This window comes from Ammodytes marinus (assembly GCF_949987685.1).
Source record: "Ammodytes marinus genome assembly, chromosome: 14".
In the NCBI taxonomy this organism is placed as follows: Eukaryota; Metazoa; Chordata; class Actinopteri; order Uranoscopiformes; family Ammodytidae; genus Ammodytes; species Ammodytes marinus.
In genome coordinates this window covers 17,978,574-18,122,752 of record NC_137218.1, presented here as the reverse complement: position 1 = coordinate 18,122,752, position 144,179 = coordinate 17,978,574, and the positions used below count along the sequence as shown (strand labels likewise).

The following is a 144,179-nucleotide window of genomic DNA, read 5'->3' as shown; positions in this document are numbered from 1 at the left end:
AACAAACAAACACATTCAAACGATGGCTAACTGTTGTTAGCTGTTTGTGCTACCCGCCTCACTTCCGGGCTTCACTGATTCGCTAGCCCTCCACAAATCAAATTGCTCAAACTGAAAGACTGTCCGCTCAAAAGAAGCCCGACGACATCGACAACTACGACCGATTTCACGGCACACACCAAACAGATTCGTGTCTCCGTCCCCTCGAAACTCTACGACGGCGATTATCGGGCCGGTGTGTCCTGGCCTTTAGTTTTAGTGGTTTTTAAATGTGTTGGATTTTATTTACTTTATGTTAATAAATTACATGCATTTTCTTTTGTAACTAGAAGTCTCTGTCATTCATTTGTGTGAATATTATGGGAAAGTCAGCAACCAACAAGTAAGAATTCTGTAGCCTTCAGTGTTAAGATCATATTACCAAATTTATAATAGTAATTACTTGATTACCTTATTTTATGGAAATGATCATTGATACTAGGATTTATTAATATTGATTTAGTTAAATGAACATTAAACTATCAACATTTGAGAATAAATCATTGATAAAACGAGACAACTTGCTATTTTTGCTTTCCCTAAGTGGATCGCTGGTGCCCCTTTGAACTTTAATAAATTATTAAAGTATTATTATTAATCTTCAGTTAATTTCTGATAGCAAAATTAATCTGAACCACCTGTAATCGCTACATAAATGTTGCCCCAATGTAAGAAATTACTACAAATAGTAAATAATCCCTCATATCAATAAAAACTGTTTTTCTACAACACATTCATGTTTTTAAGTGGTGGGACACTTTTTGTCAACACCGTTGACTTTAGCCTTAACATAGGATTTGTATGTTTTCAACATTGCACCCTGTTTTGTCCCACTTCTCAAGAATCAGAATGAGTTACTATCATTACTAATTCTTATAATTATTTCAAATGAGGTTAAAGATGGGGTGGAGGATTTGGGGAGAAAATAGCAGTTGGGATAGAGATTCGAATCCAAATACCTCAACCGCTCCACTTGTTCTCTTTGGTCCCTCCCCTATGGTCCCTCCCTGACACGCTCTACACCAACAAAGTCGTGCCAAAGTGAATGGACAGTCCCAACAGCCAATAAGAACAGAGAATCGGAGCCTCGTCTGATTGGTCAAAGTGTACAGCTCATGTTAACTTTGACCAATCAGAAATCATATACCCCAGCTTTAAGCTTTAATTTCTCTTGAGTGCCGTAACTCATGTGACGGCTGCCAGAACAAAGCAACTTAAAGACCAGATGACATGGCCCAGCGCTGGTGTTTCACCTCCAGTGTTTCCTGGACGGTCTTCCCCTTGCTTTCCAACAGTTTCGTTTGGAAAGGGAACCTCCAGCAGTTGGGGTTTTTCAGAGATACTGGAACGCTCCAGAGAGCGAGTGTGGTTTTCTTGCTTTGAAGGCTGTTTTTCTGCCAAGCCATGGAAATGTGCTGTTGCTGTTGGGGTTGCTGTGATGCGATGCTGACTCCATTACAGCGTGGCAGTGAGTCAACCCTCCAGGAACCTCATCAATCTGTATCAACAACATGCTGATGGCTGAGAAACACAACACATGGTTCCAGAGATTGGCTTGCATCTGCCTGCCCCCTTATTTTCCCCCCGAGAGATAGCAGTGGAAACGCTGAGGAGATTAGAGAGACCACGCATGCTGGAACAAGTGAACAGCAATATGGAACATGGATGCCGTCATTGGTTTTCTTTGACTCCACTCCTGTCAATCTACTCTTTTATCTGTGAATTATAGTCTTTAATGGCTAAGTGAGGGTATTAAGTGAATCGGAATTTACAGTTTTAATGTCATGTGTAAAGTGTTAGTGAGTACCCCTGTAAAGATTTGTTGTTAAACTAATTATACCACCACACAGAGATAATTATTACTATCTGCTTTATATACGTGAATTAAAAGTAATGCTTCAGGTATTTTATATCTCACCAGCAGGTCATTTTATGTGGTCTAATGAGCAGCTGTCCCCTTCAAAGAGGCTAGTTCTATAACACAGCACCTTTTGGTTCTCTTCACCTCATACATTATATGAACTTGTCATGCAATAGATTATAGAATTATTACATGTCCACTAAAAGGTGTTTGCCATAAAAGTCTCCTTGATTTGACCAGTGAGTGAGTGTTTACATTCTTTTGAGTGCACACAGTCTTCCGAGATGAATTTTACGACAAACCAAGAGTAATCTTTGCTTATGTGACAGGGGGTGTATATAATATTACATGAAGGATTGCATTCATGGGGGCAAATAGAACTGAAACACGGCTGAACTTGTGACATGTTTTTAGAGTTGTTTTGGCGCATTAATAAGCGTGTGCAGCCAGACGGCACTGCTTTATGACGGAAACGAGCAGAGAGGGCTTGAGTAACACACAGCAGGGTGCTGGGGTTTTATGAGTCCTCCCGAATTTCAGAGACAAAACACTTAATCCTGAGACACCCATTACTTTGAACTGCAGAAGTGCACTCTGGACATTGTGTCCGTGCTGTCTATCGGAAATTACACACACGTGCGGACACATGCGCAGGCACACCGATCTTTCTTCAAGAATGACAAAGAATAACATTTTAAAAGCTACAGCTTCAGTTTTACGACGTGGAGGGACAACGTTGGATCTGATTCCTCTTCTTTTTTTTTCAGCAACATTAGCGACGCGGCTCTAGAGATGGTAATGTTTGTCGATCAGTCTACCTCTGTGGTCCTGGCTGATATATCTCTGCAGCTATTGAATGGATTGCCAGGAAATGTGGTCAAGGAAAAAGAGGGTCAAATGTATCACTCATCTGCGAAATACAAGTGATACTTTGCAAACGTGTGCATGCTAACACGCTCAACAACGATGTTGAACGTGGGAATTCTTACCGGCTAAAAATCAGCAAGTGACTATAATCACAAGAAGTGTGTTAGCAAGCTGACATTAGCACAACTCACAGGTGTGCCTATCTCATTGAGCTGCCACATACCTGTAGATGCAATTCCTGTTAACAGGTTAAAAACGGTGGACTGAGCACTTAAAGGTCACATATTATTCCCTCTTTGAGGTTCAAAGTTGTAATTTGGGTTTCTAAAAGTTGAGTAATGTCCCAAAAAACTCTCCTCTTTTCAGCCTCTGTCTGAAACACTATGTCTTAGAGCATCTTAAAGCCAACACCTTCCAAAAAGCCCCTGCTGCATTTCAATACTAGTTCCACTTCCCGTCGTTCACTTACCCTCAGCCCTTGGTATGACGTAACAGCATACGTCACACGGAGGGAACTTGGAGCTCGGAGGGAGAGTGGGCGGGGGAGGAGCGGGGGATTTAAATGGAACCCACTTGCCCTTGTAGTCGCAATGGACCGTCAGTTACATAGGTAGTTCTGAATGCAAATAATAGAGAATTATAACATTCTACTAAAGTATATTGCATAAAGCCATTTCCAGCATGACAAACGACGAATTTCAACATGATTACTCAGATTATCAAAATATTGTTACTTACACTTGTAAATTGTTTGGTCCGACATAGCATATTTTCTTAGTTTCTGTTAGTTTCAAACAAAAACATCTATTTTAAATAGCCCTACTAATTGCCAGCCGTCGGCGTTATAGCGGCAATGTGTAAACTGCAATGCATTAATTGGATTGTTCCTATGGAAATAGGATAGGCTTATTGAGGTGTTTTGGAATATATACAGTACATAGCCTATATATGTCCTGTGGGTGACCGCAATGCCCCTAAAGGCATACAGTCTACCGGAAAATAGAAGAAGAAGAAGAAGAAGAAGAAGAAGAAGAAGAAGAAGAAGAAGAAGAAGAAGAAGATCTGCAATGCACTGTCGGTGATATCCACCTCAGAGCGACGATAGATGATCGATCGATCACCCAGCCCTCCGAGGGTCCATCTTACCAAGTTCACTTCAGTTTCTAGACAATTGGAACGACACTTATGATGGCGGCGGGGATTCCCCCGAGGGCAAGTGAATGAGGGCATGTTAAACGACAATCGAAACGCAGCGCCAGTCTGCTCTTATTGGCCCTCAATCTAACTGCCAGTTAGATTCAGGAGTATCTGGGGGTGTGCTTATCACAGGTGGAGGTAGTGCAAAGTTAGGTTTCTAATGAGAGGGCTTGGCTTCTCCAGTTAGGACGTCATAAAGGGGGAGATATCTGACGGGGGTTTTTGAACACAGGTTTTCAGAAAGGTTGAGAAAAAGCGATAGGGTTGTATTTCTCATACTTTGGGAGTCTCTAGTCATACTGGGGACCCATAATTATGTTGAAAAACCATGAAAAGGTGCATTTTGCTAAATATGTGACCTGTAAGTAAGTCCTACATCCCAAAATGTAAATCAAACTGTTAACTTCATGTAGAAGGTGAGATTCCAGGCCCAAACGTAGCATATGGAGTTGCACTTTATGTGAAGATTATGAAGATTCACAATATGTGTAATGCTCTCTTTCCACAAAGCGGGAGGATTTTTGATGACCTTCTTTATGTGACATGATAACGTGTCTTTCAGAAGAAGGGTAATGTTCATATTTCTATCGGTCTGTTGTTCTTTCCAACTCCTGCCCTGGTAATGCAGCATTTATAGCAGAAGAAAATATGTCTTGAGCCTTGAGAGCTTATTGGACGGCTTGCTGTACCAGAACAGTCTGACAACCTGTCTGTTTAATGCACTCACTACCAGGTGCCTTCAATCAGTTTCTCTAACGCTGAAATGTCCTTACATGGTGCTCTGCTGCATCCAAACATTACTATTGCAACATTTTTTCTTCCAAATAGCGAAATAAAACACTTCTTCTGAAATTACAGGGACCTGACTTACCTAATAAAAACTTAATGGGAAGGTCAAACCACATCATGCTAGACTACAACTTGATTTTCTGAGTTCTCCATAATTTGGAATGAAAGGGGAAAATGTAATGAAACTCTATCCAAGTGGTGATTTATAAACCTGGCATCAGGATGTGTGGCTTACTTTTCCTATACACAAATGAAAACTAGTCTCTTCTAAGACAAACCGTTACACTTTAGATGAAGGAGATGTAAGGCTTCCAGCTCCTTAAGTGCCCATCTGTCTACAAGGTTTCAGAGTGGCAGAGTAATCCAAAATAAATTGAATCCCTATATTAGGCGTGAAATTAAATAAAGGTTGTGGTTAATCCAAACAGAGTAGAGAAACAATGATGCAAACATTCTAAACAATAAAAGTAACGCCTTGGTTGTGTATACGAGCTGATCTCTGTTGATGCCTTTGCTTGTTCGTCAACTCAGTGGGGAAATACAAAATTTGAGAAAAACATTTGGATCTAATGGTTGCAATCCTGACTCCATCACACTCAGCTGTACACCTCCTGAGTGCACACCAGAGATTACAGATGTGGCCAAGGGGACGACATCATCAGCAAACAGCACTGATGTAAACCAATGTTTCTAAAACAACTAATGGGCCCCATGCAAGAACATTTTCATATTCTTATCCTAAAGTTACCTTTATTTTGTTTTTGTGGATCTGGCTCATACAGGCTTTCACAACAATTCCTGGAGTGCACAAACTTGCTGTAAAAGGACTGCTTCAGCATGGAGTGTCACTTGTTCATGAGCAGGTTTGCGTTTGTGAGATTTTGTCTTCATCAACACTCCTTAAAGGTGTTGTGAGCGAAATGGTTCTTTTAGCTAACTTCCTGTCAATGACCCTCCCGCGTCCCTACGTAACCACATTAATGCACTGCAGCCTTCAAGCAACGAGTTATCTAGCATCATCTCAGATCCGTAATTGCGATAAAACATGATAAAAACCATCAAAACAGACATTGGGAAGGATTTTTACCTGCTCCGCCATTGTAGGCACATAAACATTCACCCATCTGTCGCTCTCTGCACGTGCACCTGCAGAGAGACATACCTGTTTGTAGCATTCTCTCTTCTGATTGGATCAGTGTTAATTTTGGCAGCATATTCTGATTTTGTCTTAGTCTTTTGAATATCACACCATTTAGTCTTAGTCCTATTCTAGTAATCTAAAATATTTTAGTCTTAGTCTAGTCTTAGTCAACTAAATATACGCTGAATTTTGTTGACTAAATATACAGCTTTCTTTCTTCATTGAATGGTATTAAGTTTTTAATGTGCAATACAGACACAGATTTAATGGTTGTAATACAAAACATGTATTCTATTCTATCCTAATAATCTCAAATAAAATCAGTGTACCTGACTGGATGGGGGGAGGGGAGGCTTTAAGAGCCTGTGCCCGGGGGCCCATTATCTCATGATCTGTCTATGAACCAACTGGATTCCACAATCTTTTTTCTTTTTGCGGGGAGCATGCACAAGCATATAATTTATAAAAAATAAAGAAAATTAAAAAAATAAGTGGGGGGCCCCACACTAGGTCTTGAAACGGGCCCCGAGATCGCCAAGGCCGCCCCTAGGCAGCAGCACGCAGTTAAGACGCTGACAAAAGTGAGCAACTGCGCTTTCCTTTAAGCAACACTGCTGCCGCTGTGTGTGTTCGGACTTCTATTGCATCAAAGCCTTTTTGATAATAAAATGAGAGGTTTTAATTGAACGCTGTCCATGCGTCGGAGACTGTTGATTGTAACTTACTCACGTGAAAACAGAAACTAACGGAGGGAGGCGGCAGTTTCACAGTTCATTTCCTATATAGTTGTGCAGTCAGTTTGGGGACATGGCTCTGTGTATTCAAGCTCGAGACACAGCCTACTACAAACAGATTGCGGAACTTAGCCGTTCCCCTAGACAACGTTAACGGGCAGGATATCCCTGTCTATCATTTTGTCCATCAAACCGCAGAGTTTTTCTGCACAGCGACTCACTCCACCCGCTCACACTGCCGAGGTCTCTCGTCGATTTTTACCGACACAGGGTTGCATGCACTGCTTTGCCCTGATTGGATTTTTTCCCAACTTGTCCCACAAAAAGGGTAGTTCTGATTGGATCTCTTCTCCATTCGTCCCGCCCTAACATTTTCGTATCGTTTCTATTCGTTGACTATAGTGTCAGTTACATTCGTCTCAGTCTTCATCATATCTGCCTTTTTATTTAGTTTTTATTTAGTTTACGTCCGTGAAAAAGGTTCGTTGACTAATATTTTTCGTCATAGTCTTAGTCAACAAAATTAACACCGGATTGGATATCAGGTTGTGGGATCCAAGAAAAGTGTATTTGCCGATTCCGTGCAGAGTTGGTGACTGAGAGACCTGTGTTATGAAGCGTGCACACACTATATAAGTGATCACTGTATGAATATAGAGCAATTTAACACGTATATTAACATAAATATATCGCTCACTTGACCTTTAATAGCGCCTTATGAGGTGACCTGTCCTGCTGTATTTGTTGGAAACTTTCATAAAATAACATTTTATTGAAGAGTGAAGAGAACTTCACTTTCAAACAAATATGAATAGAATTTGTGAAAAACTAGGGGTTGCATTATACGTTTTTTAGTACCAAAACTTTCTGCAGTTTTGGAATCTCCTATTGTAATCAACATTTGGAGGCCTCCAGCTCAACTAATGAGGAATTGTATTTGATGGACCCCTATAGGTATTTTCTATTAAACATATTGTAGGCATTCCTGGCTATAAATCCTGTGTTTTTCCTCTCTCCTGTAATCCCTTACATAAAGCTCTGTCAGCACCTGTGAGAGCGTTCACTTCCCTCCTCGTCTCTTTCTCACAGGACGTGCAGGAGGAAAGGGATGTGGGTCAGGGCTCACCAGTGCAGGCATGTGAATTTTCCATGGCTGAAGTTATATCTGTCTGTGGATCAACTGTGGCTAAACAGGCATGAACTGTATTAATTGACCACACAATAGCTGTCAAAGGAATTTGAAATTGTGTGATGACCGGGCCTATACATGTTGCCGAGGAGTAATGGGAGCTCAGCTTTCCAAGTGTGTATAGGGCCTCACAGTCGATTTGTGGGATTTCACTTCTTCCTGACTGAGGGATCAATTAGTGCTACAGTTTGGCAGCAGATTTACACACTTGACTCGGTTACCAAGGTGATTCAGGAAATGGCACGCAGAGTGGCCGGCTGGCATCCGTACTACTGTGTTCCTTCCTGCTGCTGCACACTCAAGAGTAGAGTTTTTTAAGTTTAATTTCAGGCTCCAATAAATTAAAGGTCCAGTTTTTTTTCAACCAAACATTTTAATATTTAATGACATCATGCTCACCAAGTTACTGTATTGGCCACTTTCAGACTTTTGGAAAACGTTTTAGTGAGACACAGTTACTGCAAGGCCTTGTCCTTGAAGCCTTCCTCTCATCACAAACTTATTGTGGAGAGAAAGCCAAATAGTGACCTACTACATGTGCACAGTTTGCACAATGGATGAATTATTACAGACTTTTAAAGTGTTCTTTTGATTTTAACTCCAAAAAAGCTGTTTGGATCGATTGGATAAACTCTTCCACTGGCTTCTTGCCCTTTTGGATTTCAGTGTAGCAATGTTGCAATGTTCCCAAATCTCACAAATACTTTACTCAATACAAGTTTATTAAAACTGTTGGTATGAATTAAGATACAAGTCGAAATAAACCAAAATGTACTTTAAACTTGGTTTACAACCTAACCCAACCTAAAACACTTTTAATTGATGACTGATAACAGCAGGGATTGGTTTAAATTTCCATATATACTGCAAATTCAATATATAGTCATGATAAGCATAGCCTATTTAGCATCTTTTTATATTATTTTCACTGAATATTAATGTTCAGATTGTTTCCAAGTCACTGCAGACTCAAATTCAATCAGCATGTCTGAAAAGGTCTTTCTTTTTAAACATTGATTTTTCGTTGACTAAATTGCGGGAGTAAAATGGTCGACAGTCAACAGTGAGTATCACCTGGAATTCCACTGGCTTCATCAGGTCACCTACAGAGCAACACCTGAGGGTCTTCCTGTCATAAGTAGTAAAACTGACTCGGACATGTGTGTGGTTGCCCTTTATAGAGCAGCAAGCTGTGCACAGGCCGAGGGGTCAGGGCTTTCAGAGCATACTTCAACTTCAATGAGACAGCACATGCTGGACCACAATACTTTGTGTTAATTTCAGTAAAACACATGTCATTGGCTGACAATGACAAATTGAGCCTTAGTTTAAAGCAGCATCAGCCATCGTCTCTTGTTTCAGTTCTTCAAGTGACCTGTCAGTTTCTCAATCAGTCTCTGGGAGAGACACAGGAATACTTGTGCTCTTTGTGTATTGTATCGTATCAAGGACAAAGTTAAAGTGTGTTGTAAACAGCCACATTTGGAATTTGGTTGTTGTGACCGCTGGCTCATTCACTATAATGTGGTTATGATCATTTCTTTCACTTACATTCTACAATATTACTATCATGTGTGTATATAAATACAGATAAAAAATGATTCTATATTCAGTATTGATATACAGTATACATGTGTAAATGGTATCACAGGGGGGATACATATCAGGTTAGCTGTGGAGAAAGTTGCCTACGAAGCCATACTATATGTGAATCCACCCATGGAAACTCATACCTTTTACAAAAACAATTTGATTCTGAGGCGCATCGTTTTGTGATCTGAAACTTCTCTTCATGTTTAAATCACTGCTAAAATGATATGGATACATACTGCTTGCGCATTTCCATTGTATCTCCACAATAGTGATACACACAATCTATTGTATATCCTGTGTAACTTGATTGAATGCTCAACCTCGAATCATGTATTTTCCAATGCAAGACAGCTTTTAAATTTTATTCATGCAACATGCCTGGACCCATGTTTCTCATTTTGCTCTGATGGCGCAGATGAAACACAAATTGCAGGCTCTGCTGAGCTCACAGGCGCCAAGGTTTGGCGAGGCAGAGCTTTATAACACTGGCAGCTTTCAAGACTTTTGGTTCTAATTAAAGCTGCTCTCCTTTTTACAAGACGGACACCACGCTGACTTATGTCTTAAGCTTCTTTGGAGGTCGTAAATCACTCCGGCCTTAATATCATTCTAGCTGTTATTATTATTAACATGACGTTGTTTTGGTCTTGTCACATAGGTAACAATGTACATTTCCAGGAAAGGGAGCCGTACTTCCAACCTATGACGGATGTATGAGTAAGTGTTGCCACATTTGGTCTCACAAAACCATGTGGTGACCTAGGACATGTCTGTTTGTTTACCGCTCAAGCTCCTCTGCCTCTGTCAACGCAACCCTTCAACTCTCCTGCTCAGTATGGCTTTAGCCTATAAAGCTGTAAAAAAAAAATATACAAGTTTTTTTATCCGAGCAAATAACATCAGGTGTTTCTAGTTAATCCGTCATGTGCGCTCCATGGTGGTCTCGAGTCCTGGACCTGCGTCAATATGTGTTAGAAGTGATGTGCATTCATCCTGAATCAATATTTTCTTGCGTTTCAAATATCTATTCTTGTTATTATGTACACTATTACACAGAGAAAAAATGCTTAATCTTTTTCTCTGCATTCCCGCTTATCAAGCATTGTCTCAAAACAATAGTTAAGTCACAGCAATAAATCATGCATCTGCGTCATCATTTTTAGCCCATTGTTTTAGGAAAGGACTCGTGACACATTTGTACAATGAAAAACAAGATGAACGTAATCTCCACTTCTGATCATAAACATATGCTTCTATATCTCCATGATGCACTTTTCAAAACATGTTTTCAATTCAAACGCACAACATTAAAGACATATATTAGAATGTAGTTGGATAGCTCTAAACGTTAAACACACTGGTAATCTCAAACAATTAGGAAACTTTTCTTGTTTTTATTAAAGATGCTACGAGGAACTTTCAGTTTGTGTTCATTCTTGCACCCCCTTTTGACAAAAGCGTTAGTGTTTTTACTACGCCAGCTGTAGTTCCTGGTTGAGCGTGCCCATGACAAAGGCATCAAGAAAAACTATATTAAAATAGCATTCTTTGCACTGATGGTCTCGTTTGCTGTTACATGTCTATGATCACCAGAGGAAAAAGGAGACCACCTATAATATAATATTGTATCAATTTTCAAAACGTGAAATGAGACAAACTATAAAATACCACTGTGAGCATGTCTGTCACTTTGAGAAAACAGAAAATACACCAGATATCCATACAGCATGTAATAGCATACATTTCTCGAATACAACCTCTTTTCTATCTTTGTACATGTTTTACTGTTTAAAGTCATTCATTATCCCTCGTATCAGAAAAGGAGAGGGTAGATTTGTGGTCGTCTCTGTGATATTCCTGGAATACAAATCTCCTTAAATCTGAGTGGGTCATGCAGTCTGATATGAGGAGTCCAGGGGCCAAATTGAAGGATGTTGTGCTAGAATACTCAAAGTCTCTTAAAATTGGTTATTAAATTGGATGACTAAACAAAACTGAAAATACAACTAACATTCGCCTTTCCAAAATTGTCTGAAAGCTCAAACTGAGACAACAAACAAATATATGATCATCCGTTAATTTGCCACAATTCCTTTTTACGTTTTATTGACACTGTGTGTGAAACCGATTGATGACTCAATGTTCCAATGAAAAATAATACTAGAAATGAATCCCCTTGGCGCTGACATAAAAGATGTCCAGAAAGCCATTAGGAGGACTTGGCTCACATCCCGCCTGCTCAGTCATTCTATCTGACTTAATTCCATGCTGATTCTGAAAAATAACTTCAGGTATTTCTGTATTTCAAGTCCAGGCAGTGTTTTATTTCCAAAGCTTAAGGACGCTTTATTGTTCCACAGCTCAAGGGCAGCTTCAGTGCACTCTGTTGGCTTGGATGATGCAGTTTTCCATGATGCTATTACCCTCCATCTTTTCAGGCTCCTCCTCCACACATTTCGTTAGTCGGATTAGGACAGTACGTCCACATCGGGCTCCACATCCCCAGACAGAAATTCATCTTATCTGTCTGTAGTAAAAACTGAATAGATAGCAGCTGCTGTTGCTCGGTCAGCATGAGAAGTTGTTTACACACGTTGACGTTAGATGGTGTAGACTAGAGGTTGATTAACATCTATGTTGAGCTTAATGGGAAATTAGAACATCTTAAAGACATAGTTCAGTGTTTTTGAAGTGGGATTGTAGTCAGTGTGTTTCCTTGTGGAGATGGTGATTAGTGGAGTCATTATAAGGAGTTTAGGGGAGAAGTCGCTGTAGCAGAAGAAAAAAATTTTTTCTCCACATTTATAAATGATATCTTAAAACTTAATTATTCGTTCAATTGTATAGCAAACAGAGACTTTTTCCACAGCTCTGGTTTGCCACCAGATTTCTGTTAATTTTTGGTATCACTCCGCCAATCAGCTGTGCTACTTGAGCTGCTCCAGATTATTCAATAGACACAAGAAAACAAAAATGAACGGCTGTCTGGCAGCAAACTAAAGCTGTGGAAATAATTTGAGTTTAGCATATACAATTGAAAAGATATTTAGGTCTCAGGTAGCATTTATATATTTGGAGAAAACATGTTTTTTTTCTTCTGGCCCCCTCTGTTACAGTACAAGGCTGACTCCCCTAAACTCCTCATGGTGATTGCACAGACTGCCATCTCCATACGGTAGCACAATAACTATGCCTTGGACCACCATTCAACCCCACTTCAAAAATACTGAACTATCCCTTTAAACAGGCTCTGAGTTCAAACCAAAACAGGGGTTCATATGTCAGTTTTGAATGTCACTCTTGAAAAGCAGTACTGTATGTAATAATCACAGCACATCACTTTGTTTATATGCCCCCAACTGTGTCCAGCATCCTTATCTGGACTGTAACTTGGCTCTGTCATTGAACATGGAGCCGTTGACCTTAAACAGTCAGCCTGCATCTTATCGAAAGTGAGAATGTTTACCCTAAACTTAACTGTTTTTGAAACAAAGACTTCCAAAACCTATAAATCCTCCCACTTCTTTTTTTCCACGAAAACATTGGCTTAGAGACTTACAGCAACCACGTCTAGAGGGAAATGTATAAAGAATGGCCATAAAGCCATTTTAATTGTAAGTATGTTGTTCTATAAACATGGCCACTAAACCATCCCCCATCCAAAATCACAATATGGTCTGGATGCAGAACAACAGTTATATAAGAGGGATCTGAAGTGGCATACTTTGTTCAAATATTACTTTTTTCAGAAATGATTTGTATTTGTAGTTGTGTTCTAAAATCTTGACGCAGATGTGGACTAGACTGAATCGTTACAGCGCTACAGTATCCTCATTTGCACAGCTTTCACAAATTCATAAACCCTGGCACAAGACACAAATGAATGAACTAGAAATGCTGCTGCACATATACTCAAGTTCAACCACAAATTGTCACTTTTTGTATATCCTACTAATGCGATAGATATGATATGATTTGACATGAGGTGAGAATTAAAGTTAAAGTTATCTTTTGACAGCTAGCTGCTTCCATACATTTCCAGGCTTTATGCTAAGCTTAGCTAAGTATGTCGGCTCCTTCCTTATATTAAATGGACATATAAAAGTGCTATACATTTTCTAGTCTAATTGTAGGCAAGAAAGCAATGAAAGTAAAATAAAATAAAAATAAAAGCAGAAGCTAGACGTATTCGGAGTTAGCTTGTTCCTCTTGATACCCATTGCCACATTGATAAACGGGTTGCATGTAGAATATATGCAACACATGGAACCATTACAACAAAGAAGACAGTATTTCCTCACTCTTCTAAAATTCATTTAACATTGACGTACTAAAATGTTTTCTGTCTCGGACTGCCCATTCATAACCTTGATGTTAACGTACTGTATATCCCCGACCCCCACCCCATCATGCCTGGCAGCGATCCTTCATGTATAAAACCTGCTCTCTGGTTTAACCATTGCTCTGGGATATATCAAAGCTGAGATTCTTGGATGAGCTCCACATCCATTATTTTCTGCTTGCTTTGCAGATTGTGTACGCAGGGAGTGTAATCCTGTGTTATGAACTGTTAACCCAAAGAATAACAATGTCCCCTGCATAGAGAGCAATTTAACATTGGTAATACTTTACATTTCTTTGTAAATCAATGTAGGCATAAATGATAATTGAACAAGTTGACATGGGGAGAGCCCCTTTGCTATATGGATGTTGTGTCAAGACTTGTACTTTTCATTGTTCGTACTTTTCAAGTTCTTTTTCTTGTGCAGACCAAGCTGACATTGTATGTGAGCAAAAGTGACAACAGACATCAGAATTCCCTCGTAACGTCACACACCAGACAGTTTTACAAAGGTCTTTGAATCCTGTCCGCCTGCGGGGAAGCAACCAGGAGACCATTTCACTCGATTCTGACTGATTGCCGATGACGGTGATGATTTCGGCGTCCTATGCATATGGACATTACCATGTTTCTCATGTGCAGATCGTCTCTAGATGTGGCTTAACTTCAGAGGGGGGAATCCATTTTCTGCGGAAAGAGGTCTGGACAATGCAGCTGTTCCCATTACAGCTGTGGTCAGTGTCACCACCATCCAGAGCCCTATTCAGATGTGGGAGTTGAGATTAATGGGAAAGAGTTAGCTCAGTTGCCATAGCATCTGAGCTCCGCATACAAGTCTATACGACCACAGCGCGCGTGTGTGCGCTTGGAGGGCTCCCAGAGGCCTGATGATGCCTCCTTAAAAGGAAGAGCACCATCTGTAATCTTGCTGTCCACTGCTTTTCCTCAGTGTGTTCATACGTATAGCCATTATTGGGGATACGATTGAATCCAGTATTGTTTAAATGTGTCTTTGATCCTCCTTAAGATCTTGTGTGCATTTTCTCCTACATTTTTACACTATTCAGTTTTGGTGTTGGCAGAAAAGTTAGAGTGACAGCGAAACCTAAATTGAGAGGTATTACCCTACCATCCACTGAATAGATGGAATTAATTAGGATTTTCTTTGTTTCTTTTTTTTAAAGCTTTGCATGATTTGCCAGAGCTCAAGCTTTTTGTAGGCTTTAAAAGCCAAAAAACACAACCTGCAACGTTTTACAGATTCCCAGGTGAGGAAAGTTACTCTTTCAAACAAACTCATTGTAATTTAAATTTTTAAAGCCCTGCTGGGCTACATTTGGCAAAACCACCCCTGCTGTGAACAGTCGTTTCCATATGGTTTAAAATGACTGCCCTCACACTTGCACGGACGCATTGATATCAGCTCACCTAAAAGCTGAAAAAAAACATTTGGTACATGCTTACATCATGATATAGATCTTTGACCCCGTTATTGAATATCTGGTCTGATCTGATAACATCTGTTGACTTGATTTATACCTTTTTCCCCAGGCTACAGATGGATTTAATGATAAGATCATTTATAGTACAAGGATAGCGTATAAGCCTTTATGGAAAGAAAACAAAATCTACACTCAATTTCTTACTCTCCATAAAGTAAAGTAAAACTGAACAGAAACATGAAATGAACATCAACACATCACGTAGATACAGTACCATCAGAATTTACTTGAAAGTCAACTTTTCCCCCTCATATTTTTCTTAAAATGTTTGGGATTTTCGTCTGTTTAACTGGTCAACGTTATGCTTATGTCAAAATAATATGTTGCAGCTGCTAGAATATCATCATTTTCTTTCCAACCACATAGAGTTTCATTGTTTATCTGTGCGGATGTATCACATCCTGACTAAGAGCAGTTACGGTAGACATCGTCGATTACAGTACCGTCATCTGAGATATGTTTTCACAAGGTTTATTAGTCGGAGAGTACATGTTGCTGTGTGTAAACAGTGTGAGTGGGCTGGGTGTTATGATGGAAAAATAACACAACATGGAGGAGGAGGTAAATGACTCAGCTCTGCTGCTAAAGAGGATCAAGCAGCTTTGGTAATTTAAAGGAGAACTCCACTATAATTTTGAATATCATAGTTGGTTTACAGGTCTTGGTAGTACCGACTCAATAAAAAACTGTATAAAACTATTTCAAACTCCAGAGGGAGCTGCTCAAAGTCTGAAAAAATTAACATAAGTGGCGTTACTGAGGACCACACGTTTGACAGTCATTTCACCTTCAGGATATCGGCGCGAGGTGGCTGCTGAACAACACACCAGAAACTCTGGCTGGAGGTTGAGTTGATTTGTGGGTAATGTAGTGCCAGGTTCTAATAACAATGTGTGTAATTCAGTCTGAATGCCGGCTGACAGAGACTCATATGATCTGATGGCAGATTTACACCTGCAAAAAAATTAGGGTGGATGGCGAAATTTCCCGCAGGCCCAAAAACAACTTGGCAGTTTAAAAGTCGTTGACTGTAATTGAGGCAATCATGTTGAATAAAGTAAACCTCCCACATAGTGAAAAGATAAAAGGTTTAAGAAAGGTGTATAGAATATGTCTATAAGGTAATTGAAGGTTTCTCTAAAGGAAAAAGAATTACAGGACAAATAGTATAAGTACAACGTACGGTAGCACCTGTACTATATAAGGTACAGTATGTGCAGATGAATAGAAACACTTAACATTAAGGGCACTACAATGTTGATCCACTGATCCTTTTGATGACATTTTGTGCCAGATCTAGGTTTTACTCTGTATGCCATCCTCAGGAAATCTTTGTAGAGAAGAAACAAACCCAACCCAGTTCCTTTCAGCGTGCTGCTGTCCAACAAAGTTTCTCACACAGTTTAACCACCTTTTTTTTTCTTCTACACAATCTCATGCCAAGATTTCCATTTTATGTGACACACCATTTGGGGGAGTGCATCTCTACATATGGAACAAATTTATTGTGAGCTAATGAGTTTCGCAGGTGGTGCTTGCTACACTTTAGTCAGGAACAGATAGCAGATATACTGCAGTTGGGCTGGGGTAACTGTTGCCTGCATTGTTACTGAGGACACGCTCGTATTGGGTTTCTTGTTTACCTTTGATGATGTTTTTTATTGTCAGATGTTTTCTCTCTCCATCCCTTGTTTACAGTGCTCTGACCAGATTCGAGCTAGTGCTGATGTGTGACTTTTCTGCTCAAGAAATTTGGGTTACACCACAGCTGTTTGAAGGTAATTGCAAAATAAAATGGATTACTTGAGCCTTTAGGGAAAAAAATAATAAATCAGAAGGGGAAAAAAATATTCTGTGAATGAGTCACTGGGTGAAGGGCGGAATGATGTCGGCCTAGTCTTCACAGCTGAGAGAGAGAGAGAGAGAGAGAGAGAGAGAGAGAGAGAGAGAGAGAGAGAGTGTGTGTGTGGGGGGAGGGGGGGCTGGGGTTGGGGTGGGGGGCACCATGAGGATCACTGGGGCCTTCTGGACCCAAGCTGTTCTTCTGAGCACAGACCAACACACATGAAAACATGTATGCTTTACACACAAACAATAAAATAAACAACTCACGCTTAAGACTGTGGTCACCTCTGTCACCGCTACTGCCACTTCAAGCTCAATCTGTTGCAAACGAGCAGATCAATGTTAATTTTTCCCACGGAACAAAGGACTAAAATGAGCCCTTAAGAGTAATTTCCACTTTTCTTATCCTTGTTTTAATATGAATCTAAAATGATGTACTTACATTATTTTATATTAAGTGAATATGTGAAAAATCAAAAGACCACCCACAATAAAACAGATACATCTCCACATAACCAGGTTAAACTGTGTGGAAACAAAATTATGTCAAGGCCACAAAGCACTTATATACTGTATCATACACTGTCCACACTCTACTTACAGCATGGTTTCCCATGTCAAAATGAATCATGTCCAGTTGGAGCTTAAAGGCAGCTAGCTGAGGTGTTGGTTGGCCCAATGATTGATGGGAAATTAAACTGTTCAGGAGGTTGCAGAATACATAGCTCTGGGCAATACTGTGAGTGTGTGTGCAGTCTTCTCAAGCATTACCCTTAAATAAAGTAAATTTTCACCAGATAAAGACATGTCTGTGTACTGTTTATGGAAGGAAAATGCAATTTGACTAGTAGGAGAGCAAAATTGACATGACAACATTTGGCACATTTATGGACAAATTTCTGTCCGGGGTTTTTCATAGCTACATACAGGTGTAGCTAACGGCTTTAACGTGCTTGTTAACAAAGGATAGAGCTGACACACTGTAGCCAAATAAAGTAGTTAGGGTGAATGTGTTGGCAAACAAACACCTACGTATCTATACATCCAGCAGATGCTTAGTACCATCAGCATTCATCTGGAGTTTATGGCTACAGAACAACCGCAAGTCTGACTTTCATTGTCGTTTATGCTCTAGTCTTTACCAGCACCAGCATGTTGCTAACTTTTTGTTATTTGGTGTTTAATAGGAATGTGCAGTGGAGATTCAAGAAAAGCTAAATTGCTCAAAATCATTAACAATTTGATAATCATAGTCACCTGGCTAGTATTCTGGGTTTGCGTTTGCAGGAAAATTGAATGCACCAGCATTTAGCTTTTAGAATGGTAGAACTGTGTCATAAATGTATTCCATGATGTTATGTTGTAATATTTTGTTGTGATTAAATTAGGTTCTGTTGAAATCAGCTAATCCAGAAATGACGGATTGTCAAAAACCCAAACCGCCGCACAAATTCAAACACATCCAAACATCACGTAGTGGTGGCAGGCAGCATACGTTTTGTACATTTATCTGTTCCATTTTGGAACTTTATCAACGACTGAAACGAAGAGGGTGAAAGCCGGATATCCTACGGGATTATAATTACGTGCTGTGGGCATAGAGACAACTGCCAACACAAAATAGTTCGAACAATATCTAGTGTTCATGCCATTGTGGGTTTGAATGGATAATTCATTATGAGGTTCCTGTTGCAACTGCAGTCGATGAGTCACTTGGTAGCGTGGTAAGGAACCCTACAAAATAATGAGGAATTGTTTTGTTTCTGACCACAAGAAATGTACCCTGTCTTACCCCCTCAACCACTTTACTCTGCTTAAATCCTCCTGTCATCTTTGAGAGCAATCCTGGTGATATCCTAATCTCTGTCCCGACGTTGCATTTCAATTTCATCACCACTCTCCGGCTAATTGCTGGCAGTTCAGCAGTTGTCCGGGATTGACCCCTTTTCTTCCATAACTGTGTGTTTAAACTGGTTGTTCTCTTGCAACACAACAACAGACAGTCTCTTGCTTGTAAAATTACATATTTTAGATTGGCAAAGAATGTGTAACAGTGGGCAGTGTCATCATTAAGAGGTACTTATATGCTTCCTGGGTAACACCTACAAGCCAGGTGGATAAAAATTGTAAAATTTTTAATGTTTTGGTCATATGTAGTTTATCTTTATCTTAAGTTGATACATTGAACGGTTGCTAGTTTAAGGTGATACATATACAATTGCATTTTTCATCTGGTACCAAAGTCAATTTTGATGTATGTTTGCCCATCTCTGACCTGCTGACAGATAAACTGCCCACATAAGAAGTGTGTATTAGTCACCATAGCACCAACAGCTGTTGCATGTCTTTCCAAAATCACCGTTGGAGGGAAAGAAACAATATATTTAACCTAATTTGTAATTTAAGTATTACTCAGAAGGATTTATTCTGCTAACTGATATTCAGTGTAACATGGGAAATATCCAGCATTATTATAAGATTAAGTCAAATGCATATAGTTTTGTTATTTGATCAATTTCTTGTTAGTGTATGTAAAATACTCTATAGTACCTCTATATTGTGTACTTTAAATGAGGCATATCATATGCTAATTAACTAGCATAATGCTAACCCTACCATATGTGGCATATGATATAAAGCTGATGTTATTAAGTTATTTAGTTAGCTACACAACTGCAGTTAATCTTGAGTTCATCTCTACTTAGAAATGTTTCTTATAACAAGCCTATGTTTATAGTTATGAGGTTTTTCAGTATCCTTTCTTGCTTTCTGGCCCTTTTACCTACGTTTTACAACCCTTGACCACACGCATCTTTTGAAAACATAATATAAGCGTATATGTAGTGTATTAAAAAAGCTCAGATCAAAGAATCAAAAGTTCTCAGAGAAATCCCAGCGGAGTAATTTTAGGATAACAGCGGCAGGTCGTATGTTTGTAGTGTGTCAGTAAAGACATAGATGTACTGTTCTGTCCTGTGTTGAAATGAACTCATACAGCACATTGATGGCATCCCATTGTCTGGCACACTGGCCCAGATCCAAAAGTACACCACACCTGCATTAAGGGAAGCCAGAGATGTCTGTGTGTTGAAAGGGCCCTGAGCCGCTGTGACAGCCGTAATGAAGACGTCCACATCCGTTTTGGATAAAGTCGAGTTTTCTCTGACTGACGCCTTTGGCTGCCAGCCAGACATAGCCTGTGGGTCAAGGCACTGCATGGGGTGTCGAGTGAAGGACACAAAAGAGATGGAATATCCTGCCAGACATGTGTGCACTTGATAAGCTGTTTGAACTGGCCTAGTCTGTAAAATACACTTCTAAAGAACACAGTATGTGGCTTTTTATCAGTGTCTTGCAGAGGATCGTTATGATTTCAATATAATAATGAGAGGATATTTTAACAGAATAGTTAGTGTTCTGCTTAAGATTGCCTTTGTCATGGTTTCTCTCTCTGTCCCACATGTCCATGCCCTTTCACTGCCATGTTCCATGCCCTCACACTTTCCCTCCTGTTCACATCACTTGACTGCCTCACCCATCTCAACACCGGCTCTACTTCAACCTGCCGCCAAGTCAACTCTACATGAGGGCCCGGGCTCTGTTATGTACTGACAAGGAAGACTTTAGTCATAAGAGGTCCTCAGAAAGTGCAAGTCATCTGTGCTCTGATGGTGAATCTATTTAACATATTTTTTTAAATGAAAGCTATTGGTACATAACTTATGTCGCCCCCACAAGTAATTCTGAGTAATTACAACAACACTGTTGGTGCATCTACATGAGGTAAGCCTTTGGTGATCGCGCATGGATTTGATACTTTCTGCTGTTTATGTCCGGGTTCTTTCTTAGTAGTTGAATCAACAACTGAAACACTTTTTAGGGTTTTTCTTAAAGATCTCCTATTATACTACTTTTCTGGTCTTAATTTCTTGTTAAAAACTGCTATAGAGCAACCTGACACGAATCACATCACAAAAAACTATGTAGATTTTCGGGAAACGCTTCCTCTCATCTGGGCGATTCAGCATGCCCTGTCAACACTGTGCTTCGGCCATTTCCGCCCACTCCCCCCCCCCCCCCCCCTCCTGCAAACCCCACTCCGTTGTGATTGGTTACCTTCCTTCCGGAACACTTTCAGCAGCACACGGGTAGATTTGAGAGCAGGAAGGTGGGGGCATGGCCGGAGCGCACCAGCACTTTGCAGCATTACCATATATGGAAAAATCTGGAATCGTGACGACACGATGGCAGGAAATTTGAACCGATTTGAACACGCGATTTCTCGACCGGCTGCCCTAGTGTTTAGCGCTCTGCACAGCCACCCCAGACGGTCAGCAGCGAATACGTCTAAATGCATGTACGTAATTATTTGATACGCTAGTATGGTTAAACATGACTATAAATCATTATAACAACGTTTATAGGTCATAAAAGTCGAAAAGTATAATAGGTCCTCTTTAAACTCCTGCGCCAGAGTATGGGAGGGAGAGGGGTGACACCAGTTTGTAAACGCTGCTATACTAGAATAGTTTTGTGGAGCTTAATCAACTTTGTGTCAACTCATTTGGCAATGGCTTGAATGTAACTTACATTCATTAATGCCAATGCTTGATTACCATTCAGCTGTAGAAAACAGATGGGCTTTGTTAACCTTTCTAACTGCTGTGGTGACCCTTAACCTTAAAATGACTATGTTATTCAAAGGATTCTCCTCAATCAGCCAGAACTGAAGCAATAGAATCGCTCACAGTAACTAAACAAGAAGTCAAAACACTTTTTGCCAAAGTGTCATCCGGCTTTAACAATTAGTAATCCATGACAGGACCGTCACACCTGCAACTCAGCAAACAGGACAAAATCGTCTCTCTGTATTATACGTGAAATAAAATAAATACTGCATTAGATTAAAACCACCGAATTGTATTGCCCTGATCAGTAATATGTATTTCATCACCTGGGATCTAGCACAGGAAAAAGTCCTATTGCATTTGTGTTGCTGACTCTGCTGGCCAGTGCAAAAATAATTTGAATTAAACAATTTATATTCCAGCATGGCGTCAGGAAGACGAATACATTGATTGTTGATCACTATCAGTCAGGTGTACAAGATCTCCACATTTCAACATTTATCTGTATGACTTTAATGAAAGCCAGAGCCATGACAGGTCCCTTAGGCAGACAAATTTACCATGACACTACCAGTACCATTTACACTAATTTTCTCCATGTGCTTGTTTGTCTTCATGTGCGTGAAGAGGGTTGAAGCATCTGCCGAACTGCCATGCACAAGTCAGCTACTAATGGGGCAGAGTACATCACGACAGATCAGACAAGATCGAGCTGTTGATTGATACTTATTCATTGGGGAATTATATGTGCAAGAAAAACTGTGCTTTGGTCAAACTTGTATGAGTTGGTAAGAACCAACAACCAAGCAACATGGAAGGAGCAAGAAAAAAACTAATATACACTGAAGAATTAAAAGAATGCTCACAACAAGATTTTCATCATAAGCACACATAATATATTTCATATACTATAGTATAATGGCTTAAGAAATGTATTACACTACTGCTGGATACGTATTAGTCATAATCAGTCTTAAGTTCACTGCATGAAAATTGCTATTACAGATTAAATTCAAGAGAGTATCCAACGTAATGAAGATCCCTTATTTATTTCATTAAAGTTTTGCATTGAATCTCACTACTTCAAAATATAACTTATCAGGAATTTTCTGTGGCACAGCAGGATTATTTTTAGACCTCCTTTCTCGAACAAACGTATCTGTTTTCTGTCCAATGTAAAGAAGAAAAAGAAAAAAAAGCTGGTAATACTCACACATTTATTAGACCACATATGCTTTAAAAACCAACGCACAGCAGGCTGCATGATGATTAAATGAGAATCGTGCACTGACATAACTACAGAAACAAAAAAATATTGATTCTGTGAAAGGATACTTATCCGTCTCAGTCTTGTATCAGGCTGGAATTTGAACTATTCACCCAACGCTATACATTTTAAGGAGCTTTCAAAATTGATACGTACAGTAGACTCCCATATTGAGTTGGTTGACTTGTTTTAAGAGGAAACAAAACAGGTTGTTATCATTGGAAGCGAATCATGTCTCTGATGAATAAATTGAAAACAGAAAAAATCATGCAGGCCATGGATGATTTCTGTTGACAGGGAATTAGCTTTAAAAAAATCCCTTAGCCAGTAAGAATTATCAGAATAAATCAGTGAATTAAATGTTAGTTTTGAACTCCAGAATTTTGATCCCATCTTACTTGTTTATAAAAACTATAAAAAATAATACCGTATGAAACGTTGTAGGTGGAAGTCACCAGTAGTGTGGTGGCATCTCACTTGAAATCCCTCATATAACAAGGTTTTCACTTTTGAGGCATCTTTGCAACAAACAAAAAAATTAAAAAAGAACCTTTCCTGCAACAATCTGTTATATGTGTGAATATGTCTGCTTGTCGATGTAGACCTGCTTAGCTTAATTCAGCAATAAAGGCACAACACATGAATCAGCAGCCATATGTGTCAACAAATTAAACTTTGGAGGCACCAGGTAGAGGCAACAAAAAGCAGGATGCAGCTATTTATTTGATCATTTTTGTCAAATGTAAAGTCACATGTCATCTCAACATCATATAAATGGCATAGACAAATACTTAAAACTTAATACATGCTAATATTTTCTGTAGATTAAATGACAACAGATAGCAAATGCTGCCAAACTTCCAGATAAAGCAGATACACATGTTTTAAAACTCTTGTAGTCTTGGGTCTACAAATAAAAGAGCATGCTGGTCTGTGTGGCAAGCCAGACCATGTAGCTGGAATGTTGCTTATTGGAATCCGACGTCTTCGAGCAAATTTCATTCCCGCAAACTGTTTCCCAACCCCACTTGTGTCATGACCTTGACTTCAGGGACCATTCCCAGGTTCATGGCTAAAACAGTAACATCAATCATTGTTTGTACTTTAAAAGAAAGTGTCATGACAAGAACTGCGGATAAATGTGTGGGGTTTTCTGACCTACTTCTCCTGGGACATTCATCAAGCAAAATGCCATTAGAGCACACATGGAGACACGCCAGCCATGAAAAAGCCCCAAACCATAACCTGTCCCTGGGTTTGTCCCACCAACACTCACACACATGTCACATTAGCAATAAATATCACTTAGCAACTCACATTCAAATTCTGCACACTCAGCACTCCACCTTATCACCTTATTATAATTGAAAACCAAGAAGTCATGATACGTGATAATAACAACACAAAGAGCATTATTGCAGATACGGTCAAAATGTTGCATCTATGCATGAATGTGAGCACTTTCCCCAGAGAGTCACCATAGATGTTATATGGGAGCATACAAACTTGGGAATTTTTCCCAGTATATTCTGAGGTTAAAGAATTAAGTGGGTTTTTTCATCAGTAAACAACCAAGAATGTAGCCCCAGGGCAAAAGCAAAGGCTGGCCACAGAAAAAGCACTGTGTAGACAGTAAAATAAAGCAAAGCCAAGTAAATTAGGAAAAAAACTTTTCAACACTTTGTTGATCTGCAGTTGGTCAACAACAAAAGGAAATGGTTGTTTCTTTGGTATTTTCTTTGCATTTCATGTGCATATCGTAGATCACACTGTCCCTAAAAAGACCCTTTTTAAAAAAAAGGCCTTCTGACATTTATTTTGTATTGCCAGACCCACAGCCCTTAATCGGTTTTCTACCATCACAGTGTTTGAAAAGTCCAGCCTATGGAGAATATGGAAAACCCCATATTTCTGAATTTGTGGCGACAGGGAAATCAGAGTTTTAGTGAAAGCTGGCGCATGACCTCAATTTGCGAATAATAACTGTTGCTTACTACTGATCATGTGCCAACCTCACTCAAGAAGACACTCAACGTACATACTCACGATGTTCTTCTATGGTGTTTGACGTGACACATAATCGCCACAGTAGATATGGCTTTCGGCGACTGGAAATAGGTTGCGTTCCGAATCGCATACTCTTTCTTTTTTCTATTCTACATACTACATCCGACGATAAAAATAATCTAGTTAGGATGCATACTATTGGGACATACTTTACTCTCTTATTTCATCATAACATTGCGCCTTGATCTTGCCTCTTGCTTTTATATCCGTCGCATCCCTGTTTGTTTTCATATGGAGGCTTCGTCGATGTGACGTCACTTCACGTGCGCACTGGATTGGGGTCAGAATCGCCCAAATAGGATGCAGTTTTCAACACTAACAATCTTGGCCGCATTAAGTAGGACATCCGGGTACTTCTAACCATCCTAAATCTGCCCACAAGAATCGGGACATCCTAAATCTTTTTTCTACATACTATATAGTAGAAAGTATGCGATTCGGAACGCAACCATATTGTCAGACAACTGTCAGCTAGTAACATAGCTGACAGTTATGTGGATAACATATGAAAAATAATTACTGTAATTAAAGGGTTAATCTTAATTTCAGCCTTAAAACAATCAGGATCATCTTTGGCAGACCTGACCTGCCCTGGTGATGTGTTGGAGGTGTGTAAGTTTGCATTAGGGGTCGTTTTTAGCTGTGGTAATGGAAACGTTACGATGGATTGAACTTTTTCATTTGTACTTGCTTCTATGTTCACCTTACATTATAACTGGTGACCATCACCATGTTAACCCTTTCATTGTGAGCATTTTCGTATGCGGACGGAGCATTTAGCACAAAGCACCACTGTACAGTCTTAAAGAGCTGCTAGCGTGGTTTTTATTGTTGAGTTACATTTGTTTAAGGCTACTGCCTGCCTTATGCGCAAATCAGGTCTTTGCACCTGTTTTCCATCATTTGCATGTAGGCTACGTGCACTCTTTTGGGGGGCGATAAATGGCAATAGAGCAGGAAAGGGACACAAAGAAAACAGAAAAAGGCAACAGGCAGCCAATGGAAGTCTTCACAACCTTAGTGTGGAGCGTGTTTAACCTCTGGATGAGCTCCCTGAGGTGCAATGCGGTCTGCCTCAAGACCTCATTCATGCCAACAGACATCTGGCTGTATGGCATCAACGTCAGCCAACTACAAGGTTGCTGAATCCTGGTTGCCTGCGCCGTTCTGTATTGTTTTCTGTTTCTATGGCTTGTGTGACTAAAGGCAATCTGCTGCTGCCATGCATTTTTACTTACAATATTTATCATAATTTATTCTGCAATCATGGCTATAGTGTGTTATTAGAGTTTCATTTTCATTACTTTAAAAAGCTTATACTGCACACTCAACACGATGCCCGTCCCTTATTATGTATCATTTGGTGCAACATAGATCATTTTGTTGTTTTCTTCTTACCCTTTCATTAGTGTGGAAAACCACAAAAGTCCTTTGGGTCTATCAGTTAGAATTTTGAGTGTGCAAACGTTGTTAAACACGGGGGTAAGATAAGTTCAACCGTCTCATTCTTCTGTGCTCTAGTCGGTGATGCATTTGGCAGTATAACCCCCTCTTCATGACAGCCCTGTGAGCATAATGTATAACTTCTGGGCCCGTGTTCAGTTGGCTTTTGGACTTCTTTTAACAACTCCGAAACCTCACCACCATGTGGGAGTGACTGACAAATGAGCATATCTCAGTGTTGTTTTGGCCATAAAGTAATAGAATGATGGGAAGATTGTCATCTCATGACCATTTTAGGAATATTTAGGGCCATGAATTATTTTTCTCATCAGTCTGTCACTCCTGACTTTCTAAGGTTGGGATTCAGTCCAGGACATTTAATGATAGAGCTTGTTATGGTTATGTGATTACATTCAATTTGGTTTAACCCACCATTTTATGCCAGGAGGAGGTATTTTTTTCTATTGCCCTTGTTGTCCTTTTTTTTGTCCTCTGTTTCCGGTGAATCCTAATGTGACAGTACAGAATGCGTTCCATAGTTTGCATGACTTGTTTCAGGCAGAAGCTGTTGAAAACCTCTAGCTTCATGTGGAAAAAATATATCTTCATTACAAGAAAGTAGCATGAAGAGATCAATCCTCAAATGTTTCATAATATACGACATTTTAATTTTAATAAAGCAATATGAATTTGAAATATAGAACTATAAAGCCTTTTTGTTTTTAGTTGTCAGTCTATTATCAGAGCAGATATGTTATCCATGGTAACCAGGTGAAGAAGGTCTTTGAAGGTGCCTTTTAAAAGGCTTACGTATGTCTATAAACTTGTACTGGTAGATGGTATATTTCAGGACTGTTTTAAATCAGCTCTCAGTAACAGGAACCAGTGGGTACTGTTTCTGAACACTCAATATATCAGTCCTTGATGTAATTACTCTCAAACAATGTGCAAAAAGCAGCAGGCAAGTGGCTCTTGAGCCCATGTGCTTCTGTAAAAACATCACATAAAATTACATGAAATCATTATTACCTTTAAAAGAAAAACACTAGCTCTCTGCTCTCATTAAAGCAGCACTTAAGTCAATGAGTTGAGCATTAAGGGAATTAAAGAGGGCCTACCTATAATAACCATGTGTTGTTTTATTCTATTTTCTTTTTATTAACCATAAATGTATTGATGTCATGATGTCAGGTTCATAAATTACAATGGAAACATTGTGACTTTATTACCACTGTGTTTCAGTTTCCTTCCAGCCTAGCCATGCTAGCAGCGTGGCTCTAGGGATGGCTTTGTTAATCTGTCGACCGGTCCACCACTTTCGATCCAGAGCGTTACGTAAAGATGCTTGTGAGCAGGTTAGCATGATGACATTAGCATTTAGCTTGAATCACAGCTGTACACTGTCACGGAGCTGTTAGACTCTTGAATAAAAGGGCTCTGTTCAAACCCTTATTTCAGGAGGGAACTCTCATTTCATCACTTGACCGCAGGCTCTCAAGGTCTCCCACAATTTATAGCAGTATCACCACCACACTGTTTCTAGGGAATGCAACATCATAATTTAAGAGATACAGTATACCATTTAAACTTACACAGGGGTTCTCCTTAGTTGAACTGATGCACTTTTTATCACTAATATGTCATAAATAAATACAATTTTGTGTTTTAAATATTTTAACTGAATTTGATTCAGTAGGATGTGAAGACTTTAATTCAATTTCTTCCCCCCGGGCATTCAGAGCATGAAATACAGTGTCTTCTTTTACAAACTGTCCACTCTTTCCTCTCTGTCCCCCTGGCAATGTGCATATACAGGTGGCTTTAAATCTGCCCCTGATCCTCCAGTTGTTGTTCCCCTTTTATTTCAGGAACAGAAAGGAACACAGATATTATTCATCCTCATAAAATCAATCATTACATATGTTGATCTTTGGATTTCACAGCTGGAGAATGATGATCTAAAGCTAGTTTGATTAAATACCCTTAGAGCCTGAGGCACCAAAAAAAAACAAGGTGCACCTGAACATAATCTATCAAGCCCTGTCTAGGCAATGTCTGGTTTGCACTCTTCCAGAAGTCTTTGTACGATTGCTACTGGAAAATAAAAAAAATGTTTCACATATTTCTTTATAACTTAAAGCTATAGTGTGTAACTTATCTTGCCCCTATGGAATTCTGGGGAATGACAAAAACACTGTCTGCGCGTCTACATGGGTTAAGCCTTTCGTTGATTGCGCATGGATGTTATACCTTCTGCTATATGTCCAGGTTTGTTTCTTAGCAGTAGAATCAACAGGTGAAACATTTCCTGGGTGCTTCTTGTGATTTTTCTGAGCTCCTGCCCCAGTGTCAGGGGGTGACACCATTGTACATGCTGCCATTCTGAGAATATACATAGGGATTTTTGTGGAGCTGATAGGCTAAATCAACTTTGTGTCAACTCATTTGGTGATGGCTCGAATGTAACCGACTTTCATTTATATGAAAATGTTACACACTAAAATAGTTAAACTGGACTGTATATAGAGTGTTGGAAAGCAAATTTTTTAAATTTAAAATTGTATATGTATTTCATTGCTGATGTGACTAAAGCAACAACAAAAAAAGAATTAAAGCGGTTACAAGTAACTTTTAAACATCTTAAAACAGCCTAAGTTTTCCTCTGATAATCATAAATTACCTTTAACAGCAAACATCAGTGCAAAGAAAGCTGTTTTTATATAGTTTTTATTAATGCCTTTGGTCTGGTCGCACACCCAGTCCGATTTTCAGCTTGCGCATGCAGGCTATATGGTCACATATTCGTATTGGTCGCAGATTTCAGTGTAGCGCAGCAACGCGATTTGAGTAGCCAGGTAAGGGAAGGGGAGCCTTGTTTGAGACAGTTATTTGTCGTCATAATGGCTGACAACGGGGCAGAACCATCAAATAAAAAAAGAAAATTCAATGAAGAAAAGTTAAAAGGAAGAGCGATAGACGGGCGGGAGGAGGGCGTTGTCAAGCAACGTGTAAACAATGTAACGGCAGTGAATAAGTCCTGCAGTGTTTACTCCTATATGGAATGAACGGTAAACGGCTAAAACAAAGTTGACTTTGCTTCATCATCATCAGATGACCATTATTCATCTGAAATAGTCATTGTTTACAACAACATAAAAACATTACCTCATTGTGATCCATACTGCCGTCTCTCATTCATTCGCTTTCTGAGGGCACAGAATTTTTCAGCTCCTTGAGTGACACTGCATCAACTCATTGCAATCAGGTGTGTGTGGCACTGACTGGCATTAGTTGATGCAGTGTCACTAACCATTCTCACTGAGCCGAAAAGATTCCGTGCCCTCTCACTTTCAGCACGGACATGCACTAGATTGCGTCCTAATCATTTGACACTCGCACCGGCCAGCACAGCTTTATGACAGCTGACGTCGTAAAGATACTACCGCTTTTGTCCAAAGGGGCCGCCAGCCGCCAAAGTTCCTCGTAGCCACTTTAAATTAATAATGAGATTGGAAAACATGGTGCCATACACTTTGGCAGAACAAGAGAGAACCCTGCAGGGACCACGATTAATGACTTCACTTGCTCTGCTTTTCTGATATGAATTCCAGTCCGCCCCATGCTGATGTGAAGAGGCCAACAGGAAGGATACGCTCGCTTATTCTCTTTCACAGAACATTGGCCTGCTGGAAACGGTCGTGTAGTTTAACTATTTGCTTTCTAATTTGTTTATACTGGGTTCCTGGGAGGTTTCATGATAAAAACATCCACTTGCACATCTGCGTGACATTTTGGCCAGCACATCTTGACCTGAACACAAAAAAAAACACAAAATGTGTTCCTTTTAAAAACATTATTGGATATATATCAATCTAAAACAAGAACGTGTCCCTTTCTGCATATTATCTCACTAAACAGAACATGACTTTGTGTCTGAACCCACTTACATGAGTATACTTCCAACACCTCCACAGCATGTGTATCTTTTGAACACATCTGATGTATTTTCCAGGCATGTTTTAGGGTGTTTTTTCCCCACAGCAGGTTTGAATTAGTGGGATCTGGCCTTGATTGCTCTTGTTCATAAATCATGACTTATAATTAGAGCTCTCAACCACTCATTTAGGGCTTACAGTCTTAAGGTTTGGGCATGAACTTTTAAAATGCCATTTTGTCTATTGCACTGTCCAGGTTTTTAATCAGACAGAGATACATTAGCATAAAATGGCCTTACTCTTGCTAAACACCCAGTTTTTATAAGTTTATAGCGTCATATGACTTCATCCTCTCTCTTCTCCCTTCGATAAACTTGGCCAATGAGAAATTAAATCAGTCTTTGGGGACTGGAGGGGCCAGACTGATGTGGCCCAAATCCAACCGCAGGCAGCAGGACTTTAGTTCTCTTCTGGGCTGCAAGGTTAAAGGCATAACATAATGTTTTGAAATTCAGCAGATTATTTTTCCCTTCGCCAGGAAGTTGTCACATTTTAGGAAAAACTTGCCATATTGTTTCCTTAAAATGACTTGCTAGCATCATTAGCATTCCCTGTTGAAACCAGGGGGCACAGCCAGCCAGTGACTCTCAGCAGCGTTGCAGAGAGAGAGAGAGTTTTCTCCACATGAAACCATCACATGAATACGTCATGCATATGGAGGCCTTTTCCTGATGAATTACAGATTGCATTTATTTGCAAAAAAGGTTAGTCCTCGTCATCTTCTGGACAAGCTAACACTGGGCTATTCCCGGGCACGTTACAGGCTAGTCAAACTTGCTCTGACTTCGGGTTAAACAAAGGACCCAAAGCAGCCAGACCACCCAAAACATTCATGAGTAAGGTTGTGAACGGCCAAAAAGCCAGCTTGTGTCCTGCTCTTTAGTGTTCTGTATACACTGTGACTTTGATCACAGCTTTATGATTGAAACCATATTTTTCATTTTGCATGGGTCTGTCTTTGTGATCCAAAATTATAGTTTGAAGAATAAAATGTCAGAACTCTAAAACAAGCCCCCTACTTTAGGGTACTTACCATATCCCATCTCATAAAGACACACATGGTTCCACTTAATCTCTCTTTTCATTTTGGGACTTTAAAAACCTCTTGATTAGAGTAAATGGAATATGAAACCCCAAATGTATGTCTGATGGTGTGGCTTTGGATGAGCAACTCAAAAGAAACATTACATTATTTCTTATACAGATGCACTGGAGCAATGTTCAGCTGGCTGCATTACGTGCTGCGTTTCAACATCAGCATATGCACTGTTTAATTCTGACCACTCTTGCTCTTAAGTTTTTGCTCGCCTGAATATCAACATCTTTATATTCAAGCTAATTATTTACATTCCACCCATGGCTTGAGCACATACAACTAAAGGAACCCCTCTTACAGCTCCCAATGCAGAATAAATACATAAAAAACATACCTTGAAATGCATTAAAGCTTCTGAAACTCAACTTCTACTGAAGCAAAAAGAAGGGAAGCCATATATGGTCACGTTTCAGTGATGGAGTTTTATAAATTTTTCTGTGAAGGAATCGCTACAGACACTTAAAACCTGTTTAGATGGCTCGTGTTCATATGGAGCGCTGAGGAGGGGAGTTGCAGGGTAAATTCAAACACTGACAAAATAAATAGTCAAATCAACCCTTTATGACACTGGTAGGAACTTTTCCTGGCAACACCCATCATTACAAATATATTCCTGCATTTTCGCAAATGAAAAGGCCTGTATTTTATAGTATAAACATGTATTACATTAAATTTGAAATAGATGGCGCATTGAATTCGTAATAACAGCCATTCACAGCATATTAAGAAGACAAATTGGAGAGTGTCAACAAACAAAATGGTTTTCCTCTAAAACAGTTTCTCCAAAACTGGTTATTTTCATTTACCTTTTCAGACATTCCTATAATCTTTTTCACTTGCCCAGGCCTTAAACATAATTGACATGTGCCAGCGGCGCACAATGGTCACAAGAAACCATTGCTTTGTATTTTAGCAAAAAAAGGTTGGCAAAGACAGTCCGGACAGCGAGTCCTGCTGCCTCTTGCCCAATCTTTAACTGGAGGAAATTGTTGTGTGTGCAAAGACAGCTTTACTATGTCCTAATCAATTTCTTTCCACCCTTAATTATCTTGGATGAGAAAATAAACACACCAGTATTACGAAACCATGTAATGGTTACACTTCTTTCCTTTTGCTTAAGCCTTACTGGAGGCCTGAGAGTCAGAGGTTTCCATAGTCTTAATTTAGGCTGAGAAAGGGGGGAACATTGCACATTTTCTGTGTCGTCCAATGTCTCATGTCTTATTCATTTGGCCTCCTCTCAACTGGACCATGATGACGGTGTCTGGTAGCATTATGAAACCCCTCTCGTGATTGTGTTCTCCTCCTTCAAATATAGATACTTATTGATATCATTCAAGAAACTCAAAGAATCCTAATTGGAAACAGATAAAAAAGTGTAATTTTCTGTAGTGTCTGTACTGACACTTATAATCTCAAGAACACCATCGGGATAGATCTAAAATGTGTGCATTGTGTATCCTGCTATCTAAGCTTTGCATTCAGAGCACCAACACTAAATGCTGGTGCTCAGAAAAAGTGGTCATTACTTGTCTGAAATGCTCTGAGATTTAGTAAATATTAAGCTCTAGCAGGAGGAATGTCCTCAGTGACCCTGTCCTCACACAGACATGCCACACAAACAAGCTCCCACTGAAGTCAGTGCTTTATCTCTCTCCAGATCTCCAACATACTCCCTGCAGTGGACTGTTTTCTGTCCTTTCTTATCATTTCAATGCTTTTTTTCTCCTAAGGAAAGCTATTATAAACCAGACATTCAGAATCGAGTCCAAAAATGTTCACCTTTGAACATGACTTGTAAAATACACTATGCAGACGTAATAAGAAAAAGTAGGGCAGATTTGGGAGTCCATGTTAACGTTCTCTGTCCAATTCATCTTCATACATATTTCCCCTCAAGGCGAGGTCAAAGGTGAGCTTTACAGTGACAGGTGACCAAATCATCTTTGTTAGGCTTGGAGCTGGGCCACAGTGCTGCAATCACATTCATTCTACTGTTGCTATAGTTCTGTTTCAACAGAGGTATCAGAAATCTTACCTACCAAGTTTCCACATGAGTAGGCTTTGACTGTATAGCTACAAGCATGATCGCACAAATGGATCCCAGATTGAGACATCAATTCTTAAATATGGGAAGACACATGATCATTCTGTAGATGATGCCACATTTGCGTCTGTAGGCTTAATATGAAACTACAGGCAGCAGAAGGCTAACTTCTGTCCAATGGTAACTAATACTGCCTATCAGCACTTATAAAGCTCACTAATTACATGATATAACATGTTATATCTTGTTTTTTTTTCTTTACAGAAATTGAAGTGTAGAAACTACAAATCGCCATGATGTGCCACACTATTAGTCGGTACCAGTTGCACGGCAACAAGTGGAAGTTCCCAAACGGTAATAGAGGCTGATATCGTTAGCCACAGCTGTTTACCACTGTTTCCAGTGCAGTTTAACTCAGCCGCACTCAGCTGAATCATTAGAATAGTTTTCTATGAGCAGAGGTCAGCTGTGGATCTGTCATCACTATTGTTTGCAGACAGATTCTCTTCGTGCTGCAGTCAGCAGACCTCTTCAGAGATGGGCATTTATAAGGCTGCTCATTGGGCCTTTCCATGTACCCATTCAGAATCACATGGGCTGAGTACAAAGCTCTTCTTTAAAAGAGCGGATATCTTTAAAATGGTCTGTGGTGTGCAGTCCATCTGACTCAGCAAATGGCTGCAAAAACACAAATCTGCTGCTCATCAGACAGAAGACGCCACACAGAGAATTTGTCACTGGGCTCCTCACCTCTAATTACTTACAGAAACTCTCAGTTCTTTACTAGTTTATAATGGTTTCACCAAATGGGGGTAAGCCTTTCCTCAGTTGGGGATCTATAAAATGGAGCAAAAGAATGTGGAGTTATCAGTTACATAAAAAAAGGATATGCAATATTACTACTTAAGATTGTGGCTCAACATCAAGCCCTTGCAGTAAGTGAAGCAGCCTGCAGGACTTAAAGTGCAAACAAGTTTTTGCCTATACCTAAGTGCTTCAGTGTTCTCCCCAAGAACATATAATATATTCTGATTCATTTGCATTTGGTCTTGGCTGGTAGTACACAGACAAAAAAACACAAGATCAGTAAGGATGGCATGGTTGGTCCAGGAAGTCTCTCTCTCAACATTGATTACAACAACTTTTGAATTTCAGTCATCTCTCTGTCCATCAAACCTCTCCTACATTGCACAATTCAAGTTGCACATTTTCTGTTATTCTATAAAAGATGGTATAACTCCAATGGAAATGTGTTTTATATAAACTGCATACTGAGATCATTAATCATTGGTATTAAATTCAAATACAACATGGGTCTCCCAATAAATGAGATTTGTTTTTCCATATCAGAAACTTCACTCGAGAGATGATGGAGAAGCCAAATATTCTCTTTGATAAGGAGTCTGGCTCAATTAAAGGCATCAAACCTGCAACTAGATATGACTATAAACCCAGGCAAGAGGCAGCTATGAACAAATAAATATTTCCATTGGCTCTCCTCCAGGTTTTCCTCTATCTGCTCTTATGTAGGTCAGACTATTCAGATTTTTTTTGACGTATCACTTCCTTCCCAAGAAGTAAAGAAAAAAATGTCTGACACAAGACCTTGCAAGACTCTGACCTTCTTCTCTATGTCCTCAGACATGCATAAGTCATCATGAGAAAATCGCACAATTCTAAATTTCCACCTTCTCACACACAGCTGCATTCTTGGACTGGTCATAGACCCAGACCGGCAGAATGAGTCCACGTCAACCAGTGGAAAAATATCCGTAGTTGCATGTCTGAAATTTTGACCGTGAAACTAATGCACGGCAAAGTAGACTTTATAGGCTGCAGTCAACTGCTGCGAGGCATGCTGGCCACCCATCTCACCTATGCACTTTCTGTATAGCTGCAGATGTGACAGCTGGTAATTAATTTGGATATAACACAGAGAGGAAGCAGAGAACTTGGGCATGTGTACTGGGGCATGTTGAATATTCCACACTCCATCAGCTTCCTCTGTTTAATTTGAATGCTGACCCTTGCTGTGAGTATGCCCAACATATGGGTTCAGTCATTTTTTTCTCCCTTTTGCTGTAATACATATTTTTGGGGAAAAACTAACTATAGCTTCAGAAGAGGAAATATTTTGACATTTCTTGAGTATAGCTTGTTGGCAAATAATCCTTTCTTATACTTACATTCTTAAAATGCTTAATGTTTAAGGATTTCAATGCTCAGTTTCAAATCTCAGAGCATCTCTTTGTACAAGTCAGGTAGTAAAAGACATTTAACCTTGGGCAAGAAACTTTACCCGACTTGTCTCATGTGAATGTGTATGACTGCTGTATGTTTGTGGTGGTCGGAGGGGCTGTATGTGCTGAATGGCAGCCACACTTCCGCCACCGGTATGACTGTGTGTGAATGAATGGAACCTGGAACCCTGTAAAGCGCTTTGAGTGCCTAGAAAAGCGCTATAAATCTAATCCATTATTATTATGATTAATTAAACATTTCTGTATATGCCAGAATAAGCAAGAAGGCTAGTTTTTATCTGCAGTCCTTGGCCTGGCCAGATGTTACAATAAGCTCCCTAAAGACACTCCTGTCTCATAACTGTGTTATGAGACAGGAGTGTTGACAGTGGTCAACTGTGTTGACCACTGCTCTTTAGTGCAGCAGTTTGCACTACAGAGAGGAGGGCAAAAGTGGATGGTGCAACACAGTAGGTATGCTGCAATGGCTCCTCTCATTTTGGAGTCTTCGTTTCCCTCATAGAACAAGGCACACTCTTGCTTGTGTCCAGGTTCAGGTCTAGGTACGGACTTTAAATCAATTCAAATGTAAAAAAAAAAATGCAATATTAGTAATAAAGTTTTCATCAATGGTTTTATTTTTGGAATAAATATACTGAAGTCAAAGACAAATACAAATGCCTGTGTAAAAAAACAAAAGATAAAAAAAAAAAGTATTTACATAAGTTTTTGCACATAGCTGAATAAATGTATACATGGTATACAATACAGCCCATGTAGGTCATATGTTTCTTTTGCTGTACAAAGTGCAAAAGCTAAAAAAAATCTAAATTAAAATGCTTATCCTATCCTAACGCGGAATCCATCCTGTAGTTGGATGTTGGACTGGATGATGTGGCCCCTTTTAAAACAAAACAAGAATATAATGGATTACAGGATTTCATCGAGTGTGTAGAAAGAACAGCTTGGCTCAGGCTGTGGGGCCATGAACAAGGAGATCCAGGAAAGCACACATTTTGTACAGCATAACATAGGGATTGCCAGTTTTTCTTCCCCTCTTCGCTTCATTGTTTCATTGATAATAAATTATCTGTGGTAACTGTGCCAGACAGGCCTGACTTAACATGGCTGAACATTATGAACTGAGATGTCAATAGTTGTGGTCAGATGATAGAAGAAAATTAAAGAATTGATTAAAAATGCTGCATACATGATGCAGAAATTGAACACAGCATATGTTTGCACATGCGTGCACGTGAGTGTGTGTTTGTGCATGAGTGTGATATCAGGCTAAGCCCATATGTCAGATGAGGGTTGTAATGTCGTATGCAGCCTGATTAAATCACTGAGCTGACGACCACACCAAGTGACGGGGAGCAAACCACTGGCCATTGTTTCCTGCCCTGCTTTGTTAAGTTAGATATGTCATGAAAGCCACAAGTGGGATTCAAGTTTAAACTGGTTCCATGACTGGTGCTTATGAGTGAGGTCTGCAGAAAATCAGTATCGACATTGCAGGGGGTTTCTTCCTAGTGTTGTGTGTCTGTAAATGTTTTAGGACATGGTAAAATGACACAATGGTTGTTAACACAGAAATTGATCCCATGTTGCATCCACTTTGATTTGCTATTGATGCTAACCAACAGTTGTTTTTAGGATGCAATGCAGCAGCAGCACAGAACGTTAAAACCACGCTACTCTTTGTTTTGTAAAAACATACACATTACGTGATCCCTTTCTTTACTGAATCCATTCAAAGATTTTAAAGGTTCCCTGAAAAAGAGTGAAAAAGTGTAATAAAAAGTGTAACACTGAAAATGTCCCCACTGTGGGAATAATAAAGGATTATCTTTGTTTTGTATTGTGCAGCACACTGGCATACCTTCCTTCCCAGTTCAAACATTATGGAGTGAAAAAGACTCCAGGACTTATAAGGTAAACTAGATAGATTTCTTGCAAATGGGCATTCTGTATCTGCCGACAGTGCAAGGTATTTGGCTAACTTTGATTTGACCTTTTATTATGATATTAAGTCATCAGAGTTAGACCTGGATAATGTCTGTTGAAGCCAGAGTGATGGCAGTGAAAAATATCTTCCAGCATTCATCCTGCGGCTTTCACTCTCCTTCCAACAGTCTTCGTGTTCTTCCAGGCAAATGTCCCATGATGCAGGTGGAAAAAATCTGCACCTGACAAACATGGAGTGTGTGGTACTTTAAAAAAAAACATAAAGCTTTTTAGCTCATGTATTTTAGTCCCTAGCAAGACCTTATGTTACAGAAGTCCAGCTCCTGTGGCTTGCGTAAGCCAGTGCAGTGTTGCCTTGGGAGCAAATGTCCATTTTGGGTTTTGCAGTCCAACGGTCGTCTCTTGAAGCCCTTCCCACAGGTTCTGGAGCATGGTGACCACTGTCCAATATGCCACTCCGGACATGGGTCTCCACACACCCTGGTGGCCGCGGGTCTTTGTAAAGGATCACAGTCCAACCCTGGCTTCCCGTCTGGCCTCAGACACTGCACCATCCTCCTCTGGATCCCGCTGCCGCACGTCACTGAGCACTGGTCCCAGCTCGCGGATATCCATTTCCCAAGAGCCGAGTCCTCCATGCTGTAAGACTTCTTCAAAGTGTCTTTTACCTTCTCCTTGACACCATCTTCAGCCAGGACACTGTTATGGGAGTTTACGCGCCCCTCCTTCTTCGGAGTCTTGTCCTCTTTGGTCTGACGGGCGAGGTAGAAGGAGTAGCGTATGCGAGGAGGCGTCATCTGGCCGGCACACAGCACCTCCACAGTCAGGGCTTCTCCCAAGGGCTTCACGGCCTGCACGGTCTCGGAGGTGCCGGCCGTGCCGCTGTAGCGCAGCAAGCTGCTCTTTACGCTGATGTCCCTCTCCCCAGCTGACACTATGTAATTCCCGTTGAGCAGGTAATGGCCCTGGTTGTTCTTCACCGCCAAGTAGTTGTCATCATTCATCATCCCCTTGTAGCCTCGCTGACGGATGTCAATGTTGGCTGCGCCCACTGGCAACATGACCACAAAGTTGTAGCCGTGCCTGTGCATGCCAAAACATATTACAGTCAATGAGAGTTTATAATAGTGGAGTGAAGTTGAAAATTGCAATCATGTTGAAGTATGGGGGGATGACATAAACAATATTCTCTGAAAGGCTATCCCAGGACAAGGTTGGCTTTTACTCACTCTGGCTTTGTGAAAAGTCCCGACACCTTCTTGCAGCCCTTGTTATCACCTCCGCAGATTCCACACTTATCAAACTTCTTGTTGGAGCCAATTTTTCCATCACAGCCAGCCTTGATGCACTTCCCTTGGACGCACACTCCTGTGGAGTCTGGGGAGCATGGAGTCCCATCCAAAACCTGGAGATAACAAAGACACATTCAAGTTTAGCTACACTCTATACAACACAGAAAAACTTAAGTCACAGGAAGCAAACACAACAGAGCAGCTAACACACAATGCAATCTACCATTGCAACCCCTGTGATCTCATATGCAGCCGTTTCCTACTGTACAGCTGTTATATTTGATCATGTATTCTATAACAGTTTGGGTCCTGTAATTCTTTTTACTACAATCCACTGGAGACAATATTTACTCTCTTGTTCTCTATCTGTTCCATATCTCAATGATTTGACATGATATAAGATACAGTATATTATGTGATGGATGGTATCTGAAGCAAAGCTGTCAACCAGAACAGCCTAAGCAAATACAGGTATATGACTAATAAGTTTACCTAGTGATTGTGAGCACCCTGAAACAGAAATGTCTTTCATCTTAAAGCATCAAACCTTAAAGGCATAGTTCCACATTTTGAATTTTTAGGTATGTTATGCTGCAATCTATATTTTTACACGTCAGGTCATTTAAAAAACGAAATACATACTGGAAGGAAACCGGGAAGTGCCTGTGATTGTCAGTATGTATTTGATTCTAAAATGACATAATGTGTAAAAATATAGTGTGCAACAAATAAGCAGGAGCTTTTAGTGATCTCGTACAGTTTATATTTTTGACCTGCTCCCCATGACTACCAGTGTTGCTAACCTGGATGATCGACCTTTGCCCATTTCTATATAAAAAGTACTCGTGCAGTTACAAGAACAGTTTCTGTCACCTTTTCTTGAGCCAGAGAGTGAGCCAACAAGCTAAAAATTCAAAATGTTGAACTACTCCTTTAAAGATGACACCAAATGACTCCTGCTCAAATGTTTAAACTAAACCATTGATAGAACAAATACTGTAAATTAAAATCTTAGTTCCAAGTCAAGAGTCTTTGGAAAAAACCTAGAGCTACGTCTCCCCGGAGTGCTCTTATCTACTCAGCCAAAGACGGTATGATGGCGTGAAGTCTGTCTCGCTGCTGCTAAAGCTCACTCCACACCCTGCTATCTGAAAGAGCTAAACTGTCCTCTTCACCTCCTTCATTCCTTCCTCCACTCACACTTAGACCAGTGGCAGCTGGCCGCCATAAATTCACGTTGTCTCACATGGACTCATGGTTATCTTGGCCTGTATATCTCATAATCTAACCATTGAGTCAGCAATTCTGGAGAATGCATGTTGTCAAAATATTTTTTTATTAAAATCAGTGAATCATGGGGGCGCCCTTAGCTCAGTTGGTAGGGCTTCCCCCCCATGGACCTCGGCCAGCAGCGGACCCGGGTTCGATTCCAGCCCGCGGTTGTTCTCTGCATGTCACTCCCCTCTCTGCCCCATTTAAACTCTGTCTCTACGCTATCAATAAAGCATAAAAATGCCAAAAAAATATCTTAAAAAAATAAAATCACAATCCGCTACATGTTCGTACTGTGTGTGTTAATAGGCTCTGTAACATACATGATGCTAGCTATGGTGGGCTCCTTTTGTTTACATACCATTTGTTTGCGTACCAGATTTCTTTTCAGCACACTCACAAAAGGGACAAGTAGAAAATCATGGTGAGATATTCACTGATTTTGACAAAAAGTGATTTTCACAACAAGCGTACTCCAGAATGGCTGACTCCACCTTTAAGTTGTTCCGACCTTTTCTAATCACCCATCAAATTATCTTCAGGTGAAGCCGAGAAAATACAGTTGAGGTTTTGCTATTTACCTTTGGTGCCAGGACGTAGAAGTAGCCAGTGCCGTTAGCTCTGCAGATGAGCTTACACCTGTCATTGGTGGACACTCCGGAATACTTGGGTACCCACACCACGGAGGGGGCGATACGGTTACTGTTGAAGTTGCGACCACTGGCCTCACACTGCTCCTCACGTAGAGTATTACCTACACAGAGGGGAGGGGGGAGGGGTACAGAAGGTGAGAGGTGGAAAAGCTCAAGGGGGAAACGTGTCACTGGAGATATAGTTGTCTGTTTTGAACAACTCTTACCTGTGTCAGGGCAGCGGTTCAGGTTGCATGAGCGGTATTTGACCCGAACTCCTTGGCAGTATTTGCCCCCACTGGATGGAACTGGGTTGTTACACTCTCTTTTAGACAGTTGGACGCCGCCTCCACATGTGCGTGAGCAGGAACCAAAAGGGCCCCACTTCCCCCAGCGACCGTCAACCTGAAAACACATCAAAACAGTGGCATATTGCTAAAACTATAACGACCTTTCTAGCAGATAATAATGTAATAAAGGCTAATTACGTAATAACTGCCATTAACGTAATCAAATTCCTGAACCAATAACCTAATATTTTTTTGCCCATAATGTAATAAGTTTTAGCATACAACATTTGCCGAGGTTTTAAAAATTCCTTTAAATTGTAATAGCTGGAGCCGACAATGTAATAATATACTTATATCACTTTATTTAAGTTTGATATATTGGCTATAAAGTATCACATTTATTTACTATTTGCCTCTTTCAAATACCTGCTTAAAGACCTGACCACACAAACACCCCTATTCTACATTATGGGCAAGGAGCTATTATGTCATTGGTTCAGAATTGTATTACGTCATTGGCAAGTTACTACATTATTGACTTTAATTACATAACAAATGGAAAAAGTATTACATATATTGCCAGTTATTGCGTTATTGGCTGCTGCAACCTTTCTTAGATCACACCACAGTTGAAGTGTAGTATGTTGATATCAAGAACTCAGTCCTTGTGTGAACCTTACCTTCATATTTAGGAGAAGCTTGTCAGAGCAGATCCCTCGGTCGCAGACCAGCCCGTCCCCACAGCGGGTGCCGTCTGCCCAGGGGAAGTGCCGAGTCATACACACCAAATGGCCATTGGATTTCCCTGTGCACCACAGACGGCCGCATGGTGGTTGCATAAAGGGACACGGCTTGGAGCCTTCTCCAAACGCCAGCTCACACTGCCGATCGAGGCCGTAGGATGAACCGGGCGTTGTGTCGGGGAGGACCAACGGTTTCTGAGGCTGATCCAGCAAACATTCCCCTAGAAGATGGAATACTCTGTAAGCAACACACTGAAGCAATCAACTGTGGGTTTAATGGATTTTCTTCACCAGCTTGGAGCATTTACACCCATGTATTATGAAAGGAAGGTCCAACATTACACCAAAATATTGTCACAAAATCATGAAAAGCTACGCATTCTACACTGCCTTGGGTGGGATTGTGGGTTACAGACAGTAAGCAGCCACTGTTTTTGTGATTTGAGCTCTTTGAAGCGAAGGTGCAGCTTTAGTGCATGCAGGTTATGCCACATACCACACACAGACACACACACACACACACACACACACACACACACACACACACACACACACACACACACACACACACACACACACACACACACAAACACACACATATGCATGAGAGCCCCACACACTGCCAGCCCCACCCCCTATGCAATTGCAAAGTTACCCTAAAAACCCATAACATCATGTTTGATCCCACCCATGTTGCATGGCCAGAAGTAAGGTTTTTTAGAACAATCCTAGATTTGAACCCGAAACCTATAGCTTTAAACACTTTCCAAAGATGATGTGCAACTAGCAAGCAGTGCAAAGGTCTAAGGCATGGACTCCATTTACAATGAACTGCACACAGAAACTTTTCCAGGAACAGGATAATAGGAAGAGTTTGACGAGCAGATGTTTGGACACATGAAAGATCAACGTCACTGGATGAGAAGGTTTCCAGGAGAAGGCTTCAGAGACACACACAGTTTCTCACCCTTATGGGGAATTTACACATCCAAAATCCATTTGCACCGGGGAAAAACTAGGTTGACTTGACTTTGAACTGTTTATATGCCATTCGGGATGCGGTGAATTCGCAACTGATAATAGGGCAGTGAAAGTGAATGAGCTGTAGCTGGTGGCAAATAAGTTTCCTACCATTTCACCCCGCAAATGTGGCAGAGGAAACGCACTGATTATTTCATATTGAAATTCTATATAAAGAAGTCCCTGTACAGTGAATAAGCTGCACCTCACCTCTTCCTTCCTAGTCCCTCTCCAAAGAGCAATTATCTAAAACAATAGCTGGTTTTGGCGGTGAGTGGAAAAATGAACAGGTTACAAATAAACTGCATGAAAACAGCCTCAAACATGTGGCAACATGTTATTTTGTCTTCTCCTCGCTGCTTTCTGAAGTCTAGATTTATGACTCAGGAGAAACCAGGTTACAACACTGTTCGATAGAAAGCACTCCCTGTCATGTCAAAAACATTCTCCTGTGTCTCGCTCTGGACCAGTTTGTGTTCTTTTGTTAGCAGACCATCTCTAATATGGACACAGAAAAAGAAGCAAAATAGTTTGTCTATTTGGAGTAATCCTGCATGGGAAACACTAGGCAGATACACCTCACTGTCCAAACCACTGTGGTGACTCTCCCCAAAACAAGCCCTCTAATTTGGGACAGATGTGGGGGCAGTTTTAAAACAAACGTTTAGCATTGCTCCAAGGCCAAGTCCTGTGGTCTGGCCTGCTTGGCAAACAACCAGCATCCAAACAGATTTAATGTCTTTTTGGCCTTTGTTAGTATTTCCTATGAGCATGGTACTACTATAGGAGGTGAGACAGATGTAACATTTGAAGCATAGCTGGATTCTGAAATTCTCTCACTTGCATTCACCTCAAATGATTGTAGTCATTTTGCAAATCAAGAAGCTGTTAACTCAGGAAGATTGAGTGAAACCTAGAAAGTGTCAATAGAAGGGCCTGCTCCTCTTCATCAACTGAATGTAGGTCATGCGTTGAGCCACTGGCAAACAAAACTGAGAACAGACTAGGGTGTAGTTATGTTGAATAACACAAAGAGTGTGTGCTCTCCTAATGATCAAAACCAAATTACATATTTGTTAAGCACTGCAAGGTCCCTTACAAAGGTACTCCACAGATTTAGCATTGAACTACTATAACACTGACAGACTGACCATGGAAAGTTTTTTTTAAAGACATCAAAGTTAATGCCGCAAAATGCTTTATACAACTTTTATACACATATACAGTAGTTCTCCCCCTGCACGCCTCTTTAAACACACTATGGTCGCGAAAACTCACCGTGTCCACTGTCTAGGAATTCAGTGATGATGGCAGCACTGCAGGGGGACCAAGGGCTGGTGCGGTTGATCTGAATGAGAGTGGGAGACATCATGTGGTTGTCCTGCAGCTTTCCAAACACGTCCTCACAGGCCTTCACATTGTCGTGTGGCATGTTGAACACGTGTCCTGTCGAGAGAGAACAAGATGTCTGATGTCTTTTTGTGAATGCACAGATACTTTCATCTGACTGTTCATATGCAGTTGACACTATAGGACACATTACTGTACTGTTATATATTGAATAGTGGAGGGTTTGGCATGGCTTACCGAGCTCATGGGCAGTGGTGAAGGCTGAAGGTAAGCCGTCGTCTTCAATCACTGAGCAGCTCCTCTTGGGGTCGCACATGGTGCCGACGTCTGCCATGCCCAGAGTGTCACAGGTAGAGGCTCCACACAAGTCCTGGCGGGGAAAAAAAATACAATTTTGCATTACTATATTTGAGCAGGTCAGACCTAAAGAGAACGCCAGCAGAGCATGATCACGCTCAAAATGTAGCTGTATTATTCAAACCAATTCATGTTGATGGAAAATCTAATGCAAACAATCCAGAAACTCTGGTAATGTGGGTATGTTTACTGTGGACAGTTTGGGAATCTGTTTGAAACCTGTCTGATCGTGGGGAATGTTTCCGTTTCTTGCCATGTCTGACATCATTTTAAGTCAGACAGGGCAATTAACTTGGTGAGTACAACGTTATTAATAGCAGCAGAAACGATGGCCAATACAAGTAAGATCCCAGTTGTAACAAGATGGATGTATCCTTTATGTTGTCATTACAGTAAGATTTATTTACAAAAGATTGGAAAAGCGATTCGATAGTGCAAGGACTTGCATCACCCAGTTTGGGGCCGGTCGGTCTGCTTAAACAAGCTGTTTTGTGATATATTAACTATGCTTACATCTATTTTTAGTGGTCAACAGTGTTAGAGCACACCTTCTTCTATGAGGTAATGCAACTGTCCCCAATCACAACATTTCCACGCCAGAGTTTCCAGACAACTTTTTTCTCTACCACAGGGTTTTCAAACCCAGCCTTTTAGCGAGTATCCATTTGGAGCTGAACCTCCTAATCACAGGACGACTCCGGCAGTAACCGCCACAGAGAACCGCCCATCTGCCTGGCCCATAAACAGCACTGTCTCTACATTCCCAGAAACACAGAAAAACCAGTGGCACTCAGCTATTATAGATAAAGCACAGCAATGGCTTAATTTGATACAGCCCCTTACAATCCTTTGCTGCACTCAATGTACATATAAAACACCGTGCCAAGTGAGGACCCTCGAGCTATGACAAATGATTCCTAGAATGAAACCACAGAACCACAATTGTTGGCCGGTGCGAATCTAGTCCAGATGTGCTCATGTGCAGATGGCATCTGAACATTTAGGCTGTTTATGAGCAAAAGATAAAGTTGAACAGCAGAGCAGAAACAGCAATGTCAATGAGTTTTGTTCTTTGCTATGATCAACTCCCCAGGTTATCTAGGCAAAGAAATGTTTACATTTCATTTTGCATACAGATTTCAATGCTTTTAACTAGCATCTGGGTGTTACAATTTGTATTTTGGGTGCGATGTTCATAGCTATCATGTTGCTAAGAGTTTGAGTACTTTTTCAATTATAGATTAAAGAGTGGAAAAATAGGTCTTATTCAGCAACATCACCACAGATGCAATTTATGACATCCGGATATATTTGGGCGTACTCTTTTCTTTTCTCAACCCATTATCCATCATGTAAGCAAAGGAAAACATGCTGTGAGTTAAACTACAACCACCCCCTTCCCTCCCAGGGGGAACATAAATACATCAGATTTACAGTTAGATTTAGGCTTTGGAGAGCGGCTCTTCACGTACAATGAACTTTCTGTGTAACTTAATGAACTGAGTAAACATTCTTTACACAACAATCACGCTGGTTATAGAGTTTAAAGACAACCGCTATTGCCTCCGGACAACATCGAGTTGGTCTTCATAAAACCTGCAAATTAAACTGTGGGCTGGTAAACTGCAGACAATGGAAATGCCTTAAATTCCCACTGAGAGCCATGGTAAGCCAAAACTGTTCCACTGATTAAACTAACTAATTTTGGGGTCACCATGTCACTAAAAAACAAAAGCTGATTTACAGTCTGATGTCAAATATTCTCTAAGTACCATGACTCAAGTCAGTTTGCTGTTTGTTGTACACTAGAAAATGCTGCTCTGTGCAAATTCTCTGTGACAATATTTGCCTATGTATGGCCATTCAGGTTTTCTTGGACAGTTTAGTCAAGAAATTCAGGAAAACAAGAATCCGTTTTTGCCAGTAAAGGGCAAAAACACTGACAAAACGTTTCCTTTGTTTGTCCAGTTCTGGTAAATGCAGCTGTTTCTGAAGTAAAGTACCTGGTTAGTTTGTCAAACCTCTGATCGAAGCAGCTTAGTTTACTCATTCAGTCCAATATGATGTTCATTCGGACAGTGACTGAATCCCTTGCCGTGTTTCTTTCTGCTTTGTACAGCAGATTACAGCTACATGACTCACTGTCTGTAGGCAGGGCCCGTACAGCAAAATGGGGTAATCCAAACTGGCCACAGAGTTTATAACATCTACTCTAGTCTGCAGTATATAAACTGGAGCTTATGATCCCAAAACCTGCTAGAGTTTAACATTCGTATCTAGAATACTTTTATTTGTGTGGAAAATATGGCCCATCTGTGAGGTTTCAGAGCGTTACAGCAGAAAGAATGAATGAGAGAGGAAGTGTATGACAGAGTTGAAGGTGGAATCAAAATCCCTTTCTGTCAAAAGCAATGAATTATCTCCTCACAACTCTCTACCTATCTATATCAGCTGAAAAAGAATCTAGAGCTAATACACAGCCTAGGCTCTGTAAACTCATATGTAAACAAAGGGTATGTAAACAAAGGGGGCCCGGCCCACCGTAGCTAGCAGTTTGGACAGGTAGCATACTGTGAGGAGACATTCACTGATATTGACAAAAAGTGTTTTGACAATAAGCACTCTCCGGAATTGCTCACTCCACCTTTACGAAAGTGTTGCAAAGATGCAATTGTGTGTCGACTGACTGCAGCTGTGAGGGACAGCTTGTCTACCGACGAGCAGGTGGGGCACGAAACATGGAGGGATGTAACATCTCGAACATGCACGGTGGACCCCCCCCCCCCAACCCCTCCCACATCTTTCCCTTCGGGGGCCTGTTTAATGAGGAGCAGGCTAGGTGGTGGGTAGGGCTGGAAAACCCACAGCTGGAGGAAGAATGGGAACGGCTGAGAGAAACAAGACACTTCCGAATACTGCTTCCCCTGAGGGCACTGAGGGTCCTCCTTACATTTGGCAAAGTTACAGGTAAAACAAGCATTTGTTTCAGGTCTCATACGATTGTGCGTCCTTGTGTCATGTAAGTAGCACACTGGCCCATCTGCGGCTGCCCCTTTGAATGCAGACTGAACAATATCCAAACATTATCATTCGCTGTAATCAAATGAGTATCTGCTGGGTTGATTTGTCTACTTTTCTTTTCTTTAAAAAAAAAAATCCACATCAAAGTGGCCCGATTCCAGAGGGCAGACAGTTCATCATAGATCAGTGGGTTACACTAACCAATGAATGTGAGCGAGGATGACTTCATCTCTGAGTGAGTGTCATCTGCCAAATATTCGGGAGTGCAGAGGGGGAACTGGGAGGTGTGTTCCAAGTCCATAAAACTATACCCTCTAAGGATCCATGAAGCACGTCAGAAGTGAACAGTCAGAAGGCTGTTGCTCTGTGCAGCTCAAGTCATTTCCTCAGTGACCCGGCATCAGTGTCAAAGCTGTAGCAGTGTTGGTGGACTGGATATTCACTGAGTGCCTGTTACCTGAGTTCACCAAAGGCGGAGAGTGTGTTTTGAGCATTACAGTTAACTGACACAGCACAGGATGAGTGGGGGGGAGTCCAACTCTTATCAAACACAAACATGTCTTGCATACAAAAGACATATAACGTTTTATCATTGTCATCCTCTCTATAATTATTTTACAACATGAAATAATGTATTTGCTGAAAAGAATATCATTTCTGTGCCTATTTTCGTTAAAATTATTTCTCCTCTGTTGCTGACACCCTGTAGTATGAACTGAAATAAATCACTTTTTTACCTGTCTAGTGAAAAGGATGGCAGTATCCCAGTAATCTGGATGCTTGTCGTTGTTTTTGTTCATCTTTTTTTGCCAAGTGCAAAAGTTACGCAGCGTCATGGCTGCGTTCCCGGTCACCTTGGGTCCTTTGTCCTCCTCGGATATAACCATGATCTTCACAACCACGATGCTGATGGAGTTGACAATACTGGGGTGTTTGTAGAGCCTGGCTGCCACTGACATCAGGGTCAAGAGGTAGTGTTTAAGGTCATCTCCATGGAACTGTGCCATGGACTCGTCCGCCACCACGAGCGCTTCCACGTACCTGGGGACTGATGCGAACCTTTTGGCTCTCCCCATCCTCTTCAGCATGGTTTCGGTCACATTGCCGAAATCTTTTAGTTGCTTGTATTTCTCCAACGATTGTGCAACCTGGAAACTTATATCGCTGTCGACAGCACACCGAGAGGTTGAATTGAGCTTCAAGTTGTTGCTGTTTCTGCGTCGGATGATGTGCGCGCTCTCTGCGCTCGTGGTGTCATTTTGCACCGGGCTGATAAAATATTCCCAGTTTTGGAAGCCAAACGCACCTTGTAAACCCTTACATACACTCAGAGCAGCGTACGAATAGCGGTCAGCATTCACGTATCCCGAGTAAAAACACCGGCTTAGGTCAATGGTGGCATCGGTGTTGGAGAGCCACAATGCGTCTTGGTTTGAAATGGAAGGGGCAATGAAATTAGAGTCCTGGTTTAAATCGATCACTAATTCTTGCTGGAAAGCTCGTATTTTTAGCACATATTTTCCACTGAGGGTATCCACGTCGTTGTCAAAATCACTGCTGTCATGGTTGTGGTTATCCAATCTTATCGGGAAGCAAAGTTCACTTTCCATGCAACGAACAAGTTTTGAGAGTGAGACCACAAAGCAGAGCAAAAGAGGTGTTCTGATAAACATGACGATGTTTGCATTCAACAAATAATGAACTGACCAACAGAGAAAATACAACGATATTGAATCTGCAAGCTCAGTGTAAGCGATGAGAGCCACAGATCGGAATGAAGTGCATAATCCAATGAGCAAGAATCTAAAACACTGCAGGTCGCACAAGTCCACTCAGTGCAAACTCCTCCTGGTCATGACCCATTCCCATGCTCCACCTGTGTGTGCTGAGTCGACTGCTGCCTTCTGTGGACTCTGTGCATTTTCGTCATGTGTAAAAAAAAAAAAAAAAAAAAAAAAAAGGAAACTCAACTCTCTTTTGGTGGGGGCCAGTCTGTGGAAGCGCTCATTGGATGCGCGTCCTAGTTTAAGACTATTTCTGCGGCCACTTGAAACTCAGCAAACAGCAGGAAGGCTTATCATCGTGTCCCAACACACCGTGGTGAATATTGACCACATCTCCTACTTCCAGGGCTTTGTGCACTGAGGATTCCATGACATAGCCTATTTGGCCACACTCTAGAGATGCAACTAATTAACAACACAGAAAACTGCATCAGCAGAAATATCCTCCATCCCCATAACCTAAAAAAGCTCTCTTTGAAATATTTTATTTTTATATAATTTGTTTTTTTGTATTATGCAGGCTATAATGATGTTTCTATTCCTGTCTATCGTTTCGTAATGCCATTGGTTGTATGTCCTCTGTGTTCATGTGCTATGGTCATTTGCCTTGTCTGGATTAATTGTACATTGTTAAGAAGAGTAGGCTACCACATAAAATGTAGCCTATTAGGCTATTATTAGGCCTATTATTATTACCTACTGTATAGTAGCCTATTATAGGCCTAATAATTAATATAGCCTATTATTATTAGTAGCAGTAGTAGTAGCAGCCTAGTAGTAGCCTTTTGTTGTTGTTGTTGTTGTTATATTGTTCATAACCTGAATATGACATTAGCCTATTGTAGGCCTATATTGCAGCTGAAATTTATGTGAGGAAAGAAGGTGCTCTGATTCGAATCAGCTTTCACGTTATGGTAAAATCTGTTTTTCTGCATAAATCGCGTACGACACCTTGTGGACAACACAATAACTGGGATTTATCAATGTATAGGCCTAGATTGAGTTAAGTCTAATACACTATGAGGCTACTGATTAATATGTTTATATCGATGTTTTGATCTGAATAAAACGTCCTCCACCACTGGTGCAGACTCAGATGGAGAAAGTGAGACACGCAAAAGACAAATGCAAAGAGTCAGTAGGCGAATGGCTATGCTCTCATCAGTCTCATGAAACAGGACTGGGGATGATGTGTTTTGCGTTGGATCATCCAGAGTGTGGCGCCCTCTATGGGATGAGCTCACCCCACCCTCCACGCGCTGGTTTTGTTTTCCGTTCCCAACCCGTTGCCATGGAATTCGACAGCGGTTGCTATGTTAAGGACCACTGGGGTAGGGGTTGCCCACAGAGAAGCCAGTTTTAACTTTTGTTTTACAAATAAAATGATGATATTAAACAACAGGTTGTAGTTCAAATGAGCTATGAAAGGACCGCACCCACACATACTGAAAATATAAAATGAACTGAGTGTGAAAAAGTCAAACTTTAGTCCATATTGTGTTACTTTAGCGAAACGGCAGTTATACCTGCTCTAGCGTGTGTCATATTTGTTGTTATCGTCTCCAAAAAGTAGCGGCTGATACGCTAAACCTGGCTGCCTGCCAGTCCGTTTGACCTGTAAAGTTTGGAACTGAAGCTGAAACCTGACCTGTATTTCCACGTAGGCCTACGGAATGAAACAGCCGCGTTTGTAGGCTACTACCCTGACAGATAACTTACTGGTGTTCTCCATCGGTAGTCACGTTACCGTCGAGATGAACTCGTATCACGTCTTGGAGCTGGTGGGAGAGGGCTCGTTTGGTCGAGTTTATAAGGGGAGGAAAAGATTCACCGGTCAGGTAAGTAGCTTTTTGTAGAGATGGCTTGATAGATGTTGCCACCACGCTGGTTCTGTTTACCTGTGTCCATCAGGTGGTGGCTCTGAAGTTCATGCCAAAGTTGGGTCGTTCCGAGAAGGAGCTTCGGAGCCTCAAGAGGGAAATTGAGATCATGAGGGATCTTCAACATCCAAATATTGTCCAACTTTTTGACAGCTTTGAGACTGAATCAGAGGTTTGCTATAATCTTGTTTAAAACACACTTAATTCAGATCTGAGTTCACAAAAAATACGCTACCACTTTCTTGATTAGAGACACTAATTATCTTCACACCATGTGAGTTCATAATCCTATTACCATACTCTGTTATGTGTTTGTATGAAAGGTTGTTGTTGTAACTGAGTATGCAGAGGGTCAGTTGTTCCAGATTCTTGAGGACGATGGGAATTTACCTGAGAGCCAGGTATTCATTTTCACTAAAAAGTTAGAGTGATGCATGACATTATATGTTTCATGGTTTCACATGATTACTATTTACCCATTCATTCATTCTTTCTTCCAAAGGTACAAGAGATTGCCTGCCAGCTTGTCTCAGCCCTGTATTATTTACACTCCCATCGCATTCTTCACCGTGACATGAAACCACAAAATATACTGTTGGGGAAAAGTGGGGTGGTGAAACTGTGTGACTTTGGGTAGGTGCATGTTGATTAATTTTCTTCCCACGAAAACATGGTTGCATTAATCATTTCCATAAAGATAAAGCTGTATGTAATGCAATCCTGCAGATTCGCTAGGTCCATGAGCGTCTCCACCTTGGTTCTGACTTCTATCAAGGGAACACCACTGTATATGTCTCCCGAGCTGGTGGAGGAGAAGCCATACGACCACACTGCCGATCTGTGGTCCCTGGGCTGCATTCTCTATGAGCTCCACACGGGGGCGCCTCCATTCTACACTAACTCCATCTTCCACCTGGTGCAGCTTATAGTGAGAGACCCAGTGAAATGGCCGGACACTATGAGTGACACCTGCATGGTACAGTAAAGCTAGTCAGTCTAGTCAAGTTGCATCATGTTTTTTTGGTCAAAGACAACATCATGATCCAGTCTTGGTGAGTGGTGTGAAGCCACTCACACAGTAGTTACACTGAACTTCAAGGGACTCAAACCCTGACATTTGAGCCAAAAATACTGAGGACACGTCCCTGATTTCTTCAGTGATAGCTTCGGGCCTGCTTAAAGGTGGTATGTAAACAAAGGGAATGTAAACAAAGTGGCAAGCAACATGCCCGTTTACAGAGCCTAGGATGTGTATTAACACCAGATTTCTTTTCAGCGCACACACAGTACAGACAGGTAAGCGGATCATGAGGAGATATTCACTGATTTAGCCAAAAACAAGTGATTTTGTCAACAAGCATTCTACAGGATCACTGACCCCACCTTTAAGTGGCCAATGGAGACAAGGCATTAAGGTGCGCCCACACCAAACGCGTAGAACGCGATGGCCATCCCATCTAACGCCCCTAACGAGCCGCTTCATAAATTTGTGTCAAAAATGGTTCATCGCGTCATTAGGGTTTTTTGATTTATGACGAACAGAATATGTTGCCTTGATTCCAATGCTTATCTGATATTTCCCTCGCAGAGTTTCCTGAAAGGCTTGTTGACCAAAGACCCCCAGAAGAGATTGTCATGGCCAGACCTCCTGCACCATCCTTTTGTAGCTGATGGTGTTCTAGGTGATGCATAAAAAACTTAATTATTATTTTTTTATTTTACAGAAAATGTTCCTAACATGCATGACGCTGGTCTGCTTTTGAGTTTATTCAGAAAGCTTCTTTTAACTGTTTAATTCCCTTATTGACGTCTTGCCACAGTGCTTCCAGACACAAGTGTTTTCAGCCCTCTGACAGTCGCCCCGAGCCCGGACATTTTGGCGCGGAAACTTCAGCAGGTGGCAGCGAAGACGGTGCCGACTTCTGGTGGGAGCAGATTATTGCGGAAGGCCAGGGAACAGTTTGACAGTAACACAGAGAAACCGGTTCAGAAAAAGAAGGATGAGGCGGGGAATGAGAGGGCCAACTCTGCCCCCTCCGGTGAAGTCGCTGTAAACCCAGGTCCCTCTGTCGTTACAGCCGCCACTCAAAGCCAAATCCACCCAAAGAATCAAGCGTGCGTGAGATCCAAACACAGGTGTTTATATGGCAGCTCAGAAGAAAGATACATTATATACTATAAAAATCTAAGAATTGGAGGTGTGTATTCACAGTTATGGGCATTTTTCTCTTCAGGGGTCAGATCAGCAGAGACTACGAGCAGGAATTCCCCTCCGTGGAGGTCGGGCCGCGACTAGTGCGGAGATGCAGCGAGGACAGTCGGACCAAACAACGCTGGCAGGTCAGTGTCGACTGCTTTTTCTAGTGATAAAAAAATATATAGCCTAAAGAGAAGAAATGCTCCGGTAATAAAGATATTGCTTGCTATCTCTAAGGAAAATGTGTTTGTGTGTGTAAACCTAACCCTATCATTTCCTATACTTTTTCAGGATGTCGACAGTGAGGACTATTGGGAGAAACTGGCGCAGGAATCAGATCCATGCAGGCATCGGAAAGAACCGTTAAACCACAGTGCCATCACACCTCAAATTAAATCCATGATCCAGGCATTTAAAGCTCAGGTAATAAATCATCAGCAACAATTTCCCACAGAGCATATAGGTTGATTCTACCTTGGAACAATTTTGCATTCAGTCTGTTTTTGTCTTTGTTTGCTCAGCTAAAAGGTGGCATCTTTAAAGAAGCATGGCGCATTCATCTCCCGTTGAAGGTTTTGCGCAACCTGATTCTGACCTCTGACCTGGAGGAGTCGCACCACATCGGACGGGAGCTTGGACTTCCCCAAGTCCTCTTCAACCTAGTACACGATACTGTGGAAAACTCAAATTTCTTGAAGGTGATTTCTCGTGAATTAAACCACATTCAACCAGGCATTATATCTGCAACAGTATCCCTGATGTCTTTTTCTCCTCTACTCAGCAACCCTGGAGTATGCCAACACTTGGAGAAATGATTGTTGTGCTTGTGATCTACTGGGAGAAGCACCGTGACTGGGTGGAAGAAGAGCAGAGGTTTGATAATGATTTTTCTCGTTTGTTGAATGCTTTATGTATACAGGTCAGTGTCATGTCATACATTAACGCCATTGCTTCATCATCATCATCATCATCTGTTCTCTCACTGCAGACTGGAAAAGTTCACAGAGCCCTTTGTCAAAATTCTCAGTCAACCAAACTTTATTCCTTTGGCAGTAAGTACATATTTAAGATAGTGTGTATATACAGTATATATACAGTATATGTATGTATATATATATATATATATATATATATATATATATATATATATATATATATATATATATATATATATATATATACACACAGTATATAGTGACTCTGGTTATTAGTAAGTTGTTACAGTAAGTTGTATGACACAGTAGAATCTCTGATCTCTTCTTTAGCCTCTGGCTGCCTCTGTTTTGTCTCTGTTAACTCAACATGATGTTGATGTGGAAGTGGACGTGGACATTCTAACCTCCTTGCTGAAAAACCTGCTTTTGGACTCTTATAAGGTACGTACTGTAATTTGTGAGAAGTCATTTGTATCGTTGGCAGTAATGTGACAGGTTTCTATGCACGTTTAAAGAGATTGCCTCCTCTTCCTCATCAGAGCCTGCTTTCTCTTCCCCCCGGCTGGGGACTCTGTGATGGCCTCCTGTCTTTACTAAATCACATACTCTCTAAGGTCAGACAATAACTATACTGTGATTTAAACAATGGACTGGGTGGATAACATATATAAATAGTGTCTCCCCTCCTCTATTCTTGACTGTTTTTGTCTTTTAACAGCTTGAAATTGGCTTTGGAACTTCATTTTTCCATCCAGTACATTTTATGGATCTATGGAAAATAATTGGTAGTTCACTAGCAAGGGCAACCCCAGACACAGAATTCTGTTCAGCAAATGGTAAATATATACAGTACGTGTTAATCATAAGAAGCCCACCATATTTGATTTTTTTTTAAACTTATTTTTTCATTTTCTTTTGACTTCAGGGCTGTATTCCTTTCTATCTACCATGCTATTTGTCTTCACCAAGGATCCTTACTTATGCATTCCTGTGTTTTCTGAGCACCAATCAAAGTGTGTGTACACTTTAGGCCGGCTGCTGGGCACTGACTGGTTTGTGTTCAGATTTCCTGATTACCTTACTGTTCAATATTTTGCCAGCTATCTTAGAGCAGCACAGCTAGTACGCCTGGGGCTAACGATAACAACATCTTTTAATACCCTACAGTCTTCACTTGTTTGCTGAAGGCAGTCCCGGGAGACTTGAGGTGGATGTGACTCACGACACCCTGTCCGGGTTGAGCTGCCACTTGCTGTGCTTTCCGTTTGCCTTGGACCTGCCTTCGAACACCATGGCCACCATTTGCCAGGTGTATGACAGTTGTGATGTTGTTGCGAGCCTCCTACAGGTTAGGGCCTTTCCCCCGCTCCAATTAAAGACTTCACTGTCATAATTCTCTGATGCAACACGGGATAACTCTTGCAGTATAGGCGCACATTACTCTACTATCATAATGTCTCCTGTGATAGAGCATTGTGTTGTTTGCTGTCAGCTGTTTGATCTGTGACAAGTTGTCTGGATGATTTTGTTTTCTCTTCTCTGTGCTTTGGCAGGTCGTTCAAACTCTTGCGCCTGGGTTACTGGAGCTGCCTCTCTCCCTGCTGAGCCGTCTGCTCCTCTGTGACCCCGAGCACTCAGTCTCCCGCCTGGCAAAAGCTGATAGTGGTTTTTTCGGGGCACTTAACAACAGCCAGCGCACAGCCTCCAAACAACATGCTACGCTAACCAGAACTGCCAGCTCTTTGCTCAGTGAGTGTCTGCAGCAGGATGTATTGTGGGAGGCCGCCGTGGAGCTCCTGACCGTGCTGTCCCAAGTAGCCCGACGGTCCCCTCATCGACCCACATGCCTTCAGCTTCACCTGGAGGCCTCGGTGCTGCTGCAGGCGCTGGCTCACATACATGAGCGGATAAGGGCTGCCACATGCAGGCTTTTGGGGAACCTGGATCCATTCAGGCCTCCTTCACTGCACTATCTGCGACCGGACATTTTCAAAATCATGATAGGCTGTCTTAATGATACATGTGTCGCTGTCCGTCGGATGGCTTGCAGGGCAGTCGGGAACTGGTTGGGATACATTGCGGCAGGGGAAGGGTTTAAACTGGTGCCACAGGGACACAATGACACAGGGAAGGAGCAAAATATAAACAAGTGTTCATCCAGTAAGGCAGCAGGCGATCAGGCCATTGTTTCAGAACAGGGAGTGGTGGACCATAACGAGCTGCGAAGGTGGACAGAGGAAGCCAGGAGGACGGCGGCCATGTTGGCGTCTCTGATCACAGACCCCGATGCCCTGACACGCCGTCACTGTTGTGCAGCCCTGGGGAACCTTGTGAATGTCAACGGCGCCATACCCTCGTTGCTGGAGGAGGATGTTACCAGTTTACTTTTAAGGGCTGCATGCGCAGATTCCCACAATGCAGTGAGACAAGCCGCCATAGCAACCCTGTGCCTGTACAGCAAGCAGGCCACGTTACATCAGGTAAGGAAATAAAAACAGGTTGGAGAGGGGCAGCTGACCGCATGACAATGAGTTGGTCTCTGTTTTTCAGACTTTGGTTAGAAGGACCTTTAAATGTTTAAATACAATTATCTTCAAGAGTACATTTAGTTCATTTAGGATTAAAGAATTCACACTGTCTGCTCATTTATTACTTATACATAAATGTGTGTACTGGTCTTGGTTCGTTGGACATTCTTTCCCAGGTTTAATCAAATGTGTTGCATCTCCTCCAGTCATACCTCCGTGCATGTGTTGGCACTTTCAACATATAAAGTATACAAATATTTTCAAGTTAGTCTCTTTTCTTTTGCCTTTATTTACAGGTCCTGAAATCCCTTGATGCCAGTAAGAAACTTCTCCGGGCTTCTCAACATGCACCTCTAAAGTGTGACTATCATCAGCTCATTGAGCAGATTTAACTGTCAAGTGTAAATAAGTCCTCTCCTTCCTGAAGTTACAATACTACTTCCTGTTCTCACATTTTGGTAGAAGAATTCTGATAATAATTGTATCCCGTTTGTTGTTTTGTGACTTAAAAAAAGAGCGAGAATGAACTAAATACATTGTATCATAACGGTGCCAATTAAAGGTACATTTAAATACTTTATGGCAACTCTGAAATTGTGGTTGTGTGTGTTGAAATAAAACAGTTTTTTGTTATTGTTATCTGATTTTTCATTTCTTGACAGTGATACCAGTTCTTCAAATGTCATCAGAAAAAAGATTTGATCGAAATTCCACATAAACGTAAGTAGATTGTATTCCTTTAATTCACAAAGCAATTAGTTTTAGCTCCCCTGCTCCCAAATAATAATCATAATCATTTTGGTTGTGTTTCTGTGGACCGCATATCTTTCACCCGTGCAGGCCGTGTATGCAAGCTACAGGTGCAGCTGCGCACCACCTTTGCACCGGGTGCATCTGTGATTAATTAATCGAAATTAACGCGTTAATTTGACAGCCCTAGTTTGAATTAAATTAACTTTATATATTGAACTGCCGTGTCTCTGCAAACAGGCATTATAGTTAGGCCTGCAATTAGCATTTTCAAAGGGTCGTATTTTGAAAAAATTGTTAACATATTTCTATAATTGTTTATTTTGTAGCGTAACATCAAATCAACAAGAAGGGCTTAATAATAATGATAAAATAATACTTAATTATTATATAACAGTAGTTATTGTCTTGGATCGGATCAGAAAGGGGAGGCGCACATGGCGTCCATCAGGCCCTAGTCTGAACTTCGAACAATTAACAAGATGTATTACATTGAAAAAGGCAGAACTCAATCAGACATTGGACTATTACATTATATTGGAGTATTATAACAGTCAGTGCAGGAATGAATAATTTTCTCTGTTTTCCCCAAACCTCTGAAAAAAACACACGGGTTCTGAGTAGATGATGCACTTTATTTTTTAAAGGAAAAAAGTTGACGTCACACAAATGAAGTTTGCATACATGATAGATGAACTTGAAATGACAAAGCGTTCTAATGTGCTTTCATTAGGCCTTCACATTTGGTTTTAGTTGATAGTACACCGCAGGGGGGTCAAACAATATGACATGTATTTCCTTCAAACAACTAAATAATATTAATAAACGTCTCTAACTCAGCATATGCAGGATTGTCTTAAAAATAAATAAGAAATCTGTGCTTGGTATAGGCCGGTTTAATAGTAAAGTAGTGGTTATTTGCTAAGCTTCAAATGAATTGGAAAATAAATATAGACAGTATCCTCTTACACCAAAGCAAACACTGCAAAAGCCCTAACAAATAATCTAATGAGATATTTTCAGTACATTTTTTCTACAAAGAAAGGGCTAACACACTCCACTCCCTGAACATACAAAAGTTGTTATAAATTAGTGCAGGATCAGCCAGAGGTCTATAAAACGTATTGCCTTAACAAGTAGTTTAGAGAAATAATCCCCGACTTGTTTCTGAAATCCTACATTTTCTATTGCACAAGAGAGAGAGATAAAGTACGTTTATGGAATCATGCAATGGAGGCGGCTAAATCTCCACTAGTTACAATGTTTGTACATGAGAATTTTTTTTCTTCGTTTACATCAGGAAAACTTTAATCCAAAATTCAATCAAGTGAAATGAAAGACAAGAAGTCTTTAGTGTCCTGTAATGAATCATCCACTGACATTTGTAAGGAATGGAGAAGCAATTGCATATCCTGAGCTGCGAAATAGATTGTATGATTTGCAATATGCTGAAGAAGAATTGCTTTTAAATTGCAACATTTGTAAAAATAAATAAATAAATAAAAATAAATAAAACGCGACATTTACATTTTCAAGACACCGCAAATGTTAAATTAGTTCTATTTCGGTCACATAATCCATAATTTGGATAATATTTGCAATCACTGCTTGAAAAAATAGGAGATTTGTTTCATTAAAATGATTGCAAATATCAAATAAATAAAACAAATGCAGACAAATAAACCATTTAGAGTAAAATATTGATGTTTGAGATTCAGCAAAAACATTAAAGAAAAAAAGAACCACAAAAAAATAACTTAATCCCTTAAACTAATAAATATGTAGGGCCGCATTAAACCTGAACTCAATCAAAAAATTTTGTAAAAAAAAGGTTGATTTAAAAAAAAAATTTTTAGCTTTTTTAGTATACCAGCGGTTCTTTTTGCGATTGTAAAAGTCAATACATCTTCAACCGCAATTATAATTTTGAAAATATAGCGGTTTAAATTTAATTTACTGTTCAAGGGGGACTCAAAATCATTTAAAAAAAGTATGTGGTTTAAAAGATGATCAAAATAAAATGATGCTGTTTCACATGTTGACACCAACAACATATTTGACTACATAAAAGACTAAAAAAGGATGTTAGATGAACAAAAAAACATTACGCTCTATTGCTGACATCAATTCCAATGTAAGGCTATATAAATATTAAACCTGCATAATGAATAACATTACTTCATCAGAAATAACCCTATTACCTTTAGTAGATTCGCGCAGTGCAAGATCTATTAAAATGATTGTCGTTTAAAGCATTGCAATGCCACAGTGCAAGCTCAAGTGAGTCGAGTGCGTAAGCAAGTGAAGCATTGGATAGTGTTGATTTTAAATGTAAAAAATAACTCATATTAGCAAAGCATGCAATTACCCTAACCACCATAAAAAAAAATGAAACATTCATTTTTGGACAATCTTTAAGACAAACATTTTCCCGGTTCCGCCCTCTTTTATTAAATGTACTTGCGAGAGCTCGGTGTTAGGCTGATGTGTCCTGCTTGTGCCTTTGACTACGGGCCTTGTAAACTTCAATCAGCAGGTCTTTGACATACTGGATTTCACGTTCTACCGACTCTGCCTTGTCCCGGAGCTCCCGGTTCCTCCCTTCAAGGCAATGCAACTGCTCCTCCAAAGTATCTAGCTCCGCCCTTTTTCGCTGGCGATACCTGCAGCAAGCAAACAAAAAAAAATATTAAATACAACTCTTCATCTGGGAAACCATGTAAAAAAAAAAAGTTACACCTGATCAGACGTCATACTGACCTGTGAGCGGCAGTTTTGTTCTGATCCCTCTTCTTCTGTTTGCGCACGCCGCCTTCACCGGGAATGAAGTCATCTTCTTCGTATTTCACAGCACAGTGGTCTTCATTCAGGGCGCACGCTTGTCTTGACTCCAGGCTCAGACTCTCCCTAGCCATTAAAAGACACTCTGGTCCCTGATCTTCCAAGAAATTGCAGTGTAAATCATGCTGCCCTATCTGGACACTGGACATCTGGGCTTTAACGTGTTCGTTGATGTTGTCTAAAAAGCTGTGATAGGCCTCAGACTGTGGTGCTGCTGCTGGGAGATAGCAACCTTCAGTGCTCTCGGTTTTCCAAGACACGGTGGCTTTTGTCACCTCCACGCTAGCTTTGATACTATTCAGGACCTCATTGCTACTCGTGCCTCCGCTGACCTCCCTCATGCTATACATCAGCAGATCCTCTTTCTTATGTGGGATATCAAGAGATCCACCAAAGCCAAAGCCAGCACCAAGAACCTTCGCACCACCTGTGACATCTTGACTGAAACAGCAATTTTTGTCTTCTTTGGGTAGGACGGCACATCGTCTGACCTCGACTGCACTACCGAGACAGTAGCTTTTCCCTAGCAGCTGCTCGTCCTCTACACAGCCATAGCTACCTGTAAGGCTCACGGCTGAGTTACCTGAGTTACTTCCTTTGGAACTTGAAAAACTATTCTCGTAGCCTTCACTGAACCTAGCACCATCAGGAACTCTTTTCCTACCACACCCACCGGCGCGACTGCTGCAGCTGTACGGGGCGTGTCTGGGAATTTTGGATCTTCCAATGGGCCCCCCGCAGATACTCAGCAGGTCCAGTTCTCCGGTTGCCAAGGTAACAAGGAGCGGGCTGGATTCCGATTGGTTGGCTGTCGAGTATGATGCGTATGGCAGCTGAGTGAATGGCTGCGGACCCGGCGGCAGTGGGCCCCGGTCGCATTTTCCCAGCCTCGGCCCTTTCTCCAGCAGTGGTTCGGACAGGAAGTAGTCCTCCAGTTGGGCCAATTCCTCTTGCAGCAGTGAGGTCATGACCTCCAAGTCAGAGGGCACCTGGATATCATTGTGAAGGGGCGAGGGGGGAAGGGAGGCACTGGTGGAGGAGGGAGGGGAAGGAGGGTTCGGGAGGTACGAGGAGAAATCCACTTCTTCCGTCATCCAGTCAGTGAGACCATCACCTATTGCAGCGGGAGGGGGAAAAAATTGCAATCGTTACAAGCTGTTCGGTTACAGCTAAATAATAACGTTTGTGCAAACGTTATTACAATATCAGTCATCCAACGTAGCATGTAGCAGTTTTCTAAAGGCATAACCTGATCGACGATAAAAGATGCAAAGCAAGATTTTTTCCAAATATAGTTGCGGGACGTTACTAGACGTAGCTAGTTTATTACTTACTGTTCAAGAAGGACGAATGTGCTGCAGTGCCGATCCCACCTGAAATGGGTGAAAATATAAAAAAGCGTGCTCGCTGCAACTCACCAATTAAGTGCTGACTCTCCTCTGACACCGCCCCCCTGCACCCCTGTGATTGGCTGTGGTTAGCCTGTGGGTGAAAGAGAGCGAGGGGGTCTGCCGGGCAGACACGAAGACTCTTCCAAACTGATGTTGCCATCATTTTGTCTGCTGGTGCTTCTTTGATTCAGTCCAAGTCCAAGCATATGCTGAGACTGAGAGTAAGTAGGGTCTGACAGATGGGCCACAGAGAGCAGGGCTGGGCGAGCATAATGAAACCTAGAGGGGCACATTGAAAACAGGGTTCAGAGGTGTGCTGTTAAAAAAGACACAACTTTTTTCAACCCACTGGTGGAATCACTCTGGCTGCCCCTTTTAGAAAGGTTCTCAACAGGAATCAGTATGTTGATGGAAGAGCCACAATGAATACATATCACCTGAAGGTCATCAAGTTTTGAGCAAAATTCGATTCACTCTCCTAAACAGACACCCTTAAAATAAATCAATAAACAAAACACACATTAATTATTTAAAACACCATTTCAAATAAACTTTATAAATGTTAAAAGACAACCCTCAGTCAGTGATACAGAAGTGGTAGCTGTGTCCTTTGGGTTTTGACCTGCCTCAAAGCCAAATGCACTTGACGCCCTCAACACACGTGGGACCTACTGACACTGTGTCAACTGTTGTCAAGGAAGCACTGGACTCTAGAGTTACTCTCTGATGTGAGTGACACCCTGATCATTCAATCGGATTAATGCGGATCAGCTCACTCAAATTGCATGTTCTTCTCAAACAAATCACCTGTCTTTGATCACTTAAGCAGTTTAGCTGATTAGGTGACAGTAATGCTGTATCTAAATGAAAACCTGGCCAAACAAACAAATGAAAAGGGACAGAAATGTAAGTGATGGTAATGTAGGCTATCTCCAGTTTTCACAAGAGGCTGGAGGCTATACTATAGGCTACAAACATGAAACAATACCATTACATAGTAAGCAGCTCTGAAATAAAGCCTGCTACGCACTAGTTATAATGTAGCAACCAAAATAATATTTAGGCGCATTGGAAAGATACCAGGCAAATAGTCTAAGGTAGTCTATTGAAATAGAATGCATTGTTTAAAGCACATACACCAGCCAAAGAACATACAGTAAGACACACAACAAATGTATAACTGTAACAGCACAGTAACAAACTTGACATTTGAGAGAGTTGGACTTACTCCATTATTGCTGAGGAAATAGTAGGGCACTTGAGGGTGCGTTGCTAAAGCAAAGCACGACTTCTCGTAGAGTCCAGGTACTTCACGAGTTCAAAGAGCCATGTTTCCAGCTCGGAATATCCGGGACAGTGCGATAAAAAAGGACGAGTTGTTGCTTTGTTGTGGTCGACCTGTAAACTGAGCAGCAGCTTAATTGTGAGAAAGCATCAGTTCATTCACACCTAGCAACCAACTGCGTCACCAGGACAAGCCGTGCCGCCGAGTGCAGATCCCTCCGCCCCCTCCCTCAGCCTCTCACCGAAGGACAGCCCACAAACTCACAGGCGGAAAAAAATAGCCTAGTTGCTCTGTAGGCCTACTACTACTATCACTTCACAGCAGGCATAGCCTATGTGAGGACTGTTTTTAATAGTCTTCTAGTAATACCACATAATGGCGATGTCAAATAGCCTATAAAAACGGTGTTCGAGTTGAGTAAAAGGAAACCGAGAAGAAGCAATTTGCGAAGAAATTGCTGTGTAGCCTAAATGAAGGATGCTGAAAGCTGAAACTAAAATGGATTAGGCTACTAAAGAGTAATGCAGACTTGGAAAAATGGAAAGGGTCTAATCAGTTGGCCATTTATGGGATTAAAGAGTTGAATACCCCATAATGTAAGAAGGATTACAAATAGCCTTGAAGTTGTTGAATGATTGAAAATATGAATGAGTTGAAATACCTGAAATAGCCCTATAAAGGGCAAGGAGCTTAACTACATTTATTGCTGGCTTGAATTTGTATGAGGAAGCAGCTGAAGAAGTGGGCTAGTCATATGAAAAGTTTGGAGAGTGTAAAAGTGTAGGCTATATAATAGGGATTGAATCTGTAAACGTAAATTATTCCAGCATTCACACAAACAAGTTAATTGAAAAGAAGCAAACGAGGCTTCATTAACATAATTAGGCTGCAATTCAAATGTAGCATATGAAATTAACTACAGCAGTAAACTTTCCATGGAAAAGGTGTTTTGTGTTGAAAATGTTTACCTTCGAAATTGTTTCAGACTTGTTTTGGTGTTATAATCTCAAGAAATATTCTGAAAAGTAATAGCCTATTAGGTTACTGTAACGCATTAGGCTGCGTCTCGTAGTTGTTTAACTATAACGTGGACTGCTCCATGAATGACTGTCTGCCACCTGCCGAGTGAACCAAAACTGTGAAATGACACATTGTTAAACCAGACAAATTAGGTAAAATACATTTTCTTGATATTTCTCATCACTGAAATGGCTTGATTCAAATGAACGCAGCTCCCCAATTCACACCAACTTTTGGGTCCTCTATCATGTGGTGTGGTAGGCTATTGTTTCGGAAGGGGGGACTATTTGATTCACAGCGCACTTTGTTGTTCAGTGGAACTCTGTTGCATCTCCGTTGCATCAGTGGTCCATGCTCAGAGCGATTGGCTGCGTGCGTTGAGACTGCCGCTCTGTTATTGGTTGGAATCGGCTACATGTGAAATTCGATTGGTTGATTGTAGGCAAGGCAAAGCATCACTGTGTTGTTATGATTTTTCTCTTTTTTTTCTGCAGCAAAGGCTGTGCACATGTTTCAAGTAAACAAACCGGGTGTGGATTCTAGTGCTGCAGTTTTTAAAGTTGAGAAAAGCTTTATGTGTCACATTGTGTGTCACCAAGCACATTCATATCAGGACAGCTTTTCAAATTCTTTGAGAACAAGAAATAAAAGCCTGTCTGACTGATTAGGCAATTGGAGAAAACTTAATGAGAGAGTATTTAATTTAGGCTATCACTAATTAAGGCTATACGCTAGTATTTAACAGGAATCCATTTTCACATCATATACCTATTGTTTTGCCATTATTCTCCTGTAATTATGTCAAATCATGATTTAATTTTCATTTATTTTGGATTTATTTAGTCGATAGCTGTCAGCTCATATGGGTATCAACTTCGCCACAGATTTGTTTGATGAAATTACAGTGAGTCAGTGAATAATGGAAGATACGTTATTCGCCCTTTATCGTTGACTGTTATCCTAATGTTCTCTGAGAACACTTGTTGTCATGGCTAATTTAGTGCGGCACAGCTGTCTGAACTGGAATTAATTTACTGGTAATGGCTGTCGATAACAATTAAGTGAGGAATAAAGATTTGTTTTTCTCCTTTCAGCAAATCCCGATGCTGAGTGAATGTGCGGTTCTCCTGTTGCTATAGTAATAGCGGACACTGCCCCCTATTTTAGACTTGTTTTCTGGTTGCTGTTGCCATGGGATTTGCATCTCTCTCTCTCTCTCTCTCTCTCTCTCTCTCTCTCTCTCTCTCTCTCTCTCTCTCTCTTTCCATACCTGTTTTTTCCTTCCACCTCACCACTGTTCCTGCACCCCGCCTTGTCCAAACATCCCTCAGTATAATATTTGCTGAGTTGCATCCCTGTAACATTATCATTTGGCCAAAACCAACAGGTGAATTTACACTTATGCTGAATTTGCATATTGGCGGGACACTAGCGTCTAGCCTCTGATTGATTTGTCCACTGGGCTGGACGTGTGTATTGAGTGAAAGTCTGAGAAATGTCCAACTTGAATCGATTGCACATAATCACATTATCCAGATTGGTCTACAGAGGAATTGCTTCCACACATAGGGACGCGTGTCCTTTGATTAGAGTAAATCTAGAGAGACCTTGTATCTGTAGATTTTATTTAATTGGAGTAAAATGTTATGTGTATAGGACTCAGAAATACACAAGTCCATCAGTGTTAATCTCAGTCACTTAAAGGGACGGCCCTGTTACAGAGGAGCAATTCAGCAAAATGCCCCACCGTGTGTAATAGCTACCATACCAGTGGAGATTTAAGAGATGTGTAGAAAGGCAACCTGATGCAATCTGGATAAATGTAGTTGTAATGGAGACCAGATTGAGATAGTAGTAGCATGGTGAAGTTGGAGAGTCTCCCAGGAAATCGCTGACTGCTCCTCTCTGTCTGTGTTAATTGGTCCACCGAGGGCTTCCTGTTTGCACATCATGAGAGAAATCCAAGGTGCTGCTCATGACAGCACTGCTGCGTTTCCATTTTGTTTCCATCATTAAGCACAATTCCCTTTGTTGTTATTTAACAAAATGTGTAAAATGTTTAAAAGTAACTTTAATTGTCTCTCTAGCTTTAGATAATTCAACAGACTCAGTGTCTAAGAGCAAAAGCTAGAACATCTGAATTTGTTAAACCAACACAACCAAACTTTGGTGAAGTTCGGGGGAAGACGTTTAATGTTGGGTCAAACCTGACTTTGGGATGTATTTGAGACATTTCTTGTCATTTTCTGTAGCGAGACAAGGCTGTCCAATTGTCAACACCCATATTCGTTGTCTGAATAGCGTGTAGCAGCCGAGAAGTCAGAAAAGTCGGTGCTGCATGCCAAGTTCACGTATGGCGCGTTAGTAAGGGTTACAGCATCATTTCATCATCATCTCTCTCAGAATTTATTGTCCTCAACTTTTGCCCCTCTTTGAACATGGGATGAAAACATGTAATTCAGTTACTACTTGTGAATGGAAGCCTCTCAGAGGGGAAAGTGTGGATGTTTTGGTGTGCGTTCGCTCTACAAATCACTCACATTTGTTTTATGTGTTTAGCATGAAAACTGTTCATCAAGTTTTAGAAAAGTGACAAGCGTAATATGATTTTCATTTGTGAACGATATCTAGGCTAACTCGATTTGCGTTCAGGCATGACAGATCTGATTCAGTCAGTCACAGGGTTAGGTTTATTTACCGTTCCTCAAGGACTGCATGGCAAATTAGAGGTATGTGTTAGAGCGTCTGTTTTGTCCTCCTCTGGGATGTTACAGCTTTTAGGAGATCACTCCTCACTGGCTCTGAAGGCGTAACATGGCACACACAATGGTTAAGCCTAAACTGACCTGACATGAAAAAAAGTTTAGTTTCAGTTCTCCAGTTTTCTTAGTGATATATTTAGGTTAACACAAGGTCCACACATGTACGGTAAAATGTAGTGGGCGAGAGTCAAGTCAGCTCAGTAGTGAAACATTACAGTAACATAAAAAGTATATAAAAAGATGAAAGAATAGAAATAATAAAATAGCAATATTCAAATGAGATATGTGTACAAAAAAGTGACAAGTGTGTATATACTGTATATCAGTCCAGGTTAAAGGGATAGTTCAGTATTTTTGAAGTGGGTTTGTATGGGGTACTTTGGCATAGTTAGTGATTGTGTTACCTTATGGAGCTGGCATTCAGTGCAGTCATTTTAAGGAGTTTAGGGGAGATGTTTCTGTAGGAGAAGTCAGTCTTGTACTGTTGCAGAGGGGACCAGAAAAAAAAATGTCTCCACATATATAAATGCTAACTTAAAACCTGAATATTCCTTCAATTGTATGCTAAACTGAGTTTTTTTTTAAAACGGTTTTAGTTTTCCAGCACATAGCTGTTAGTTTTTGTTTTCTTGCATCTCTTGAATAATCCGCAGTACTTCTGAGTCAAGCAGCTGACAGGAGTGATAGAAAAATAAACGGCTGTCTGGTGGCAAATTAAAGCTGTGGAAAAAAATCTCAGTTTAGCAAACAATTGAAGGGATATTTAGGTTTTAAGTTAACGATTTCTATATGTGGAGAAAAACATATTTTTCCTCGGGCCCCCTCCGGAACAGTACAACACAGACTTCTGCTACAGAGACATCTCCCCCAAACTCCTTAAAATTACTGCGGTGACCACACACTAACTATGCCTGAGTAACCCATACAACCCCAATTCAAAAATACTGAACTATCCCTTTAAGTAGCAGCCTGTGGAATAGGTAACAGTTGTATCTTACGCTGCAGGCAAGCAAGTGAGCCAAACACAGTAATGTGTTACCTACTTTTATTGGTTCAGGAGCCTGATGGCCATGGTGGTAAAACAGTTTTTAAATCCAGTGGGGCTAGCAATTATGCTGCTTTATCGTCTACCAGACGGCAAGGACAAGAAGGACACTGTGTGTTCTGGGTGACTATGGTCTGTAATGATAATGTGTGCCTCCTGAAGTCCTAAATGGCTGGGAGTTTGTTCCCGCTTATTTGTTATGACGCTTTCACTTAAAATAGAGCTACAGGTGAGCAATTAATTCAACAATAAATTAAACTATGTCCTATATACATATTGTTAAAGTTAACTTTAATTTCAAGAGGTTGGTAGATAGAAAAATACTGTGGGTAGAAGTGTTGTATAAAAAAAATTACAGATAATAAGTGAGGAAAAACCAAACATCAACAACAGCAGCAGCAGAATAGCCAACATTATTAAATAACAATGGATGATTACTGATTTTTGCTCAAAAGTTACTTCGACAACACGTGTGTCCTTCGAAAAAATTTAAGTTCTTTCAACAAACAAATCCCTATGGGTTCCTCGGTGTCACTCACAGCACTCAGGCTGTGTCACGCTGCTCTGCATAGCCCTTTAAACCCCAGAGGCTCAGCGTGTCTCAACTAAGAGCTTTACACAGCCGATATTCATTCAGGCTGTATGCTGTAATTTGACTGAAACTCAACTTTATTTCATGTTGATGTTAGACTTCTCATTTTAAATGTTAATTTATCTTTGTAGTAACAGCTAGCTTGGCTGTACAAAATAATGTTTTTCTTTTTGTTGTGCAGGTGATTATTCAGTGATTTTATATTCATTACATTTTAAATCTAACTCCTATAACAGTGAACGTACAAAGCAGACACATATGCATATGGAGGGCAAAGGTCAAAGCCATGGTACCCCATCAGTTTACCCCAATCAAATACATTTTAAAAATAAACACACATTAGGATAATAATGAGCAACATGTATTCTATTGCCTTCTCTTTCATGGCTGGCATTCAAAATAAAAAATAATTATATGATGTGTGAGATAAAGTGTGGTTTTCACAATCTATGATTCTGTTGGCCTCATTAGGTCAGCCCTGATGCGCTTTTTTCTTATTCTCCCCTCCGGATATTTTTTTGATATCGTTGCGCTTGCCGTGAAACCCCCAAAAAAACATGTTTCTTTTATTGTAATTTAATGATTTGTATGTATATCGTTTACACTATTTTGAATTAACGACTGTCATTGTAGGTTGCCTTCAAAGGGAGTGAAGATGATCTGTTCAAAGCGTGCGGTAAACATTTAGAGTACAACTTTCACTGGTGTATCAGATGCATTTATTGAAAGCTTCTTTCATCTGGTACGTCTGAGTCTGAGTGTGCGTGTGTATGTGTGTGTGTGCGTGTGTGTGTTTAAGGAGACATTTCTCTTTAATCTCCTAAATTACTCTGAACTCAGATGTGGATATGCACACTTCATAAAACTGAAATGTTATGAAGGACGTGGAAGTCTTTGACAGGGGGATTCTATAAACTCGCCGAGAGATGTCTCCATTTCATCAGAACTTTCAGACAAGGTTAATATCTCCCATTAATATTGACAAAATGCATGCAAGACCCGTACTACTTCACGGCCCGACCGTCCTATTTGTGCTCTATGAGGGCCTAAGGGAAAAGGCCAGTCTACTGCGCGTGTGAAAGTGAAGGGAGATCACCCCCTCGGCTCATTAATATTTCACCAACAATAAGGCTGGGCGTCACTCACTCTCATCACCGCGGTAATGAGCTCACACTGCCCCTCTTAGAGATCTGTTTATTATTCAGGCGGGTGCACCAGAGACTCAAAGACACTAGAGTGGCAAGATGTGTGAAGATCTTTCAAGGTCAGAGAAACGCAAATGGTGTGAACGTTGTGCCAACAAAGCTACAGACATATTTATTGCCCCGAGTGGGAAACTTTTTCCTTCACTGAGCTGAAGGAGGATTAATTAGATTTTTTTTTGTTCAAATTAATAGCACAAACATAACACTCTTTTCACTTAAAACCAGGGGTAAAATATAAGGAATAAACCTTTTGGGTGTTGAATCTAGTCGGTATACCTGACAGGGGCAAGGTGTGTTTCTGTGATTGCCTACTTGTCTGCTAAAAATTCCAGTGATCCCTGAACTAAATTAATCACAGCATAGTACTATTTGTATATGCACCTTTCTTTTGCTGATCTGAAGCAGGAGCGTGAGGAGAGAAACTGCACATGGCGGGAATGTATTTGTATGTAAGAATTCATTTACTTGAACATGTTTAGTGGGGACTATTGCCAAGCATCTTTTTCATGAGATGTTTTTTTTTTAACTTTTTCTCTCTCTTTTTTTTTTACAATTTTAATTTCTCGATGTTGAATCATGCATGTCAAGTTGCATGTAATTTCACTTCCTATGTTTTTTTTTTGATATGGCCTACCTAAGGCGGGGCAAGCCATATAATTGCCATATTAATTACGCTAAAGCCAGAAATACATATGCGGGGTATGAGCTCAATACTCCTTGAGAATCTCATAATCAGACCTAACAAGCCATTAATGAATGAAACCACCTGACTGTTCCTATCATGTAAAAAGAGAAGAGTCTTAGAGGGAATACCTATTGTGTGTGCTACATTAAATGAGAATGCCAGCAGCTCATTAATACACTTGAGATTATCAAAAGAAAGATGCTAATTACCGACATGTTTGCGGGAAACTGTAATTAAGGAAACAAGAACTGGTTTGTACTCAGTTTAGCCAATTTGTCAGCAACAAACTCGTTTGTCAGACAAACAAACCAACAGATGCGTCATATATACATATATATATATATATTGATTTATTAGATGTACAGGGTCGTTTTAAATATCATTATAGGTCTATCACTATTTATGAATTTGGTTAAAATGTTTCTTTGACATATTCATATAAAATACAGACACATTAATGCTGTGTTATTCACCATTGGAACAATATATGTAAAGTGATATTAACATTGGTATTGTAGAAATCGAACAAAACATTACATAAAGTATGTGGCACCAAGTAATGTTCAATTGAATAAGTAACATAAGGCTATTTTAAAATATTGTTGAATATTTTTAAGTGTTCTGATATATTAAGATATAACATTTTTCATCTGAGAAAGGTTAACAAAACTGAAGAATAAAGTACAAATGTATCAAAAAAGGTGGGAGAAAAAAAGGGCACAGGTTAGAGTGATAACGGTGCATGCATACATCGGCTTCACATGGTGGAAAAAATTTGAGCTTATATATTAAGTAAGAAAAGTGTTGCTTATGAAACTTCCAAAAACGAAAAGAATTATCTTGCTGAGAGAGATCCCTTTGTAAAGATCCACTGGCAGGTGACTCAAAAAACTATCTTCCTTCTCATAGCGGCTGAAAGATAAATACAACAAAAAAAAGTGTTTTATGCCCTCATATGCTCCAAAACGTCAGCCATTTTTGTGAGAGATTATTCATCTCTTTAAACGTCTGCACCATCATCAGGACCTAGTGTCTCGCAAGGTGCCTAGGTTGCTCGTGCAGTCCCCCTTCTCCTCTCCACATCTGTCGCCCAGTGGGTCCCCTTAGCTCTGGAACTGTGTGTATCCCTCAGCGCCCGTTACTATGACGTCCATCCATATCCTCATGGCCTCAGGGGAAGGGGCCACCATGTAGTAAAGTCGGTCGTGGGTTTTCACACAGAAGGTCAAAGATGGATTGGGGCTCTAGAGGACATAAGGGAAGAAGGGATATTTATGTTGGAGCAAAGACTGCAAGCTGCACCTGTTGCATCTTTGTCAGAACAACAGAATACATGAGACTTGGAACTAAATATTAATTGGGTCGGGGAGTGATCCCGTTTCGACCCTTTTTCTTATAGCCTGTAACATCCCTCCGTGTTTGCAAGTTAAGATGTCAAATTAATTAAAGTGAAGGAAAAAGAAAAAAAACATCTTAATTGTGAATCATTTCATGCCTTTAAAAAAATAGATCCCAATTAAAAAATATTCCCATTTTTTATGAAACACAGACACCAGTTTTGGTGGCTGGACATTTTAATTATGTTTCAAGTCTTTAATTGCTGCTCACAAACAGCTGAATGCCTGGCAAGATTTTCACAACATTAATTTTGAGAGACTGTAGAATGTATTGAGACTATATCTACTAATTTAACACAAAACAAAATTATACATGTTGTTAAAATACATTTTATTGCGGATAATCTTTACATTTACCTACACATGATGATTTATAAAAATAACTATGTTTTTCCAATATAAATGTCTAGCATTTTGGAATAAAGATTTAAGACCTTATTCCACTACATTTATTGATACATTTAAAAATGAAATTCATCGATGCGAAACATAGAAATCACAAATGAAGTTCTGAATTGATGGGCGATGAAAAAAGAGAGTTGGTTACCTTTGTGGCACTGCGTAGGTGATCATAATAAACCTCTTCAATCGCCTGAAAGTAAATGAGCCCTTTCAGCTTGGTCTCATGCTTGTCTGAGAGGAGAAAAAGACACATTAAGATATTTACATTTTGTCTTGTACTGATGCAAGACCTCAGTCAGCCCGGGCAGTAGACAGCACAGTGACGTGGGGATACATTTTACTTTTGATCAAATTATGATAGACAGATTTCTTAAAGAATATAAATATGTCTTATTATTCTTAGACCCCAGGATCACACCTGTAGGAAAGTACATAGTAGATAGATGGTCATAAAAATAATATATGATATGATATATTTATAATATTCTGTCTAAAAATGTATGGCTTTATATTTTTAATGACCTTTGATTCATGTTACACTAAAATTGGTGAAAACATAGATTATTGTGAAACAACAAAACAAGTTGCACATTTCTTTATGTCCCTAAAATATCTTTTTAGAAGTAAATGTTTCACAAATCCAGACACAGAAATCCTTCTTGTCAAACGGGGCACATGACAAGCGCAAACCTATGCCTAACATTTTTTCCCAGAGATGTGGCTAAAATTAAGCCTGTAGGTGTTAATTTTAACAGCATCAATTTTAAACCATCATTTGTCATCATTCATTCAAGTTCTGCTCTAACCAAACTTTTTGACTTTCTGACAAATTGTCAAAAAAAAATTCTAAAGTGATTATTTCAATGACAACTACTGTAACTAAATAAATTGGGATTGTTTGTTGTGGCTTGGATTATTTTAAAGAGGAAATATGTATCTTTCCATAATAATTATTTTTCCTTATCTTGTCATTTGTCTTCCCCAAAAAAATCAAGCCTTGCCATTAAAAATAGTATATAGGGTAAAACAGGGGAGTGCTTAAACTTAAATTCTGGATGTAGAAATCAGAGTTTTAAAGAAGGAAAGGTGTTAAACTTTTTTTTCCCAGCAACACACAACCCATGAATAGGTATGAGCAGCCCTTTTTCAGAGTAAAAGTTAATTAGAAGAAGTCTATTTCAAGCTATGCCTGAAGTCCTAACATCCTATTAATCTGACTTGTTTTCTTCAGTCTTACTTTCTGGATCCGTCTCTGTGGTTTTTTTTCAGCCTTTTTTTCCTGCCGGCAAGGTTCACTGCTTATAAGATCTTTGGATGAATCTTAAAAAGAAATGCCTCTCTTTTGTATTTCAAATTTGATCTTTCAGTACAACATTTCCCCTTCCAGCAGGTCAGACCTTCTGTCCAGTCCTTTGGATTAGCTGTTTTCAATTCCCAGATTGTCTTAAAGCATTTTTAAAGTCACTCCATATGGTGGATAGTTGGCAGTTATTTTTTCAGGGATACCTGCGGATGAGACGCAGTCAGTGAAATAATGGGTTTCTCTAGTTTGGGGCTAAACTATAGGCATTTAAGTGAGTGAAGGAGACTTTTTCTCACGTCGGAGATCAATTTCCTTTCTCTCGAAATTGGTTTAAAGAGTTTTGGATTCCGCTCTAGTTCAAATAAACAGTGGACGCTCTGTCTCCTCCATGCGCACACTGGAGCGCCCGGCGAAGAAAACAAACATCCAGCAACAATTAAGAGGACATCTTTTGAATTAAGTCCGACACTTTCTCTTGGTTTCCCCCCCATTTTTCCATAAGTCAAATCTGCTTAGTAATGAGATAAATGTTTTTGAAATGTGAGTTTCGTTTTATTAGTCACGAACAAGCCAGGAGCTAGCCTCCTCCCCAGGAAAAACACATCCAGAGAAAGTATTGCATCTTATTTCATCACCATCATCACCATCATCTTCGTCAGGAGTAAGGGGGTGAAAGGGCTAGGCAAGTGAGCGGAGAGAGAGAGAGAGAGAGAGAGAGAGAGAGAGAGGAGCAAAGAGAACGGGGGCGGCAAGTAATGAAAAATATCCTCGGATTCTATTTTGAACTCAATTTTAAAATAATGTCTCAAAAAACACGCTCGTGAATTATTCAGAAAACTAACTGTTCTGGTTCCAAATCCAGGGGACAGTCTGATAGACGTGAACTACAAACTAACTTCGGTTTTAACACACAACAACAAAGCGGGAAAAAGTCCACTTAGTGCAGTTTAATGAGTGTTTGGTTCAAGATTAATAGATGCTTTTTGGGACAGAAGTTGAGTTGTTTTTTTAAAAAAACAAAGCAAAGAGCGCAAAGTTTACATTCCTCAGAAAAGTTTCAGGACTGCCGTCGGCTAAACTGAATAAATCAGGTTGACAGCCATAGGAACTTTTCTGCCTAAAGTTCTGAGTTTATGAATCCTTAAGTTTGATCACTTTAACTTCACCTTTCCGTGAACGAGGCCCAGGAATTAAATCATGAAGGCGCACGGGAGTAAAGTGGTTTTACTTTAGTTGCACATCAAGTCCTTGAAAATTTGCTCATTTTAAAATGGACTTTTATAGTTGGTCTCAAAATGCAACACAACGGTTTTTTGAAAAAAATAAATCTTCAAACAAGATGTAGTGTCTGTAGAACAACAAAGTAAAGACCACAGAGTGTAGTCAGCTGCTCCTAAAATAATAAATAGCATAGTAACATGAGTTCTGATATGTGATGTATGTTGTGATGCATACATGATAATCAGGCTCACAAAATAAAAAATAATTATAATATATATTCCCAGGAGTGACCCCATGCTTAGAATTTTCACTTTCTCAAAACTCCCAAAATATTCTAGGCATGTCCCTTGCTTGCTTTATTGATTATGAAACTTAATCATATTTGTGCCTATTGACGGGACTGCAACATCTTGAATGATACTGGAACCGAGCTGGAAAATACTTTACTTTCCATTGTTTAAACTTGTGTCTGTGTGTCTGACTGAATCCTCTCAAATACATATGCTTATTTCTTCAGCTCTCTCTCTCTTGCAAGAGACATCTTGATATGAATAAGACTTCTTAAATAAAGTGTATCATAGACCAACTTGTCGTTGTGTCCTTACCCGCGTAATAACAGAAGTTCCTTTTGAGACGGTCAAAAACGAACCAGCGTTTCTTCCACGACTTTATTTTGCCACCCATTTTCACCAGGTGGCCCTTGCACATCTTCTCTGTGAGGTTCACAAAGGGACAGGTGTCTATGCAGTGGCCTGACGACTCCACGTGGGCACGCAGGTCAAACTCCTCTTTACGGTTTGGCAGGTAACGCGTCATTGGACGAGCCTGTGAAGGAAATGTTTATCGTTGTTTTAAAGCTGCTGACCAACAAGTGTGAGAAGGTAAAGATAAAGTAATAATTAGCAGAGCTCTTTAAGCTATTTGGGGCTAAATCTAGGCCAAGTCCCAACTTCCTGAGCGCTGACCATTAAAGGGATAGTTCAGTATTTACCGTGGTGTAGTGGGAAGAGCGCGTACCATATAAAATATATTGATAGCTGGTTAATTAAGACTTTATCACAAGATAACACCAAGCATGGCCTTTCTCAGCTTCTTCAGGTGATCTGATTTGTCTCCAACATCTCCTTGGGGAAATATATTTTTCTATTGCTGCTAAACGCTAACTACAGCATGTATGTTTGCTGTTTGGTCCTCCTAAGCAGGTAGTAAACAGTGGGTTTATCAGAACATACAGTTGCCTGCTGCTCCAGAGAACAACATTAATGAGAGCAAACCAAAACTATGAGCTAATGGAGGCTCTGAGCTGAATGGAGCTGTAGAGTCCTCACTATATACTGTAACATTAATAAATTGACCTTTACAATCAAACTACACACACTACAGAGTCATTTGATGCATTGTTCATTTAAGAATATTGATAATAGCACCTTAAAGCTATAGTGCGTGACTTCTGACGCCCCCATGAGGAATTATGAGTAATCTCAACAACACTGTAGGCGAATCTACAAGAGGTTTGCCTTCCTTAATCGCGCATTGATTGTAATACCTTCTGCTGTACGTCCAGGTTTTTTTCTTAGCAGTAGAATCAACTACTGAAACATTTCTTTGTCGCTTCTTGGGATTTTTCTGAGCTCCTGCGCCAGTGTCGGTGGGGGCAACACCAGTTTGTAAACTCTGCCATACTGAGAGATACTGTACAAGGAGAGTTTTGTGGAGCTGATAGGCTAATATAAATCAACTTTGTGTCAACTCATTTGGCGACGGCTCAAAGATAACAGTCATTCATTTCTATAAAAAAAAAGTCACACACTAGCTTTAAAGTTGGTGTAAAGTCATCGGCACCTAGTGCATCTTGTATTTGGATGATTTCGGGATATTTGTTTATACTAGCAGTACTCATACCACCAGACAACTGGTAATTAAATACACTCAGTCAATATTAAAGCTTTAATTATGTGTACATTATATTGTTTGTGCACCCCCCCCCCTCACCCACCAACACCATCCATTGCTCTCTCTGTTCTTTTTCTATCACACTCTCCTCCACCCTTGTTGTTTCCATCCTTTTTCCCCTTGACAAAAATCTTTGATCTTGTCAAAAATGTACCCAGCATCCCTTTAGTGTTCTCTGTCTCCTCCCCTGCTGCTCCACTGACCTGGGAGAAGTGTTTCTCTCTCATCTTCACCTCCTCCTCCACCAGCCTCTGCCTGTGGGCCGTCTCATCATGAAGCCTCCTTTCGGCCTCCTCTCTCCTCCACCGCTCCTCCTCCAACATCTGCCGCCGAGTCTGCACCTCCCTCTCCTGGGAACAGAGGGATGAGGGAACAGATGGAGAGAAGAGAAGAGGAAAAAATAACAGTGGTGGGTTCGAAAAAAGGGATATGGGGACAATGTGTAAACGGTAGGCAAATATTGCAATACAAAGTGAGCAGAACTGTCAGAAGCAAAAGGCACATGAGAATTCCTAAGTCCCAATCCAGGGTTTTGTAAAAATATATCCCTCAAGTCTGTGTATAGAAGAAGAGGTAAAGCTTGATGCTGATGTAAAATGATCCTTTCCCCCCCCCCCTGCTTTCAGACACTTACATGGCAGGTCTGACTTTGTTTCAGCATGTGGAAATAATACAACATACTTACTACTTCATTTCACCACACCTTTTAGCTGTGTGTTCGCAAGGAAACGCTGTGTTTTTTATATATTGTTTTATTTAATTCTATTTAACAAGAGACGCATGAGACTCCTGTGATATTTCAAAGTTTTTCTTCAACTTCCTGGGGAAGTTGTAGGTTATAGATGATAGGATAATTTGATGTTGTTGTTTTACTGAATATGAGTTGCAATGTGTAGTCATAATAACTAAACTAATACAATTGGTTTGTGAGGTAGTTTTTTATTACACAAGTAAAGAGATTTTTATGGCTGTCCTTGGCTGAAATGTCCTGTTTTCAATATGTGCCAGAATCATATTACTTTTGAGAGTGTGGATCCACGTTATGCTTTCTACTGATAACAACGTAAATGTGTTTGAATAACGGATTTCAAGAGGATTACCATTGGAAATGATCATATTATTATCAATAAATCTGAAAAATTATCCCTTGTGTTGTTGTTTAGAACAAAGGCTATTATGCCAGGGGTGGATTAGGCCTACCTGTTATAATATCCCACAGCCCATGTAGATTGTAGATAATGTATTCAAACAACAGTCGAAATCTAAAAGATAGTCAGTTTACTCTCATGAATCACACAAAAATTCAGAAGTTCTGAAAAGCTGAAATAGTTTAATATCTAATCATTGCAGCTCTAGTTCAAAAATGTAAAGGAGATGATGGATGGGACAACTGAAGGTGACTGACGTCTCTGATGTCTGCTAAAGTTGGGGGGGAACTCACTCGGTTTTCCATCAGTCTAGCTTTCTCCTGCTGCGCCTCCTTCAACATCTTCTCCATCTCTTCTATCCTCTGGGCCTCTAACCCACAGCCACTACAACACAGAGCAGAGGAGTGTGTGAAGACATGTGTAGTAGGCCTATAGGCTACAACAGGGCTGGGGAGGGGGAAAAAAAGTCAACAGACATGCCTGGAAACCAAACACTGAGAGCAGCAGTAGGAGATGGAGAAGACAAAGGTTTTTTTCTTCATGAGCGGCAGCAGTTAACTGAGTCTTTGAGCTCCTAACTTCATGAAACACTGGGGGAAAAAAACCTGAGAAGAGGTTGGCATGGCAACAACAGCCAGTGCATTACTACTACTAGCAGTCCCGGGAGCAGCAAGACGTGTAACAAAACATGTTGTCACGGGAACAAAGCACAGTGGTGACCTCTTCTCCTGGGAGACGAGGGCAGACTTGAGTGTTCCCATGGAAACAGAGCCAACTGCTCATTTCCTCCTCAGTCTCTCTCTCTCACCTTTCTGGGGTGCAGGCGGAGTTGCCGGTGGAGACGCTGGTCTCCATGCTGTCGGAGCTCTCCAGGCTCAGCGTGTCGTACGCCTTGCTGCCACTCGGGGGCGTCTGATGATGCAGGATGGAGTGATGGACTGTGGGAGACACATCTATAGCAAGCAGAGAGAGAGATAGAAGCAGAGGCAATGCTGTCATAGGCGTACAGTGCCCTCTACTGATTGTGCCAAGTCATTGCTGCCTTCCGAGCCAGAGCATGTTCTAAAGGTGCACTATGCAGTTTCAGGGGTGGGGGACATTTGTTTTCATTTGCAGAACCTGCAGTTAGTTTACAAAAGAAAATATTTCTCTAGGCCTACATGAATTTCTTAGTATTGAATAATTCTATAGGCCTAATTATGAATAATTATTTTTTGAGGCACAAGAATATGTTTGTATAAAAAACTGTGAGCCCTGCTGCTGTAAACAACAACAGTGAAATAGTAACTTTTTAAGAAGTTTTTCTAACTTCAAACAGTGTTTTTTTCCCGTGAGGAAAGTTTGTTTATTCAGTGATGAGAATATACTTTAGAAAATGTTCACTTCTCTGACACGCCCAAAGTTACATAGTGTACCTTTAAACGAAGTTGACATAATGACATAAATGGAATACTGTTCCAAAAGACTGTAAAGAGCAATAGGTTGCAGTCTTACTACATGTCCAGGAATAATCCCCCCAGAATTGTATCTGTCTGACAGTTATGACAGCATACAAGGTGAAACCCTCCAGTGCGTTAAACAAATGCGACGAGACTGAAGAACTTGAGTACCTTTGCTCTGCAGCACCAACTGCCTCCTGGACTCCATGTCCAATGGGTTTGGCATCTCTCTTAGCGATAACTGTAACCCCTGTAAAAAAAGATAGACATATTACGAATCTTAATAACTACTTTCAACATACTCTTCAATTCACATGTGTTAAACTGCATGTGCTCACCCTTTTCTCATAGGCAACACTGCCGGAGTTTGGCAGTGTCTGTCCAACCTCACCATCTGACCTGGACTTCAATAGCTGGAGAGGAAAGACAGGTGATAAGCTATTCACATTTGAGGAGGAAGTGGATATGTTTTTGCTAGAAAAACAAACACAAATACTCACCTTTTCTTAAGCCGGAAAAAATATTTTAAAAGGCTGAAATTGATCCAGATTGGGGATTTTAGTTTAGTTTTGGTTTTAGATTTGCTAAATGACTACTCTTGGCAGTGGTGAAAAAACCCTCAGTATATTTGCTTAATGACTGTACTTGTTGAGGTACTTATTAACTTAGCTACTTTATTATTTCTACTCCACCACAACATTCAGATTAATAATACAAAATATAACGAAAAAATAAATTTTATTTTATTTTATTTTTAGAAGAGAAAAAGAGGTATGACTATTGGTCCACTACACAAGTACTTATTCACTGTACACTTTCAGGCTAATAGGCTTTTACTTTTACTAAAATTGTTAAATGCATGACTTTGACATGTTACTGGTATCGCTACTTTTACTTAAGTATAATTTCCACGTACTTCTTCCAATAATTACTGACAGTCAGTATTTATCTGTCCTATACTATGAACCACCAACAGAAGGGCTTTTAATTTGCGTGTCAGCACAACACTGTTACTGTTACTTTTACTGTTGGCTATGACTTTCTTTTTAACAGGAAGTTATAACAAGCTTCGAATAGTAAAAATAAAAGTTCCATATTAAGCCTTGTGACATGTATCAGTGCTTCTAAATGGTCCTATTAGTTTTTTTCGGGCAGCAGGAATAAGGTCCCAGACTATCCTGTCAGGGTTTGTCCAGTAGAGGGCCTCATAATCATAAATATATGGTGTCAAGTTGAATGGCTTGTGAGACAATTAGCTGGATTCAAGTTTTTTTAGGGCGTGTGTTGGCAATTATCTGGCCCTGCTGTTGTTTTCTGTGCCCCTTTGTGATCGGGATATAGTATGAATCAAGTGAGGTAAGTGAGTGGACAATTTACCTGCCCCTGTCTGTGTGTGGAAAAAGTCTTGGCAGGCAGTGGCGGAGGAGGACATGCTAACTGTGGTGGCTCTCCAGCAGTCATGATGTCCTGGTACCAGCGCTCCAGGTTAATAGGAGGCATGGAGGCATTCCTGTGCAGCTCAGGCTGGCTCTGAAGGTGATGAGAAAAAGCATCCAGCCAAAGGTATAGAGAGGGAAGGAGGGAGCAATACAGTGCCAGATGCATCAAGCAATATAAACATGAAACAGTTCAAGGTGCTTGGTGTTGCCAGTGACCCCAAATAAAAAAGGTTTTTTAGAATTACAAACCTGTGCAGAGAGAAAGGAGGAAGGAACGCATGCGGTAGCAGAGTGGCACGAGAACGAGACGGCTTCGGACGAGGCAAGTTGGAATGATGGAATAGAGGAGGAAGAGGAAGAGGAGGGGTGGTCAACTCTCTGCATCCCAAAGATGTGGCTTAACTGATTGACCGTGATGTACTCCTTCACACACAGACAAACCAGCCAAGTCAGCGCGGATATACACAGAGAAACAAAGACATACGCATACATACACACAACCACGGAACAGAGAGAAAAAGAATACATTGGAAAATAATATTGAGAAGCTGTAATCTATGATAAACATATGTTTTGAGACTTTGTCAATGTGCATATGGGAGAGCTAAGTATTCAGTACATTGACAAGTGAGAGAAATACATCAGAAGAGCAGGCAAAGGGTTGTCTACTACCTCACACGGCAGAGCTGGAGCTACAGCCAGGGAGAGGCAGTGGAGAGCAGCGGGGGAAGAGGAGGAGTGGGGTTGCATAGAAGCGTTTCCGTACATCTTATAGATATCACAGAGCCTGAGGTACTCCTGCATCAACAGCCAAAACACAGGGGTAAGGAGGCAGAAGACGGCATCAGTTGGAAAATAAGTCATGCATAGGTGCACAAAGTAAACAGTAATCTTACAAGTTTTTTTTTTCTATTTTTATCATCTAGTTTATGATGTTAGTAAAATATGTCATGGGGAACACTGAAATATACAGTTTAGAGAGTTTACGATCTCTGAACAATTTTAACGTATCTAGAAGGGCAAGAACTTCATACTACTGTACACACTGCACACTCATGCAGCCCAGGCTTTTGGGATTTGTAAGGTTTTTTGTTACAAAGAGCTTTTTATTTTGTTAAGATTTACCTCTTGCATTTTAACAGGATAGAGTTCAGGGGAGGGTATGTGAGAGGACAAGGAGGCAGAGGAGGGACAGGGGCTATGAGGAGGACCGTCCACATGAACAAGGTCAGGCTCGCTGATGTGAAGCAATTCCTGTTTAAAAAGTTAATCTAAGTTAAAAAAATTAAATAAATAAGAATAAGAAAGAATACAAATCCACTTTTTTCTTGCAGAACTCTCTCCTGCAGCTTGGCAAATCACACAACGGTTGTGATTTCATTTCCTGCTTACCTCTTTCATGCTGTTGTTGGATTTTGGGAAGTTTCTCCCTCCTGTCAAGGACTGGTACTTCTTCTCCACTGCTGTCAACCTGTCTTGCTCCTAAAAAAGCACACAACCAGCGCAGATACACATGGCACTGTCACTGCTTGTCAGAGCTACCATGAGGCCTTCCATCACTAATTCCGACTAAATACATGCCATTAGTTTAGGCTACAGGTTTATTAAAGGTTGAAAGGCTAACCTTGTGTAACAGCTGCAGAGCCACTGTCCTGTCTTTGACCATCCTCTCACAGTCTTGAACTGCCTGTAACCCCAGCTGCTTCACCTGTGCTTCCAGAGTGCCCATCTTCTCCTGCAAAATCTCATATTTTACACACACACATACTGTATACTACAGGTAAAAAGTTTTAGAACACAATTGACACAGTAAAATGTCTCAATGTATTTTGAAATGAAAGAAATCTATCAAATCTATCTATCTAATCTTCAAATTAAAGCAAAGTACATGTTTCCTGCAGTTCATTATTTTCCAAATAATGCTTCAGAGAGTGTAGTAACACAATCTGTTCCAACACTGCTTTCATACCTAAACAGAGGGTTTGGAAGTAATCAAACCAAACATTGCGACACCTGTAGGAATTGTTCGCATCAACTTGCAAGGCTCAATACTATAGAAAAGCTGGACACTGTGAACCTTTCTTTTGTATATATCTGAAATAACAATATTTTTTTATTTTTGGAAACCTAAACTTTTTCTTTAAGCTCTGGCAACTTAACGGCTGACCTCTGTTCCATTTCAGGTCGTTAACTGTTGTTGCATATCTCTAGAACTGCAAGAATGGGAGTGTTCTAAAACTTTTGACTGGTAGTGTGTGTATGTGTGTATTACGCAACACACCTTCCTCTTGGCCACGCTGCAGTGATACTCTGCTTTCTCCTGGAGAAGCTGTGAGCTCTTCATCTCCTTCTTCTCCTCCAGACTGCTCTCCTCCTCCAGCTGGCAGAACTCCAGCTCCTCAAACTGCTTGGTCCCACACTCCAGAGCTTCAGCTTTCTGTCCACATACATGCAGGTATACACACACTTTATTCACACTGTTTGAAATCAACCGTTATTACAGGTTGAGGCTGGCAATTAAATAATTTTTTATTTTATTTTTTTAAACAAAATCTCATGAAAATACAAAAGCCAACAATGATTAACAAGTACTCACATGTGCACTGCTGTCAAGACTCTCTAGAATGTATTAATCTGCGGTTGAAAGTAGTCCCTACCCAATGCTATGTTTCCTCCTGTTTGAGTACATTTTGCTGAAAACTACTGTGCTCACTGCCTGTGCCTTAAAACAACCTAAAAATGCATTTGCAAACCTATTTTGAAGATGTATGTCTTCAGTAGCAACAAGTCTGTCCATAAACAGGTCAGAAAGTATTGGTAGATGGAGGAAGACATTGTTGTGTTTGTTGTTTTAATGGAATTTGTTAATAATATGAAGATATATAAATACACCAGTCTTAAACTGTCCAAAAGGAGATCCCATCAAATCTAACAACATTTAAACACTAGTGTGTGTGTGTGGCTTGAATCAGTCATGGTAAAAAGCATGCACATTTTTAGAGCAAAGTTGTTAATGGCATTATTAAGTATTACTAATTTCATTAGACATTATAACCATCCAGAATAAGGGGAAAAGCAGAGATGAAGCAGCATTTTAAACTAACTGCTGAAGTCGAAGAAGAAGCATTGCTTACTGCAAAGTCACACTAACAAATGTCACTGACATAATAAACCTTGTGTGTTTAAATGACAAAGAGCGACAGCAGAAAAAGAGCTAATGCACAGTCTGCTGACTTGTGAGTACATCTGAATGCCTCAAAACAAAGTAAGTGTTACATCTGTGGCCCTTTTTCCTGTGCAGCTCATACAGCACTGTTTGCATTTGGTATATTATAACTCACAGTTGCCAGCCAGTGGGCTGTGTGAGAACACTGACCCTGCTGAGCTGCTCCTGTAACTGTTCCCTTAGAGGCAATGGGCACTTATCAAACTGCCTCTTCATGTCATTGTACTCATTCCTCTGCTTTTCCAGGGCCTTCCGCTCAGCCGACACATTAGCCCTCCCCTAAAAACACATAGAAACACACGTACGAACAATCGGTCCACATCCACACACACCGTCCCAGGGTGAAACCCCCAAAAAATAAGAAAAAAATCACACACAACTCAAATCCATGCAGCCAGGCTTTAAAGCAAACAGGTCAATGCAGTTAAAGTATTAGAGGATTGAAGCAGAGGTTAGGTGTACAGGAGTATTAGGGGTTGCAGTGTTTCACGTATAGTTAGAACGGGGGGTGGGGTAATACACATATCTGAATTAACATTTTAGTGTTGGTCACATCCAGCTTAAAGCCTAAAGCATGTAAGGACCAGTTCAGCTGTATTGAATTTTCAAACACAGGAAGTATTGGGCGCCTCAGAGAGAAGACAGGTTGTGCTTTGTGTGACAGACAATAATGAAGCGGTGCAAGTCAGCTGAGATGTGACAAAATGCTCTAGTATAGATACTGTATATCTACATGTTGGCACATTTGGGGAAGGAGGGAGTTTTTATTGATTCAACACAGATGTTTAGGAACACGTTGTGTACATTCCCGTGCAAAGGCTTGGAACAAACTGACAGCATTTAACTGCATCACATTGTGCTGTCCTGGGCTGCCCACCTTGTCCTTCTCATTCTGGGTGGCCTTGTCCAGCTGGCTGAGTTTCTGCTGCAGCTGAGAGATGACATCATTCTCAACCTCCACCTGCTCCTGCTCAGCCCGCCTCTCCGCCTGCAGCAGGGCCTGCTCCATCTCCACCTAGAGAGACCAATGTGGAGTCAGAGACTGAACTTTATATAGCCATAGCCTCCATTCCTCTCACTATATAAAAGGGGAGTTCATCTAAAAGGGTACACAAGCTAAAATGCAGTGTTGACCTCCTGTTTGGTCTCTTGTAGCTGCTGCTCAAGTTCGCTGACTCTGTGTTTCATGTCATCTACGCGGGCCAAGATCCTGTTCCTCTCCTCTTCCAGGTAGACCTGCTCCTGTCCAGCTCCTAACAGCTCTTCACACTGAGGGCAGAAGGAAAATGTTGTCATAAGGTTCTTAATTAAAGAAAACCACAACTAACATATACTCAATTATTTCTCTCCATACCTGCATGAATGTGCTTATCACCTCCTGATGTGTGCTCTCTGTGCTGCTAGACTCCTCTCTCTGGGTTTCCTCATCGTTCTCTCTGGCCCTCAGGGGTCTGTCTAATCCCTGGAGGGACATGGCCCCTCCTGTGTCGGAGCAGATTCCCGTAGCGCCCCCCAGCAGCCCACTCCTCACCACGTCAGCCAGCTCCGCAGCGCTGTCCTCGTGGTTATACTCCGCACACAGATTGAGGATGGTCTCAAGTCTCTGTCGCTCCTATTGAAGATATGTGTGAGATGAGTAGGCATGCTGTCATATAGATCATACTGCAGATTAGCTTCAAGTGTCCTTGTGTGACATTGTCCCATTTAAGGCAGCTGTCCCTCAGCGGACGACACCAGACAGCAGTAACCCGATAGCAATGGAGCGGGGGGGACTGACGTGGTTTGTCTCTCCGGAGGGGGGTTCATAGTAAAAACCTGTCGGAGCTAGAGTTGTTTGTGAAAACTACTCTCCTATTCACAGATTTAGATAACTGTTTTCAAAATGTTATTTATTTAGCTTGTGGTCATTCTGTTGTCTCCTGCACTCTAAACAATGGGATTGATTTAATTTAGCAAAAAAAACAGGGCAGAGCTAGATGGTGAACGAAGAACAATCGTGTCTGATGTTCTTCTCGCTATAGTTACAGTCATATGAAAAAGTTTGGGAACCCCTCTCAGCCGGCAATATAATTGACTCTGCTTTCACACAAAAAAGATAAAAGTGGTATGTCTTTAATTTACCAGGAACAGCTAAGTACTGGGATGTTTTCCAAACAAAGATTTTTTGAAAAGCAGTATTTAGTTTTATGAAATTAAATAAAATGTGAAAAACTGGCTGTGCAAAAATATGGGAACCCTTGTGGTCTTGCTGATTTTAATGCATGTAACAGCATGTAAAACTGATGACTTTAAACACAAAATTGGTTGGATTATGTTGTTAAGCCTTGAACCTCATATAAAGGTCTGTTTAATCATGATAAAAGGTATTTTAGGTGCCTAAATGCAAGTTCCACTTCTCTTTGACTCTCTGCAGAAGTGAGACAGAATGCGATCATCAAAACAGCTCCCAAAAGATCTTAAAAACAAAGATTATTCATTGTCATGGTTTAGGGGAAGGCTACAAGAAGCTTTCCCAAAGGTTTCAATTGTCAATTTCTACTGTAAGGAACGTTGTCAGGGAATGGAAGGACACAGGCACAGTTGCAGTTAAACCCAGGTCTAGCAGACCAAGAAAAGTACAAGAGCGGCATATGCGGCGGATTGTGAGAATGGTTGCACACAACCCAAAGATCACCTCCAAAGACCTGCAAGAACATCTGGCTGCAGATTGTGTATCTGTACATGGTTCTACAATTCAGTGCAATTTATCAGTCAATTGTTAAATGTAAGGCTATACACCGAGAGGCCAGTTAGCTTAGCTCAGCACAAAGACTGGAATCAGGGGAAAACAACTAGCCTGCTAAATCTCCCTACCGGCCCCTCTAAAGCTCACTAATTAACACATTATAATCAGGTGGAATTGTAGCAGTAGAGAGTGGTATGGACCCTTCTCATCTGTGGAAAGAAAGTAAATAAGCTTATTTCCTAATTGTTGGAATGCATGTCATCTGGAGGAGCAAATTAGAAATAAACTCCTCCAATTTATTATTACTGGATTAGCTTAATTTATCGGCATACAAATCCTCTCAATTAACCAGAAACCCTTCATAAGTGGAAATAGTTGGACACTGTTGAAAGCCAGCAGTCCTCTTTCCAGAGGAATTGATGCTAAAATTAACTTTTCTATTTTATCACTTCCTCTCCGGTAATGCCCTTTGCTGTGAGATATAGTGCAGCAGGGGTTTGTAAAGTTCAGCAAAATCCACGTGTGTAGGTTGGCTTCATAAAGTGAGATAAGAAAGAAAAGAAAACTGCATTCCTGTGCCAACTGTGCCAACAGAGAAGTCTGTAGCCAATGTAGGGCATTGATATCACTGAGGGGAAATCCTCTCTTTGTCCCTCTTGTTTTGGTCAACAGTTGATCCTTTTTCTGTGCTTCTTATTAGGCTGTGATACCAACAAAGCAAGGCACTAATCCAGGACCCCAAACATAGTTCCCCACACGCCTGCTTCGTCACTAGAAGTATTTTGTGTAGGAGTAGGCACCCTCTTAATACGGCTGTAAAAGAAATAACAGGAAGCCTTGAAGTACTGTGATATACAATGGAACTTAAACTAACAACTCAAAGCGCCTCTAAAAGATATTTTGGGGAAAACACTTACTCAATTTCTCCACAAGAGAGTTAGATGAGAAGATCAATGTCACTGTCATGTTTGTAGCCGACGCTAATGCCTGAATGCCAGAAGACATTAGAATTGTTTTGCATTGGCAGGAAACAGCTAGCAACTACGGCCTATGAGTTATCACATTGTTTTTATTTTGTTTTAATCCATATCCTAAGTTTTACATTTCAGTATTTTTTTTTGTCCAGCATTTGTTCTAAACTAAGCTTACTGGCTCCAGCTTTATAGCAAAAATCTGTGTCGGCTAACTGTTTGCCTCGGCTTGCAGTCTTTCTGCTAAGCTAAGGTAACCATCTCCTGACTAGCTTCACACTTAACAGGAAAAAGTGTTATCAATCTTCTTTAAGTCTCAGAAAGAAGGTTAATAAAGGAATGACCAAATAAGCATATCTACAAAATGTCAAACACCCTTTATGTTCCAGTCTCGAAGTTCAATCCTTTGCTATCTACTTTTTTTTAATACATCATGCACACATGCAATTAACCTTAATATCACGTTTGTATTCGTACCAGCATTATACAACATGGCATGAAATCAACCAACACCCAAGCCAACACTGAACCAATCTCAAATGTGTCATTTACAGCTAGATTAAGCCTACCAGCCTTGATTATTTTGGAGATGGTTTGACAAAACAGTATTTGATTATGTATGGCTAACACCACCTGAATGCAGCATAATATCATCGCTTACCAAATGTATCATGTAATTGAGCAAATATGGATCAAAACCAAAGACGCTAATCAACACATCTGTCACATCTGATCTTTTTATGTTTATGTCTGTTCAGACTTAATGGCTTGTCTACACATGGTGGATGACTCAATACAACAGTTGAGCGGCTGTGACACAAACATGCACGTACTGTATCCGCAGTAGGCCAACCCCTATCAGTGTAACTCAGACACATGTTGTCACTAACTCTCTTATTTGTTACCAGAAACCTTTTGGTTCCTGAAATAGTCTGTGGACTCAGAGAGGGATGGGAATTACCCCCCTTTCTCCCCCCACCGCCCCAATGGTCCCTTCAGCTGTCAGAGGCAAGCTGGGGCGGGGGATGAAGAATGGTGTGTTTGTGTGAGTGTGTGTGTATGGGGGGGGGGGGGGGGGGGCTATGGATGGATAGCAAGAATGCAGTCTATGATCTAGTGTACGAATATACAGTAGAGTCCTAAGTCAAGCAGGTGTAGCCTTGACAGTAGAAGACACTTGTCCAGCTGATAAGTATAGTGTTGTTGAGCAATGACCAAGACTTGTGGAGGAATGTTCACCTCGTGTTAGCCTACTCGGGCCACATGGGCTGACGACGATGCCAGTAATGTTCTGGGGAGATGAGACGATGGCTGTATGCCAGGAGATTTAGACAAGATATCTGAATGCAGACATAGTGTCTACCATGCCAGCAGTCTCAGCACCTTCTCCACTTAACAGTATCATCAATTGTCCTGAGATTTTTAAAGCAGGGTGGTGAAGCCAAAGTCTTTAAAACAAAACTTTTACATTTTGGACTAAAAAGGTCTACCAACTTACAACACTTCATTATCTTAGGAAAAACTTAGATTTTCTTTCTTTGAAGTTTTATGCCACTCTGAGGAAGAATGGCGCTACAGCTAAGATCTGATTAGCTTAGCTAAGCATAAAGACTACAAACAGCGGGGAAACAGTTATTTGTCGAAAGGTTTAAAAAAAAACATTTGGCAACTTGCCACTTAAAAGCTTAATAATAAACAAGCTCTTTCTCTCTTGTTTCATCTGTATAAAAATGACAAAATTTGAAGCTAGAGCCAGGAGATGATTGACTTAGCTAAGCATTAAGATTGTAATAAACACAACTCTCAGTTTAGCTGTTTCAGTCAGCTGTTCACTACTAAGTGGCTGGTGGACATAATACCCCATTCACAGATACTTTTCTCGAACACAGCTAAAAAGATTTTCGTTTTCTTTATGATTTTCTAAATGAAGTTCAGATGAGCATCCAGATTTAGACGAACCAATCACACTGAAATGAGTGCTGATCACTTACCAGTTTCTCCATTTCCTGCTCACGCAGCCTCTCCTCTCTTTGCCAGCGGTGATATTCCAGCAACTCGTCCTCATTGTCATTGATCTCAGAGATGCTGTTTTTGCGTTCCCGGGTGTATGGTTTTGTAAAATTATGTTCTTTGATGAAAGATCCTGTCATAGTCATGCAGGAGGTCTTTCTTTGGCTACGAGGGCTAGAAAGAGGAGATGGGCCAGACAGAGAACCCAGGCCTGACATGATGGCACTTCCCGGGCCAGTCCTTAACTGCCTGCCTCCAGGCTCCTTCTCCAGCCCAGAGAGCTGCGATGGACTCTGGGCATATAGTGCCCTCGTGGCTTCTGCTTTTGAAGTAGTGAGTTTGCGTTGGCCCTGGGGGCTATCTGGGACCGGTTTAGCAGTGAAGCCCTGCGATCCTGGAGTGCCCGTGCGGGACATATGAGGGCTGGAAGGAGGAAGATCTCTGAGGCTGGTGGACCCTGTTGGCTCTGAAGTCCTGAGCCTTTGAGGGACATCCACGTGAGACAGGTGCTGATCTCTCATAGGGCTGGGGGATCTCTTCTGTAGGGAAGCACCTCTTACAAGAGGGCTGGATGGAGCCGTTTGGGGAAACTTGACGGAGGACGGTTTGTGATTTCGGATAGAGTTTTCTGTGCCATGCCCTGACGTGGCCTCTGCTCTCACGTTCCTGAGAAGCTTTGGACTCTCCTGGGCCCTTTGACCACCGCTAGTACCGAGTGAGCTCCGTGGATGGGGGACAGGACTGTTGTTGGTAATAGGGCACCGGGCAGGTACTGGAGGGGCTTTGTTGCCAAGGCTCTTGCCCAGATAGATGCTGCTGTTTTCATAAATGGACTCTTCTGTCGTGGAGCCGTTTCTTCCATTGAGCATGTTTGGTGGAAAAGGCTGCTGAATTAGATTTTTAACAGATCCTACTGATGACGAGGTCTTAAGTACCAAAGAGTCCTGGAGGTTCTTTGATATGTTGTTGATTTTTGAGTCACCGTTGCTCGGAAAAGATGGTTTATGGTTCCCGTTCAGGACACAGTTGGATTCTGCATTGGGAGACAGAAACACTTGTGCATGAGCATTCCTGTTGAATTAAGGAAGAGGACACTTCAAGAGACAGTTGTAAAAACACACATAAACAAACACAGTGGGAGGTGGGTGTCCTGTGTCATCTTTGTCCCACTGACATCCACAACACCTCAGGTCAATCCTGACAAAGCGGGTATCCCATAGAAGGAAAAATACACATGCCTAAACATGTTGTTGCTGCACACACGCACACATTAAAATAAACTGTCTCAGTGGCCCACTTTAAATAGTGATAAATGTTACTCAGCCCATGTTGTCTTGTATGAACCAAACCCATCCGTGTGGATGTTGTGCTCTTCAGTTGTGTTTTAATCCTACAGGGATCTGGAGCTGCTAAATATAAAAGCTGCAGCCGTGTACCTCATTCAGAGCTGATGAAATCAGGGCTTGGTCAGGAGAGAGTGGGCCATATGCACTGGGCAGGGTGTGGTGCCTCTTAATGTACTGTTCAGGCACTGCCAGCCAAACCAATAAGGTCAGAGGAGAATGGATTTTAAATATCATCAGCATAGAGAAGCGGGCCATAATAATAAAACTTGACTGAGTGTGTAAAAAGATTACAACAATCTTGTGTCACAATGGGGTCACACCTTGAGCAGAAAACACAGATTGAAATGAACTAGATCACAATGTAGGCCACAGATAATTAGTCCTGAACAGGCTATTTCTGCATCCAGAATTATGATCACTATTTCAGTCAAACTTCAAGAAAAATTGTGATGTTGATGTGAAAATCCTAAGTCCTGTATCAGGTACACTGTATGTACTTTTAGTAACTGTTTCTTGATACCAAAAAGATGGGTAGTCTAATCATGTACAGTTTGATCACAATATGGCATTCTACCCAGCGGCCAAAGTCACTTAATTCTCTGCAACAGATCTGCATTTTTTTTCCTGGGAACTCATGTAAGTTCTTGATTTTCACACTTAGGTAGTCAGGAACCCGACTGAGACCTAAATATATTTCAGCTCAAAGCATTTGCTTTGCCCAGAATAGCCACTGAAGGAACTGTGCAACCTTCATACACACAGTTGTCACTGACCAGCTTATTTCTGTGTGTGCCCGATAAGTTATTATTACTAACTGAATGCACAGAGCATGTACGGTGTGGTATGATTATCCAAGGCAGGGTCCTTACCAGTAGGATGACTTCTTGTGGTGCTCAGTCCTTGGCTTGCACCAGACAGCATGCTCTTCATCCGCAGGGCCTCTTCAGGATGGTTGAAGCGGAAATAGGCTGACTGACCAAAACACAGCATGCACCCTGCCAGGAAAGAAGACAGGACCAGAGTATGTGTTTTGTGTATGCAAACACTTTCCTGATAGATAATCAATACAATTTAAAGTGTTGGCTGATTTTTCCCTGATCTTTATTTTAACCAAATGTTGATATGTTGTGGAATAAAAGGAAAGGCAGTGGTTGTTTGGCATTACAGAAGAAATTGGAATCCTAAAATGTGACACGGTGACATGGCAAATACATCAACACACATACTACCAACCTTTTTGGTGATGGCAGTGTCCTCCCCCCCAAAAACAACAACAGGGAGTATATTGAGTGTTGAAATTAATAAACCAGACAAGTTTAACTTACGTGTAATCAACCAGTGAGTGAAATAATTTCCTTCGGCTTTGCCTGCATTTTCGGTGGTTTTGGAGAATGCCTAAAGTATTCCATGAGAGTCACACGCTACAGTATTGTTTCCAGTTTTGAATATGCCACAGGGAGTGGAGTCAGTGGTCCATATGGCTGCAACATTGTTCCTTTTGATACAAACAAATCCGTTTCCTCCATTCCCAGCTTGTTTTATTCAGCATTTCATGATAGTTGAATGGCGCAAACCCTGAAGTATTCTTGTTCAGCAGCTGCTGGCCCGACACACACACACACACACACACACACCGGCTGATGGCTCAGCTTCAAATGACATTCTGGTGTAGCTGCTGGCTTGGATCCCTTGGAGGGGGGAATGAGGGGGGCGGGACTGTAATGCCTTTTTTATGGCATGTATGCCAGTTACTGGAAGGACATGTGACTGTTTAGACGGTTTTGATTTTTTATGAAGTCAGACATTGTTATTGTCCACCTTGCCTCGACGTGTATTCAATACTGCATTGCACTTACCATTTTAACTGGTCATCTGAGAGTACATCAATGTGATATATAAGTGGACTTATTAATGCTTTGAGCTAAATGATAATATCAGAATGCTAACAAGCTCAACAATGTCAACGCTAGAGCATGCTGATGTCGAGCAGGTGTACTGTTTCATGGTCACCATCTTAGTTTTGATAAGGAGTCACCAAAGTTGTTTTACAGTTCACCCTGAGGTTAACCACATTTTATGGCAATCCACCCAAAAACTGTTGAGACATTTCATTTAAAACTACAAATCTCAGATATAACTTGATATTCAATATAGAATTAATAATGTATTTGATATGAAGACGAAAGATAAAACAGCAACATTATGGCAGTCATTTAAGTCTACACGGTGCTACCTTGTGTCAGGCGAAAGGGTTTGGTGATGGGAAGGCCATCTGAGGAGCATTGGTTTCCACATGGGTACAAGGTGATGCTGCCTGCCTTGTTTTCAATGTAGCAGTGCTGAGCTGTGATTCCTGGGCCCTGCAGAGGGATATCTGTCCCCCCGCTGCCCAGCGTGGTTCTCCCTGCAACAAGAGAAAACATTTTCTCAGCGTCAGTTACAAGAGGGCCATGGGGACCTGTGAATTCATGCAAAGTATTCTTAGGTTCAAAGCCAGAGGCGACGTGTGTCATCTCAGAGGTCAAGTCCAAGTGGGGCGGAACAGGTGTTAGTCCCAAGAGATGAGCTCACTTAGCCTGGTAGATGAAAGATGTCTTGTCAGAGGAAATTGATACAAACATCTGCTATTTTAATGTGTTGAGATTTCATTATCAGTTATATTAATGTGGCTTCCTGAGTGCAAGAGGTTTAACCCAACACAAACACTATTTATTCTTATGTGATAGCAAAAAATGGTGCTCAAAGGGGCCTTTTTTTCTGTGTCGTTACTGTCACTCCCTCTCTTCCTCTATGGTTTGGACTAGAGGCTCAGAGCAAGGCAAGGGTGTTACTGCATCTGTGGTGCTCTATGAGTAACAATAAGATGGTTAGAAGCTATGTGTCATCAGTTTTTGTCAATTCATAACTCATGACAAGTTGTGCTGCTTGCTAATTAACGAACAACTGGCCTATTTTGACTATAGATGTTGACAATAACATAACCTGTATATCCTGTATACAGTACAGAGATGTCAGGGCTTTAAAACTGTAGTTTACCTTGTTAGTTAAAAAACATCTCCTGATCTTTTAGCTCCTCTTACAGTTAAAGTCACCTTAAAGGAACAGTGTGTAATAAAGTTGTATTTTTTTTGCTTCATCTAGTGGTGAAAGTTCTAGATTGCAACGCTACCTTGCTACCACCTCCCTTTCTGGGTATTTACAGAAGAATTTAGTAATTCATTAGTACTTCTTTTTCATCCAACAGTTATATTTCCGGCGGACAACCATATAAAAAAGCGCATCCGTTCAAGTTTTTCCGTTCAAACACTGTTTATTTCGCATCCAACAGCCCAACTATCACACTCACACACAAACATAAGCTCAGAACTACACAAGGTTTTTTTCTTTTACCTTCCTGCAGTGGTAGCAAAGTGATGGCTGTGCTCAAGCGTCCACTTCCCAAACTAACCAGGTGGGGTCGCTCTGCCTGGACTTTCAGGGACTTGCCTGTCTCAATCAGGTCTAAAGGAGTGCTCTGTCAAAACAAAATCAGAATGAAATATCATTACATCCTGAAACGTTTAAATTACACTCCTAAAATTCTTAACACTCATAGAGTCGGCATAAGTTTTGGCTACTGAATTTAAAATGTGAAAACTACACGTATGAGCAAATAAACAGCATAAGGTCACATAAGATGTATTCAATATACATTTCATCATCCTGAAATAGGTCTCTTTCTTACATTTGGATAAATTAAAACAAAAAAATGTATCTGATGATACAACACTGTTATAGAGGCTACTTGAACAATGTCAAGACCAGCCCAGTTTACAAGCATGTGGTGCTCCTCCATTAAACCTACTTGTAAATACAGTAGCTGTCAAATGCTTGTTAAGTTCAACAGCTATGTTTTGTTACCCTCGAAATAGCCTCATGTACTGTACAACCCAAACGGTTTAATCTCAACTAACGTGGTTTCAGACTACAACAAGTTAGGGATAACAGAAGGATGGAGCTTGAGTAACAAACTGACTCTAAGCATGTGATCATTGTAATAAAGTTATTTCCACATGGTTTAGCCCGTCAGCTGTAAATAGTCACTATACTCCGCTGGTAAGAAATGACCTCACCTGTAAGACCTGGTGCGTCTGTCGCCCATGTTCCACTTTATTCCTCCGCATGTGCTCCATCTCGCCGGGACTGTCAGAATTATCTGACACATGAAGATCCTTAAGCAAACACAGATACAGATTGAGAGAGAGAGAGAGAGAGAGAGAGAGAGAGAGATAGGGGAGAGAGAGACACACACATAGGGGAGAGAGAGAGATAGGGGAGAGAGGGAGGGAGAGAGACAGAGAGCATGAATGGGAATACTGCTACTACAGTTGTACTACAATGGGAACAGTGCTTTCCTTAGAAACCGTGTGCCCCAGTTATAAGCCCACGTGACCAAAGACCAAACTATTATAGTGGGTAATTGTCTCTCCAGAACCAGCTAGACAAAATGACCCAGAGGGTGAAGCTGGCATTGATTTATTCCTCAATCTGATAGAGATTACTGATTTTTTTTTTGTTGCACCAGCATGTTGACGGCAGCCAAGTATACTATGAGAATAACACCATTAAGGTATACGTTTTAGTTGGTGTTAACAAGCTCTACAGGTGGCTTGCACATCAGGGATCACATAGGCTAACTGTGCTTCCTCGGGCCACGGTGAGTCACTGTGACTCGCACGCAGCATTCACCAACACACTCCATGTCTGCAGGCAGATGCTGCAGATTAGATCCAGCTGTCTGCTCATCAGCGCTTACATCAGAAGAGAGAGGACACAACAACCCGCGAGGACCAGACAGACCCTCAGACAATCAGACGTAAGCAGCCCAGATGACTCACCATATTTTTTTATGCTCAAAGCTGGTCTCCAAGTCTGCCACTAACACCCACGTGGCATTGTTTGTCCTGGCAACCCTTTAGTTTCAGCTCAGCATTCCAAGAAAAGCTGAAATAGACACAACTATACCTGCTATCTGTGTGCTTTGTCTACCGTGGACCAAATTAAAAGCAACAGTGTGTCTTGTTTGACTGTTCACATTTCTTTTGATAAATAAATGGTTGGCAAATTAAGGTATTAAACACCATAAAGTGTGTGATTAAGGTTAGGCCAACTTGAGCCTCCAAAAGCTTCAGTGGTTTTTGACCAAGAGTCTCGGAAACTCTAGGGATGAACACCACCTTTCCAAAAGACATTCCTTCAGTTTGTGATTTGATGGTGGTGAAGGATATCCCCTAATCTCCCTTTATCCTTTTCAACTGGGCGGAGACAGGTTGAAGATTTTGAAGGCAGACTCATTTGATTCACTTCATTTTCGGGCTTGTTTCTCATTTGTTCTGTTATGTCTTTTATATACAGTACATTCCATGGTTATGTCCTTTCATCTCCCCTCAGCAAATTCCCACAGCAACACATGACTGTTGCATCATCAAAAAGAAACACCTGATTTGGATGACGCTCCATGGCATGCTGACCTCACTGATCACTGATTACAATTCTTGAAGAATTTGCCAAATTAAAAATTTAAAAAATCATCCACAGCTGCTGCGCTCCAAGTTTAGCCCAGCAGGCCCGAGACAACAGGGGCGTTCTATCTGCGCCTGATGTCACTCCACACGAAGCCGCCGGGTGAAACCACACATATCTGACAATCACGTCCAGTGTGTGAGTTCTCAGAGGACCCCGGTGACACGGAGAACAAAACGTCCCCTCTGTTTCAGCACTGACACTGGAGCCCTCACGCCTCTGCTGTCAGCCCACTGCCTGTCAACACTGGCCCTCTTTCAGCCACACACACACACACACACACACACACAGACACAGGGCAGTGTAATGTGTCTCTTGCTATCTGACTCACACACGTACACACACGCACATGTGTGTTCCTGCTCCCACAAGCACCCGGCCATTTAATGTACACACCCAGGCCGGAGAATAGTTCTTAGAGCTTGCAAATGCAGGCCCTTCCACTGTAACCTGTGATTATGGGGAGCAGTTATGTCCTTCAGAGTTGCCACAAGCTTCTGAAAATAGACACCAGCCAGCCACACAGTCTGGTGCTGCTACTCTTAAAAAGAGAAATGATTTCTGCCCCAGAGCGAACGCTGACACAACGGAGGGAAGGCACAGAACATTTGACGTCTAAACTGATAGATAAAATAACTAAGCGCGTAGAAATATAGACAGGAAAGTATTCACAAAGAGGAGTGTTGGCTAACACAGTCAGCCAGTTGACATAGTTCACCGGGAGCCATGCACACTCTTACCATTTCTCTACAGAGACCAGACACCAGCTGCATCCATTAGTTTGTCTGAAGTTTGTAAATCCACAGAGCAGCAGAGTGCACATTGTTGTTTATGTCTTGTGCTCTTGGCTTTTTTTTTTCATTCACTCACTCTCTGAGATCCTGTTGCTATTTCCCTCCTCCCAACCCCTTTCTCCTGCCCATCCCGGTGCAGAGTTACATCCCAGACATGTAGCAGCAGCAGCAGAGGGGGACCCGGCACTTGGACATGCCCTCCGAAACATGCCCCTTACTAATAGAGACACTAGTCAAAAACGTCAACTCCAATTTCAAAACTCCTTGTATTAAGAATGGTGTTGGGTCTACGTTCAGATCCTCCTCTGAGAGTCCCTGAGAAGTATTCACTCCTACAGCATTTCCCACTGATTGAAAGATCAGATGGACCACACACCAGATGATGAACCAAGCCCTGCAGTGCTTACGAGTCTCCTCAGCTTTTGTCTATTGATTAGTAGGTGTTAGTCTGACCCCGGGAGGAAATAGAATGTATAATAATAATGTAGGCGTATAGGAGATGGAAAAGGTCTCGTGGCTCTGCACTTCCTGCTCTGAGCCCTGGCTGTGCCGCTGATGTAAGAATTACAGAGAGGGGTATTTCCACTCTGGAAAAACCGTTGAATAACAATTCATCATACGATTAAAATAACGGTGGATTGTAATGCGTTCACTGTGCAGCTTGATACATCGGCGAAGATAGGATGGACAGGAAGCCAACCAACACATGTGAGCCATCTTATCACAAGTCCCACAGGAACAATCTGGCCTAGAGACAGACAGAGCGAGAGAGAGAGAGAGCGAGAGAGTGGGAGAAACACTCCACTATTGATCTCTCAAGGTTTTTTCCCATGGTCCGGGGCAAGTGAGGAGATGGAGGAAATGAAGCGAATGAGTCACTAAGGAAAATAATAATAACAAACAAAACAGAGGCAGCTAAGAAACCATGATGGACTTGGCCTGCAGTGATGATGCGGGGGTGAAAAGTTGCCGAATGTCCTTTAAATAGGGATTATGAATCCTGATCAGTCACTAGCTAGGATAAATATGGTGACACACGACGAGACTGTGTCCACGCTAATATCTAGATTACAAAAGTGTAATGTTCAACCATTCTTTCTGGGTGTGTCACAACGTTATGTAATTAAAAGGAGCACCTACACAGCTAAGGTTGTGCAGCTTTTTACCACGTTTTACCAAGTAGCATTATTATAAAGATATTGACTTATAAGATTATTAACACAGAAGTTTGAAAATAATTTTGTTTGAGACATCTTTGTTGCATAAAGTCTGCCCCCGTTCTGTCCATGGAAAGAATGAATCTCTTCTTTGAGTGATATTCCTTGTTGTTTTTAAGGAATTGGTCCAAAGTTGCAAAACCACAAACGCTTTAACTTAAGTTTAGTATTGTTTCAATCTGCTAAAAGTATCCAGACTTGTCGGGCCTCATTTTTTGCCTAGGAGTTTTTAAACACATTGGTCTTGATCCAGATGGATTCATGATCAATATATAAACGTCTGTTTGCTGTTTGACGTCTGCTGTCGATTGCTAGCCAATACTTTAACTTCATGCTAATTTATTTCCCTGAAACGGCTGTAAATACGCCTCAGCATTCAAACAGGTTATGAGCGCTGTGGGAGGATGATAAAAGTTCAAGACTACTGGAGGATATAGTGTGAGGTTCAGGTTGGACAGTCTTTGGGCTCGTTGGATACAGTGTTCTGTGCTGTCTATAACCTGACTTGTGGAGCAGATGTGTGGATGCTATGGACGTGACACAACAGTACACAGGTAGAGGAATGCTGAAGTGCAGTCAGGTATAAAAAAAAATGTCAAAGCAGGACACGCTCGGAGAGCAGCGACATCCTTGCGCTGAACCAAGTCAGCTCTTCCTCTCAAGGTCCTGCTTTGCATGAAGGGCCAAAACATGACCTTTGCCCTAAAACCTTGACCTGAGCCCAAACGCAACATGAGATGCATGCATGAGAGACTTGACTCGGGAGAAAAAAGAATCCCAGTTATGCAGATTGTATCATCATTTACAGCAAATACCAAGAAAGCAGCGGGGCATGGTGGTGAACAGGGTGTCTCATTTTTTGAAACACAGTCGGAAAACCGACTGTATCCAGTTATAACAAATGAACACGAATGCCCGTTATAATCTCCTGATTTGCTCTGCTTGATACAACACCCACATTCTCATATATATTGCAACAATCATCGCACTGCAGAAAGCACTAGTTCACATCATGTGATCAGCCAAGTGCTTCTCGGGTAAGCCACAAAACCAGAATGCATGAGACAGAACAACAACAGGAAGTTGCTGATATTCCCAGTGCCCTTTCCTTTCGAGTCTCCCACCAAACAGATGTGCTGTTTCCTTTGTAACATCTGTCCACGTGTCCCTCATAGCATCAACGTGCTCAAGACGACGCAAACAGGAGGTAAAAAAGTCGTTATCATGAAGTATAATATCTTACCTGTTTCCCCCTGTCACACACACACACACACACACACACACACACACAACTACAACACATTTGAATTTGGGCAGGCACTTTAAAGTAAAAAATATACTCACTCCGCCACAAGTGAACCTCACAATGTCAGGAGAAAATACTTCATCAGCCTGTAATTCTACCAAATTACATAATGCGTAAGCCCCGAGGGCAGCTTGATCTCACACACGTACATAAAAGTGCCCATTCACAGAGGCAGCTGCATTTCTCCTCTAAAAACCAGATGATTTCCACCTGCTCTGTAATATTAAGATATGGGTTTTTATAGGCCCCACTCAAAGACAATAATAAGTCTTTACAAAATTGATAATGAAAGTATGTAAACTATCTCTCACACAGTGAAGAGTGAGTAGGGTGGTCCTGCTAGGCTGAAAACTGTGATTGTAAACTGCCACGCTAGCCCCAATATCTTCTCCTCTGCACTTGTTTTCATTGCAACAAAAACACACACACACACACACACACACACACACACACACACACACACACACACACACACACACACACACACACACACACACACACACAAGCACACACATTTGAGAAAATATTTGTGTTTCTCATTACCAGAGCTGGCAGGGACCATCCTCTTGTCTGTGGAATGATTCAGTCCAAAGAATAAAAACACATCTCACGGCATGAGAAGAGTCTCCCTGGTTCTCCTCTGAAGGATGGAAATACGCTGTCAGTGTCCTTCACTGCTGTGAAACACTCAGTGCATCCACATACATCTCTCTGCCCGGTACAGCCCTCTTTCCTGCACTTTTTGTCTCCCACTCATCATTCCTTTTTTCCCTCATTCATTTTGACTTCATATCTACTCTGTATCCTTGCATTGCTCTGAGATTGTCACAAGGCAGATGTGTTCTCTAGGTCTCTGGTAACCTGAAAACTATTTTCCTTCAGCATACTTGAGCTAACTTTAGATACTAACTTTTTTCCCCATTCCTTTCTGCAATTACATAAACAGATGTGCTACCAAAGAAAAAGGTAAACTGAGGTACAAAAGGTATTTCACTGTGTTTGTGTGACTTTGCTCTGTTGCAAACAGCTGAGAAGAGCAGCGCTGATAGATTTTAGAGCCTTTGGCAGAGTGCCAATCAGGAAATTATAGTTATCACATCCAATGGACATTTAAGTTTTTCCTCCTCCCAGGCTGGAATTTTTAGCCTGGCTGTGGGGTGTTGGACACGTTGTCAAGTCTAGAGTAATTGGTTCAGCCTGTCCTGGGCTCAGTTCAAACTCAGTGCGTCATGCTGCTATTGCCACCAATAAAACAGCCAAAGCAGACAAAAAATATCTGCGCTCTCTCCTCCTGTGGTGAAGTTATGGGTGACTTTAAGCAGCACGTCTGAGATGTATACTGAGTAATCCACACCACAGTTTGACAGAAAATGCCCACATCTTTTATAAAGCCCATACATATTGTGACTGCTGGGATGATAGATAGATATTTCACTTTTTTTTTTTTTTATTATTTAACCATATTGTTACTGGTGAATTCTCCAAGTAATTTTCAGCAGGACATACTCTTATCAATCATCTCTTAGTAATGATGATGGTGCATGAGATGAGTTAAATAACTTTTGAAAAAATATCTGCAGTGGCTTCAATTGTTATTATTAAATGGAAAACACACGTGGACATCAACACGCATATCCCAGATTTTCAGACATGACACAGTTGACCCCTGGTGGCAATGTCAGGGAAATGCACCATCATCAAAAACTAGAGCGAATAAAGGAGGCATTTTGCAGGAACTACAGGTGCATCTCAATAAATAAGAATACTAATGGTTTTTTTTTCTGAAATGTAATTCAAAAAGTGAAACTTTCATATATTCTATGTGCATTACACAAAAATTGTAATTAATGTAGAATAATCATACTTTTTTATCATGTACCATCCCTTCTTTTTCTAAAAAAATATATACATATATTTTTGATTTAACACAATTGAATTAAAAATTGTAGACTGTGTTACTGAGGATTAAAAAGGCAAAGTTAATTCACAATGGACTCATGTGTTGTGATCACAAGTCACTGCACCGGGGCGTAGTAAATAGGCTACTGTTGTTTTTCACATGTCAAGGAAACACCTGGGAGCATCACCCAGAAAGAACCAGTAGTGTGCCATGCACGCGGTAACCACAAAGACGCAAACAACTCTATACAGAGAAATTTGACTAGACAGCTGCTTAATATCTCATTGTTGTGGTTGTGTTCCAACGACTCACCCTACAAAATAGGTTAAGTACAGCAACTTAAAATGGTGCAGAGAAAACACCAGCTCTGAAATATATCTAACTAAATGAAGGCTATGTTCAGATCTCGTTTAGATCATTTTAGGTGTTGCGTCAACATAATGGTGTTTCTCCTATTTAGTTTGACGTTTTAAAAAACTAAAGCAATGTTGGATATGGCTGCATTAGCTGTAGCTAGGTGCACTTAAACTTATTGAATAGGGGCATATGTTTGTTAAAGATTTGTATCACATATTTGACTACTTTAAGCTAAATGGGTCTGATACCATGTATTGGATACTTTGGTGGTTTGATTTGAATGAAAACTGAGCGAGTTAAGGTTAACACCAAGCTTGTACAAGGACTGCAAAATCATGTCAGAAATAATCTTCATTATCTAGCCTACATAACCTGCATGTCGTGTGGCAGGTTCTGTTGCTAAACCCTATCGTGCACATCAGCAGGAGCCATGTTTCCCCTTAGACCTGTAAAAGCCTGCTGAAATCACATGTGGCCATCCTTGTTCAACGAGCCACATTTGAAAAGTTTGGACACACACACACCCCTCATTGGCTAATCTATGGCAATCTAATTAGCTTCAGCGGCCCAACTGGGCAATGAAAGGTGATGACCACTTTATCAAAACAAGCCTTTATTAAATTAAAAGTAATACAAAAAGTGAACGACAGCGATAAACTAAAGTTGCTCTTTCAAAGCGAAGTGGGTGGCCCTTAAAAGGGCCGTTGGGTTGAAAGTTATTAGCCAACAAGCTAATACTCTTGGGATTGAGAGGAGGCCTTCTTTCCCGCCTTGCCGGTACTAGGGGCAGACTGGCCGGTCTTCTTAGGCAGCAGGACGGCCTGGATGTTGGGCAGGACACCGCCCTGGGCAATGGTCACACCGCCGAGCAGTTTGTTCAGCTCCTCGTCGTTACGGACGGCCAACTGGAGGTGGCGAGGGATGATACGGGACTTCTTGTTGTCACGGGCGGCGTTGCCAGCCAGCTCCAGGATCTCAGCGGTGAGGTACTCCAGTACTGCGGCCAGGTACACGGGGGCTCCAGCGCCGACCCTCTCAGCGTAGTTACCCTTGCGGAGAAGACGGTGGACACGGCCGACAGGGAACTGCAGACCGGCACGGGAGCTGCGGGTCTTGGCCTTAGCGCGGGCCTTGGCTCCAGTTTTGCCTCTCCCAGACATGTTCAGTTGTTTTCGAATTTGTTTGTCTTACACAAAATACCACAACGGTAGATTTTCGAGCGTTGAGGAAGTCACTGCCACACAACCTGGATATAAACCCCAGCTTTGTCCCGCCCTAAGACGCCATTGGCTCATGGAATGATGATAGCCAGATATGATTGGTTTCAAGAGGTTAAAGGGAACAGGAAGTTAGTGACTATTGGTGTAACCTCTTACCGTCAGACCAATCACGGTGGACTCTACAGAAGGAAACAAAGACGATTGGTTGTTGTTTCCCTTACTCGTTGTGATTGGGTCACATGGAAAGGGGCGGATACCGATGGCCAATCGGGATTCTTCCCTCCAGCTTCAAGTTTTTAGGCGCGTTTCCAAATTGTACAGTAAAAGTCAAAGTAAAGCAACTCCATTGCTGAATTTAAAATGTTGAAACTAGTTTAAAAGTGGTGAACATCAGTAAATTGGTGAACTCGGGCTTGTAAAACCTGAGCATATCTGGCCAGTGTGAATAAACCCTGGAAAGAGACACTCAAAGACACACATGGGTAGATAAGAAATTAACAGCAGATACATGTGTAAGAAGTAATTTAGCTGCCTTTTCGTCAATGGCAGTGTAGACCTATTTTAACCTGAGTTGCTCTTCACCACACAGCATTTACACTATGTACAACAAATGTCCTTAGGGTATGATGGATAAGGTATAGCAATAAGTAATAGTCAGGTTCAGACAAGTGACACTTAGAAAATAATTTATTTGCAATAAATTAAACATTTCAAATATAACAACAGAATCATACACATTTGAAAAGGTGTAGCTGCTTATGTTTTCACATTCCAACCACCTGAAAACTAAATCAAAATCATTTAATTTGGTTGTTCTGAAGTCCCGTTTGTTCAGGCAGTTAAAAGATTGAACATTTTCTCTGACAAAACAAAAAATGTTGTACATTTTTACATACTAATTCTGTCTGGCTTTGAAGAATGCAGAAGGTTGTCCTTATAACTCCAGTTGCTAGTATCGGTTTCATGTCTTGCCCTGAGTATGTTCACTCCGCCTGGCACCTTGTCGTACACTTTGACAGTCCTGTTGCCTCAGCAGAGTCTCTTAACAATGTGTTGAGACTTCCACACTCAAAACATTTCTTTCAATCTAAACTGCAGAACGGTTGCAGTACTGTCACTAACATGAGACTTACTTATTTCAAAAATTAAAAATAAACTTATAAAAGTTCATGGTTTGCTATGTTTAGTTTATGATGAGCATATTTTGCCTGTAACCAAGGCAAGGCTTTTTTTTTGTAAAATATATGAAATCTTGCAGCAAAGCAATGATACTTATTGCAATAATGAAAAGTCCACATGAGCATCAACTAAAGTCTCTATAATGTGTTTAGATGATAGTTTGACCTCTAGTCAACAGGAGCCAAGAGGAAAACAGGAAACTATGAGAATTATTAAAGTTTAAGCACATTGTCCCGCCTGCAGAGTCTGCTGGAGATCCTGGCTGGTTGAAGTTTCAAAATAAAAGAAAAATGCATTATGAAATTCCACAGAAAGTACCTCTTATAAAATAAAAATTACAGTAAATATATTATCTGTTTTGCTTGTACGATACGATACAACATTGAATAACATTCTAAAACCAATGTATCAGCAATGATGAATGGACATTACAGCTAGATTGAGACTGGTGTTTGTCAACTTGTCTTAAACTATGTGTTTAAAATTACATTTGTATGGGAAAAATTCACAGCATGTCTCTATTTTACAGTCCAACTATGATGATTTTTTTGCGGGGTAAATATATAGCACTTATATCATAAGAACTACATCATAATAAATTACCTTTATACAACCAAATAATTTGACATCTCTGTAAAAAACTAAATAAAATCAGTCCAAAGTGCAACCAATAGCATTATACTGGCGATGTAGATCATTAAATAGTTTGAGAGCATTTCCAATGTAGGAACGCTTGCACTGTAGTTTGTGTTCAAACAGGGCACAAGACATTGCGTTGCAGCTAATACCTTCTCCTCACAGAGCAGTGGGGTTTTCCTTGAAGGAAACATCTCACAATCACATTTTAAATTCATTGATGTGATGGAATGAGACTTCTGTCCTGAGGGTGCAAATCGTTTGTCACCAGAGGAAATTTCCTCCCAGTGGTGTCCTCGTTTTTCAAGCTGTACAGGTGACATCCCACCAGGGGGTGTCCGGCCTGTCAGAGACTGAACTCCTGTAAGGTTTTTAGTTATCCAGTGTTCCGCCGTTGGTAGCTGTGGATTTACCCTTTGATTTGCCTGATGAGCGGAAGGAGAAACGTTTGATGAGTCGCCGGGAGAAGCTGCCAGACTTTTTGCGGCTGCTTGTTGCGTCGGCAGCAAAGTTAATGCCCATGTTGGAGACATCTTCGTGGGATTGGCTGAGGCAGGACTCCTTCTGTCGATTTCTTCTGCGGAACAACAGCTTGGATCCACTCTGCAGGAAGCCCACTACAGGAAACAGACACAATCACATCACTGTATTGAAGTGATTCTCTATCATTTTAGTATTTGGACCCAACTACCAGTTTTCTGAATTAATTCACCGATTTAGTGAGATAGCTCCATAGTCAAATTGATATTCAGCACTGATCCCCTCAAAACCACTTGTGTCTGTTGCCTGTTTGTTGCCACACATGGCCTCTAGAGGGCAGTCATATTACACGGTCTGTAAAAATCAGTCATTAATCTATTGAAGTTTTGATGTTATGAAAGGCAATTACAGATTTGTATGCGTGTGAAATATCCTGTACTATTTGATAGAATATAAGTTCTTTATGAAAATAAGAAACAGAAAAACATAATGAAACAATTAGGTAAAACCACATTTAAATTATATTGTGTTTACTATTAGCGCAAGACATGACCGATCAATGTGACTTCCATGTTTACCTTTATGGTCCTTGAGGCTGCGGGTTTCCAATGCGCCATTGGAACCCGTGTCTGATTCCACATCGTCCACTGATGGACGCTCTGACACGTCAGAGGGTGTAGTTTCTTCTGGCTCTAGGTGCTGCCCCCCTGCGCTTTGATGGTTGCTATGCATGGCTGCGTCCATGGCTGCAGCATAGCCACTCGATAACGCACAGTCATCTTCTGAGAGCGGAACCTGGTGAGTGTTAGAGAGAGAATAACATGATGTCCTTTTAAAATGTTAGCAATATTAATGAAGGGGTTATATTGAGCAGAGAGAGATTAGTGTGTGACTACTTATTATGCATACACTTTTAAAATACACCATCGGCATTCTAACACTTTGAACACACCTGCACACTCAAGTTACTTTTGTGTCAGGTTTCAAGCAAAGCCTCTTGCAACAAAGCATTTTTTTTTACAGGCGTTCAGGCCATAATTAAGTAAGAAAATAATGTGGTCCAATGTGGGGCTGTGATTTGGGACTACATTTAGACCAAACTAATTATGCCCGGGTCCATGTCATTGTATTTCTGTTTGGTAAATCATACAAAAAAAATATAAAAAATGTGCAGGAACAACTTGCCACTACATTTGACATGTTGTTTCATTCTCTGACCTTTGACACCCCAGAGATGATCAGCGTGCTTCTTTTGGTCGGTGTCTTCCGAGCTGCTTTGGAGGCGGACTCTGTCAGCTGCCGAATGGCCGTCTCTGCAACAGGATCCAGGCCGTTAGAGAGGTGGCTGCTCTCTGAGCAACAAAAACACAAGTGTGTATATCAGCACTATGCTAGTAAACATGATTTACTACATTTTATTTTGTGACGTGTACATCATTTTGAAAACGCATGGTTTATACATGCACAAAACTGTGTTTCAAACTAAAAAATAACATTATTTAAATGTCAAACAGATACAGTGTCTATCGTTTGTATCAGATTGTCTTTGTATTTAGTTACTGTTTTTGAAAAAGAGCACCTGCATGATTTCAACTTAAAAGGGCATTCCTCTCATCTCGTGTCACAGTGCAGCTCGATGCTTATCCTACTTTGCATCTGTTGTCCGACATGTAAAACAAAATGTTTGGCCTTTCAGTCTATAGAACTCACTGCTGGAGTTTGGGCTGCCTCTGCCCTCTGACAGCATGACGGGTTTCTTTTCGGTCACTTCCACTTTGGACGGCGAACGCATTGGAGATTCACCTGAAAGGCGCCGTGGCAAGTTACAAGTCTCTGTTCATTTCACCGTTAGTAAATCTTATCTCTCGTTGTGTACGCTGTAAAACATGACTGTGTGGATTCACCTGGACTGCGTTCCAGTTTTAGTCGAGACTGGACGGTGGTGATGGTGGTGACGATGGTTCCATCTGGCATGATGGTTCGGTCCACGTCCACTTTCTTGCTGGGGGTGAGGGAGGAACGAAGTGGCAGTGCATTGTGGGCACTGCAAGGCTCCTCTGTTTCCACGTACAGCAGCTGGATGCGTAGAAAAAAATATAATAATGTAGCATATAAAATGAAGGGGTAGGACCTTTATATAATAAACTGACATCTGGACCTGCATGGGAAACATTCAGATGACTGATCATTGCAGGTAGAACAAGGCGACAACGAATGTAGTGATATGACATGTAAGCCTGCGGGGATAAAGCAGATGTTCATGGTGTGTATGAAGAAATATGAAGATGGCAAGAAGGACAAAAGGCAAACAGTCATGACAATGCGGACACAGCTGTTATACAACACTCCCTCTCCTTTTGTGGCAAATCTTTGTTCTATTCCAGATTGCTTGATGTTAGATAATGAACTGTGATGTAACCGCACACACTTTAAACCACCAGAATGGCTTTGATAGGGTTTTCCATTATTTAAAATTTTAAATAAATTCTCACCTCTGCTGTGATGGTAGCGTTTGGTGCCAAGCCGTGGCCGGGGCCTATAGACAGGACATGTTGTCCCGTAGGAACTTTGCACCGGAGGTCCAAGGCGATGGATGCTTGTCCAGGCAGGAATTCTATCCAGGTTTAAAGTAAAATAGAAAAAGTCTTAACCATAACATACAACTACAGCATGAGAGCTATTCCTTTGATGTAGTTCTGAGGCCGCGTGGGAGCATCTCCTGTCATTTTGTAAATTCCCAAAAAATGCTAACAAAGAGTGTTACATTATGCCTGCCAACAAAGCAGTTAAGGCATAGATGATTTTGCCTAAGCAGTCTTAACATTCCTGCTGATCGGGTTTCTGAACAGCTGCCAATTTAGTAAAGTGGAATAGAGAAATGCCTTACGTTCCTTTTTGCCGCTCCGCTCCAGAAGTCTGACTGTCAGCTCTTTGGTCTCCAGGCCCAGCTCCCTTCAACACACAGCCAGGAAAACAACAGTGTTACAATTAAAGTGAAAGTCCATTGGGAAAGATTACATTAATTGGAATGATGCAGCTTCTTTCTGCAGATTTTTTCCTTTAAACTATGTTTAATACTCTATAACATGAATATTCATGACCATGTAAACAAAAAGAACATATTGTTCGATATTATATCTAATTATTAACCATCCACAATAGTGCCAGGAGTCAATGACTTTTGATTGTTACCTTTCTTTCTTTCTTTCTTTCTTTCTTTCTTTCTTTCTTTCTTTCTTTCTTTCTTTCTTTCTTTCTTTCTTTCTTTCTTTCTTTCTTTCTTTCTTTCTTTCTTTCTTTCTTTCTTTCTTTCTTTCTTTCTTTCTTTCTTTCTATCTATCTATCTATCTATCTATCTATCTATCTATCTATCTATCTATCTATCTATCTATCTATCTATCTATCTATCTATCTATCTATCTATCTATCTATCTATCTATCTATCTATCTCATAATATAAGACTCTACAAACCAGCTCATCTGCTTTATCATGAATGTGTGGGTGTTTAGATCCGATTTGATTGGCAGTGAAACAACCCACAAACTGTCATCAGATTCTAATCCAAATGTTGCTCAATCCTGTTTAAACCAATAAAGTAATACAGTATGTGACATCACCCCCTTCCAATGAGTGAGAAGAGCAAATCTGTTATGTGATTTGAGACTCTTTCAACATCGGGGAAAATATAACCTATTACCACTATCACTTCTAGTAAGAAGCTCATTGAGATAATGCATTTTTCAAAGACTCTGGAAACCTGGTCTAAAATAGTTAAAAGCAATATATGATATCAAAGTTGGGTGTTTCAATAGCTTTTACAAAAATCTGATTGAAAATAAATGTTCATAGACATTATAAACTGTTGACAGGACTGTGTGGGTGTGGCTGTTTCAAACAGTCTCCAGTCATTTCTTTAATAAAACCTTCAGACAGAAGATGCCCTGATTGGTTCAAAATACTTATTGAGTCATAAGAACCAGAGCAAAGCCCTCCTCATCTACACCAACATTCTGTAAAGTGTATCAAACTTAAATGAGAATATCTTTAATTTGGATTGATAATAATGCCTTACTCTTTTCAGTTGCTTACTATCATACAATTCCCAAAATGGTATAGTTAGAAGAATTTTGTGGATTTTGGGTTTAAAGGGCATGAATGTACACAATCATGACTCATACACAGCAGCTTGGAATCTTACAGAGTCAATTCTTCGGTCCATTCCACAGGGGTGTCTTGGTTGCCGGGCACTGGCAGGAAGCGGGTTGTCCTCTCTGTGTTTGGTTGGTCCAGGTTTAGAACACAGCACAGCTCCCCTGATCCAGACCACTGACCTGCAGGCACACACACAGCCACACAGTGAGACCAGAGCAGTCAGCAGGAAGTTGGACGGAAATGATTAGATGTTGAGGTGGAAGTGTCTGACCTTTGCTTATGGTCGCCCTGAGCTGCCGGAGCAGTAGCCGCCTCACCGAGACACTCTGGGGTGCAGAGTTAGATAATCCCACAGATAGATGGTCCGCGGGGGCCTTGCAGTGTGAAAAAGGATGGTTTAACAGCTAAATCAGTTGAAGGTGCAGTTAGAGATTCTGGAGAACACCTGTTGTCAATCACTTTTCGTCAAAATCACTGAATATCTCACCACAATCCGCTACCTGGCTGTATTGTGTGTGCGCTGAACTAAAACTGTGTGTTAATACACAGCCTAGGCTCTGTACACGGGTATTTTAACAAATAATACGTAAAACAAAGGGGGCCCACTGTAGCTAGCAACTTACCTGTTTACAGAGCCTAGGCTGCGTATTAACACTGGATTTTTGGGAGGATATATTCACCTATTTTGACAAAAACTGATTTTGACAACAAGCGTTCTCCAGAATCGCTAATTATACCTTCAAAGCGTAGCAGCCATCATGCAGCATCCATTTTTTATATTTCGGAAAAAACAGGTTGTGGTGAGTGTGTCTTATTGCTGCAAATGTAAAGAAATACACATCAATATTACCGAAGGACTGGACTCGCAAGTCTTGAGGTTGATGACCATGGCTGGCTGAGTGCTGAACAGAGTATCCTCTATCAGTCCCTTAACCGTGTCCAGGTCTGCCTCACCCGCAGTGCCCTGAGGTGAAAAAGAAGCAGCTTACTTAATTAACTTTGTTGCCATCTCAAACAAAATAAATTAGATGGCATGCAGTATGCAACAATAATCGAGGACGACATTTTCCTCTTGACTCATGGCGAGTGGCTCACATGCAAAACATTCCATGTTGACTGAGATTTATGAAGTCAGTCTTGGAAATACATTTGCATAATGTGTATTTGCTTTTTTATATTTTATTTGAATGTACGCAACCTTATCAGGCTACAAACCCTGAGCAGCTCCTGAACCGAAGGCCCCTGATGGCTGCATGAGGTAGACATATCAAATTAGCACTATCAATATCAGATGTTCTTACATGTCTCTGCAGCTTGCACGGAGACACGGTCAGAGTAAACGACGGCTGCTTGGAAAGAGTCCAGGACATCAGCAGACCCTCGTCTTCCAGCTCCTCCAGACGCACTATCACCTGATGGACACAGACCATGTCGGTAAACACAGAAACAAACAGCAAGTTAACAGGCATGCAGTTATAGATTAAAATAGATAGATTATAAAGTAATATAAAAGGAATTCGATGTGTCACATTTACTCCTTAATTAAAAATGACCACACTATTTAATTTTTAATAATCGAGTACAAACAAGGACTCCTCTTAGACATGTAATGAAGATAGCTTCTACATTACATAGAGGCTTTTGATTTTCATAGCTAGTTCAATATACCTCATAAAATTCAAATGTAATGACAATGCGTCATTGCGGTATTACAAGTGGCAGTGTAAAATGTACACATTTTGAATAACAATGCAAATTATGCTCTGACATGCTCGGTTGTTTTTATCCTTTCCTATGCGCAAATTGCAAAAAAAAAATCCAGGTGCTTTGCTTTTGTACCTGCGCCACCATAGGTTCAATAGTGATCTGATAGGTGTCCATGGAAACGGCAGCGGGCGACTGCTGGGTGACGCTCACAGGAAATGTCACTGTGTCCACCCAACATTTACAGTGTAAAACCTGCAGAACAACAACAGGTGGAGAAAGGAAACAACTTTAAAACAATGGGAGAAAAAGCTTCATATTTGTTTCCCATACCTTCTATATGTCTACTTCAACCTACTGTGTATGTGTCTTCATGTGAATCTCACTTGACTTGACACAGAAAATGTATTCTGCGCGTGGGTTTGTCATGTGTTGTTGTTCCCATTAAAACTTAAGGGGTGAATGGCTAAAGATGTCTGCCTCATAAATTAATCCCTGCATGCGTTGCAGCTGTTTTGCACATGGGCCACAGAGATTACTTACCATTTGGTGTGCTGACTGGTCAGTGCAGGTCACGCTGTCTATCCCAGAGGCAGCAGTTAACTGCAGGCTGCTGTCAAAAGTGATCTGAATGGAGCTCTGGGAGGGACAGAGAAAAGAAAACAAACGTCTGAAATACTACAAAAGAGAAAGGAGGAGAGACAATTTGGGGATGCCATGTAGCAGATTTTGCACTGCAGTGATACAGTATTTGATGCAACTGGTTAGCATTTAGCCATAGTCCGTATGGATCTTTGGATTGGTAAATTGTAGTAATTGTAAAGTAATACTTAGAAAACAGCCTTGCCGTTTCTCCATCTCACAGTCTCTGCAGAAAAAGAAATGCAAATTTTGTGACAAAGTCAATACTGTTAATGTGTGATTTCCCGCGCCAGCGGTTCACAACTACAAGGTGAAACTGTTAAGTCTGCTGCAGAAAGTGTACTTTCAGGTGCTATACTGTTGCACGAGATGTGGCAGAGCACTACTGTGTGCAGCTCTGTTGCTTTACACACTCAGATGAATGGCCCCTGAAGATACTGGCAAAAATAATTACAACATATGTCTGACCAAAGGCTGGTGACGAGGATTGCGTTTGGGTGAATATGAGCTTCTGTAGTAAAGCAGGAGTTGTGGAAGCCCTCTCTAGAGCCTCGGCCCCACAACAGCATACATTACTGCATCAGGTTAATGCTTAGTCATGCTTCCAGCTAGGTTTGTACTGGGGAAGACGTGGAAGACACCCGTAACAACAGGAATTACTATCTCAGTTGTAAAACAAGATTCACTAGAAACGTGGCAACACCAGTGTGTGCCAGAGGATCTGTTTCAACTGACAGCTTTAACTGGCTCGGGACAAGCAAGTGAGAGAAAACTAATCCCCTATTGTCAGGACATATGTTCCTCTAAGTCTGATACCAATCTCAATCAAACACAACAGGGGAGACAGGGCAGACGTGGTAGGATGACATAACAAAATGTGTGGTGTGTGTCCATCTGCGCGTGTGTGTGTGTGTGTGTGTGTGTGTGTGTGTGTGTCAGTGTTCCAGCAAGGATGGCCGGAAGCCAAGTGCAGTGCTGCAAGCTTACGTAGTTTCCCTGGCCCAACACAGCAGTCACGTGACTACAGCGTACAACCAGCTTGCATTTCCTCCGGTTGGCTGGAGCCTCTCAAACTGCTCAGTGCTCAGTCACCCAACCGTTCATTACATCCAAAGTGCAGAGCAGATATGACGTGATGCGTTTCAGATTGTGAGGGCTTTGGATAAAACCATTAATCATGAGGTTCTGATTGTGGCTCGTAGATGTGCATTGCTTAAGGTTTGTGCCACTGCAGTCAAACACCGCTGGCATCTTGACCAATTAGAGTTGATGCAATGTCGGGAGCGATTAAAAAAAGATTTCTTTCAGATTTCTTTCCAAATGTAGCATCATGAGAGCAAAACAATAAATCATATTCAGATATATTTTTCTTTGAATTAGAAAAGTGATAGTTATAGACAAGAAATATGGGGAGAGAAAGTGGTGTGTGATAATAGACTGTATACAATATACTTAGATACCGTACAGTTTATGGGTATGACATCCAGAAATGTCCCTGGCCGGAATCAAACCAGGGACTTTGCACCCATATAATACACGTCTTAACATCTGGGCCATTGGATGCCATTTATTACAATTTTCAAACCTATATGAGTCATAGTCGTAGACAAGTCATAGTGCATTTACAATTAAATGTCATAAAACATTTAATGCTAATCCATGACAATCCATGACGTATGCTAATCCATGACAAGAGAGAACTGACAACTTTCAGTTTTTCATCTGTTTGTCCTAAAATCCTTTGGGACAAACAGAAGCACAGACTTTGACAAAATGTGTCAATCAAACTCATGTATGCCTGAAAGAAGATTGGTTCATCATCATATTTTCATTCTTTGTTGTTTCTGCCTTGGGTGCTTTGAATCTCTTTCTGGGCTGAACTATAATCCCAACTTTGTATGTTTCGGGGTTTACCGCAGAACTAGTTTTACACCTTGTAGCATACATGCTTGGCCACAATCACCCAGTTTTTAAGGGCTATCATGTCCTCAAAATATATGGTTGGAAAATATTCAAATATTATTTGCTCACTAAGTCTTAAAGATGAAGCATACTGGTTCTTACTGGTTTTAAGGTTTAAGGTTTTCTATAGATATTTCATGTCCATCTGCTTCTTATAGGCAGCCATCTGGTGCTCTGTGGTGTTGTGCATCCTCCTTGTATAGGCTGCAGAGCTCATTCTGTCATGGAGATGCCATTGCTAGCAGCATAACCACAGATTTGTCCTTGTGAACCACTGCTGCTCTACTGAGTGTGTTTGCGGACGGTATTTCTGGAAATACACGGTTCCTGAGGACATCCATTGTGTCACTTCAGGTTTGTCAGCGTCACCCCCTTTGGGTCTGGGCCCAGGCTGGCTCAACAACTCTGAAAAGCATGTGGGTCACCCAGAAATACACTCCCCCTATGGCTTTTGTTGACCCCCACCTTTCTTTCCCTGCTTTTTTCTTTTAGAAGCATGTACCTGAGGTCCAGGCTGCGAAAAGGTGCATACTTTGTGGTGTAGAAAAAGCTTTCTAATGTTTCATTTATTTTAAAGCAGAGCGACAAAATATCCACCATTCATGTTTTGTAATAGTTTGAAAGGAAAACATTTAGCCTACATTGCCGCCAGAAACTCACTGGTTTGATAACTTGGAACGATCAAGTAAAAAACATTAGGTTCTGTTTACTTTACCCGTGGTAGCAAAAAAATATCTAATGTTAGCATGTTAACACTGAGCTCATGTAGGCACGCAAACACTGTTTACAACAAAAAGAAATGTTAGCATGCAGCCTTTGTCAGTAAAATCTGTAAAACAATCCAACCATTAATAATGCATTGTTGGATTTAAACTCATTTTGGGATTGGCCATTTCAATGCAAGTCTACCTATACATAAATAATTACAGTTAAATAAACCAATACAGAAATGGAACAAGACTGGAACAATGGACATTGTGTGTCTCCGAAGGCTGAGTCAAAAGAGCCGCCTCTTAGATTGATGCTTGCCACGGAGCAAAAGTAAATGTAGGTAATTTAAGTAAAACTGACTGATTTTCAATTTTAAATCCATCTGCGACTGGGACTGAGGTTAGTTTCCTGCGCAATCATAGCAAATCAGCACTGAGTACTTAACGTCCTTTATGTTAAGAAGAAATCTACTTGAGCACAATCACAGGGCATTAATCATCTACTGACAGCTCACAGCCAGAGAGGGAAGAAGTGGACTGTGGCCTCCAGCTAATCACCAGCTTCTTTATAATTGCGGATCTTGAATGGACAGGGAGCTCTCTTCCCTGCAGATGCACACTCGTATACACTCTTACAGTCTTCCTCATCTTCCACCCACTGCACCACAGTGACGACGGCTTGGCTGTCAGCTGGCGGCCTCACGGTGCTATTATGAACTGCCGGTCTGAAGGGGCAAACCAGTATGGTCCCTCAAGCCTTCCGCACAAACTAATCCACCGAGAGACATCTGAATAGCTGCTCCATTTCAAACCCTCCTTGCCAGGGCTAAGATTATATATCCAGAGGCTCCGGCAGTAATACTCCAACAGACAGACGCATAAACAAATGAGTCATGAAACACGCTGCATCGTAGGAGTTACTGTCCAAAGGTGCAGGAAGTGCTTTTCTATAGTGCTGAGCAGTGTCTCTCATTTCTCTGTTTATCTTGCTCATTTTAAGTTAAAGTGGATCCACAGTGTACAAACCATGCTGATGGCTTGTGTTTAATGCACATTAACCTTTGGACTTACAATGCGCCATCACGATCACACTTTAATAGCACTCAGTAAAGGGTTTGTGTGTATACAAGTACATCTAGTAAACCGGTAACTCTATGGAAATCACCCTTACAAACCTTATGCACACACAAATAATGTGTGTCTGTTGTTTATGCAGTAAGAGGACGTCCTTCAGTTGACATCAACCAGCTGTGATGAAGCCCTAGGCCAAATCCCTGGATTACAGGGACACAGGAAGAGTTGGGGGGGGGGGGGTCTTCTTAGCAACCCTATAACTCATCATCATTAGACAACCTGACATATCTTCAAAACTGTGAAGATCCCTGCAGCTGCAACACATGACCAACCACTCTACGTTTGTTAACCCTGGGGTTGCAATTGTATTGTCCTCTCTAAACAATATCTCTCCCTTTCTCCTGATCCTACACCATCACATTTTAATTTTCCTCTTGGAATTTAAGTTGGTAGAGATAAAAATACGAATCTCTTGACTATCTTAAAGGAAGAGGCTGAATGGGGCACTGCACCTCACACCTTGTGTCTTGTCTTTACCAATCCAAACAGTGACACTTTGGCTTGAAGCAATAGCCTCTGTTCACTATATTTACGTAACAACCTGTTAACAACTGTTGTGGCAGGATTTGGCCCCCTAAAGCATAGTTTGTCTCTTCTTGTTGTTTTGAATCCTGAGGTGTCAGGTCTCCCCTTGAGGCGCAAGGAAGGATAAATCATTCTGATGAAAATAAGCGAGGCAACAGTGTTTACATGATCAGTTTTGGAGTGATCCCGGCTTGTATGTCACTTTCAATTACAGTCACATGCTGTCACTTATGACATCTTAATAATAATAAGATTGATAAAATGGCAAATTGTAAACAACAGAGGCTCAGGAAAATAACTTCCTTTTCTGATTGCTACTGAAATATCCATAATGTTCACCCATTTTACTGTGTGCCACGACACTATCTGTGTGACTGGAATGTATACTTATGGCATGTGACATTTGTGCAGAAAACAAAGCTCCTGAAATGAATATCTCCTCATTCTTATTAAACATTATGTGACAGGCCCCACTATCAGACTACACAACTGTGCATGTCACATTCGCTCCATGTCCACAACATTTTCAATTAAGTGTCAATTGTCCCCATGAGATGCCGCTTCTAATTGGCTAATGAAGAACCTATAAGACGCTCTTAAACTTTTCAACTACATTTCTCGTGGGAGCAAAAGCATGGAAGAGGTTATGATAATGTACTTACCTGTGCTAAATTTCAGCATTTCACAAAAGACTGAGGCTGTGTTCAGACTGAAAATACTTCTGCATTAGAAAAATAAATTAAAAACACAAGGGTGTATAAAAATTACTAAAACTATTAATTGATTTTAAAGAATTATTGCTTGATTTACTCAATATATATTCATACAAAATAATTAAATGGAGGCAGATGTATTGGAATAACCTTTTTCTGTTACAATGTCTCAGGTCTTACAAAGTAAATAAAAACAGGAGAAGAAATTAGTTGAATTAAAAGAATGAACACTTAAAGCGCCCTTGGGTTTCTTGGAAGGCGCTATATAAACAAAGATATTATTATTATTGTTATTATTAAAAGGCCATTCCATTCTTACAAAATGGGGCCAGCGGGGTAAAGGGTTTTTGCTGAACCTCATATATTGCGCCAACTTTCCATGAGGGCTAACTCACCTTGCCTTTAATTGGATAAATTCCAACATGATTATTTAAAGACCTCTGTCAGCATCAATCTTAAATGCCGCAGAAGTTCTTAGGTTAATGATATAAAGGATTTGGGTACTAATCCCCACTTGATGAAACTGGAGCTGTGTCTTCATCGCACAGTATTTCCTCCAGGGGAGCTCGTGTTTTGGCCCATGCAGAAACATAATCACAAAATGCAGGTCAGAGGAGGACGTGAGTCTCCGGGGACTACAGGCCTTAAGTGTCTATTTTCCAAGGTGGCCACAGTAACATGCCTGGCAGGTGGCAGGTGCTTACTGTACGCAAGCAGCAAAAGAATGAGATGTGGCCACTCAATACTTTTCACAGAACCCCCACAGCAGGTTTTTCCAGGCAGGTTTTCATAGAGGAGGTGCAAAGCCACAACAACATACAGAGAAACAAGTTACAACTAGGATGGAGTTAACTGACTATTAACAAATTCTTCATTCAACATTTGATGGTTCTGTCAGATTCATCAACAAGGCAAGGACGTTAAAGGAATACTTCACCCATACGGAACTGGCGTTCTATCATTATAAAATCGCTATTATAATATGATGAATGAGGTTTTTCTTCCCTCAGTCTTTCCTCAGTCTTCCCTTGGCCCAGCTGTCCTGATAATCCTAACCCTATATTTGCCCAGTTGTGATGGGCAAAATGTAGGGTTAGAGACGATAAAATACTCTTTCTGCCTTTTCTCAGGCTAGGATGAACCGATTTCTAAAATGTTTGCATGTTTATACTACAAAGGATCTCAGAGTTCAATACACCTTCATATTCCCACTGGTGAAGTAGGCCTTTAAGACAAACTGAAGAGAAGGACTATGTTTTAATGACTGGGCCACACTGGATCTGAGATTGAGTATTTATGGTTACGTCTATTTAGCAAGACATGTGTTCGATTTGATAACTCAGCATCAAGTTCAAATTTCATTAACAAACTCCCAAGCGGTTTGCATGTGGTCCAGACACATTTAGTAACAGACTGCTCCGCACGCAGGCACAATGACTGGCAGAAATTCTATTTCGGTGAGAGAGCATTGGAAGTCTTTGGCTCACACTCTCAGTTCACAAACTAAACTCAACACAGACAGACAGACATGAGCAGTTTTTCCTCTGTCTCCTCTACCGCCACTGACGCATTTACCCAGGCTGGGAAATTATCTTACAATAAACTTCATATTCTTTGAAGCCTTGTATTTGCCAGGCTTTCAAAGCATTACATAAGCCTGAAGGTCATACATGTCGTGATAGATCAACCCCACAGGGACACATGAAGGTGTGAGGTTCCTACAAAAATTAGACTATCCAAGGTTATATAAAGTTGAGTGTCCCATTCTATCCAATCTACAGTTGGTAGTTTTGAGTTTTATGTATAGAGAGCATTGCAGTGTGGTTGTCAGTCACCTGGAAACGGCATCTCTCTGAATACTCCCAAGGTTCACCCGAGGCTCACTCCATTGTTGTGGAGTCTCTTGGTAACCGAGAGCAACGTAGGTCACACTGGATATAAACTCATTAGGCCGTTGTAACATAACTAAGCTGCCGCGCTGCCATTTGCCACCACATATCAAATAGCAAGCAGTTGCAAAAGAATCATGCTGCTCCACAATGACGATCACTTTGAAAAAAATCCAAACTAAAGAAACTCAGATTACTGAATATAGCGTTGCCCAGCAAAATATGCATCTGCCTTGTTAACTGAAGCGGTCGAACTACGTCTCACTGATGCTTTTAGACCAAGGTGTTGTCCTGTTCTTCATATTCAATGATTTCCTAAGGACCAACATACTGTAGGACTTTGAAGGAATAGTTTGATTAGCTTAGTTTATCTTAGCATAAAGACTGGGAAGTGGGAACAGAGGGAAACAGCTAGTCTGGCTCTGCAAAGGGTGAAAACATTAGTATTAAGGTTAAGTGTTAAGATTAACGGTTATAACCAGTAGAGCTGGGCCACTTATCATTGATAATACAGTTTAATATTAATTATGCACAAGCCATAATAACTAGTATCAATACACTTGTTCATCACTGAATAAGTAATTTACCAAAGTAATTTACCCTGAAGGGCAGCTTTCAACCAGCTGGGGTGACTTGACCCTTATGAATTGTTTTGTTGTTGTTGTTGTTGAGCACATCAATAGATTGGTCTCACCCTTCAAAACTCCCTGCTAACTCATCTTTACATTTATTACCAAACACGCACACCCACACGCACACACACACATGCACACGCACACACACACACACACACACACATACACATACACACGCACACACTCAGGGGTCAAGGATCCATTTCTCCTCCATTGCTGTAGGATACATCCGACTGTGATGCAGTCTTTGATACACACGGATCAAAGGATGTGTTTCAAAAGGAGAACGACCTTTCAGAAAGGTATGATAAGCCTCTAACACGTGGCAGACTACCAACGCGGCCTGGTGGACTGGCTGGATGGCAACACTGAATCCAAAGTGTTAAGCCGGTGTGGTGTCGATGATGTGATATGAAAACATGTGTCTTTTTAACAATGCTTACTCCACAGCACTTCACACTGGGCTGAAGCTGTGATTGTATTAGACTTAAATGCAACTCCTGGGCTTCCTGTTCGGATACAAATTGATTCCCTTTAGTTTAAGTTACTCGCTGACGGGAAGGGGAAAGAGACAGATGCTCTTCTTTATGATTATGTCTGATACATCCGCACATCCACCCCCTCTACTCCACAGGATGGGGTACCAGGCTTTTTACAAGGTGTGGGTGTACATACTGTGGCAGCGCTCACTCACTGCTCTTGCCTCTCGGCTCTTGAGTGCATTGGTTCAGAGCTGTTACACAATGCTCTGCCTCCCCCCCTCTAACACACACCCCATCCTCTTACTGATTAGACACTCCAAACTCCCACACTTCCACCTCCACCTGCCTACACACATTTACACGTGGGCACACACTGACTGTATAGGCCCCTGCTTAGTACGTAACTATTCATGCCTCTAGCTTAGTGGAGTAACCTTATAGGCTTGCTCTTCTTCCACACATTGCAGCAGTGTTTATTCAGTGCTCCTTTACAATATGACTTATTATATCATATTGATTCATTGGCAATAGATCAAACCGTAGTGATGCATATTGCCGTCTTTTATATATGATTTAATTTTTGACAATCTCTCTGCTTGTCTGTGACACTATTTCCACAAAAATAATGGATTGCTTTTTAATTTAAAAATCTGGCAGAGCTAAACAAACAAATAATAATAACAATATATAAAAATTTAACAAGTTGTGCTGTGTTAAATGGGCATAAATATCGTCTCATATCGATAGAATCCCGTGAATCGGACCGAATCGCAGTCATATATCGCTGCTTACTTAGTTATATCTGCAAATATATGGTTGTGCAATGAGTGTATCTCATATCCCCTCCCCCCCCACACACACACACACACACAAACACACACACACACACACCCACACACTCATGGCTATAAAGACCTCAAATGATCTAACCTACTACTCACCCCGTGCCTGCAGGCTTGCTCGTTCAGTGCTTTGACCCAGCTCCTCTGCCAGTGCTCCCTGAAGGACTTGAAGGAGAACAGAGAGGTCAGCAGGCCTTTCACCCCAGCCTCTTCCGATGCGTCTCCTCCTCCTCCTCCCTCCCGGCCCGAGCACAGCCTCTGCAGGAATCCCCACACGCCTCCAGCCTGGCACTTGCCTTGGTGGGAGTGCTCAAGTTGCCCCCAGACCGTGTCCCTAGCTCCGACCTGCTTGGCCGCACGCCTCGCTCTCCAATGCCGCAGCAGGGTCAGCAGGTACTGGAGCAGCCATCCCACTACGATGAGCAAGGAGGCTAGGAAGAGAGCCACCAGACACATCCAGCCATACTCCTGGAGCTCCATCAGCATCTCCTGGAGCCTCGCATAGCCTAGCAGCAGCAGCTTGGTCCAGGTGGTGGAAATATATCAGGGACTGTCAGTCAGAGCGCGATCAGCTCCCTCTGGCCTGTGAGGGGCAGCAGTCGGTGTCAGTCAGTCATGTTGATGCAGGGGATGCTCATGCTTACTTCTAGTTATATAGAGAGGATACACACATGATGCACTATGGTCGCAATAGGCCATCTTTACTTGAATTAGTTTGCTTTAATTAGATCACGTGTAATGGCATCTTGCTCGCACATGAAGAAGAAGAAGCCAGTGTATTAAATGTCACGTAGGCTTCATAGTCTGAGAACGAATCATGCAATTTGTCAAAGAAGACACGACAAAACACAAGAAAATCAATTGTATATTTGCACCGACCTACCGTTTAATTCTTCACACGGTCAGAGCAGAGGGCTGCTGCAGGTTACAATCGAAAGCGAGGCATCGTTAACGTGAGGCTGGCTCCGTGGCGATACGCAGCGCTGCCAACAGCAGCCAATGCGTCTGTCCCATCATCTCAAGAGCTTCTATAGTAGCCTAGCCTATATAAAAGCTCAAGAGCGATGTGTCGACCGACGTGCCTGCGCTCTCATCTATCGATTCCTAAGCACTGAGCGGCCCTGTGCTCTCTGACAGTGCGATACAGACTCCGGTGGTTTTAAATCCCCGCTGGTGGTAGCCTCCTTCCTCCCTCTACACCTCTCTTCTATGATGGTTTGACAGGCAGGCAGCTGCAGTGCTCCTGCAGGTGGCGCTGTTGGAGTGGAGGGACGCTACGAGTAAACAGAAGTGACAGACAGAGGCTACAAAATAAAAGCAGAAAATTGCAAACGCAAAGACCAAAAAGCACAGGGTAGGTTAACGCAAGAACAAATACCATGTTGAATTTCCACATGATATTTGTTTTTTCTTTAACACTTGAAATGATGAATGCACTTGCAAATGATAAGGTAAGTAGGCTACAACATGTAAACCATACTTTGGTGTTTCATCTTTATCTTTACTTGAGATTTCAATATATTATTATTCTCAATTTTTTTTAGAAAATGAAAAATGAACCAAAACACTGACAAAAAGTGGAAAGATCTTGGGGTGATAATAAGAATAAATGTGTCAATTGAACTCATACTCCAAACTTCTCTTAACTAAAAAGGGAAAATATTAAGGTTTGAATTTGAGTAAACCATACTAAGCTTGTTTTACAAAAAATGCATGAACGAAAACCACTGTGCATCTTTGGATGGATGGGGGTAAAACAACACTGAATGGTAATGCTATTGACTCTTTCAGCCCATAAATAATTAATTAACTGGTAATATTACTGTTATATTATTTTTTTCTTAAATTAGGCCTATTGTTTGGCCCCTTCATCCAAAGGACTCAAAGTTTTTCCAGCCCTGCACATCTATCTGCACCAGCAGGCATGTTACTAAGGTAAGTTGAGATATTCATACTTTACATGATTGTTTCCTCTATTTGCTATCTTTACACTTCTACCCCAAAAATGTTACTCAAAAGTTTTTACCTGACTACTATTACTTCACTTTACAGATTAAGCTTTTACAAAGAAAGCATATAATGAGCACTGTTATAAACTACTAAAGTAGCTCCACTTTAACAAGCTATAGGCTTACATCAGAAACAAATGCTATTTACACATTATTTCAGCAGAAAGGAAACCTATAGCGTAGTAATCCTATATTATTATGGCATTATGTTATTATATCTGAGTGATTATCACTTTTTTGTAGGGCTACTTAAGGCTTTTACGCTTTTTTATAAGTAGGGCTAATAACTCATTTTGAACACAGGTCTGGTACTTGTAAGGGAGTTTTACATTTACAAACTCCTTCCACCATTGATCTGTAATTGGTCATTATATATAAAGTCACATGTCCTTTATTTCAAGGAGACTCTTTTTTATTATTTATTATAATTATTATTATTAATACTATTTTTTATTTTTTGTATAGCCTATTTATATACATTTTATTTTTTACATCGTAGCCTATTCACATTTCAAACAAGAAAGAGAGAAAGTTCGAATTGACAACAGATGGCAGTAGTTCTTTGCACCAATGACATGTCAACCAGAGAAGAAGATGTCACTTCCGTGTCAACACCGTATTGGCAGTGACAGGAGGCTGAAGGTTTGTTTACAGGTGTGTCATCACTTGAGCATCCAGCAGCAACATCCATTTTTAGAAAGAGTGGTTTTAAAAACACCACTAACACAACATTATGTTTTTTTTTTAAAGAAAACAAATTATGTGCACTAACTAAACGATTTCCATTCAGAAAAACACTTGTTTCCAGCCAATAATAAGCCCCTTCTTCTTTTTTCTTTTTTTTTATATATTTTATTTTGAAGGTGCTGGGTGGAAGTGCCGCCTCCTCGTGACACTCGGTACTTAACCGTCAAACTGAAACCAGACGTGGAGTTTATAGACAGGCTTCAAGAAGACAGATAATGGCATCAATAACACAGCAATGAAAGATGGTATGGACGACCCCTATGACTTGTGGACTTATTACTCATCGATACCGGATATCGCCGAGGTGTTTATTGCTGTAAAATAACGCTATGACATATTTGTACCCTCTGAACACAACCAAAACTCGTTCATCGATCGCCCGAAGGAGGCAACGTCAGACTAGCTAGGACCGTGATTTGAACTGTCAGAGGAAGAGCTGTCGGACCAAAATGCCTGGAAATATGTCACCGGTGCCCGTCATGCCGCTGGTGATCAACGCCTTCATGTCGGCGCTGGGCTGCATGGCCACGCTGAAACTCATCCCTGCTTTCAAAGACCATTTCATCAAGGCCAGGTTGTTCGGCATGGACCTGAATAAAATCAACAAAAAGGAAGTGTGAGTCAGTTAGTCTGTCGTCTTATCTATCCTTTCGATATCTTTATCCTTCAGTTTGTGTTTTGAAGGTGAAATGTGTATAGTCTGGAAGTCAAAATGTGCTACTTTCCTGCCCCCTAATTCTCGTTATGTTTCTCTTCCTGGTCTTGCCCTCTGTTGCAGCCCAGAGTCCCAGGGAGTCATCAGTGGGACGGTCTTCCTCATCATCCTCTTCTGCTTTATCCCCGTGCCTTTCCTTAGCTGCTTTGTGGGAGATCAGTGCGCAGGCTTCCCACACAATGAGGTGGGTCGATTTTATTTACAGTAAAACCTTTGTGTTTATTTGAAACTGAAAGCTTACTCTGAATTTTGTGTTGTGTTGTTGTGTTTTTCCTTTCATCAGTTTGTGCAGCTGATCGGTGCTCTGCTGGCCATATGTTGCATGATCTTCCTGGGCTTTGCCGACGACGTCCTGAACCTGCGCTGGCGACACAAGCTCCTGCTTCCCACCATGGCTTCCCTGCCGCTGCTCATGGTCTACTTTACAAACTTTGGCAACACGGTCATAGTGGTGCCCAAGCCCTTCAGGATCTTGCTTGGGCTGCACTTGGATCTGGGTGAGTTGTTGTCAGCCCACCAGTCATGCCACTCTCATCCTCCAGCTCCTCCTGGGGCATGCTAAGATGTTCCCAGTAGGATTGGACGGTATCCAATTTTTGATACTTTTAAACCTCCTATATTATTATACTTATATTATACCTATTTTTCTACTCCAAATGTAGCCTATTTGTTTTAGTGTCTCACCTAACACTACATTGTACAAGATGACATTGAACTAATCACGATGACGTTACCAACTGAATACCGATTTTACTGAACAGCTCTTCAACACATCACAATGTAACTCAATTCAACCTGTGTTCCAAATGAAGGGAAAAATAAATAACTTAATGTAATTTACTTATAATGTATTCTAAGCTGCATTTTTTTGTACCTCTGAACTTGACAAAAAGTCGAGAAACGCATTATATTTATCAGGAGTGTTTGTCTCCAGCAATTGTTTCATTTCATGCGGGAAGCATGCGGCTGTAGCATTCATATTGAGTCATTCTGTAAATGACTTAACTTATTTTTTAATCCACTGCAGGTATTCTCTACTACGTCTACATGGGAATGCTCGCCGTATTCTGCACAAACGCAATCAACATCCTGGCCGGCATCAATGGCATCGAGTCGGGTCAAGCCCTGTTTATCTCCGGCTCCATCATTGTATTTAACCTGCTGGAGCTCACTGGTGTGTGTGTGTGTTTGTTTCTCTTTTCCCGATTGCATCCACTATGCTGTGAGCCAATGCGTGTATTTGATATGCATGTGTTATTTTAAACATGCTTAAACACATTTGGTCTTACATTTGGTTTGTTGTGTTTTTCCTTTTTCATCAGGAGATTACCGCGATGACCACGTTTTCTCCCTCTACTTCATGATACCGTTCTTCTTCACCACATTAGCACTTTTTTACCACAACTGGTAAGTTGAACCTATCACCCCTAGGCAGTTTCCAGGAAATTGTTCTCTACCTTTTTGAAAATGCACACACACGATATATGATCTGTGGCTGCCATCTGGTTTTGGTCACAGGTACCCATCGTCTGTGTTTGTCGGAGACACTTTCTGCTACTTTGCCGGGATGACCTTTGCTGTCGTCGGCATCCTGGGACACTTCAGCAAGACAATGCTGCTCTTCTTCATTCCTCAAGTGGTTAACTTTGTCTACTCCTTGCCGCAGCTATTTCACATCATACCCTGTCCCAGACACCGGCTCCCCAGGTAAACAGCAGCCCTGTTTGTGAAGTATTTTCATTCATTCATTTATGCTCATTCTAATATTGTATTCGATTGTTTACCTCAAACTTTCTTCCTTTTTGTCTTTCTCCCATTGCTAATGTGCTAATGAAAGGCTGAATCCGGACACTGGCAAACTGGGAATGAGCTACTCTAAATTCAAAAGAAAGGACCTCTCTAAATTAGGAAACCTCATTATGCAGGTAAAGCTGTGTTGCTGGACTTATGTATTCCCTTTTTTTCTTACGCATCACTTCACCATTTTGTCTTTAAAAAAAACTCCAGAAAAAATAAAATACATTTTTTTTCCCTCTAGTTGCTTATTATAATTACGCTTGAATTCCCCTATTAATATGCTGGGTAATCTGACAGAATGTTGTTTCACTTCATCATATAACTTATTTGAATCACAAAAAAAATGGAGACAGGCACAGATTCAGAGATCCTTTACCCATTAAATAAAAGGGTCATGTCATGGAGAATGTTTTGGGTGGCTAAATGCATACAATCCAGACTTGTGGCAGGCTTCCTGCTGTGTGTTTATTGGCTGATGAAAATGATACTTATAATCCTGGACAGGTTGCGGAGCTATTGAAGCTGCTAGAAGTGCGAAGAGCCCAGGAGGGAGACGACGATTTCATTGAGTGCAACAACATGACCATAATAAATCTGGTCCTGAAAGTACTCGGTCCCACCCACGAGAGAAACCTCACCGTCATCATGCTCCTCTTGCAGGTAGGAACAAAGCACCTGCTCTATCCAAACACCAACGGGAAGTTTATGAATGTCTCACCGAATGCTCGTCTCTCCCAGGTGATGGGCAGCGTGTTGGCTTTCGGAATCCGCTATCATCTGGTGCGTCTCTTCTACGACGTCTAGACAGACCTGCCTCCACTCACAGGAAAGAAGAGAGAATCCTAACTGAGAAAAATATGAGATTGTTATGGAACAATTTTTACAGGCTCGTGGATCATCTGCCTTTTTTAATAGATTTCATTACCTCACTGTTGCTTTTCTGCCTTGGACCCCACCTGCAGTACAAACCCAGTGCAAGGTTTAAAGCTAGATGTAATGAAGTAAAACAATTCCACATAAAAGCATAAACGGGGAAAGGGTCAGACATTGACAGCAGTAGTGTTTGTCATCCACTTGGTTTCAGTAAGTACAAGCAAGAAACTGTAACTGAGTCATTATTTACTGGTGTGTCCACCCTGAAAGTATATTTTTATACTTGTTTTTTTTAAGGAGAGTACAGAAGTAGGGATGACTCTTGAAGGCTAGCCAACATCAATGGCTGACCGCTACTTAATTGTTACCAATATGATGACAAATTAATGGATGTGGAATATTAAAATATTCATACGGTGGTCCTCTGATGTAATCTGCAGTGAAGAAGAAATATGCTTACTCAAACTTGATTGCGTTACTGCAGGAATCTTTTTTTGTTTGTTTTTGCCTTTTTTTTTTTTACCTCAGAATGCTGATTGTGAAGATACGGAGGTTTTAATTAGACTGAAGACGATCACAGGGAATTAGGTGGAGACGAGTAAATATAGGGGATATTAGAAGAGAAGAGGGTGAGATTATATTTTTTGGGATGTTTTCAAAGGTTAAAGGGTGTCCTGACAACAACAATGAGAAGTGATTCTTTATACCTTCCTTGGTAATTTTTTGGATACATAGCTGTATTTTAATGACTGATGGATTTCTCCTCCGAAGGCTCAGCAGACGTCAATGTGAAGTGAAGTGGAACTGGACCATTTTGTTAAGGAATGTATCTACAAGTAAGGAACTGTTTACTGTTGAGGTTGAAGGCTAAAAAAATTGAGAAATAAAAGCAGAGAAAATTGAAATATAAACATTTTTCGTCCAACATTATTTGCAGTGGTTTAAAAGTATTCTGTTTCCTAATCAGAAGGATCAACACAACAAAGTATGAATACCTGGCAACAAGCAAAAGTATCCCTCTCACAATTGTATTTATAAGTACATGAGTATTATCAGCAATGTGTATTAAGCAACAAGAGTGAAGGTTTACAATAGTAATGCCCAATTTTAGGCTACTGCAGCATTGAAATTTGTGTTTTAGTCAGGATACAAATTCAAAATTGCAGTGAAGCAATGCCAAAGATACAGTTGATATAGTGGTCACCTTTTTTCTTCCAATGGGGATCTTTATCAGATATATAAATATAAAGAAAAAAAAAGTACAAATTGATTTATGGTACACTATTTGTGTAAAAGTATTTTTGAGTACTCTGAAGCCTTGATTGTCCAAAAAAAAATAGGTAGATTTTGAGGCGGAACCATTTACACCCGGAACTGTTTACTTATATGTTGTTTCTGGAGAAACATTAGCTGCACACAGCCCCGCGTACTTGTTACTGGCACAAGAGACAACTCCCGTATTTACATCATGTCAGCGTTAATAAACTGCTAGTTATTGTGCTTAAGCTCCTATTAAAGTAAGGATTTGACTTTTTTTGTTGTTTTCTCCGTCAAAGTGTCGCAGGGACATGCTTTAATTGGAGCTGGTGAATGTTTAGAGACTGACTGGTTAAAACACGTCAGGTGATGGTCAAGCCTGGGCGACGTTTACAGCAACTGTCTGTCTAAAACAAACTACATTTAGAGCCCACGCTGAGTCGGAGAGATGCCTCCTAGCAAGCAAGTCCATAAGACACCGCTCAAACTGGACTGTGAGTGGGGCTCGTGTCAGGACTCGTTCACTCGGATGGAGAACTATTGTAAGCACGCGGAGGGTCACCTTAACGCTGGGAACATGGCGGAGGAGGAAGAGGAGGCAGAAGGTGAGTTGTTAGTATCATAGTAGAACGTTTCTGCCTGTGGAGGGACTACCTAAGCGATTGAAATAGTGCATCCCTGATGTAGGCTAGTGGGACATTGACTTGATTTATATTGATTTGACTGCACTGCCGCAAATGGGATTAAAATGAAACAAGGGTTGTGGGAACAAAGGTGTTTTTATGGCCAAACAGTGTAATGTTTTTCACTTGGCTGACATCAATTTTACTGAGCATCTGTTCCACTTTCGAAACACCAGATTGAGGGCAAAATTCCTCTTAAACCAAGGGACCTGGCCAAAATACTTGCACTTGCATTTCATGATTATATCCGAGGTAAATAAACTAGTAGTCTGTTGTCTGTGTAAAACAAAACAAACAATCTTAAATTAATGCAAAGTCTGTCATTCTTTGTATCCAGGGGAGAGAAACTGTCTTTGGAGAGACTGTGGTTTCTGTTCTGTGGAGGGTCCTGAAGAGTTGCGGCGACATTTGTTCTTCCACTGTTACCACATGAAGCTGAAGCAGTTGGGTCAGCAGGTGCTTGACGCCCAGCCAGACATCGTCAGCTGCTCCATCGGCTGCCACAACATCATCCCTGAAATTCCAGACAATTTTATCTGCCAATGGGAGGAGTGTGAGGTAAACTGATGGAGTATATTGAGTGTTCTAGATGCATGCAAGCGTCAGTGAAGTATGCAAGGTGTGGTAGGGGAGAATGGGGTTATTTGTCACACGGGTTGGTTGTCACAATCGTTACATCTCGGAACCAGAAGGCACTGTCTGTGAAATTTTGGTATGTAAGGGCGCACTCACACTAGGCAAGTTTGCCTGTTCCGTGCTGCAGGAAGATCCCCTCCCCACTCCCCCGCTGGCCCGTGGTCACACTGCTCCCAAAGGCCGTGGCCCGGGCACGATTGTGCCATCATAAATACGCCATCACGTCGTAATACGATACATACGTCATCACCAAGCGTACTCGCTGCTGGAATTAGTAGAACAAAAATGGAGAACACAGTAGTCGCGGATTGCCCCAAACACCTCCGAATTTTTGTGGGTCTTAGCTGCGACCATGGCTGCGACTGAATACTGTCGCCGGTCCAAATTTCTAGCAAACTCTCCACTTTGCGATCGCACCGGAACCCACTCGTGAACCTCTTCCCGCCATTGTTTACAATTATTGTGGGGAAGAAGGGTCGCGAATGGACTACGTCAGCAAGCTCAAAAAGTGAGGGGTACACATTTCAAGCCAACACCTTAAGCTTGAATTTAATGTAGGAATGACTATTGAAAGATGTTTAGGGGATGAGCAATTTTCACTAGAGTAAAAAGTGTGCCTACAGCCCCGGTCTCCCCTACTCTGTAAACTTAAGATAATAACAGTCCTTTTAAGTTTCCTTTTACGTACAGCATAAGACTTTTTTTTTGCTAGAGCTCTCAATATTTCTGGCAATGTGTTTCTCCTTTCTGTGCACATTTGTTACAGCAATCACCGTTTGAGAACCCAGAGTGGTTCTATCGCCATGTACAAATGCACAGCCTGAGCATAGACATACCGGCAGGAAACTGCGAATTCGCAGTACGCTGTCGATGGAAAGGTATGTCATTTAAACATGATTATGTCAAGATTTTAAAGAATGGTAAGGTCGTAGAATTCCAAGCTGAGCTTGTTATTTTGAAGATTGCGAGGCCATCGTTAAAGGGCGTCCTAAGCTGCGGGAGCACCTGCGCAGCCACACACAGGAGAAGCTGGTGGCATGTCCTGGCTGCGGGGGGATGTACGCTAGCAACACCAAACTGTTTGACCATATCATACGACAGAGCTCCATGGAGGGTAAGAATCGGACACAATAATTACAGTGTTTTCAATTTAAGTAATATTTTTTTTATTGTGTAGTCATTCTTGCTTTATGTGATTGTGTGTGTGTGTGTGTGCGTTTGCATGCGCGTGCTGTAGGTCAGAGGTTCCAGTGTTCTCACTGCTCTAAACGGTTTGCAACAGAGAGACTACTGCGAGACCACATGAGAGCCCACGGTCAGTCCCTCCTTCGTTGTACTGTCGTGTTACCAATTATTGTTCCCACAGGCTGTGAAGGACTTGAAATTAATTCCAGTATGTAATTCAACTTTGTTTTGCTTTTTTAATACCATGACCCCCCCCCCCCCCCACACACACACACACACACACACACACACACACTCACACACACTGTCTATTGTGTTTCTGCCTAAATGTGCCCAGGAGCAATAGAAAACTCTCTAGACCCCTGCATCCCATAAGCAACCCACATTCCAAAGAAATCTATGTGATAGATAGATGGGTAGATATATGGTTGTGATATTAAAGCAACAATGTGAAGTTTTAAAATATTTTGTTTCCAGTTTTTCTTGACAAAATAAGGCCTATTTAGTGTTTATTTGATCATTTGATCATGATATGCACTGTTGACAACAATCCAGGCATTGTCCTTTTCTCGTTGGTACAGTGAGCCACTACAAATGCCCATTGTGCGACATGACGTGTCCGTCACCCTCTTCACTTCGCAACCATATTAAGTTCCGCCACAGCAACGAGAAGCCGTACAGCTGTGAATACTGCGAATACAGGTGAAGCATTCCTCTGAAGCCCAGATCAATGCATAATAAGATTAAGCCGTTAAACACGCTTGCGTTATTGTGTCCTTCCTACTCACACATCTGATTGTATACTTGCAGCTGTAAGAATCTGTCTGACTTGCGCAAGCACCTGGACACCCACCGCAGCGAGCCGGCATTCCACTGCAACGCTCCCAGCTGCGGATTCACCTCTCGTTCCTTTGTAACAATGAAGATTCATCACAAAAAGGAGCATGAGGTAAATGGGGGTGGGGTCTTTTAATGTATTGTTCATTTGCACTCAGTTTAAATGTCATCATAGCTTTATTTTTTAATTTTACATTTGTTTTTAATTCATTTTTCATTCCAGTCCAGACAGCAAAAACACCGAAAATGTATATAATGTTTATATGTGAATATATAAAAATGCAAACATACATATGTACAGTGGAGGAAATAAGTATTTGATCCCTCACTGATTTTGTAAGTTTGCCCACTTACAATGAAATGAACGCTCTATAATTTTAATGCTAGGTTTATTTTAACAGTGATAGACAGAATATCAAAAAGAAAATCCAGAAAATCACATTAAAAAAAGATAGAAATTATTTTGAGATATCATTGAGTGAAATAAGTATTTGATCCCCTATCAAAACGTTGCTTAGTACTTGGTGGAGAAACCCTTGTTGGCAAGTACAGAGGTCAGACGTGTCATGTAGTTGATGACCAGGTTTGCACACATCTCACGAGGATATTTGGACCACTCCTCTTTGCAGATCCTCTCCTAATCTTTAAGGTTTCGAGGCTGTCGCTTGAGCTTCAGTTCCCTCCACAGATCTATTGGATTAAGGTCCGGAGACTGGCTATGCCACTCCATGACCTTAATGTGCTTCTTCTTGAGCCACTCCTTTGTTGCCTTTGCTGTATTTTTAGGGTCATTGCCGTGCTGGAAGACCCATCCACGAACCATTTTTACGGACCTGGCTGAGAAAAAGAGGTTGTCACCCAGTATTTCATGGTACATGGCTTCATCCATAGTTCCCTCGATGCAGTGATTTCCACCTGTCCCCTTAGAAGAGAAACACCCCCAAAGCATAATGCTTCAACCTCCATGCTTGACTGTGGGGATGGTGTTCTTGGGGTCATAGTCAGAATTCCTCTTCCACCAAGCATGGCAAGTCACTATGATACCAAATGATTTGATTTTGTTCTAATCTGACCACATCACCTTCTCCCAAGCATTCTCTGAGTCGTTCAGGTGCTCATTGGCAAACTTCAGACAGGCCTGTACATGTGCCTTCTTGAGCAGGGGGACCTTACGGGCACTACATGATTTCAATCCATTACGGCGCAGTGTGTTACCAATGATTTTTTTGGTGACTGTGGTCCCAGCTGCCTTGGGATCATAACAAAGCTCCTCTTGTGTAGATCTGGGCTGATCCCTCACCTTTCTCATGATCATTGATACCCCATAAGGTGAGATCTTACATGTAGCCCCAGACCGAGGGAGATTGAGGGTCATTTTGTGTCTCTTTAATTTTCGAAAAATCGCACCAACAGTTGTCTCCTTCTCACCCAGCTTCTCGCCAATGGTCTTGTAGTCTATTCTGGCCTTGTGCAGGTCTACAATCTTGTCCCTGATGTCCTTAGACAGCCCTTTGGTCTTGCCCATGATGGAGATGTTGGAGTTTGATATTGATCATGTGGACAGGTGTCTTTTATACAGGTAACAAGTTGAGACAGGTGTGTTTTATACAGGAAACTAGTTGAGATTAGGAGTAGCTTTTTTAAAGCACGAGGACTAATCTGGGAGTCAGAATTCTTTATGGTTGGTAGGGGATCAAATACTTATTTCACTCAATGAAATGCAAAATAATTTATATCTTTTTTTTTTTTGTGATTTTCTGGATTTTCTTTTTTATATTGTCTATCGGTGTTAAAATAAACGTAGCTTTAAAATTATAGACGGCAAAAAAAATTGTAAGTGGGCAAACTTACAAAATCGGTGAGGGATCAAATACTTATTTCCTCCACTGTATATACATGCATATGTCAGCTAAATTCAAATGTAACAAATGCATATAAAATAATTTAGCTTTACTAATGTTTCCTTTCCATAACCAGGGGAAATTTGCAGCTCGCTACAAGTGCCATGTGTGCGACCAGTGCTTCACCAGGGGCGGCAACCTAACTGTTCATCTGCACAAAAAGCATCAATTCAAATGGCCCTCTGGACACCCTAGGTTCAGGTAATTCTGTGCCACACCAGATTCTAAAATGAAATGAATCCAGTGCAGTGCAATATGAGTTGTGTGTGGGGTGGTTGCAGCAGCACTGATGGCCTCTTCATCACTCCCGTCAGGTACAAGGAGCACGAGGACGGCTTCTTGCGGCTGCAGCTGATTCGCTACGAGAGCGTGGAGCTGACAGAGCAGCTGATGAGGGAGAGACCGAATGGACAAGGGGAGGAGGAGGAGGAGGAGGAGGAGGATGAAGACAGTGGACAGACAGAGGGCCAGGGGATGGGGGAAGGATCCCCGGTGGTAGAGCTCAGAGGGGTGCTGCTAGAGGAGCAGAGCACTGAGGAGGCCTCGGTCAGCACAGAGCAGGGCATGGTGTATGTTCTTACTGGAGGCTTGTCACACACAGGGGAGGACTCCATAATGCAGCTACTCTAGGAATACCGACCCCTCAGCAGCAAGGAATGCAGGTGCTTTGACTTTGACTTTAACTCGACCATTCACATCCTGTACTTGGCTGGACATTGTGTTATCAGCTCAGCTTTTTTTTTTTTTTTTTTACACGTACATGGTCAATGTATGAAGAATTCTGTGGAGTTCATGAGCCTTTAATCGGGACTTTTACAAAGACGTAGCTTTGATCCTTAGAAAGAAAGAAGTGAGGCACTTGACGATAAATGAAAACGTCTAATTTAAGTAATGCGTACTCCATGAGGACCCATATTGAATATAAGCCTATATTAGGTTATAACTTAAAACCTGTGATTATGTGCTTTGTTTACTTATGTTGGGCTTGTGGATAACCGGTTTTGTCAGTACTTTTATAATACTTTCAAGTCATCCATTGTACCTCTATAACATATTCAGACAGGTAAAAACCAATGCAGCACTGCCTAATGTTTGGTCGTTGGTTAACTGATGCGGAAAGCGGCCTCGAGTTTCGAAATGCATCAGCCACATCCTTTCTGAGGGTTATGGACTTGAGTTACACTAAAAGTGAGTTGGAATTATCAAAATATGTGGATCCAGCAAAGAGGTCTTACTTTGTTAGGTCAAAGAGTGTGTATTTTTTTAATGCTTAATAATATACAATTTGATTAAACTTGTGACAAACTGTTTACAAAAAACAGAAAGTGTTTTGTCTTATTCACATGTTGTTTGTTAATGTTTCACCTTGCAGTTTTTCTTTTATTGCTGCACAACATCCTCACTACTTAATAATTCTTAGTAATTCGTCCTTAAGAGAGGAATTTACATTGTTGTTAATCATTTCATATGACTACGTGCGTTGTATCCACCATCTGTCCTTTTGAATAGGTTGCCCTATGCTGAATGTAATTGCTCCGCTGATGCTGTATTTCATAATTAAATCAGGCTCTACCAGAATGGACACGTATGTTTTTCATCTGAAATGCATTGACTGAGCTCTTGATACACATGTTGTCTAGTGAGAATTTCCCCCATTAGATAAATAGAATTTTAAGCCCAAAACGTTGTATGTACTGTATAATTGTTTGATACACACAGTAGCAGGGCTTGGTGACAAATATTTATGCTTCTCATCCCCCTTTACCCTTGATCTTTTAAAAAGATCTGGTAATCAGGTGACTTAAATCATGGCAACCCTCTGCCAAAGCAAGTGTGTCCAATCACGGCTGGCCGTACAGCACGTAGTGGCATTAGCTGTGTGTAGAAGATTAGGCAGCACACGCAGCTTAGTTCAGTTGCAGTGTTACTTCTTGCTGTCTGCTCCGTCACTCTGCAGTCAGTGGACTACTGGGACAGCTTCTAATGGCTCCACGTTTGTTGACCCTGCTGAGAAGTTGAAGGGACAGGTTGCTGAACTGTACTATGACTTAGTTTCCGGATCCGTCTGGAACCGATTGCACTAGAAGAAGATGGGAACCATGAGGTTCTATCCTCTGCTGCTGCTGTTGTTTTGGTCCTGCCAAAGAGCCATTTCGCAGTTTCCTGAGTCGTTTCAAGAGGTGGAGGTTAGTGGTAAGACCTCCTTTGATGCCATTTTAATGCTCTTTTGCAATCATGAGCTGGTCTCTTTAGTCATGGAACAGTTAATGGATCACTATCTTAACAACAATACATCAACATCTTGGCCTTGAAGCCTATAGATATTTTGAAATTGAGGTTTTCAATAAATATATGGATGTTTGCCCAGTCATGGCATATGAAAAATCTAGCAAAAAGAAAATTCCACTGCAGGTGACACAGAATGGAATCCCCAACCAGATTTCATAGACGACATCTATTGGTCCGGGTCGGCACCCCTTTGTTTAGGAGGCTGCATGGGGCGGCACCAGGAGCTGAGGAGAGATCGCTGTGGGGACTCCAGCTGCTGTTGGCTTGGCTATAAGTCCATGTGTAGAGGTAAGACTGCCACAAAAAATGGCATGAGATAGAATTCGGTAAACATTTTCGACTCGGTTAAACTAAGGACAATCTGTGTGATCAGTGATATGCTCTGCTTTTGCGTTTGCTCTGCTTCGTGCGACAGTGAACTGTGGGAGGCCGCATGTGGACTACAATGGAGCAGTGTATGGTAGCGACTGGTGGGTGGGCTCTGTTGTGAGGTACACCTGTCGCCCTGGCTTCATGCTGCTGGGAAACCCGACCAGCTCTTGCCAGAGTAGCGGCGCATGGACCCCGAAACCTACCTGCCTCCGTGAGTAAACGCCAATCCAGAAAGACACCATGGTTTAAAGGTGGAGTCAGTGATTCTGGAGAATACTTCACTTCTGTCAAAATCAATTAATATCTACTCATAATCTGCTACCTGTCTGTAGATTTACTGTTTGTGCTCTGACATTTTTTTTCCCTATGTTAATACACAGCCTAGGCTTTGTGAACGGGTATGTTTCTAGCTACGATGGGCCCCTTTGTTTACATTGCCTACCCTTTCGTTTACATACCAGTTTACAGATCCAAGGCTGTGTATTAACACCAGATTGTATTGTCAGCGCGCACACAATATGGACATGTAAGCAGATTGTGGGGAGATACTCACGGATATTGACAAAAAAAGTGATTTTGAAAACAAGCGTTCTCCAGAATCGCTGAACCTTTAATGATCCCTTATGAAAGGTTTTTCGCTCATTGCTCATTCTCTCTGCCCTGTCTGTGTTAGGAATGTGTCAGCGGGGGCGCATTGAAATCAGTGAGAGGGAACTGAATGGTACGTGCAACTCCACCTGCGCCTACAAGAGCTACTTCGGCCCGCCCAAACAAGGCTGCTCTCGTTTAGACAACTGTAAGAAGAAGGAGACTGGCTGGAAGCGCTTCTTTGCAAAGTGTGTCCCTTGCATTTGTGACTGCGCTTTGTCATGTGGTGAGTCGTCTCCCAACCACACAAATAAAATCATGGACTTGAACTGATGTAATATGAGCAAGTACAGTATATGTTGCCGTGTTTTCTGGGTGAAAACACTCTTGAATGTGGTTTGCAGTCTTTCTATGAGGAATTCCATACAAAGAGCACTTTTGTATTTTTTGTTTTTAGCATCTGCGGGCTAAAACGGGGAGAAAACACTACATTGACTGTCCACTGACCCATCAGATGAAGAAGAAATACACAGTGGAAGCATAGTTTTTACTGCGGCATCCTATTGTGGGGACAAATCAGTGGAACAAAATGTGGATGTTTTTCATTAATTTAATCCCTCCGGCAGACTGAAGCCGACAATGTCCCCCTGGTTCCTATATATAGGAGTTCACACAATGGCGATAACATATACGTGACTGGGGTTCAAATCCATCTGAGTCAGTGGTGAATGATAAGCATAGCAGAACCGCTGAAGTAAATATGAGTGGTGAACGGTCAGGAAATGAAAAGAGAAACTCAGTTAAAGCAGTCTAAAAACTTGTCAGATGCTGAGATGTGTTTGAGGGGAGGCAAATTATTGTTCACAGTATTGCAGTATTTGGTAGATCAAAACAGCCTTCTCCTCTTCGCTGAACTCACCTGGTGCTATTATTTCATCTTTGTCAGATTCTACCTGCAATAAATATCACACATACTCTGTGTGTCTGTGAAGAGAAAACGGGGAATAAAGGTAAAACCAAGGAGAGAGAGAGAGGGAAACCCCAGGGATTAGGGCCTCGGTCTCGTCACTCCTCCTCCTCCTCTGTCCTTCAAAGAGATGAAGGATGAAACCTTAATCTTGTTGTAGGGAGTAGCTTTAGCCAGGGAGCTCAGGGGTCAGAGTTAACACCTAGAGTGGTGTAGGCCCATTATCGGCAAATAGTTCTTAGGTAGTAGACTGGGAACAAGTATTTCTTGTGCAAATTAGAATTAATCTGTTGTCAAATCAAATCTTTATTTTTTATATAGATGGATTATGTAAACGTGAAATTATGTCTGGTGCATTACGAAAGGACTAATAAAAAAAGAAAAGATACTTGTGCTTTATCTGCTATTGTACTATATGCTTTGTTCACAGCCATTTTTCTTTATCCAGTACCTTGTTTATTTGCAGCATTGTGATGAGGTCCCTTTTGGAAATGTTTACAATGGGCATCCGAAGCCTGAATCTGCAGTAGTAGGGCAGTTGTCAAGAGCCGAAGAATTATGATACTCATAAAAGTCCTATATGTGTTGTTCAACCTTTCTGAACCGCCTGTACACTTCCTGTGATATGTCCTTCTTATACTATTAACTACATATTTCTGAATCGAATAATTCATTATAACTGACTAAAATGTGATTATTTGCTCAAATATTTCATGTGTGATATTTTGCTAAACAGTGGAGTTTGTGAAACTTAATGCGCAAACACAGTACATTTGATTTGATGAATGACATTGCTCCTGGAAGCCACTAGATGTTGCTGTTTTTGTTTATTCTCACAAACCAGGTCACAATGTTTAAGCACCACTTTGCATTTAACAAGAGCCTGATAATCCAGCAACAAAATACAAAAAAAAGTACAATGAAATAATGTTTGATTCTCTTCCACATCTGATCTCGAAGGGGTTACAGACAAAACGGCTCGTCCTTCACACTTGTGGCCAGGTGCTGAACCTCAGGATAATGTGTTCATTTTCGCCAGGGGTGTAGCAGCCGATTCCTGTGAAAGTGTTCAAAGTTTAGATCAGAAAACTCATTGACATTTTAGTTCAAATGTGACACCAGACTCTGAGATGTCATGGCTAGGTCATGCAGTCATAGCAATCTGAAGATAATGAGGAACTATTAATAGACCATCTTTATACTTGAAACCAAAGAATTGTATTGAAACTCCGGGGGAAGATACTCGCCTACATCCAGCCTGCTGTACTCCCCTGAGCTTACTGACAGAATCTCCCAGTACGTGTGCTCGCGCTCACTTCCAGCTACTCCATTCACACTCTCCAGCAACAGGCCGAAGTCTGGGTCCTCTTTCACCGTGAACCTGGCAATACACAGATAGTCGAGATGTCTTATCACCACCGGCTTAAAGGTAGCCTATTATGCAAAATACACATTTTCATGCTTTAATATGGGTCCCCAGTGTGTTCAGAGACTCTCAAAGTGTGAGAAAAAAACACCTTCTCTTTTTCTCCATATCCACCTATCTGAAAACCTGTGTTTAAAAACCCCAGTGAGATTTTTACCCCCCTAATGACATCATAAGGAAAAAAGTCATGCACCCCCATTACCAACTTAACTTAGCACTGACTCCATATGTGAAAAGCACACCCCCAGATACCCCTGAATCTAACCGGCAGTTAGATTCAGGGTCAATCAGAGCAGACTTGGCTTTTTGGAAGGCAGGGTTTAAAGAGACAGGCTCTCAAACAGAGCGTTTAGACAGAGGCTGAAAAGAGAAGAGTTAGAAATGGCGATGTGAGAAATATAAAGTTTTTTTTTTTTTAAATCACTACATCATGAAAACAGTTTCTGCCCAAAGTTACAATTTTGAACCTGAAAATTTGCAAAATGTGACTTAGATAAAACATGCTGGGCGGTTTTATATTTGGAACAGCTGTGCCACTGTCAAGACTATAAAGGAAGATGTGCAGAGGTATTAAAGAGGGTGTCCTGGGTGGTCTTACTTGAAGCCCTGCTGTGTTTCCTGCAGTCTCCTCAGAGCGCCCAGCAGCACACCTCCCTGTACCACAGAGCCGGAGTAGGACTCAGGTGTCATGTTGGACAGGTCGTTCTCCACCGACAGTCTGATCGGGACAGTCTCTGGACCTGCATGCCGCGTTACATCCAGTTATATTCAACACCATAGTAACTTATATATATATTATAATATTTTCTCGAATATTCACCCAAGTCTGTGAGAGCTCCCCCTGTCCACAGGAGAAGAAAGCCTGCAGAAAGGAGAACAGCTGTTCCTGGTGCCATCCTGTAGTCTTTTTTTTCCCCCTCAGATGTCAGATAGCCCCTCAGCTCAGTCAGTACTTATAGTGTGACTAGCCCACACCCCAGTCCCAGAACACACAATACACCTGCAGTCGCCGCGCAACTTTGCAAAGGCCTATTTGTTGGTTTCAAACATTGACATTCACAGACTGAAACCAGAACTATGTTTGCTCATACCTCACTCGTGTGACAATCGGTCACTGTTAACTTGTGGTTCGTGAATAGAGAAACACTTTTATCTCTGAAGGGACTTCATGATCATTTGGTTGATTAATGCTCTGCTTCAAATGACATGTAGAGAATGGTTGTTTTATCAGGTATGTGTGCAAACTTGAGCCTATAATTCAGGAGGGAAAGCAAGGAATGGTATATCTCTATCCGTAATAGGCAGATATTACATTATGCAATCAAGATTAGCCCTTTGAAGTAGAATAACAGATTGTACTGTAGCACCTCCCCTCTCCGTATGCAGTGTTAAGCTTAAACAATGGCCATGCAGCACATTTAGCTACTGGAAACAAATAACAACAGTGCATTTTGGCTTTATTTTGGTGACGGACTAGTCTCCTTCAGAGAAATAGAGAGTTATAGAAAAATAACAAGAAACAAATACGTGGCTGGTTAATCATTTGCAAGCCTGTGTTGATTTACAGGCCAAATGATAAAGTAGCCTATCCTAGCGTTGCAATCAATGTGATGAATCCAGGTTTACACTGTCTGTATCTATGAATGAGGTCCTGGCTGATCATATGAACTGGAAGGACGCAACTCACACAGAGGGATACGGGGTTGCTGTGCTGAAATTGCTCGTGGGTATACGTCGTGATAGAACTCGTTTTAAATTGGTCCTATCAAAAGTCAGGTGCGATTGGCTAAAAATGGTTTTTGATTTCGTCTCTGCGGTGATGTAAGGCATGCAGGGCCCGCTTGAACGCTAGTAACCCCGGCCGTTTTACCGAAAATAACCCGGGCACTGCAGCATCAGCACCAGGCAGCTGCGCAGGTGCGGCCTTTAAAGAGACAGCGGGGCCTAAATTCGAAAGACCAAGACTTCCCTCATGTTTACAATGCCTGTCAACAGCAGTAGCATATCCGTATCGATATTACGCTATGTGACAGGGTGGGAAATACATTTAATTTTTTTAAAGTTTAATTTATTCACAGCGGAGTTTGATCCTAATTTCATTGGGATTATTCCCAGTTCTCTCATTCCCCCAGAGACTACAGCCCAAAGTCCCTGAATAGAAAATGGAATTCTTCAAAGGTTTAAATTGGCATCTGAGAGGCTAATTAATTTAATGAAACGGACAGTGGCGGTCAATCTGATCTGAATTAATGTAATTACCTGTGAAGTCATTCCGACATTTGGGTCAGTGCTGCAGCCTATGATAACATCTCTACAATATCCTTAAAATGTATTTATGGTGACGTGGGCACGTGTCCACGATCAAATAGGCCACTGCGCGTCTTTTGGCTTTAGAACATATTCTATATTTTTTTTATTTGGGGGAAATATTTATACCAAAAAGACCTTCAGGGTGATGATTAGGTGGAAACAATCAAAACCAAAACAGTATTTTTTCCCCACTTCAGTAGCAAGCAACGCCCTGTATCCCAGACCGGCGTGCGTAGCCTACCACACAGACGCACTGACCGGTAAGAGGATAACGGCTGCTGTGATATCGAGCTGCTGCTGCTGAAGCATCTGCAGTAGGCTACTGTGTCCTACTGTTCGGCTCTTTTTGTTTCATGCCAGCTGCCAGGGACTGGAGCAGATTGCCATCAACGCCTCTATGCTGGGGGATGTGTGTTAGTGTTTCAATGCAATACCGGGACGGATGGGTTTAATCAAAGGAATAAATCCTGCCGACGAGGAGAAAAGCATGACAGACATCCTCCTCTCCTGACGATTCTCTGGGATGCAGCCATAGATTGAAGGCCGGACATGATTTTAATCTCAGGAGTTGCTGTGCTGGATGCGGGACGATGTGCGCCGCACCCCGAGAGATATTGACAAGGAGAAGAACGCAGCTCACATCAGGTCCTTGAATGCCTCTCCACCGATTCGGATTTTTCCTGGATTGTGGCGCACAGTGAGCTTCTTGGGGATTGTGTTTGTTTTTTTATGTGTCTCTTTTTCCCCCACTGGCTGGGACTGTTTGGAGTACCCTCTGATGTGGAGGCATTGTGCTGTTTCGTCTGAAGGGATCAACTGAGCATTGTTGCTCTCACCCAGAGAGGAGAACTAGGGCTGAACTGCTCACCTGGTCATTTCGACACACAATAATAAGTATGTGCTATATGCCTGCAGTGCGTGTGTCTGAGTGATTGAGTGAATGCTACACAGCAGGGATGGATGGTAGAACCACATGCAGCTACTCAGAACAGCCTCATTTATGACTCATCTATCAAAAAAAAGTCACCTCTCCCCACTGCCACTGTCATTTTACAGCTTGAAACAGTGTCTCCATGTTTTCATGCTCATCAGTTTGTTGTTAACAGGTGCTTTTTCGGAGAGCTGGGAGCATCACTGGCCGGCATGTCATTGCAGGGGCAGGGCACAGACTCACCAAACCACTGCAAGCTACATATTTTAATAACCATATTTCAACCTCCCCTGCAATACTTAAACTGTGGCTGCGTGTGCTCACGTGTCCTGGCTTTGGGGCCGCACATGACACAACATGGAGGCCTTCATCAGACTAAGAGGCCATTAGAGCCTGTCAGTGTTTTACAGAGCTGATATGCAGGCTAGTAATGGAAATGCACTAATGGCAGGGTGGTCAATAGAAGTCATGGTCAATTTTCTTCCCTGGACCTCTTCAGATGGATATTTTACTACACATACAGTATATAGGCCTTGGTCATGAATGGTAGGCAGTGGCTGGGGAGTACTACAGTACTGTATGGCAGCAGGGGATGCATTTTGTTTACAGTGAAAATGCGTTCATGCTAGGATACAGTACATGAGGAGATTTAATTAGCAGAGTTAGACCATAAAGAACAGGCTATTGCTTTTACCTGGGTTTCTGGGTTTCACCAGTGCTGCTTACTGATTTCGTTCACTCAAGTACAGAATGTTCAAAGCAGTCCAGAACAGTTTATGGTGTAGTCATTTCTATATCAGTTTAAGTTTTTATTGACAAAATCAGGTGGTTTTGTATGTAAGCTGTGTTATTCCTTATGCAACCATGCACAGTTAATATACAAGAAAACCCACAACTTCGTCTTTTTCATCTATCTGATTTAAGTATGACCGTCCAGAAACCTTGAACTAATCATCACAGGGCTCTTTATTTAGTACTGTACGCCACTTGATTAGCTTTTGAAAACTCATTTAAATCATGCACATAATCAGGTTTGTTCATTTCATTTCGTACTGGAGTATTCTTAACTGAAATGACTAATTGACTTTTACCGGACTAATGAAATTGTAACATGGTTGTGATTGATGTCACATGTCCTGACATCTTCAGTATCATGACACCAATGCATTGTTTTTAGTTTCATATTATTGGAAAAACTAATGGACCAGCGGCCACTACATGCTTTTGCAGACACTTTAGTCTGGGAGGGAGTTTATGAGATTCAGCAGCATAGGCGCACTGCTGGACTGAAACCAGACCCAGACTCC

The 144,179-nt window shown here is 41.2% G+C and overlaps 8 protein-coding genes across 13 annotated transcripts; 3 read left to right on the top strand and 5 right to left on the bottom strand.

Moving 5' to 3' along the window:
• Window positions 1-36,510: 36,510 nt before the first annotated feature.
• On the bottom strand, window positions 36,511-49,729 carry LOC307260858 (A disintegrin and metalloproteinase with thrombospondin motifs 15-like). The gene is made up of 8 exons (XM_080041209.1): window positions 48,565-49,729; window positions 44,687-44,819; window positions 44,378-44,545; window positions 42,017-42,300; window positions 41,274-41,451; window positions 40,996-41,168; window positions 39,080-39,255; window positions 36,511-38,933 (listed from the first exon to the last, which is right to left on the bottom strand). Exons 1-8 carry the CDS (start codon window positions 49,498-49,500, stop codon window positions 38,141-38,143), a joined length of 2,841 nt encoding a protein of 946 aa, XP_079897335.1. The 5' UTR covers window positions 49,501-49,729; the 3' UTR covers window positions 36,511-38,140.
• A 1,636-nt stretch (window positions 49,730-51,365) lies between these two features.
• Window positions 51,366-57,583, top strand: stk36 (serine/threonine kinase 36 (fused homolog, Drosophila); the record flags this gene model as incomplete). The annotated part of the gene is made up of 19 exons (XM_080041456.1): window positions 51,366-51,449; window positions 51,523-51,663; window positions 51,815-51,892; window positions 51,994-52,124; window positions 52,218-52,467; window positions 53,080-53,173; window positions 53,312-53,627; window positions 53,726-53,831; window positions 53,980-54,111; window positions 54,210-54,386; window positions 54,470-54,561; window positions 54,677-54,740; window positions 54,954-55,064; window positions 55,163-55,237; window positions 55,342-55,459; window positions 55,549-55,675; window positions 55,791-55,971; window positions 56,177-57,103; window positions 57,448-57,583. 19 exons carry the CDS (start codon window positions 51,366-51,368, stop codon window positions 57,541-57,543), a joined length of 3,300 nt encoding a protein of 1,099 aa, XP_079897582.1. The 3' UTR covers window positions 57,544-57,583.
• A 2,602-nt stretch (window positions 57,584-60,185) lies between these two features.
• On the bottom strand, window positions 60,186-62,293 carry atf5a (activating transcription factor 5a; the record flags this gene model as incomplete). The annotated part of the gene is made up of 3 exons (XM_080041455.1): window positions 60,186-60,564; window positions 60,662-61,856; window positions 62,161-62,293. The coding sequence occupies 3 exons, from the start codon at window positions 62,291-62,293 to the stop codon at window positions 60,378-60,380; spliced, it is 1,515 nt and encodes a 504-aa protein (XP_079897581.1). The 3' UTR covers window positions 60,186-60,377.
• Window positions 62,294-71,099: 8,806 nt separating this feature from the next.
• On the bottom strand, window positions 71,100-100,866 carry phldb1a (pleckstrin homology-like domain, family B, member 1a). 6 transcript variants are annotated; one of them, XM_080040517.1, is made up of 24 exons: window positions 100,730-100,866; window positions 95,420-95,518; window positions 94,698-94,821; window positions 93,541-93,711; window positions 92,177-92,302; window positions 89,943-90,994; window positions 85,610-85,867; window positions 85,390-85,524; window positions 85,133-85,270; window positions 84,406-84,534; window positions 83,311-83,466; window positions 82,654-82,773; window positions 82,422-82,511; window positions 81,702-81,827; window positions 81,279-81,452; window positions 80,968-81,120; window positions 79,929-80,003; window positions 79,762-79,840; window positions 78,960-79,104; window positions 78,445-78,535; window positions 77,207-77,353; window positions 75,656-75,875; window positions 72,672-72,757; window positions 71,100-71,971 (listed from the first exon to the last, which is right to left on the bottom strand). In XM_080040517.1, exons 2-24 carry the CDS (start codon window positions 95,477-95,479, stop codon window positions 71,831-71,833), a joined length of 3,996 nt encoding a protein of 1,331 aa, XP_079896643.1. In that variant the 5' UTR covers window positions 95,480-95,518; window positions 100,730-100,866; the 3' UTR covers window positions 71,100-71,830. The 6 variants fall into 6 exon arrangements, with proteins under 6 accessions (XP_079896643.1, XP_079896641.1, XP_079896642.1 ...); XM_080040515.1 differs by lacking the exon at window positions 100,730-100,866 and adding an exon at window positions 97,610-97,727; XM_080040516.1 differs by lacking the exon at window positions 100,730-100,866 and adding an exon at window positions 97,610-97,727 and having other exon boundaries at window positions 82,654-82,764.
• A 2,173-nt stretch (window positions 100,867-103,039) lies between these two features.
• Window positions 103,040-103,694, bottom strand: h2ax (H2A.X variant histone). Its single transcript, XM_080040348.1, has one exon. It carries the CDS (start codon window positions 103,601-103,603, stop codon window positions 103,175-103,177), a length of 429 nt encoding a protein of 142 aa, XP_079896474.1. The 5' UTR covers window positions 103,604-103,694; the 3' UTR covers window positions 103,040-103,174.
• A 649-nt stretch (window positions 103,695-104,343) lies between these two features.
• On the bottom strand, window positions 104,344-122,505 carry c2cd2l (c2cd2 like). The gene is made up of 15 exons (XM_080041568.1): window positions 122,233-122,505; window positions 121,449-121,932; window positions 112,359-112,454; window positions 111,951-112,070; window positions 111,413-111,523; window positions 110,962-111,075; window positions 110,383-110,485; window positions 110,158-110,290; window positions 108,846-108,910; window positions 108,451-108,572; window positions 107,863-108,034; window positions 107,669-107,761; window positions 107,177-107,310; window positions 106,537-106,753; window positions 104,344-106,095 (listed from the first exon to the last, which is right to left on the bottom strand). Exons 2-15 carry the CDS (start codon window positions 121,833-121,835, stop codon window positions 105,851-105,853), a joined length of 2,112 nt encoding a protein of 703 aa, XP_079897694.1. The 5' UTR covers window positions 121,836-121,932; window positions 122,233-122,505; the 3' UTR covers window positions 104,344-105,850.
• A 1,769-nt stretch (window positions 122,506-124,274) lies between these two features.
• dpagt1 (dolichyl-phosphate (UDP-N-acetylglucosamine) N-acetylglucosaminephosphotransferase 1 (GlcNAc-1-P transferase)) lies at window positions 124,275-128,379 on the top strand. The gene is made up of 10 exons (XM_080040632.1): window positions 124,275-124,350; window positions 124,491-124,721; window positions 124,884-125,004; window positions 125,104-125,317; window positions 125,848-125,994; window positions 126,143-126,227; window positions 126,339-126,527; window positions 126,658-126,745; window positions 127,122-127,277; window positions 127,356-128,379. Exons 2-10 carry the CDS (start codon window positions 124,555-124,557, stop codon window positions 127,419-127,421), a joined length of 1,233 nt encoding a protein of 410 aa, XP_079896758.1. The 5' UTR covers window positions 124,275-124,350; window positions 124,491-124,554; the 3' UTR covers window positions 127,422-128,379.
• Window positions 128,380-128,934: 555 nt separating this feature from the next.
• On the top strand, window positions 128,935-135,381 carry hinfp (histone H4 transcription factor). The gene is made up of 9 exons (XM_080040424.1): window positions 128,935-129,352; window positions 129,768-129,988; window positions 130,833-130,944; window positions 131,028-131,180; window positions 131,304-131,381; window positions 131,833-131,953; window positions 132,062-132,200; window positions 134,066-134,190; window positions 134,304-135,381. Exons 1-9 carry the CDS (start codon window positions 129,196-129,198, stop codon window positions 134,617-134,619), a joined length of 1,422 nt encoding a protein of 473 aa, XP_079896550.1. The 5' UTR covers window positions 128,935-129,195; the 3' UTR covers window positions 134,620-135,381.
• The last annotated feature ends 8,798 nt before the right edge of the window (window positions 135,382-144,179 follow it).

What these genes read in the sequence shown, in the direction of transcription:
- dpagt1 (XM_080040632.1), top strand. Translation starts at nt 124,555, where the DNA reads ATGCCTGGAAATATGTCACCGGTGCCCGTCATGCCGCTGGTGATCAAC. An exon ending in CCCAGACACCGGCTCCCCAG is followed by an intron (nt 126,528 to 126,657) that starts GTAAACAGCAGC and finishes TGCTAATGAAAG; the next exon opens with GCTGAATCCGGACACTGGCA. An exon ending in TCATCATGCTCCTCTTGCAG is followed by an intron (nt 127,278 to 127,355) that starts GTAGGAACAAAG and finishes CGTCTCTCCCAG; the next exon opens with GTGATGGGCAGCGTGTTGGC.
- phldb1a (XM_080040515.1), bottom strand. Translation starts at nt 97,642, where the DNA reads ATGCAGCTGGTGTCTGGTCTCTGTAGAGAAATG. An exon ending in TTTGCTACCACTGCAGGAAG is followed by an intron (nt 93,712 to 94,697) that starts GTAAAAGAAAAA and finishes CTCTTGTTGCAG; the next exon opens with GGAGAACCACGCTGGGCAGC. An exon ending in GAGAGAAACACTTCTCCCAG is followed by an intron (nt 75,876 to 77,206) that starts GTCAGTGGAGCA and finishes TTTCCTTCACAG; the next exon opens with GCTCGTCCAATGACGCGTTA.
- c2cd2l (XM_080041568.1), bottom strand. Translation starts at nt 121,835, where the DNA reads ATGCTGATGGAGCTCCAGGAGTATGGCTGGATGTGTCTGGTGGCTCTC. An exon ending in CAGGGCGACCATAAGCAAAG is followed by an intron (nt 110,291 to 110,382) that starts GTCAGACACTTC and finishes GTGTGCCTGCAG; the next exon opens with GTCAGTGGTCTGGATCAGGG. An exon ending in AGGCAGCCCAAACTCCAGCA is followed by an intron (nt 107,311 to 107,668) that starts GTGAGTTCTATA and finishes TTTGTTGCTCAG; the next exon opens with AGAGCAGCCACCTCTCTAAC.
- h2ax (XM_080040348.1), bottom strand. Translation starts at nt 103,603, where the DNA reads ATGTCTGGGAGAGGCAAAACTGGAGCCAAGGCCCGCGCTAAGGCCAAG.
- LOC307260858 (XM_080041209.1), bottom strand. Translation starts at nt 49,500, where the DNA reads ATGTTTATCAGAACACCTCTTTTGCTCTGCTTTGTGGTCTCACTCTCA. An exon ending in GAACCGCTGCCCTGACACAG is followed by an intron (nt 41,169 to 41,273) that starts GTAAGAGTTGTT and finishes CCCTCTGTGTAG; the next exon opens with GTAATACTCTACGTGAGGAG. An exon ending in TCTACGTCCTGGCACCAAAG is followed by an intron (nt 39,256 to 40,995) that starts GTAAATAGCAAA and finishes TGTTATCTCCAG; the next exon opens with GTTTTGGATGGGACTCCATG.
- hinfp (XM_080040424.1), top strand. Translation starts at nt 129,196, where the DNA reads ATGCCTCCTAGCAAGCAAGTCCATAAGACACCGCTCAAACTGGACTGT. An exon ending in GGAGGAAGAGGAGGCAGAAG is followed by an intron (nt 129,353 to 129,767) that starts GTGAGTTGTTAG and finishes CTTTGTATCCAG; the next exon opens with GGGAGAGAAACTGTCTTTGG. An exon ending in AGACCACATGAGAGCCCACG is followed by an intron (nt 131,382 to 131,832) that starts GTCAGTCCCTCC and finishes TCGTTGGTACAG; the next exon opens with TGAGCCACTACAAATGCCCA.